The sequence below is a fragment of the Ranitomeya imitator genome, chromosome 2 (genome assembly GCF_032444005.1).
Source record: "Ranitomeya imitator isolate aRanImi1 chromosome 2, aRanImi1.pri, whole genome shotgun sequence".
Classification (NCBI taxonomy): Eukaryota; Metazoa; Chordata; class Amphibia; order Anura; family Dendrobatidae; genus Ranitomeya; species Ranitomeya imitator.
In genome coordinates, this window is record NC_091283.1 from 362,877,496 (window position 1) to 363,017,237 (window position 139,742).

Sequence of the window (139,742 nt, forward strand, 5' to 3'; positions counted from 1 at the left end):
GGGGCAATACTGGAGACCATGGGGCAGAATGCTGGACACACTGGGGCAATACTGGAGACCCTGGGGCAGACTTCTGGACACACTGGGGCAATGCTGGACACTGGGGCAGATTGCTGGACACACTGGGGGTAATATGCTGGACACACTGGGGCAATGCTGGACACTGGGGGTAATATGCTGGACACACTGGGGCAGACTGCTGGACACACTGGGGAAAGGCTGGACACTGGGGCAGATTGCTGGACACACTGGGGGCAGTGCTGGACATACTGGGGCAGATTGCTGGACACACTGGGGGTAATATGCTGGACACACTGGGGCAGATTGCTGGACAACATGGGGGTAATATGCTGGACACACTGGGGCAGATTGCTGGACAACATGGGGGTAATATGCTGGACACACTGGGGGCACGACTTGAGGCATGGGCAGAATGTAGATACGGGGCATGATTGGAGACACGGGGCAGGATTGGATCATGGGGCAGGACGGATACGATGGAGGCTGGTGGGGCAGGATGGGGAGATCATATGGGGTAGAATGGATACTCATGAGGGCAGGATGCGAGAACATATGGCTGGAGCCAGGAATGAGATAAACGGGGCCAGGGTGGGGAATAGTGTTACCATAGGGGATAATTAAGGGATATTATTACTGCAGTGATGTATTTATTTTATTTTTTGAGTATACTGTTTTAAATGGGGGGGGCGGTCCTGTTACTGTGCAGAGTGACACTATATCGCCTTTTTATCTTCATGTGGTGTAATGTAGAAGTTGTGAAAAATTAAGTAATGTGTTCTGCAAGCGGAGCTCGAGATAACTGTGTTATTTCCTGCAGAAACGAGTCCTGGCTGGAAGGAATGATGGCGGTCTGTGCTGGATGAAAGATGAAGGACTTCACCTAGAGACGTCACTGGTGAGACAGTGTTACCTATACACTGACACTATACACTGTATACTATATAGAGGTCCTGTGTACAATGTCACCGGTGATCTCTGTATTACCTTTACACAGACACTGCATACTAAGTACAGATCTCCTGTGAATACTGGCACTTATGGTGATAGTATTGTGGGGTTTTTTTTTTATTACTGATCAGTATTGTAGTATTCAGTCACTATGTGGTGGTAATATGTGGTCTGGAAATGGTGTTGTGGTATTTGTCCCTTGTATGTAGTATTATTCGGTCAATATGTGGCCTGGTCATGGTGTGGTGGTATTAAGTCACAGGTGTGGCATGTGGGGGTGACACCATTAGGCCCAGTTTAAGTTCTACAAAACAGGAAAACCATTTTTGGTAACCTTTGTGTGTATTGAGCGGGGGGGCGCCAAACTCAGGAACAGCCCCGGGCGGCAAAAGCTCTAGCTACGCCTCTGCTTCGAGGGGCGTATAATCTTGTGCGAATTAAACAGGGCGATGAATGGAAAACAGCATTTAATACGCCCGAGGGCCATTTTGAGTACCTGGTTATGCCATTCGGGCTTTCTAATGCTCCATCTGTGTTTCAGTCCTTTATGCATGACATCTTCCGAGAGTACCTGGATAGATTCATGATTATAAACAAAATATAACAAAATAGGAGTAAAAAACGTCCAAATTGAAACAAGGTAAATTTATTAATACATAAACAAAAACATAATATAACGGACTGGGATCAGATAGTGACGGCTACCAATGTTCGGACACACAAGAAACATAAATGGGCAAGTACATAAAGTGCTTAGTGCATATTATAAGTAAGGGAATCAGAACATACAGGGCTTAAACCGTATAACACCGCAATAGCGGTGGAACCAAATGTGCGCACAATCAATGGAGCCCCCGTTCCCTCCTCTCAACCTTGCTTACCCATAATGTGACTGAGGCCGGACATGCGCCACGCCAGCACCGACGCGCGTTTCGCTCAGCTTTTTCAAGGTGCGGTAGTGTGCTATAGAATGGGCCACGTATAAATACCTCCTCTTCAGGTGTCCATGATTGCGGCGCATGTGACCGGAAACCCGCGCCGGGTATTGCATCACTTCCGGCAGGGCCAGATGACGACTGCGTGTCAGCTGGACCGCCGCCCACAAAAGTGCTGACACGCACTCGTCACCGCCCAGCGCCTTCAGCGATGCCCCGGACCACGCAATCCGGAGACATGCGCACACAGGACTACAAGGTAATAAAGCCGGGTACATATCCCCCGGAAATAAAGTGAATACAGTGCAATAAAGTGCCAATGGATCAGAGAATATACCGATAAATGACATCACAAACATATACAACGGACAATAAGTGCAAAATTATATATAAACAACAATTACAGTAACGTAACACTAATGATATTACATAACATATTATAATATAAAATAGTGCACAGTATGTGATTCCCAATCTTGACCGGGTGATAAAATACATTGGAGGCAGAGATGGTTTCAACATTGGCCCAAGGCAGAATTCAATTGCTTCACACATGATGGTATAATAAACTTGATCACTAAAAAACTAAAGAAACAAAGATACAAGAAAAAATAATAAATAAATAAATAGAAGCAACACAGAAAAAATTATAAAAACACACAAACATTCAAAACGGTAAATCGGGATATATTCTTCACAAAAAAGAACTAAAGCTAATTTGCTCATTGAGACCTGCAGGCGTGACCGTGTCTAATATAGCGATCCACCTGCATTCCCTCTGAGCAAGCACACGCTTCATGTCACCACCCCTAATGCCAGACTGTACTCGGTCAATCCCCCATGCTTGAAAGCCAGCTGAATTGCATTTATGTTTGAGACGAAAATGCTTAGGAATCGTTTTAAGGGAATTGACATCAGAGTTGGTGTTGGAGTTGTTGGAGTTTGTTCTGCTTCATAATTTTTTTACTTTTAAAGATACATTTTTTCTTCAAAAAGACACGGCCATATATATTTATTACATAATACTGCCATATAGGTCATACATAATGCCGCCAGATATATCTATTACATAATACTGTAATATGGACGGAACGTAATGTTGCCATATATATATTTTTTGCATACTGCTGCCATATAGATCAAACATGATGCCACCATATAATGTATATTTTTTACATAATGCTGCCATATAGACCACACTTGATGCCGCTAATTATTATGTGTGACCTGTATGATGGCATTATGTGTGATCTATATGACAGTATTATATGTAATATGTATGGTTGTATTATGTTTGATCAGTATGGTGCAATAATATAAGAACTATATGACGGGATTATATGAGAACTGTATTGTGGGATTATGTGTGATCTATCTATGTGGCAGTATTATGTGAGAATTATATGGTGGTTTTATGTGTGATCTACATGGCGGTATTATGTGTGATCTGTATGTCAGTATTATATTCAGAAAGCGGACCCATTCTAGGGTGGTTCTGGCTGAGCACCTGCACGCGGGTCTGGGGTAATAGAGGGGACAGCATGACCTCCAGTTAGGTGTAGTCAGGGGAAGGCTGGTGAGGCAGCTGAAGAGAGGGGTCTCATTTTTATTGTTACTATATGGCTACATTTCCTTCCCAGCGTCACCCCGACTGTGCCTGTCGCCTTGCTTTCACACATCGCCAGGACAGGATCTGAGGAGGGGAATGGGGTCTGCATGCAAAATCTGGATCAGAACAGGCCATCAATCCTCAGAAATGTTTCCTGGATTTCTGTGGAGCAGACGGTCCATCCAGGTGTGTATAAGACAGCGCTCTATGTATAATCCCTGGCTGCTCCGCGCACCAAACAGGGGGCCCCTATAGACCAGCACACTGCTCTCCTGAAATACTCTGTGCTGCTGTCACCCTGCTTCCTCCACCACATATCTCCCAGAATCCTTGCTGCCTGCCATGGTGACTGTCTACTTGTCAGTATAAGGCTGCTTTCACACTAGCGTCGGTACGGGCCTTTCACAGTGCGTCGTACTGACGCATGCTGTGAAAGAAATGCCCGACGTGGGCAGCGGAAGCAGTCTTGCGACGCTTCCGTTGCCCCATTGTAAGGTCTGGGCATGAGGGGGCGGAGTTTCGGCCGTGCATGTGCGGTCGAAAATGGTGGACTCGACACACAAACGTTACATGCGTCGGTAATGTTAGTCTATGGGGAAAAACGCATCCTGCAGACAACTTTGCAGGATGCGTTTTTTCTCCTGAATGACGCATTGCACCGTACAGCCAAAATCGCTAGTGTGAAAGTAGCCTAAGGCTGCCGTCCACGCTCAGTATTTGGTCAGTATTTTACCTCAGTATTTGTAAGCCAAATCCAGGAGTGGGTGATAAATGCAGAAGTGGTGCATATGTTTCTATTATACTTTTCCTCTATTTGTTCCACTCCTGGTTTTGGCTTACAAATACTGAGGTAAAATACTGACCAAATACTGATAGTGTGACGGCAGCCATACTCTGCAGTCACCAACAAAATGGCTGCTCACTGGGTTCCTGAATATCATCCTCTCTAATCCCTTAGCAAACACCCAGAAGGGGAGGAGAGGAGACATCACACACGTCAGCAGACTCCGCCCAGAATTACTGCAGTGCAGTAATGTGAGCTATTTGTACACTAGGTTTTTCTGAAATTTCAGCAGCTGCTCCCCCTAGTGTTGAAAAGTGGAAATTCCAAAACTTTTCAAATTATTTTTCATATTTTACTAAATTATAAACAAATGATAATATTTTTTAAGAAAATGTAATCATTAATTCTTTACATTTTTACAATTTCTGAAAAAATTTTTTTTTTTATGGCACCTTCCCTTTAAAAGTGAATTGAATACTTCCCTCAAAAAATGGGAAACTGATATTGTACAGAGGAAGTCCAGAAAATATCAACGTGATCTGGCAGATAAACAGCAGAATAATGTATATAGATGGAGGAGCCACCAGTTTATCAACAAAGCACCATTCAGGGGGAGATCCACTTCTGTATCATCGGTTTCATCTGTTGAGGATACACCCCAGGGTGTTGATGGCATCAGGTCCCTCTGGGATAGGAGAGAGCATGGGAGAGATGGTCGTTGGCGAGGAGGACGTATGAATAATAAAAGGAAAAATAATATTGCCTCCCCAAAAAGCGATAAAAAAGCTCGTACTGGTACTTTGGAGGTAATTAACCTTTCTTCTCATGCTCTCTCGGTCTCTCAGATTGAGGTTTTAGAATTAGGGCTCTCGTTTTCTCCAGTTAATAATTTCAATTTTTTCGTAGCATTAAAAGATCTTCATCTCTTCTCCCGCAAGATCATCCTTAGAAGACTGCACTCTCGCTCCCCTTCAGATGAGGAACCTTCTAATACTGATATTAATGTCTTACGTGTCCTTGAAGATTTGGAGGATGAATCCAATCCTAATGTGGTAAGAACCTCATTGCCCCCCATCTCGGCCAAATGCACCACATTCCCCCCTTTGTCACTTTGTCCCCAAGTGGATATTTTCACTCGATTGGTTACGGAGGAATTTAAAACTATTGACAATTATAGAAAGCGGGACAATCTCACTCTACTGCAAAGAAAGGCCCTGGATGAGATTAAATCTTGGGATGATGTAGTTGTAAAGCCAGCTGATAAGGGGGGTAATGTGGTGATTTGGCCGGTGGACAAATATGAGAGGGAGGCTATGAGGCAACTGCGTAACAAGGACACATATGCCATGTTGTCCCACAGTCCACTTTCGACTTTCCAGAAACAACTATGTTCTATTCTGGAGATGGCATATGAGAGGAATATTATCTCCAAAAGGGTCTTGGGTGGACTGTTGGTTCAAACTCCCACTATTCCCACGTTTTACCTTCTCCCCAAGGTCCACAAGGATCCTGTCTCGCCACCTGGCCGCCCCATTGTTTCTGGTGTGGGGGGCTATGTGATCCGGTCTGTCGGTTTGTAGATTTTTATCTGCAGCCACAGGTTGAGACGCTGCCCTCTCACATCAGGTACACTAATGATATTCTTAGACGGTTGAATGGCCTATGTGTGGACGCGGATATGATACTTGTCACAGCAGACGTTGAATCATTATATACCAGTATCCGTCATGAGGATGGCTGAGGGCTTCCAGATTCTTCTTGGAGAATAGTAATTTGGATCCTGACATGCGTGAGTTGGTGTTGGAGTTGTTGGAGTTTGTTCTGCTTCATAATTTTTTTACTTTTAAAGATAAATTTTTTCTTCAAAAACAGGGGACTGCCATGGGGGCGGCATGTGCGCCTTCTTATGCTAATTTGTTTTTGGGTTACTGGGAACGTGAGATCTTCTCAGCCGGCGCACATGCCGCCCCCCAAATTGTGGGGTGGTATAGATACATCGATGATGTGCTGTTTATATGGCAGGGTCCCATTAGTGATTTATGTAATTTTATGGCGGAGCTAAACCACAACGACTCCAACATACGACTCACGTATGTCTACCATCATAAGGAAATTTCATTCTTGGACATTACCCTTAAGGTACAGGAGGATGGTTTTATACATACGGACCGATATCGCAAGGAGACATCTGTGAATGCCCTCTTGCATGCCTCCTCCTCACATCCGCGTTCCACACTTAGGTCCATTCCCGTGGGGCAATTCCTCAGAGCTAGGAGGATTTGTACTACAGACACGCTTTTTGAGAGACAGGCTGTGGACCTTGGGGAGAGATTCGTGGAAAGGGGGTATAGTAAACGTATTATCAAGAGGGGATATATGAGAGCTAAGCGGTCTTCGAGGGATGATCTGCTGGTGAATAGGAGAAGGAAAGACACTATGGGAAGGGATGGTACTGATGGAGAACTGAGATTTATCTCTACATATAATCATAAATGGGATCTGATGAGGTCAATACTGAACAAACACTGGTCGGTTCTTACTACCGATCCTATTTTGAGGAGATGTCTTCCACAACGGCCCCTTATGACTGCCAGGAAAAGTAATAACCTTAAAGACATGCTTGTTAAAAGCCACTATGTGGCAAGAACCCCTAGACCATTTGGGACGGGCACAATTAGAACAGGGTTCTTCCCATGCGGAGACTGTTTAGCGTGCAGGAATCTCAAGCGTGCTAGACTATTTAAGTCATCAGATGGGCTTAGGGAATATGACATCAGAGTCCACATCACTTGCAGTACCACGTATGTGGTCTACTATGCGGTTTGTCCGTGTGGACTCATATACGTGGGCCTAACGTCACGTGAATTGCGTGTTCGCATTCGCGAGCACGTGAGGGACATCGAGGCGGCTCGTGATGTGGCTGATGTCAATTCCCTTAAAACGATTCCTAAGCATTTTCGTCTCAAACATAAATGCAATTCAGCTGGCTTTCAAGCATGGGGGATTGACCGAGTACAGTCTGGCATTAGGGGTGGTGACATGAAGCGTGTGCTTGCTCAGAGGGAATGCAGGTGGATCGCTATATTAGACACGGTCACGCCTGCAGGTCTCAATGAGCAAATTAGCTTTAGTTCTTTTTTGTGAAGAATGTATCCCGATTTACCGTTTTGAATGTTTGTGTGTTTTTATAATTTTTTCTGTGTTGCTTCTATTTATTTATTTATTATTTTTTCTTGTATCTTTGTTTCTTTAGTTTTTTAGTGATCAAGTTTATTATACCATCATGTGTGAAGCAATTGAATTCTGCCTTGGGCCAATGTTGAAACCATCTCTGCCTCCAATGTATTTTATCACCCGGTCCAGATTGGGAATCACATACTGTGCACTATTTTATATTATAATATGTTATGTAATATCATTAGTGTTACGTTACTGTAATTGTTGTTTATATATAATTTTGCACTTATTGTCCGTTGTATATGTTTGTGATGTCATTTATCGGTATATTCTCTGATCCATTGGCACTTTATTGCACTGTATTCAGTTTATTTCCGGGGGATATGTACCCGGCTTTATTACCTTGTAGTCTCCGGATTGCGTGGTCCGGGGCATCGCTGAAGGCGCTGGGCGGTGACGCGTGCGTGTCAGCATTTTTGTGGGCGGCGGTCCAGCTGACACGCAGTCGTCATCTGGCCCTGCCGGAAGTGATGCAATACCCGGCGCGGGTTTCCGGTCACATGCGCCGCAATCATGGACACCTGAAGAGGAGGTATTTATACGTGGCCCATTCTATAGCACACTACCGCACCTTGAAAAAGCTGAGCTAAACACGCGTCGGTGCTGGCGTGGCGCATGTCCGGCCTCAGTCACATTATGGGTAAGCAAGGTTGAGAGGAGGGAACGGGGGCTCCATTGATTGTGCGCACATTTGGTTCCACCGCTATTGCGGTGTTATACGGTTTAAGCCCTGTATGTTCTGATTCCCTTACTTATAATATGCACTAAGCACTTTATGTACTTGCCCATTTATGTTTCTTGTGTGTCCGTACATTGGTAGCCGTCACTATCTGATCCCAGTCCGTTATATTATGTTTTTGTTTATGTATTAATAAATTTACCTTGTTTCAATTTGGACGTTTTTTACTCCTATTTTGTTCTATTTTGTTTATAGTCATTCATTAGGAGTGTCCTTGAGGTACACTTATATTTGGACATCCACATAGGGATTAGTCTTTGTAGTACCTTATTGTATATTTGGCCCTTGGTGGTCTTGTTTTCATAGATTCATGATTGTATATTTGGATGATATTTTGGTCTTTTCGGATGATTGGGAGTCTCATGTGAAGCAGGTCAGAATGGTGTTCCAGGTCCTTCGTGCGAATTCCTTGTTTGTGAAGGGGTCGAAATGTCTCTTTGGAGTTCAGAAGGTTTCATTTTTGGGTTTCATTTTTTCACCTTCTACTATCGAGATGGACCCTGTTAAAGTTCAGGCCATTTATGATTGGACTCAGCCGACATCTGTGAAGAGCCTGCAGAAGTTCCTGGGCTTTGCTAATTTTTACCGTTGCTTCATCGCTAATTTTTCTAGTGTTGCTAAACCGTTGACTGATTTGACCAAGAAAGGTGCTGATGTGGTCAATTGGTCCTCTGCGGCTGTAGAGGCTTATCAGGAGTTGAAGCGTCGTTTTTCTTCTGCCCCAGTGTTGTGCCAGCCAGATGTTTCACTTCCGTTTCAGGTCAAGGTTGATGCTTCTGAGATTGGAGCAGGGGCTGTTTTGTCGCAAAGAAGTTCTGATTGCTCGGTGATGAAACCATGTGCCTTCTTTTCTAGAAAATTTTCGCCTGCTGAGCGCAATTATGATGTTGGCAATCGAGAGTTGTTTTTCTCCCGTTTCGATTTTGTGGTTTCGTACCTTCCGGGCTCTAAGAATGTGAAGGCTGATGCCCTGTCAAGGAGTTTTGTGCCTGACTCTCCGGATGTTCCTGAGCCGGCGGGTATTCTCAAAGAGGGGGTAATTTTGTCTGCCATCTCCCCTGATTTGCGGCGTGTGCTGCAGAAATTTCAGGCTGATAGACCTGACCGTTGTCCAGCGGAGAAACTGTTTGTCCCTGATAGATGGACTAATAGAGATATCTCTGAGGTTCATTGTTCGGTGTTAGCGGGTCATCCGGGAATCTTTGGTACCAGAGATTTGGTGGCTAGATCCTTTTGGTGGCCTTCTTTGTCACGGGATGTGCGTCCTTTTGTGCAGTCCTGTGGGACTTGTGCTCCGGCTAAGCCCTGCTGTTCTCGTGCCAGTGGGTTGCTTTTGCCCTTGCCGGTCCCGAAGAGGCCCTGGACGCATATTTCCATGGATTTTATTTCAGATCTCCCTGTCTCTCAAAGGATGTCGGTCATTTGGGTGGTTTGTGATCGCTTCTCTAAGATGGTCCATTTGGTACCCTTGTCTAAATTGCCTTCCTCCTCTGATTTGGTGCCATTGTTTTTCCAGCATGTGGTTCGTTTGCATGGCATTCCGGAGAACATCGTCTGGGACAGAGGTTCCCAGTTCGTTTCGAGGTTTTGGCGGTCCTTTTGTGCTAAGATGGGCATTGATTTGTCTTTTTCTTCGGCTTTCCATCCTCAGACAAATGGCCAAACCGAACGAACTAATCAGACTTTGGAAACATATCTGAGATGCTTTGTTTCTGCTGATCAGGATGATTGGGTGTCCTTCTTGCCTTTGGCTGAGTTCGCCCTTAATAATCGGGCCAGCTCGGCTACTTTGGTTTCGCCCTTTTTCTGTAATTCTGGTTTCCATCCTCGTTTCTCTTCAGGGCAGGTTGAGTCTTCGGACTGTCCTGGTGTGTATACTGTGGTGGACAGGTTGCAGCAGATTTGGACAATTTGACATTGTCCCAGGAGAAGGCTCAACGTTTCGCTAACCGCCGGCGCTGTTTTGGTCCCCGACTTCGTGTTGGGGATTTGGTTTGGTTGTCGTCTCGTCATGTTCCTATGAAGGTTTCCTCTCCTAAGTTTAGGCCTCGTTTCATTGGTCCGTATAAGATTTCTGAAGTTCTCAATCCTGTGTCATTTCGTTTGGCCCTTCCAGCTTCTTTTGCCATCCATAATGAGTTCCATAGGTCGTTATTGCGGAGATACGTGGCGCCTATGGTTCCCTCCGTTGATCCTCCTGCCCCGGTGTTGGTCGAGGGGGAGTTGGAGTATGTGGTGGAGAAGATTTTGGATTCTCGTATTTCGAGACGGAAGCTCCAGTACCTGGTCAAGTGGAAGGGTTATGGTCAGGAAGATAATTCCTGGGTTTTTGCCTCTGATGTTCATGCTGCCGATCTAGTTCGTGCCTTTCATTTGGCTCGTCCTGATCGGCCTGGGGGCTCTGGTGAGGGTTCGGGGACCCCTCCTCAAGGGGGGGTACTGTTGTGAATTCTGTTATCGAACTCCCTCCTGTGGTCATGAATGGTACTTCGGCGAGTTCTGTCCATGGACTCCCTCTGGTGGCTGTGAGTGGTGCTGCTGCTTCTGAGGTTCCTTCCACAGGTGACGGAGTTTATTCGTTGGCTGGCTGCTCTATTTAACTCCACTCAAATCGTTACTCCATGCCAGCTGTCAATGTTCTTGTACTGGTTCAGTTCGCTCTTGGATCTTTCTGGTGACCTGTCTACTCCAGCAGAAGCTAAGTCCCTGCTAGTTATTATTTGTTCATTGTTTTCTGGTCCAGCTTGCTATCATGATTTTGTTTTGCTAGCTGGAAGCTCTGGGATGCAGAGTGGCACCTCTGCACCGTGAGTCGGTGCGGAGGTCTTTTTGCACACTCTGCGTGATCTTTTTGTAGTTTTTTGTGCTGACCGCAAAGTTACCTTTCCTATCCTCAGTCTGTTTAGTAAGTCGGGCCTCTCTTTGCTGAAACCTGTTTCATTTCTGTGTTTGTGACTTTCATCTTTACTCACAGTCAATATATGTGGGGGGCTGCCTTTTCCTTTGGGGAATTTCTCTGAGGCAAGGTAGGCTTTATTTTCTATTTCTAGGGCTAGTTAGCTCTTAGGCTGTGAAGAGGCGTCTAGGCTGTGTTAGGTACGCTCCACGGCTATTTCTAGTTGTGTGGTAGGATTAGGGGTTGCGGTCAGCAGAGTTCCCACTTCCCAGAGCTTGTCTTGTGTGAGTTTAACCATCAGGCCGTTCCTGGTGCTCCTAACCACCAGGTCCATAACAGTGTCCCATCTCAATTCCAGTCAATTTTGCATTGAAAAGTCAAATGGCGCTCCTTCGCTTCTGCCATGCACCCAAACAGTGGTTTACCCCCACATATGGGGTATCAGCGTACTCAGGACAAATTGTAAAACAACCTTTGGGGTCCATTTTCTCCTGTTACCCTTGGTAAAATAAAACAAATTGGAGCTGAAGTAAATTTTTTGTGAAAAAAAGTTAAATGTTCATTTTTATGTAAACATTCTAAAAATTCCTGTGAAACACCTGCAGGGTTAATAAACTTCTTGAATGTGGTTTTGAGCACCTTGAGGGGTGCAGTTTTTAGAATGGTGTCACACTTGGTTATTGTTTATCATGTAGACCCCTCAAAATGACTTCAAATGAGATATGGTCCCTAAACAAAATGGTGTTGTAAAAATGAGAAATTGCTGGTCAACTTTTTAACCCTTTAACTCCCTAACAAAAAATAATTTTGGTTCCAAAATTGTGCTGATGTAAAGTAGACATGTGGGAAATGTTACTTATTAAGTATTTTGTGTGATATATCTCTGTGATTTAATTGCATAAAAATTCAAAGTTGGAAAATTGCGACATTTTCAAAATTTTTGCCAAATTTCCGTTTTTTTCATAAATAAACGCAGGTAATATCAAAGAAATTTTACCACTATCATGAAGTACAATATGTCATGAGAAAACAGTGTTAGAATCACCGGGATCGGTTGAAGCGTTCCAGAGTTATAACCTTATAAAGGGATAGTGGTCAGAATTGTAAAAATTGGCCTGGCCATTAACGTGCAAACCACCCTTGGGGGTAAAGGGGTTAAAGGCCGCTGCATGCGAGTAATTAAGATCAAGCCTGCTGAAAAGATGGAGGAAATACTCAAGCAGTTGTCCAGCAGCAGCTGCAGTTTCAGTGGCAACAAGAGCAATGGCAGCAGGAGCTCCAGCAATAGTAGCAGACAAATAACTTGATGATGCAGCAGATCACGGCTATGCGAGAGGTGGCACCACCAGCGAAACCCAACTCTGCTTGTTCACTTATGCTGTGAGGTCAAGTAACTTTTCTCACCATGGAAACAACAGAAACCCTCACTGTCATCCTGATTCACTCCCGCCTGGACTACTGTAACGCTCTATTAATTGGCCTCCCCGTTACTCGACTTTCCCCTCTCCAGTCTATCCTTAATGCAGCAGCCAGGGTCATCTACCTGGCTAATTGGTATTCAGATGCAGCCGCTCTTCGCCAGTCGTTACACTGGCTACTCATTCATTATAGGATCTAATTCAAAGTACTTGTTTTCACCCACAAAGCTCTATGCAGTGCAGCACCCGTTTACGTCTCCTCCCTTATTTCTGTCTATCGGCCTAGCCGACCGCTGCGCTCTGCAAATGACTTCCGACTAACCTCTGCACTAATCCGTACCTCCCACTCCTGTTTGCAAGACTTCTCCCGTGCTGCGCCAATCCTCTGGAATGCTCTACCCCAAGATATTAGGACCATCCACAATTTGCATAGTTTTAGGCGCTCCCTCAAAACATATTTCTTCAGAGCGACCTATCACATTCCCTAATAAAAGTTATTTTATGTGCGATTGCGCGTGTGTAGCCCAATTCACTATTTCCATCTATCCCCCACCCCCTGAAGATGGCTGGACCATCATTGTAAATACGTCATTGTAATTACACACCTGTATCTCACCCACCTCATTGTAGATTGTAAGCTCTCTCATGAATAGGGTCATCTTATTGTGCTTTAATTATTGTATTGTTAACGTTGTTACTTATGACTTTTGTTTGAAACTGTTAAACTGTAAAGCGCTGCGGAATATGTTGGCGGTATATAAATAAAGATTATTATTATTTCAAAGTGGCTTATGATCTACCAGATAGTGGCCCGATTCTAATGCATCGGGTATTCTAGAATATGCGTGTCCACGTAGTGTCCAGACCAAAGTCAGCGCATCCATCTACCAGGAAATTTTAGAGCACTTCATCCTTCCTCTGCCAACAAGCTTTTTGGAGATGGACATTTCATTCACCAGCGCCACTTGGCCCCTGTCCACACTGCCAAAAGTGCCAATACCTGGTTTACAAACAACAGTATCACTGTGCTTGATTGGCCAGCAAACTCGCCTGACCTTAACTCCACAATCTATGCGGTATTGTCAAAAGGAAGATGAGGGACACCAGGCCCAACAATGCAAACGAGCTGAAGGCTGAGATCAAAGCAACCTGGGCTTCCATAACACCTCAGGAGTGCCACAGGCTGATCGCCTCCATGCCACGCCGCATCGATGCAGTAATTAATTTACCGAGACAACGGCTTTTGGGTTTTCATTGGCTGCAAGCCATAATCATCAACATAAACAGAAAAAAATACTTGAAATAGATCACTCTATTTGTAATGACTCTATATAATATATGAGTTTCACTTCTTGTATTGAAGCACTGAAATAAATTAAGTTTTTCATATTATAATTTTGTGAGAAGTACCTGCATACACTGCACAGTGCCACTTCTCCTGTCCTGCATATATACAATGCACAGCACTACTTTTACTATCCTGTATATATACACTGCACAGTACCACTCCTCCTGTCCTGTTTATATACAATGCACAGTACCGCTCCTCCTGTCCTGTATATATACACTGCACAGTACCACTCCTCCTGTCCTGTATAAATATACTGCACAGTACCACTCCTCCTGTCCTGTATAAATATACTGCACAGTACCACACCTCCTGTCCTGTATATATACACTGCACAGTACCACTCCTCCTGTATATATACACTGCACAGTACCACTCCTCCTGTCCTGTATATATACACTGCACAGCACCACTCCTCCTGTATATATACACTGCACAGTACCACTCCTCCTGTCCTGTATATATACACTGCACAGCACCACTCCTCCTGTCCTGTATATATACACTGCATACTACCACTCCTCCTGTCCTGTATATATACACTGCACACTACTCCTCCTGTGTATATATACAGTACCACTCCTCCTGTCCTGTATATATACACTGCACAGTATCACTTCTCCTGTCCTGCATATATACAATGCACAGCACCACTTTTACTGTCCTGTATATATACACTGCACAGTACCACTCCTCCTGTATATATACATTGTACAGTACCACTCCTCCTGTATATATACACTGCACAGTACCACTCCTCCTGTCCTGTATATATACACTGCACAGTACCACTCCTTCTGTCCTGTATATATACACTGCACAGTACCACTCCTTCTGTCCTGTATATATACACTGCACAGTACCACTTCTCCTGTCCTGCATATATACAATGCACAGCACCACTTTTACTGTCCTGTATATATACACTGCACAGTACCACTCCTCCTGTATATATACATTGTACAGTACCACTCCTGTCCTGTATATATACACTGCACAGTGCCACTCCTCCTGTCCTGTATATATACACTGCACAGTACCACTTCTCCTGTCCTGCATATATACAATGCACAGCACCACTTTTACTGTCCTGTATATATACACTGCACAGTACCACTCCTCCTGTATATATACATTGTACAGTACCACTCCTGTCCTGTATATATACACACTGCACAGTACCACTCCTCCTGTCCTGTATATATACACTGCACAGTACCACTCCTCCTGTCCTGTATATATACACTGCACAGTACCACTCCTTCTGTCCTGTATATATACACTGCACAGTACCACTTCTCCTGTCCTGCATATATACAATGCACAGCACCACTTTTACTGTCCTGTATATATACACTGCACAGTACCACTCCTCCTGTATATATACATTGTACAGTACCACTCCTGTCCTGTATATATACACTGCACAGTACCACTCCTCCTGTCCTGTATATATACACTGCACAGTACCACTTCTCCTGTCCTGCATATATACAATGCACAGCACCACTTTTACTGTCCTGTATATATACACTGCACAGTACCACTCCTCCTGTATATATACATTGTACAGTACCACTCCTGTCCTGTATATATACACTGCACAGCACCACTCCTCCTGTCCTGTATATATACACTCCCGTCTTACCCGCTATCTCTCAGATAACTCTCTTCTCGACCCTCTTCAATCTGGCTTCCGCTCTTTACACTCTACTGAAACTGCCCTCACTAAAGTCTCTAATGACCTACTAACAGCTAAATCTAATGGTCACTACTCCATGCTAATTCTCTTGGATCTCTCCGCAGCATTCGATACTGTGGATCATCAGCTCCTCCTCACTATGCTCCGCTCCATCGGCCTCAAGGACACCGTTCTCTCCTGGTTCTCCTCCTATCTCTCTGACCGATCCTTCACTGTATGTTTTGCTGGTTCCTCCTCCTCTCACCTTCCCCTTACTGTTGGGGTTCCTCAAGGATCAGTCCTAGGCCCCCTCCTCTTCTCGTTGTATACTGCCCCTATTGGACAAACAATCAGTAGATTTGGTTTCCAGTACCATCTCTATGCTGACGACACCCAATTATACACCTCTTCTCCTGTTGTCACGCCGACCTTTTTAGAAAACACCAGTGATTGTCTTACCGCTGTCTCTAACATCATGTCCTCCCTCTATCAGAAACTAAACCTGTCAAAAACTGAACTCCTCGTGTTCTCTCTCTCTACTAACCTACCTTTGCCTGACATTGCCATCTCCGTGTGCGGTTCCACCATTACTCCAAAGCAACATGCCCGCTGCCTTGGGGTCATCCTTAATTCTGACCTTTCATTCACCCCCCACATTCGATCACTGGCTCGCTCTTCTTACCTGCATCTCAAAAACATTTCTAGAATTCGCCCTTTTCTTACTTTCGACTCTGCAAAAACTCTTACTGTTTCACTTATTCATTCTCGTCTGGACTATTGTAACTCTCTACTAATCGGCCTCCCTCTTACCAAACTTTCCCCGCTCCAATCTGTCCTGAATGCTGCTGCCAGGATCATATTCCTCACCAACCGTTACACCGATGCCTCTACCTTGTGCCAGTCATTACACTGGCTATCCTTCCACTCCAGAATCCAGTACAAAACTACTACCCTCATCCACAAAGCACTCCATGGCTCTGCACCACCCTACATCTCCTCTCTGGTCTCAGTCTACCACTCTACCCGTGCCCTCCGCTCCGCTAATGACCTCAGGTTAGCATCCTCAATAATCAGAACCTCCCACTCCCGTCTCCAAGACTTTACACGTGCTGCGCCGATTCTTTGGAATGCACTACCGAGGTTAATACGATTAATCCCCAATCCCCACAGTTTTAAGCGTTCCCTAAAAACTCATTTGTTCAGACTGGCCTACCGCCTCAATGCATTAACCTAACGATCCCTGTGTGGCCTATTTATATATATAAAAAAAAAACAATCAAGTTCCTCACATCATGTTCTAATTCACTTTATGCAGTTAATAGCCCTCTGTGTCTGTACTGCTACATACTTAGGCAGTTAACTGGTTCATGCAGCTTTACATGAACACCCGAGCCTTACACTATGACCGGTCCGAATAACTAAAGCAATTGTTATCATCCACCTCTCGTGTCTCCCCTTCTCCTCATAGTCTGTAAGCTTGCGAGCAGGGCCCTCATTCCTCCTGGTATCTGTTTTGAACTGTATTTCTGTTATGCTGTAATGTCTATTGTCTGTACAAGTCCCCTCTATAATTTGTAAAGCGCTGCGGAATATGTTGGCGCTATATAAATAAAAATTATTATTATATATACACACTGCACAGTACCACTCCTCCTGTCCTGTATATATACACTGCACAGTACCACTCCTCCTGTTCTGTGTATATACACTGCACAGTACCACTCCTCCTGTCCTGTATATATACACTGCACAGTACCACTCCTCCTGTCCTGTATATATACACTGCACAGTACCACTCCTCCTGTCCTGTATATATACACTGCACAGTACCACTCCTCCTGTCCTGTATATATACACTGCACAGTACCACTCCTCCTGTCCTGTATATATACACTGCACAGTACCACTCCTCCTGTCCTGTATATATACACTGCACAGTACCACTCCTCCTGTCCTGTATATATACACTGCACAGTACCACTCCTCCTGTCCTGTATATATACACTGCACAGTACCACTCCTCCTGTCCTGTATATATACACTGCACAGTACCACTCCTCCTGTCCTGTATATATACACTGCACAGTACCGCTCCTCCTGTCCTGTATACAGTTAGGGCCAGAAATATTTGGACAGTGACACAATTTTCGCGAGTTGGGCTCTGCATGCCACCACATTGGATTTGAAATGAAACCTCTACAACAGAATTCAAGTGCAGATTGTAACGTTTAATTTGAAGGGTTGAACAAAAATATCTGATAGAAAATGTAGGAATTGTACACATTTCTTTACAAACACTCCACATTTTAGGAGGTCAAAAGTAATTGGACAAATAAACATAACCCAAACAAAATATTTTTATTTTCAATATTTTGTTGCAAATCCTTTGGAGGCAATCACTGCCTTAAGTCTGGAACCCATGGACATCACCAAACGCTGGGTTTCCTCCTTCTTAATGCTTTGCCAGGCCTTTACAGCCGCAGCCTTCAGGTCTTGCTTGTTTGTGGGTCTTTCCGTCTTAAGTCTGGATTTGAGCAAGTGAAATGCATGCTCAATTGGGTTTAGATCTGGAGATTGACTTGGCCATTGCAGAATGTTCCACTTTTTGGCACTCATGAACTCCTGGGTAGCTTTGGATGTATGCTTGGGGTCATTGTCCATCTGTACTATGAAGCGCCGTCCAATCAACTTTGCAGCATTTGGCTGAATCTGGGCTGAAAGTATATCCCGGTACACTTCAGAATTCATCCGGCTACTCTTGTCTGCTCTTATGTCATCAATAAACACAAGTGACCCAGTGCCATTGAAAGCCATGCATGCCCATGCCATCACGTTGCCTCCACCATGTTTTACAGAGGATGTGGTGTGCCTTGGATCATGTGCCGTTCCCTTTCTTCTCCAAACTTTTTTCTTCCCATCATTCTGGTACAGGTTGATCTTTGTCTCATCTGTCCATAGAATACTTTTCCAGAACTGAGCTGGCTTCTTGAGGTGTTTTTCTGCAAATTTAACTCTGGCCTGTCTATTTTTGGTATTGATGAATGGTTTGCATCTAGATGTGAACCCTTTGTATTTACTGTCATGGAGTTTTCTCTTTACTGTTGACTTAGAGACAGATACACCTACTTCACTGAGAGTGTTCTGGACTTCAGTTGATGTTGTGAACGGGTTCTTCTTCACCAAATTAAGTATGCGGCGATCATCCACCACTGTTGTCATCCGTGGACGCCCAGGCCTTTTTGAGTTCCCAAGCTCACCAGTCAATTCCTTTTTTCTCAGAATGTACCCAACTGTTGATTTTGCTACTCCAAGCATGTCTGCTATCTCTCTGATGGATTTTTTCTTTTTTTTCAGCCTCAGGATGTTCTGCTTCACCTCAATTGAGAGTTCCTTTGACCGCATGTTGTCTGCTCACAGCAACAGCTTCCAAATGCAAAACCACACACCTGGAATCCACCCCTGACCTTTTAACTACTTCATTGATTACAGGTTAACGAGGGAGACGCCTTCAGAGTTAATTGCAGCCCTTAGAGTCCATTGTCCAATTACTTTTGGTCCCTTGAAAAAGAGGACGCTATGCATTACAGAGCTATGATTCCTAAACCCTTTCTCCGATTTGGATGTGGAAACTATCATATTGCAGCTGGGAGTGTGCACTTTCAGCCCATATTATATATATAATTGTATTTCTGAACATGTTTTTGTAAACAGCTAAAATAACAAAACTTGTGTCACTGTCCAAATATTTCTGGCCCTAACTGTATATACACTGCACAGTACCGCTCCTCCTGTCCTGTGTATATACACTGCACAGTACCACTCCTCCTGTTCTGTGTATATACATTGTACAGTACCACTTCTCCTGTCCTGTATATATACACTGCACAGTACCACTCCTCCTGTCCTGTATATATACACTGCACAGTACCACTCCTCCTGTCCTGTATATATACACTGCACAGTACCACTCATCCTGTCCTGTACATATACACTGCACAGTACCACTCCTCCTGTCCTGTATATATACACTGCACAGTACCACTCCTCCTGTCCTGTATATATACACTGCACAGTAACACTCATCCTGTCCTGTACATATACACTGCACAGTACCACTCCTCCTGTCCTGTACATATACACTGCACAGTACCACTCCTCCTGTCCTGTATATATACACTGCACAGTAACACTCATCCTGTCCTGTACATATACACTGCACAGTACCACTCCTCCTGTCCTGTATATATACACTGCACAGTACCACTTCTCCTGTCCTGTATATATACACTGCACAGTACCACTCCTCCTGTCCTGTATATATACATTGTACAGTACCACTACTCCTGTCCTGTATATATACACTGCACAGTACCACGCCTCCTGTCCTGTACATATACACTGCACAGTACCACTCCTCCTGTCCTGTATATATACACTGCACAGTACCACTCATCCTGTCCTGTACATATACACTGCACAGTACCACTCCTCCTGTCCTGTATATATACACTGCACAGTACCACTTCTCCTGTCCTGTATATATACACTGCACAGTACCACTCCTCCTGTCCTGTATATATACATTGTACAGTATCACTTCTCCTGTCCTGTATATATACACTGCACAGTACCACTCCTCCTGTCCTGTATATATACACTGCACAGTACCACTCCTCCTGTCCTGTATATATACACTGCACAGTACCACTTCTCCTGTCCTGTATATATACACTGCACAGTACCACTCCTCCTGTCCTGTATATATACACTGCACAGTACCACTCCTCCTGTCCTGTATATATACATTGTACAGTACCACTTCTCCTGTCCTGTATATATACACTGCACAGTACCACTCCTCCTGTATATATACACTGCACAGTACCACTCCTCCTGTTCTGTATATATAGACTGCACAGTACCACTCCTCCTGTCCTGTATATATACACTGCACAGTACCACTCCTCCTGTCCTGTATATATACACTGCACAGTACCACTCCTCCTGTCCTGTATATATACACTGCACAGTACCACTCCCGTCCTGTATATATACACTGCACAGTACCATTCCTCCTGTCCTGTATATATACACTGCACAGTACCGCTCCTCCTGTCCTGTATATATACACTGCACAGCACCACTCCTCCTGTCCTGTATATATACACTGCATAGCGCCACTCCTCCTGGATAGGGGATGACTTTCCGATTACTGTGAATCTGACTGCTGAGACCCCCACGATCCCAAGAAATGGAGCTCTGAAAAACACCATGAAAACAGAGCTGTGGTGGATCATACACACTGCAGTGCCCCTGGCATGTGGCTCTTCAAATAACTCTTGGAAGAGTGTGGTGGGGGGCAGGACCCAAGAATGCAGAATTTCCTGATCTGGGGTGGGGAGTGTTATAGTACGTAGGCTGGTGGGGTTTGTGTGCCAGCGCTACTTGTTTATCCCAGTCCGGTCCTGCACGTCAAACACATGCGGCTCTGCTACTCAAAGATTACATACTCACAGCTTTGGTCACGTTGCAAGCGGCTCGGCTTTGAGTGAACTGTACGCACTTGGCTTTGCGACACACGTGCCGCAAACACCTAGCTCCACTCTGTAGAGGTTACACACTCAAGGCTCCGATCACACAGCCACTGCTACGAACACACGCGGCTCCACTCCGTACACACGTGGCTACGCTCCGTACACCTCATACACACACACGGCTCTGCTGCTCCATACACCTCATGCACACGTGACTCAGCTCCGTACACCTCGTACACACACGGCTCCGCTCCGAACACCTTGTACAAACATGACTCCCCTCTGTACACATCGTACATACACGGCTCCGTACACCTCGTAGACATGCGGTCCTGCTCCGTACACCTCATACACACACATCTCCGCTCCATACACCTCGTACACACACGGCTGTGCTCCATACACCTCGTACACACACGTCTCCACTCCATGCACCTCGTGCACACACGGCTCTGCTCCGTACACCTCGTACACACACGGCTCTGCTCCGTACACCTCGTACACACACGGCTCCGCTCCGTACACCTCGTACACACACGGCTCCGCTCCGTACACCTCGTACACACACGGCTCCGCTCCGTACACCTCGTACACACACGGCTCCGCTCCGTACACCTCGTACACACACGGCTCTGCTCCGTACACCTCGTACACACACGGCTCTGCTCCGTACACCTCGTACACACACGGCTCTGCTCCGTACACCTCGTACACACACGGCTCTGCTCCGTACACCTCGTACACACACGGCTCTGCTCCGTACACCTCGTACACACACGGCTCTGCTCCGTACACCTCGTACACACACGGCTCTGCTCCGTACACCTCGTACACACACGGCTCTGCTCCGTACACCTCGTACACACACGGCTCTGTTCCATACACCTCGTGCACACACGGCTCAGCTCCGTACACCTCGTACACACACGGCTCCACTCCATGCACCTCGTACACACACGTCTCTGCTCCGTACACCCCGTACACACACGACTCTGCTCCGTACACCTCGTACACACACGGCTCAGCTCCGTACACCTCGTACACACACGACTCTGCTCCATACACCTCGTGCACACACGGCTCAGCTCCGTACACCTCGTACACACACGTCTCTGCTCCGTACACCTCGTACACACACGGCTCCACTACATCCCCACTGTAAACCCCTCCTGACCCCACACATAAACTTCCCCTCATCCAGCACCATGACAACCAGCACAGCAGAGTCCTGCATACACTGAGGCCCCTGATCATGTGACCCCTGACTCCTCCCCTCCTGTGACCTCATCACAGGTCCTGTGCGCACAGAGCAGCCATATATGTGGTGTGCGGCTCTGCAGGTGGAGGTAGGTGCTGGAGATTCCCCATTACTGAGTGTGGGGGACATTAACCCTTTTAGTGCTAGGAATGTTTTGGTGCTTGTTGTTGTCACTTTCTAAGAATCACAGCATTTTGCTCCTTTTCCTCTGATTGATACATACGACCCAACTATGGAAAACAGGAAGTGAGGAAACACATATGACTATTATGACTCTTGTAGTACAGTGTGGACTTTCTTGTCCCACATACACTATAATGTTCCTAAAGTAACGTTGTCCCCCCTTTTTAGAAGTGTACAAACCTGTGGCCGACGGCACATTTATGCTATCCCAAAAAGACAGATGGCATCGGATCACAGGTCTTATGGGGTCCACAGAGCCTCTGCCTGCCTCATTATAGGGAATCTTCCACCAGAGGTTCTGTCTGAATAACGTATTACAGAGTTCTACATGGAAACCGCGGTGTAAGTGCAGAGCGCAGGATAAATGTGCGCCGAGCCTTACTGCGATCTTTGGGAGGCAGAATGAACAAATCAACAGCAGTTGAAGAATTGCTTTTATTTTTTACGCTGTTCCTCATGCGGTATAAGTGATTATGCGACTTTATTCTTCGTGTCGGTGTGATTACAGCGATACCAGATTTATATCGGGTTTTTATGTTTGGCTGCTGTCACACACTAGAAGACGCTTTCTGTTGCAAAGACTCAATCACCACATTTTGAGAGCTGTAATTTTTCCATATTTTGGTCCACAGAGTCATTTGAGGTCTCGTTTTTTGCGGAACGAGTTGACGTTTTTATTGATACCATTTTCGGGCGCATGACTTTTTTTGTTCGCTTTCTGTTCTGATTTTTGTAAGGCAGAATGACCAAAAACCAGCAATTCAGGAAGTTTTTTTTTTTTATACCGTTCTGTGTGTAGTAAAATTGGTAATGCAGTTTTATTCTTCGGGTCAGTATGTTTACAGTGATGCCTTATGTATATCTTTTTTATGTTTTGGCACTTTACACAAAAATTATTCTATAGAAAAATAAATTTTTTGCATCTCTTTATTCTGAGAGCTATAACTTTTTCTTTTTTTCTGCTGATGGAGCGGTTTGGCGACTTGATTTTTGCGGGACAAGATGACGTTTTCAGAGATACAATTTTTATTTGCATTCATGTATTTGATTGCGTTTTATTTCATTTTAGGTTCAGCGGTATGATGAATAAGCATCTGTCTTTAGCCTCGTTTTTTTTTTAATTTTTATGGTGTTCACTTATGGGGTTAACGAATGTTAAAGGGACACTGTCACCTGAATTTGGAGGGAACAATCTTTAGCCATGGAGGCGGGGTTTTGGGGTTTTTGATTCACCCTTTCCTTACCCGCTGGCTGCATGCTGGCTGCAATATTGGATTGAAGTTCATTCTCTGTCTTCCGTAGTACATGCCTGCACAGTGCAATCTTGCCTTGTGCAGGCGTGTACTATGGAGGACAGAGAATGAACTTCAATCCAATATTGCAGCCAGCATGCAGCCAGCGGGTAAGGAAAGGGTGAATCAAAAACCCCAAAACCCGGCCTCCATGGCTAAAGATTGTTCCCTCCAAATTCAGGTGACAGTGTCCCTTTAAAGTTGTATAGGTCAGGTGCTGGCAGCGGCGATACCAAACATCAATGTTTTTTTTTGTTCGGGGGGGGGGGGGGGGGTTGTGATTATGATTTAAAAAGAGAAAACACAGTAGTTTGACAATAAATGGCTTCACCCAACCACTAACCATGAGTGAAGAAAATGTTTTGATGTTTTTATTCATATTCTCTGAAAAAAGGCCAAGAAAGCAAAAATTCTGCTGGGGTATGTCAACTTTTGAGCACAGCTGTAGGTGCTACATCAATGGTGAAGATAATTGTCCCTCAGGCAGACTGGACGTCTCTGGCATCACATGGCATAACGGAAATGCAGTATTACGATGCCATATCAATATTAATCTGATTTCATCACCATCCACAGATATATCTGCGATCTGGGGGCATAATTCCGTCTTTGGGTTCAAACATCAGGATCATTAGCGTCAGGAAACCACAGAAATATACTATCAAGTCTTTGCACTTTTCTCTCCATACAGTTTTCCATCCTCCTCTCACCTGAGACCCTGTATAATATCTCTTCCAGAAAAACTCATTGTCGGATCCATGGGAGATAGATGGTTCCATCCGTTAAATGTTTCTGTATATCACCTGTTTTTTTTTCTTTTTTTACTTGTGTGTCAATCTTGTAAGCATTGCATTTTTCTCCAGTCACCTTCCACGACAGCCACTTCGGAGGTTGTCTTCCCCGCCCTAATAGGGGACAGGAACACAAAGAGGTTAAATACCCCTCCCCTTCCTGCACCGCCAGTGTTTTCCTGTCCCCTATGGGGCATGAGGAGATTCTGAAGGGGCTGTCGTGGCCGGCGACCGGAGCTCCACTTACCAAAGCCGGGCAGCATGGAGGTCGGCCGTTCCCTCCTCAGACAACGCTGCTCCCGTCTCCTCTCTTCGGAGGGACTCGGGACCTTCCCGCCCCTCCGGCGCTCCCTTCGTGGTGTAATGCGGGGCGGTGACGTGCGTACCGGGGGCCTCCTGCAGCCCCCCAGTTCCCTCCTCCCTGGCTGCAGTGCTGGAGGTGGCGCGCGTCCCGGAGTCTGTGGCGGCTGAGGACCGGGTTAACACGCGTCACTTCCGGTTCACTCAGGTGCGTTCCAGGATGGAGCGCATGCCGGCCGGCAATGGCGTCCGAGCAGCAGGCACGCCATACAGCAGCGTTTTCGGGGGCGTTCCAGGACCTACCCCACCGGTCCTTCATAAAGAGATCCGGGTAGCAAGGTAAGCTGTCTGACTGTTACACTACGTGACGGACATGAACGGTGACAGACCCCCTTGCTCTGCATCTGCAGATGCCAGCGTTCCCCCTCCTACCAAAGTAAGTAGCAGGTGTCGGGCCCAGCTATCCTGTATATACGTATATGCATGCATGTATATATGTATATATATATCTATATACCCCTAAGTGGCTTAGCAAACCCTCTTTCTCTCTCTTATAGGGAGAAAAGGTTTCTGATCCTAAAAAGTCAAGCTGCAAATGTAAAGTGTGTACGGCCAAACTCCCATCAACATACGGGAAAAAGCTCTGCCAGTCCTGTACGGATGAGGTTCTACGCGCTGAACAACCCTCGCTGCTGGATAGCATTAGATCCCTCATTAAAGATGAGGTCCATTCTTCTATGGCCACCTTCTCACAAATGTCGGTGCCTCAGCCACCCCCTCCAAAAAGGAGGAAAAAAGCCCCGGTAGAATCCGACCCAGACTCGGGAGAGATCCAGTCCTTGGGTTCGGAGAATAACTGGGAAAACGAAGGCTCCACTTATACCCCCTAAACCAGAAAACAAAAAATATTATTTTAATTCTGAGGACATGAGTGACCTAATCAGTTTAGTAAGAGGCACCATGGGGGTAGAGGATGAAGAAGTTACACTCACAGTACAGGATGAGATGTTTGAGGGTCTGAAACTCTTAAAGATCAGAAAGGGTTTCCAGTACATAAGAATTTACGAGATCTAATTCTGCATAACTGGGACCTCCCTGAAAAAGGTCTGACTGTGCCATCAGAGCTAAAGAACCGGTGTCCATTGGACAGGGATAACTCCTTATGGGAGACACCGAAAGTGGATGTACAGGTGTCCAGGGTAACTAAGAAAACAGCCCTTCCCTTTGAGGACTCTTCGCAACTCAAGGATCCGATGGATCGTAAAATAGAGAGTTTATTAAAAAAGTCCTGGGACACCTCCACAAATTTACTAAAGTCCAATATAGCCTTCACTTGCGTAGCCAGATCTCTATTTATCTGGTTACGCAAACTTGAGGATCACTTGACACAGGGCACCCCAAGAGAGGAGATTTTAGACTCCCTACCCTTGCTACAGAAAGCAACGGGGTTCCTAGCCGATGATTCTGCTGAATCGGTCCGAGTAGCCGCAATAGCTGCCGTCCTCTCTAACTCATCCAGGAGAGCACTCTGGATAAAATCCTGGGGAGGCGATTTTGTCTCTAAGTCCAAATTATGTAGCATACCCTTTCAGGGTCATAATGTATTTGGACCCGTTCTGGATGGTATTTTGGATAAGGCGGCAGATAAAAAGAAATCTCTCCCCGAGCAGAAGATGGCCAAAAAGCGTTATTTTCGTCCCTCCCGTGACCAATCTTCGCAGAGAGGAAAAGGCAAAATGGGAAGGTGGAGCTATCCCAAGGGAGGCAGGGGAAAAAATATCCTGGTCCCTCAGGCCCAGCAAACCCCAGATAAGCAATGACTGTGCTCTGGTCGGGGGTCGACTCTCACGTTTTTTTCACCAAGTGGCAGACCATCTCCACAAATCAGTGGGTCCTTCGTACCATTCAAGAGGGACTAAAAATAGAATTCGTGAGACCACCCCCACAATGCTTAAGGATAACCTCCCTTCAAAACCCAGATCTCCAAAACTCCTTGTTACAAGATCTAGAAAAACTAATACAATCAAATGTGATCTCGCGGGTACCGAAATTAGAGGAAGGACGTGGTCATTATTCACGCCTTTTTCTGATAACCAAGCCGTCGGGGAAGAACAGAATTATCATAAATTTGAAATCCTAAACGAATCAGTCTGATACAGGAGATTCAAAATGGAGACAGTCAAATCAGTAATCCCACTCATCGGTCAAAATTGGATGATGGCGACTGTGGATCTGAAGGATGCTTATTACCATGTGCCAATCCACCCAGAGCACAGGAAATTCCTCAGATTCGCAGTCTCCAAGGGTCACCAGATCGAACATTTCCAGTTCAACGTTCTCCCCTTCGGCATCTCATCGGCCCCACGGGTTTTCACAAAAATTATGGCGGAAACGATAATCTTCATCCGTCAAAAAGGAATATGCATCGTCCCTTATTTAGACGACTTCCTTATCATGGCTCCATCTGCCTACCGTCTGAAAACAGACATATCAAAGACCCTAGAGATATTACAAACCCTGGGTTGGATCCCAAATCTGGAAAAATCAGAGATCCATCCCTCCACAAGAAGGAAATTTCTGTGGCTGCTACTGGACTCAGATGTAAGAACATCGTATTTGCCCAAAGATAATCAAATCAACCTTGTCCGCAAAGTAGCCAAGTTCAGAGGCCAGTGTGCACCGACCCTCAGAGAATCGATGTCTGTACTAGGGTCCCTGACCGCATGTATACAATCGGTTTCCTGGGCCCAGGCTCACACACGAGCTCTCCAGACGTACGTGCTCCTACATTCCAGGAGACGACAGACTCCATTGAGTCAAAAGATTCTTCTCCCTGGCCATGTGAAATCAGCTCTAAAATGGTGGCTAGATTACCAAAATCTCCAGAGAGGGGTCAGCTGGGATCACCTTCCCCTAAAAACACTACGCTCAGATGCCAGCAAAAGAGGCTGGGGTGCGGTGGTAGAGGGTTTCCACTTTCAGGGACAATGGGCATCAAATATCAGCAGCACCTCCTCGAATCTAAGAGAACTGAAAGCTGTGGAGGAAGCCCTAAAGGCGTCATCTGCGCTGATCAAAAATCATCACGTTCGTATTTACTCGGACAATATGACCACGGTAGCCTATCTACACCAGGGGGGAACAAAGTATGCCTCTCTAAAGCAGGTAGCTGCAAGAATATTTTTCTGGGCAGAGAAAAACCTTCTATCGGTCACAGCAGTATATCTGAGGGGATTGGACAACACTCAGGCGGATTTCCTCAGCAGGAAAGACGTTCATCCAGGAGAGTGGTCCCTAGACCAAACAGTGTTTCAGTCCCTAACCGCAAAATGGGGTACTCCAGAGGTGGATCTATTTGCCAACAGGCAAAATGCGAATATAGAAACATTTTTCTCCCTTCATCACAAAGACAAGGCACAGGGAATAGATGCCTTTTCACAGCAGTGGAAGATCAACCTTGCATATGCCTTTCCTCCCATTCCCATGCTGGCGAAAACTCTTCAAAAAATCAGGACAGACGCAGTGACCACAATCTTGATTGCCCCATTGTGGCCCGGGAGAAGTTGGTATGGCGCCCTATTAGATATGGCCCTGGAAGGTCCCTCAAAAGATCGATCTCCTACACAAGGGTCCCCTACTACATCCAGACCTAAACAGATTGAACTTGGCAGCATGGCTACTGAAGCCACAATCTTAAAAGCTGAAGGACTCTCAGATGACGTAATTCAGACCCTTCAAAAAAGCAGAAAGGCGGTAACCAATGCCATCTATACTAAAGTCTGGAAAAAATTACATCCTGGTGCTCCCCAGAAGTTCCAGACCCCTTCAATCCTGATATAGCGAAAATCTTACAATTTTTACAGAAGGGCTTGGAAATAGGCCTTACCCCTAGCACACTTGAAGTGCAAGTATCGGCCCTTAGTAGCTTTTTTGATTCGAATTTAGCCAATCATCGCTGGATCAAGCGATTTATGACAGCAGCATCCAGAATTCGTCCTACACTCCGCAGTAGGGTACCTTCCTGGGACCTCAATACAGTACTTAATGCACTAACCCAGGATCCATTTGAACCCCTGGATGCTATAACCATAAAGAACTTAACTTTGAAAACAGTCTTTCTAGTCGCAATCACTACGGCTAGACGTATTGGTGAATTACAGGCCCTGTCAATACAGGAACCCTATTTAACGATCACTACAGATAGCATTATACTAAAACTAGACCGGTCCTTTTTACCTAAAGTGGTCTTGAATTTCCACAGAGATCAGGAAATTCTACTACCTTCATTTTGCCCGAACCCCTCCAACCCTAAAGAACAGACCTTCCACACCTTGGATGTTCGCAGGGTGGTCCTATCTTACTTACGACAGACTGAAGCCTGGCGAATTGATCAAAATTTATTCATCCAGTTCTTGGGACGAAACAAGGGAAAGAAGGCGGCAAAAAACACCATCGCAAACTGGATCAAACAGTCTATTTGTCTGCCATATTCAGCACAGGGACTGGATCCACCTGCCTCTCTGAAAGCACACTCTACCCGAGCAATGGCAACATCATGGGCAGAGAGGGGGAATGCCTCAACAGAGCAGATATGCAGAGCCGCCACCTGGTCGTCCATCCATACGTTCACCAGACATTACGGCTAAATTTCAATAGGGATTTAACATTTGGCAGACGTGTTCTGCAGGCCGTGGTCCCTCCCTAGAGACATTAGCTGTTGGTACTACTCCGAAGTGGCTGTCGTGGAAGGTGACTGGAGAAAATAGAATTATTCTTACCGTTAATTCGGTTTCTAGGAACCTTCCACGACAGCCCTAATTTCCCTCCCTATCTGATATTCTTATTGGATGATTCCTGCACTTTTGTGGTAACTATACATGCTACTGTGTCCAGGAAAACACTGGCGGTGCAGGAAGGGGAGGGGTATTTAACCTCTTTGTGTTCCTGTCCCCTATTAGGGCGGGGAAGACAACCTCCGAAGTGGCTGTCGTGGAAGGTTCCTAGAAACCAAATTAACGTTAAGAATAATTCTATTTGTTATCATTTTTTGAAGCATTGTTCTGTAACCCCTTCTCAACCTGTGACGCCACGCAGGCATCATGAAAGTCGGTGCCAATCCGACCTGTGATGCCTATGTTTCCTACCCCTCCGTACAGTCCTCCGCCTCCACCCCCCCCCCCCCCGCTGTCCGATCCCACCCCCCCGTACCTCCGGAGCCCCGGGGTCCCTCCCGGTGTCTGTCCGGCATCTAGGATGGGCGCTGCCATCTTCCAAAATGGCGGGCACATGCACAGTATGCCCACCGAATCTGCCGGCCGTTAGATTAGTTCATTCATTTTGATCACTGTGATAGGTTCTATCACAGTGATCAAAATAAATAAAATAGTAAATAGCCCCCCCCCCCCCCCCTTTATCACCCCCATAGGTAGGGATCATCATAAAATAAAGAAAATATATTTATTTTTATTTTTCCACGACGGTTAGGGCTAGAACTAGGTTTAGGGTTAGGGCTAGGGATAGGGTTAGAACTAGGGTTAGGGTTAGAACTAGGGTTAGGGTTAGAATTAGGGTTAGAACTAGAGTTAGGGTTAGCATTAGGGTTGGAATTAGAGTATGTGCACACGGTGCGGATTTGGCTGCGGATTCGCAGCAGTTTTCCATGCGGTGTACAGTACCATGTAAACCTATGAAAAACCAAATCCACTGTGCCCATGGTGCGGAAAATACCGCGCGGAAATGCAGCATTGTATTTTCCGCAGCATGTCAATTCTTTGTGCGGATTCCGCAGCGTTTTACACCTGTTCCTCAATAGGAATCCGCAGGTGTAAAACCGCAGGTGAAATCCGCACAAAAAACGCAGGAAATCCGTGGTAAATCCACAGGTAAAACGCAGTGCGTTTTACCTGCGGATTTTTCAAAAACGGTGCTGATAAATTCACACACGAATCCGCAACGTGGCCACATAGCCTTAGGGTTGGAATTAGAGTTAGGGTTGGAATTAGGGATAAGATTAGGGTTAGCGGTGTGTTGGGGTTAGGGTTAGGCTTGTGATTAGGGTTAGGGGTGTGTTGGGGTTAGTGTTTGAGTTAGAATTGAGGGGTTTCCACTGTTTAGGCACATCAGGGGGTCCCAAATGACATGGCGCCACCATTGATTCCAGCCAATCTTACGTTCAAAAAGTCAAATGGTGCTCCCACCCTTCCGAGCCCTGACGTGTGCCCAAACAGTGGTTTACCCAAACATATGGGGTATAAGCTTACTCAGGACAAACTGGACAACAACTTTTGGGGTCCAATTTCTCCTGTTACCCTTGAGAAAATAAAAAATTGCGGACTAAAAAATCATTTTTGAGGAAAAAAATTTTTTTTTATTTTCACGGCTCTGCGTTATAAACTTCTGTGAAGCACTTGGGGTAAAAAGTGCTCACCACACATCTAAGTTCCGTGGGAGGTCTAGTTTCCAAAATGGGGTCACTTGTGGGGGAGCTCCAATGTTTAGGCACACAGGGGCTCTCCAAACGCGACATGGTGTCAACTAGCGATTGGAGCTAATTTTTCATTCAAAAAGTCAAATGGCGCTCCTTCCCTTCCGAGCCTTGCCGTACGCCCAAACAGTAGTTTACCCCCACATATGAGGTATCGGTGTACTCAGAAGAAATTGCCCAACAAATTTTAGGATTCATTTTATCCTGTTGCCCTTGTAAAAATGAAAAAATTGAGGCTAAAATAGTTTTTTTGTGAAAAAAAAGTACTTTTTCATTTTTTACGGATCAATTTGTGAAGCACCTGGGGGTTCAAAGTGCTCACTATGCATCTAGATAAGTTCTTTGGGGGTCTAATTTCCAAAATGGGGTCACATGTGTGGGGAGCTCCAATCTTTAGGCGCACAGGTGCTCTCCAAACGCGATATGGTGTCTGCTAAAGATTGGATCCAATTTTTCATTCAAAAATAATATGGAAATATATATATAAATGGTGGCGCGAAAGTGTTAAAAACGGCTAATAATCCCAGCTGCGTTACCTAACCGACCTCCACACTAAGTCGGTAACAGATGAATAATCAAATAAAAGTGTATATGTATCAGAGTACATATAGGTACGCGCTAGATATTTAGCCAGAGAAGCTGCTACTGAATAACTAAATAAAGATAAAAAATCAAATCAAAATCGACAGTCAAACAAATCAGAGTAGCTTCTAAATATGTCCACAATAGTCTATGGTAGCACCAAGGGTGGATGGATATACATAGAAGTATCCTACCTCCTGTCACAGATCGCACATCTATTGATGAAGAAAAGAGCCGTGGTGCTGCCGATATAATTCCAAAGAGTTTCTTCCATACAAGAACGAAGCGTGGTATAGATCCAAAAAGTGGTGGCTGCCCCGGCCGGTAGGAGCCACCCAAAACTGACCTCCGGGCTGATACAGAGTCCTGGGGTGCCGGACGCCGCGTGGAGTGAAAGCAGTAAGTCCGGATGCTGTACAGGACCTGCGTGACGTAGCTAGTCACGTGAGTGTGAGCGAAGCCCGGGAGTGAGATACGGAGTGATGAAGGGGTCACCTAACCTACGCGTTTCGGAGACTGCTGTCTCCTTCCTCAGGGTTAACCCCTGCTCCGTAATGGCAGTCCTTATATAGCATGCCCTATCTGGATCCGCCTATTGAAATCCAAAAAGTTCTATACCAATGTTTAAACCCCTGGGTGCCAATGTGTCTAGTAAAAAAATCCATTGAGTCTCGGCTCTGGACATGGCCTTGATAAAATCGCCTCCTCTCCAGTGGCGTTTAACCGTTGCTATACCAAACACTTTCATATGGTGTATCCTACTGTCATGATGCTCTATGAAATGTTGGGACAGTGGATGACCTTTAAAATAATTTTTAATATTACGAATGTGTTCCCCTATTCTTGTTTTAAGTGGCCTTTTTGTCCTCCCCACATATAGTTTGCCGCAAGGGCATTCTATAATATATATAACCCTGACAGTAGAGCAAGTAACAAAATCCTTTATTGGAATAACCCTATCCCCTTCTATAATATTTGTGCATTTTTGGGTGATAGTTTGAGTACAAACCTTGCATTTCTGGCAGGGAAAAAATCCCTTCAGCTTGGTACAAAAAATGGAAGATTGTACTAGGGGGGGGTTTATTTTGTACAGTAGGCGCAATAAGATTGCCCAAATTATGCGATTTTTTTTTTTGTATATAAATCGGGGATGGTCCGTAATCTGGTCTCCTAATACTTTATCATTTTTTAAAATGTGCCAGTGTTTTCTGACTATTTTCCGTAAGATGTTAGAATTACTATTATATTTAGTTATAATGGGAACACAGTCATTACTTAGCGTACCTTTAGAAGAGGGGTTAATTAATTCGTGTCTGGTTCTAGACAAGGCCGATTTTTTAGAATTTTCCAATAAATCCAGATTGTACCCCTTTTCCAGAAATTTTTTAGTTAGAGATACTGATTCCTTATCAAAGTCCTGGGGCCTGGAGCAGTTACGATGAATTCTAATATACTGGCTTTTTGGAATATTAAGTAACCAATTTGGAAGATGGCAGCTGTCAAGGGGGATATAGCTATTTATGTCAGTGGGTTTACAAAAAGTGCTAGTTTGGATTTTAATGTCCTCAATAAAAATATTTAGATCTAAAAAATGAATATGTGTGGTACTGGTGGTGGAGGTGAATTTTAAAAAATGTTGATTTTTTTATTAATATCGATTAAAAATGTATTGAGAGAATCCCAACCACCAGACCAAATAAAAATCATGTCATCAATAAAACGGCGCCAGAGGACCAGGTTCGCGCACAGTCGGCCTTCCGGGTAGATAAACTGTTCCTCCCAACTACCCACATACAGGTTAGCATAACTTGGCGCGAACCTGGTCCCCATAGCGGTACCCCACTGCTGGGAGTAGTAGTCCTCCCCATACAGGAAGTAGTTGTGCGTTAAAATAAAGTGCATTAATTCTCCTAAAAATTCTATTTGTGCAGAGGGAACCTGGGAGAATACGTTTAAAAAATGCATAGCAGCCTCACATCCCTTTTTATGGTCAATGACCGTGTAAAGGGACGTAATGTCCAAGGTGCCCATAATAAAACCCTCGCGCCAATTTACTTCTTGTAAAATTTTTAAAATATGAGAGCTGTCCTTAAGGTGTGATGGTAATAGAGGTACTACAGGCTGTAAATGGGAATCCACTAGTTTCGACATATTTGCCGTGAGGCAATTAATGCCCGAAACTATGGGTCTTCCAGGGGGCTTGGCGGTATCTTTATGGATTTTCGGTAGATGGTAAAACACCGCCAATCTAGGTGGCCCGTAGTTGATAAAATCAAATTCCGATCTATTAATAAAACCCATATCAAAGGCTCTTTTAGTAAGTGTTTTCATTTCTTTTATATAGTCCTCTGTGGGGTCTCTATTTAATTTCTTATATGTATGGGAATCCCCCAATAACCGGAGTGATTCCATATGATAGGATTCCTGATCCAAAATTACCACACACCCCCCCCCCCTTTATCAGCTGGACGTATAATCAGCTCTTTATTACGTTGTAGGGAGATAATAGCTTGTCTTTCCTTTTTATTCAAATTAAATTTGAATTTCCCACATTTTTTATCACTGGTTTTTCTGATCTCATCTATAACGTTCTGAAATGTGTTCATGTGTTCTGAATACTCATTTATTGGGTGGAACTTAGATGGATTTTTAAGATCGGTGTGGGTATAGATACTAGTTTGAGTTGGTTCACTATTTCTAGTCACAGGGTTTTTAATAAAATGTCTTTTAATTGCCAGCTTCCTCATGAATAACTTAATACCTATATAAGCTTCAAATTTGTTGAAGCTATTAGCAGGGGCGTATTTAAGGCCTTTATGTAATAAAGATAGTGTACCTTCATCTAATTTCTGTTTACTCAGGTTAAATATAGCAGGGGTCGTATTATTATTAGATGTTTTTAGTGACCTTTTCTTTTTGGCGAGTTTCCCGCCTCTGCGGCCCCTTTTCCTGGTTTTTTTCCCACCACACGAAAAAACGGATGCTTAGCAATTTTTTTATTATTATTATTATTATTATTATTATTATTATTATTATTCCTGAGATTATTTCCCTTTTTTTTATTTTTATCTTTCTCACTATCACTAGTGGTTTAATAATTCCGCTCCAATTGACCCCTGCTGGTACTGGGTCTTTCTACTTGTGATACTTGTCCTTCAGTATTGGGGGAGTTACAATTTTCAATCCGTGGTGACTGACAGATATCACCCAAAGTATGAAAGCGATTCTGGGTAACTAAAGAAATAGACGGGGGAGAATCTTGGGGTAATGGTACCTCCTGGACTTCCCTCTGTGAATCTCTAGGACTAGTATGTGCCATAATAGGGGTGGATATTCCAGGAGAGGATACGGGAGTGGAGTGAATAGTAAGATTATCTAAAATAGAGTGGGATTCTAGGATACTCCCCTCCACTTGATCAATTGTCTCGAACACTGAATCATTCTGTAGAGTGTCTCTGAATGAACATACAGGGACAGCATCTCTACCGAATTTTTTTTACGGAGCAGGGGTTAACCCTGAGGAAGGAGACAGCAGTCTCCGAAACGCGTAGGTTAGGTGACCCCTTCATCGCTCCGTATCTCACTCCCGGGCTTCGCTCACATTCACGTGACTAGCTACGTCACGCAGGTCCTGTACAGCATCCGGACTTACCGCTTTCACTCCACGCGGCGTCCGGCACCCCAGGACTCTGTATCAGCCCGGAGGTCAGTTTTGGGTGGCTGCTACCGGCCGGGGCAGCCACCACTTTTTGGATCTATACCACGCTTCGTTCTTGTATGGAAGAAACTCTTTGTAATTATATCGGCAGCACCACGGCTCTTTTCTTCATCAATAGATGTGCGATCTGTGACAGGAGGTAGGATACTTCTATGTATATCCATCCACCCTTGGTGCTACCATAGACTATTGTGGACATATTTAGAAGCTACTCTGATTTGTTTGACTGTCGATTTTGATTTGATTTTTTATCTTTATTTAGTTATTCAGTAGCAGCTTCTCTGGCTAAATATCTAGCGCGTACCTATATGTACTCTGATACATATACACTTTTATTTAAAAAATAATATGGCGCTCCTTCCCTTCCGAGCCTTGCCGTGCGCCCAAACAGTGGTCCCTCCGCACATATGGGGTATCATCGTACTCAGGAAAAATTGGTCAACAACTTTTGTGGTCCACTTTCTCCTTTTACCCTTGGGAAAATAAAAAAAATTGTTGCTAAAAGATCATTTTTGTGACTAAAAAGTTAAATGTTCATTTTTTCCTTCCATGTTGCTTCTGCTGCTGTGAAACACCTGAAGGGTTAATAAAATTCTTGAATGTGGTTTTGAGCACCTTGAGGGGTGCAGTTTTTAGAATGGTGTCACTTTTGGGTATTTTCAGCCATACAGACGCCTCAAACTGACTTAAAATGTGAAGTGGTCCCTAAAAAAAATGGTTTTGTAAATTTTGTTGTAAAAATGATAAATCGCTGGTCAAATTTTAACCCTTATAACTTCCTAGCAAAAAAAATTTTTTTTTTCCAAAATTGTGCTGATGTAAAGTAGACATGTGGGAAATGTTATTTATTAACTATTTTTTGTGTCACATAACTCTCTGGTAATACAAATTCAAAATTTGAAAATTGTGAATTTTTCTAAATTTTCGCCAAATTTCCGTTTTGTTCACAAATAAACACAAAAATTATCGACCTAAATTTACAACCAACATGAAGCCCAATATGTCACGAAAAAACTATCTCAGAATTGCTAGGATACGTTGAAGCGTTCCTGAGTTATTACTTCATAAAGGGACACTGGTCAGAATTGCAAAAAATGGCCAGGTCATTAAGGTTAAAATAGGCTGGGTCATGAAGGGGTTAATTTTTATATATTAAATCTAAAGTTTAATACATTTTTTCCTTGCTGCCTTTATGGATTTACCAAGACAGCGAGGGGCCAGAAGACCGCAGCATCTGATATCACGTACTCCTACACTGATTAGAAGCACTTCTCCTTCATATTAAAAGGAACCTGTCACCCCAAAAATTGAAGATGAGCTGCGGCCACCGGCATCAGGGGCTTATCTACAGCATTCTGTAATTATGTAGATAAGCCTCCGATGTATTCTGAAAGATGAGAAAAAGAGGTAATATTATACTCACCCAGGGGCGGTCCCACTGCGGTCCGGGACCAATGGGCGTCCCGGTCCGGGGCCTCCCATCTTCATAGGATGATGTCCCGGTCTGGGGCCTCACATCTTCATAGGATGATGTCCTCTTCTTGTCTTCACACCGCAGCTCCAGCGCAAGCGTACTTTGTCTGCCCTGCTGAGGGCAGAGCAAATTACTGCAGTGCGCAGGCGCTGGGCCTCTCTGACCTTTCCCGGCGCCTGCGCACTACAGTACTTTGCTCTGCCCTCAACAGAGCAGACAAAGTATGCTTGCGCCGGAGCTGCAATGTGAAGACAAGAAGAGGACGTCATCATAAGAAGATAGGAGGCCCTGGACCGTACAGCGACGCCCGTCGGACCCAGACCGCAGCAGGACCGCCCTTGGGTGAGTATAATCTAACCTCTTTTTCTCATCTTTCAGGATACATTGAGGGGCTTATCTACAGTATTACAGAATGCTGTAGATAAGCCCTTGATGCTGGTGGCCGCAGCTTATCTTCGATTTTGGGAGTGACAGGTTCCCTTTAAATGGTGTAGGTTTATCTTAGCAGTTCAGGGGTTAATCTGTTCAGCTTAGAGCAGTGTTCCCCAACTCCGGTCCTCAAGAGCTACCAACAGGTCATGTTTTCAGGATTTTCTTAGTATTACACAGGTGATGGGATTCTTGGTCATCCAGCTAATGCAAGTATCACCTGTGTAATACTAAGGAAATCCTGAAAACATGACCTGTTGGTGGCTCTTGAGGACCGGAGTTGGGGAACTCTGGCTTAGAGCGTTTCCAAAGCTTTATGGTTTGGATGATCTCAGCCGTTCAGAATTGGTCACTCCCCTTTCCTATACTTGCCTCTGGCAATCTGGATTGCCAGTGATAGGGCTGAGCTAGATAGCCATATAACTCGTGCGATAATCGCTTGGCACTGCATGCGCTGGCCTGACATCTCTCCTGACCTGAGCCGGTATGTATGATGTATTTCTATGCAGCTGTCAAGTTCAGGTTAGGAGAGTCGACAGCCAGTACAAGTTTTATGATGCGATTCTCGCACAAGAAATACGGCAGTCAGTCTCTGCCCATAGTCTTATACTTCCTGGTGTGTTGTGGAGTGGAGCTGCCTGTTGTTGGTAAAGGTGTTTGGAGTGTTTTCTGTGACCGTTGCTTGGTTTTTCAGCTGTGTGCAATCCTTATCTTCTTCTATTTGGTTTTCCTTTTTCTTCCCAGTGTTCCTCTGTGTTGTCTGTGAGTGCATATTTGTATGTTTGGTATTTTCATTTATCCCTGTATGTCCCCCCTTGTTAGTCTGGTTTGTATATATGCATACATTATTACTCCCTACTTCCCTGGGTGGGTTAGGAGGATAGATATAGAGATTATTCAGGAGTTCAGCACGGTACATGGCCCCGGCATCTTTACCATCAGAAGTAATCCGGGGCGCAGCGATCGCTATGGTGCTCCTATTGTTAGGGACAGGGAAGGAGCCCCCGGCACCGGGTATTCCAACAACAGAGTTGTGACAGCTACTCTAAATGTTCCCTGTTGTGAGTTCTGTTTTTGGGCTCCCTCTGGTGGTTACTGATGGTACTGGGTGACTTGTGTTCTCTGCGGTCTCTGGTGTCCACCTGTTCCATCAGGTTATGGGAGTTTCCTATTTAACCTGGCTTTTTTGTCATTTCCTCGCCGGCTATCAATGTAATCAGCGTGTCTTTTTACCTCTGCTCCCTGCGTCTGTTATCTTCAGGACAAGCTAAGTTTTGATTTTCCTGTTCCACGTTTTGCTTAATTTTTGTCTTAGTCCAGCTTGCAGATATGTGATTCCTTGCTGCTGGTTGCTCTAGTGGGCTGAAATTACTCCTCATGTTCCATGAGTTGGCACATGAGTTCAAGTAATTTCAGGATGGTTTTTTTTAAGGGTTTTTCGCTGACCGCGCAGTTCACTTTTGTATCCTCTGCTATCTAGCTTTAGCGGGCCTCATTTTTGCTGATTCTATTTTCATAACTACGTATGTGCTTTCCTCTCATTTCACCGTTATTACATGTGGGGGGCTGCTATTTCTGTGGGGTGTTTCTCTGGAGGCAAGTGAGGTCTGTGTTTCTTCTTATAGGGGAAGTTAATTCTTCGGCTGGAGCGAGACGTCTAGGAATCATCGTAGGCACGTTCCCCGGCTACTGCTAGTTGTGTGTTTAGGTTCAGGATCGCGGTCAGCTCAGGTTCCATCTCCCTAGAGCTTGTTTTGTTTTTGTGCTTGTCCTTTTGTGATCCCCTGCCATTGGGATCATGACAGTATAGCCGGCCAGAAAAAATTGGTCATCGTTTTGGCTGAAGTAGTCTGAGGAAGTTTTTTTTTTTTTTTTTTTTTCCCCCCCCTCCTCAGTGTTTGCTGCCTAGCCTTAATTGCAGCTTGACTGCTTCTTTCCTCCTCTTAATCCTTGAATGGCTCTGACCTCAGCTGTTTATCATGGACGTCCAGAGTTTGGCTTCCAGCCTGAATAATCTTGCTGCTAAGGTTCAAAATATACAAGATTTTGTTGTACATACGCCTATGTCTGAACCTAGAATTCCTGTCCCAGAGTTTTTTTTCTGGAGATAGATCTAGTTTTTTGAATTTTAGGAACAATTGCAAGTTGTTTCTTTCCTTGAAATCTCGCTCCTCTGGAGACCCTGCTCAGCAGGTCAAGATTGTTATATCTTTCCTGCGGGGTGACCCTCAGAATTGGGCATTTGCATTGGCACCAGGGGATCCTGCGTTGCTCAATGTGGATGCGTTTTTTCTGGCATTGGGTTTGCTCTATGAGGAACCTAACCTAGAGATTCAGGCTGAAAAAGCTTTATTGGCTCTCTCTCAGGGGCAAGATGAAGCAGAAATATATTGTCAGAAATTTCGGAAATGGTCGGTGCTTACTCAGTGGAATGAGTGCGCTCTGGCTGCAAAATTCAGAGATGGCCTTTCTGAGGCCATTAAAGATGTTATGGTGGGGTTCCCGGCGCCTACAGGTCTGAATGAGTCCATGACTATGGCTATTCAGATTGATCGGCGTTTACGGGAGCGCAAACCTGTGCACCATTTGGCTGTGTCTTCTGAACAGGCACCTGAGACAATGCAATGTGATAGAATTCAGTCCAGAAGTGAACGGCAAAACTATAGGCGGAAAAATGGGTTGTGTTTTTATTGTGGTGATTCAGCTCATGTTATATCAGCATGCTCTAAACGCACAAAAAAGGTTGATAAGTCTGTTGCCATTGGTACTTTACAGTCTAAGTTCATGCCTATGTGGATTCAGGCGCTGCCCTGAGTCTTATGGATTGGTCATTTGCCAATCGCTGTGGGTTTAGTCTGGAACCTCTGGAAGTTCCTATTCCTTTGAAAGGAATTGACTCTACACCTTTGGCTATGAATAAACCTCAGTACTGAACACAAGTGACCATGCGTATGACTCCCGTTCATCAGGAGGTGATTCGCTTCCTGGTACTGTATAATTTACATGATGTCTTAGTGCTTGGTCTGCCATGGTTACAAACTCATAACCCAGTCCTGGACTGGAAAACAATGTCTGTGTTAAGCTGGGGATGTCAGGGGGTTCATGATTATGCATCTCCGATTTCTATCGCTTCATCTACTCCTTCTGAGGTTCTGGTATTTTTGTCTGATTATCGGGAGGTTTTTGAGGAGCCTAAGCTCAGTTCGCTTCCTCCTCACAGGGATTGCGATTGTGCTATAGATTTGATTCCTGGCAGTAAATTCCCTAAAGGTCGTTTGTTCAATCTGTCAGTGCCAGAGCATACTGCTATGCGGAATTATGTTAAGGAGTCCTTGGAAAAGGGACATATCCGTCCATCTTCGTCCCCTTTGGGAGCAGGTTGTTTTTTTGTGGCCAAAAAAGATGGTTCCTTGAGGCCTTGCATAGATTATCGTCTTTTGAATAAGATTACAGTCAAATATCAGTATCCTTTGCCATTGTTGACTGATTTGTTCGCTCGCATTAAGGGGGCTAAATGGTTCACTAAGATTGATCTTCGGGGTGTGTATAATCTTGTGCGGATAAGGCAGGGTGATGAGTGGAAAACCGCATTTAATACGCCTGAGGGCCATTTCGAGTATTTGGTGATGCCTTTTGGACTTTCTAATGCTCCTTCTGTCTTCCAGTCTTTTATGCACGATATTTTCCGTGAATATCTGGATAAATTTATTATCGTGTATTTGGATGATGTTTTGGTTTTTTCTGATAACTGGGAGTCTCATGTTCAGCAGGTCAGGAAGGTGTTTCAGGTCCTGCGGGCCAATTCTTTGTTTGTAAAGGGTTCTAAATGTCTCTTTGGAGTCCAGAAGATTTCTTTTTTGGGGTATATTTTTTCCCCTTCTACTATTGAGATGGATCCCGTCAAGGTTCAGGCTATTTGTGACTGGACGCAGCCTACATCTCTTAAGAGTCTACAGAAGTTCTTGGGCTTTGCTAATTTTTATCGTCGCTTCATAACTAATTTTTCTAGTGTTGTTAAGCCTTTGACGGATTTGACTAAAAAGGGTGCTGATGTTACTGATTGGTCTCCTGCGGCTGTGGAGGCCTTTCAGGAACTTAAGCGCCGGTTTTCTTCTGCTCCTGTGTTGCGTCAGCCAGATACGTCGCTTCCTTTTCAGGTTGAGGTTGATGCTTCCGAGATTGGAGCGGGGCGGTTTTGTCACAGAGAAGCTCCGATGGCTCAGTGATGAAGCCATGTGCGTTCTTTTCTAGAAAATTTTCGCCCGCTGAACGGAATTATGATGTTGGTAATCGGGAGCTTTTGGCCATGAAGTGGGCATTTGAGGAGTGGCGTCATTGGCTTGAGGGTGCTAGACATCGTGTGGTGGTCTTGACTGATCACAAAAATCTGATGTACCTTGAGTCTGCCAAGCGTCTGAATCCTAGACAGGCTCGTTGGTCACTGTTTTTCTCCCGTTTCAATTTTGTGGTTTCATACCTGCCAGGTTCAAAGAATGTGAAGGCGGATGCTCTTTCTAGGAGTTTTCTGCCTGACTCCCCTGGAAATTCTGAGCCCACTGGTATCCTTAGGGATGGGGTGATTTTGTCGGCTGTCTCCCCAGACTTGCGACGTGCTTTGCAGGAGTTTCAGGCGGATAAACCTGATCGTTGTCCGCCGGAAAGACTGTTTGTTCCGGATAATTGGACCAGTAGAGTCATCTCCGAGGTCCATTCTTCTGTGTTGGCAGGTCATCCTGGAATATTTGGTACTAGAGACTTGGTGGCCAGGTCTTTTTGGTGGCCTTCCTTGTCGAGGGATGTGCGTTCTTTCGTGCAGTCTTGTGGAGTTTGCGCTCGGGCTAAGCCTTGCTGTTCTCGGGCCAGTGGATTGTTGTTACCTTTGCCTATCCCGAAGAGGCCTTGGACGCACATTTCCATGGACTTTATTTCGGATCTCCCTGTCTCTCAAAAAATGTCCGTCATATGGGTTGTGTGTGACCGCTTTTCTAAGATGGTTCATCTGGTACCCTTGCCTAAGTTGCCTTCCTCCTCTGACTTTGTCCCTCTGTTTTTTCAAAACGTGGTCCGTTTGCATGGCATTCCGGAGAACATCGTTTCTGACAGGGGATCCCAGTTTGTGTCTAGATTTTGGCGGACGTTCTGTGCTAAGATGGGCATTGATTTGTCCTTTTCGTCTGTATTCCATCCCCAGACGAATGGCCAGACTGAACGAACTAATCAGACTTTAGAAACTTATTTAAGGTGTTTTGTTTCTGCTGATCAAGATGACTGGGTTTCCTTTTTGCCACTTGCCGAGTTTGCCCTTAATAATCGGGCTAGTTCTGCTACCTTGGTTTCTCCTTTCTTTTGTAATTCGGGGTTTCATCCTCGTTTTTCCTCTGGTCAGGTGGAGCCTTCTGATTGTCCTGGAGTGGACATGGTGGTGGATAGGTTGCATCGGATTTGGAGTCATGTGGTGGACAATTTGAAGTTGTCCCAGGAGAGGGCTCAGCATTTTGCTAATCGCCGTCGCCGCGTGGGTCCTCGACTTCTTGTTGGGGACTTGGTGTGGTTGTCTTCTCGTTTTGTTCCTATGAAGGTCTCTTCTCCTAAGTTCAAGCCTCGGTTCATCGGTCCCTATAGGATCTTGGAAATTCTTAACCCTGTGTCGTTTCGTTTGGATCTCCCGGCATCATTTGCTATTCATAATGTGTTCCATCGGTCGTTGTTGCGGAAGTATGAGGTACCTGTTGTTCCTTCGCTTGAGCCTCCTGCTCCGGTGCTGGTGGAGGGTGAATTGGAGTATGTTGTGGAGAAGATCTTGGATTATCGTGTTTCCAGACGGAAACTCCAGTATTTGGTCAAGTGGAAGGGTTATGGTCAGGAGGATAATTCTTGGGTGATTGCCTCTGATGTTCATGCTGCCGATTTGGTCCGTGCTTTTCATAGGGCTCATCCTGGTCGCCCTGGTGGTTCTCGTGAGGGTTCGGTGACCCCTCCTCAAGGGGGGGTACTGTTGTGAGTTCTGTTTTGGGCTCCCTCTGGTGGTTACTGATGGTACTGGGTGACTTGTGTTCTCTGCGGTCTCTGGTGTCCACCTGTTCCATCAGGTTATGGGAGTTTCCTATTTAACCTGGCTTTTTTGTCATTTCCTCGCCGGCTATCAATGTAATCAGCGTGTCTTTTTACCTCTGCTCCCTGCGTCTGTTATCTTCAGGACAAGCTAAGTTTTGATTTTCCTGTTCCACGTTTTGCTTAATTTTTGTCTTAGTCCAGCTTGCAGATATGTGATTCCTTGCTGCTGGTTGCTCTAGTGGGCTGAAATTACTCCTCATGTTCCATGAGTTGGCACATGAGTTCAAGTAATTTCAGGAGGGTTTTTCGCTGACCGCGCAGTTCACTTTTGTATCCTCTGCTATCTAGCTTTAGCGGGCCTCATTTTTGCTGATTCTATTTTCATAACTACGTATGTGCTTTCCTCTCATTTCACCGTTATTACATGTGGGGGGCTGCTATTTCTGTGGGGTGTTTCTCTGGAGGCAAGTGAGGTCTGTGTTTCTTCTTATAGGGGAAGTTAATTCTTCGGCTGGCGCGAGACGTCTAGGAATCATCGTAGGCACGTTCCCCGGCTACTGCTAGTTGTGTGTTTAGGTTCAGGATCGCGGTCAGCTCAGGTTCCATCTCCCTAGAGCTTGTTTTGTTTTTGTGCTTGTCCTTTTGTGATCCCCTGCCATTGGGATCATGACAGTTCCCACATCCTCAAAGAGGGCCCTGTGTATGGCAAAGTGCAAGAACAATACCAATTAAGTGATACCATAAGCTAGCTATGCATGTTTACTAATGTGTCACCAATCAGTGGCGAGTAAAGGCTGTGAGAAGTGTAGTGTTGTTGTGTGAGCTAACTGTGGGGTGTGCTTAACTCATCATCAGCCTATTGTGGTAGTTAAAAAGACAAGCCAGTGTGAGACGCAGAGTCCCCATTTACAGTCTCATCCGAGTCACAAGTGTAGCAAGTGGTTGATTTTTATGACAATGCAGTTTATACGATCTCAGAATACAACATCTACACATTCTATCTCCTCATGTTTCCCTTATTATCTCCAGTAATTGTATTATTACATGGGATTATTTATGATTTTACATCAGTTCATCTTCTTATCATTCAGGTCTCTACAATATTGGATCTTCTCAGTGGAGATCTATATAAGAGAATTTTCTTGGTTTACCCATCAAGGATGGATAGGGACAGAGACAAGATGTTTGAGAGGATATTACACCTCACCCTGGAGATCGTTTTCCATTTTATTGGAGAGGTGAGAGATTCTGATGACTTCCTATTACATAATTCTTATCTATGGGAATAACAGATGGACAGAACTGGAGAGGTAAGGACTCTAGAAATGTCTGTTGTGAGATTTATTAATGTGTCTCTCCATAACCAGGATTACACAGTAGTGAAGAAGATCTCTAGTGAGCGCTGTCAGGCTCTTGTGTCTGAGGGATGGGGAAGACCCCTGAGCCCAATCACTGGGCCTCCATCTCACCCCCTGATACATGAGGACATCAATGACCAGAAGATCCTAGAACTCACCTACAAGATGATTGGGCTGCTGACTGGAGAGGTGACACTGCTGGGAATGCTGGGACACTATACAGTAACTATATCAAGAGATCCGGGGATGACGGTATCATTGTATGTGTCAGGTTCCTATAAGGTGTCAGGATGTAACCTTATATTTCTCCATGGAGGAGTGGGAGTATTTAGAAGGACACAAAGATCTGTACAAGGACGCCATGATGGAGGTTCCCCAGCCCCTCACATCATCAGGTAATAGACAGGACTAAATACTCACAGCCTATAATTATCTGTAAGTAAAGAATAAATTCAGTCACTGTATGTTTTTTCATTCAGATCTCTCCAGTACAAGGACAACACCAGAGAGATGTCTCCGTCCTTCTCTTCCACAGGACGATAAAGAAGAAAAATCCAGTGTTTCTCGGAATCATCAGGTAGGTGGTGTGATGCAGCGATATAACACACACAGGAAGACCGTATTTTCTTTAAAAGATCAATTGGGTTTAATGCTCCTTAAACCCCAGCAGCAATATTCAAACAATAGCAGCCATTTCTCATTTACAAAAGTCCGTGCCTGGTTTATTATGCCTCCATAAACCACGGTAGGGCATTTGAACATCACAGAACCAACATATAGTCCACTTCAACTGCGATAATGTCTGCACAGTTCATTATATGCATCAGTGGAACGTAACAACCACCATCAGTCTATTCCAATAGCAGATACTTCTCTGCCGTTATAACCCCCTTCCTGGAGTTACCTTCCTGGAGCTCCTGCTCCATACACTGACCTCCTGTCGGTCCTCTCTCCTGGGGAAGCTGCCGAACTGAGATCATCGTTCCTGTTACCAGTGCACTTCCGACAGTCCAGATCCTCAATTAAACGGTAGCTCCCCCAAACGCAGTGCCATCACTGACTCTGCAAACACGGCCTCTCTGTGTGCTGTTTAGGACATCCGTCCCCACTTGGAACCGTCCAACGCACAGATCACCAGGTCCAAAGCCTAACCATGTGCTCTTCAGGAAGTTAACAACTCCAATACACAGGCCTTCCTGGACATTACACACGGACCCATCAGGTCCATACACTCTCCTCATGTGACCACACCACAGTAACATTATATATTTGTAACCACTCCCATAGGTGTGAGGTGTGTGTGGTTAGTCAGACCTACCCAGCTCTCTGACTAACCCTGTAAGCCTCCCTTTAAAGCTACACAAACACAAGGCTCGTAGGACTACAGGTCCCAGAGCAACATTATCGGCTTACAGGGCAAAGGATGTCCTCTGCGACACATACCGGCCATTTACAATAATGCCGGATGTTGTCTCACCATCAAAGTTATGCATACGACTGCCATTCATTCCTATGGCCTCAATACGCCTCCGTGTGTATTCTGAGAACATGCAGCGCCCCCTAGCTGTAACAGGAGTCACTGCATCACAATGGAGAGGTGTTATGAGATCTCCCCTGTGATGTGTAGATGGCTGTGAAGGTCTTGTGCTCAGTCTTGTTTTATCCACGAGTATTAAATGTTTTTTATTTGTGTAGTGAAAATGAGTGAGCTGAATAATGAAGACTTCCTTTACAAAAGTACTAATGAAGGGACTTGCTGGAGTACAATGTACCCAATTCATTAACTAGATGCAGACTTCAGTTGGGGACTGGCGTACAATTCTCAAGTAAATTCAGCCAGTAAAGTGAAAAAACGTATCTTAAATTTCAAGAACGGGGTCCTGTTCTGCGCTGCTGAATCACTGAAAGTCCAGACGTATTACCGTATATACTCGAGTATAAGCCGACCCGAGTATAAGCCGACCCCCCTAATTTTGCCACAAAGAACTGGGAAAACTTATTGACTCGAGTATAAGCCTAGGGTAGGAAATGCAGCAGCTACCGGTGAATTCCAAAAATAAAAATAGATGCTCCATACCGTTCATTATTGCCCCATAAGATGCTCCATATAAAGCTGTGCCACATATAATGCTCCATACTGTTCATTATTGCCCCATAGATGTGCCATATAAAGCTGTGCCATATAGTGCTCTGCACCGTTCATTATTGCCCCATAGATGTGCCATATAAAGCTGTGCCATATAGTGCTCTGCACCGTTCATTATTGCCCCATAGATGTGCCATATAAAGCTGTGCCATATAGTGCTCTGCACCGTTCATTACTGCCCCATAGATGTGCCATATAGTGCTCTGCACCGTTCATTATTGCCCCATAGCTGCCATATAGTGCTCTGCGCCGTTCAGTATTGCCCCATAGCTGTGCCATATAGTGCTCTGCGCCGTTCATTATTGCCCCATAGCTGCCATATAGTGCTCTGCGCCGTTCAGTATTGCCCCATAGCTGCCATATAGTGCTCTGCGCCGTTCAGTATTGCCCCATAGCTGTGCCATAGAAAGCTGTGCCATTGCTGCTGCTGCTGCTGCTGCAATAAAAAAAAAACGCCATACTCACCTCTCTCTTTCTTGCAGCTCCCAGCGTCCGGTCCCGGCGTCTCTCTGCACTGACTGATCAGGCAGAGGGCGCCGCGCACACTATATGCGTCATCGCGCCCTCTGACCTGCACAGTCAGAGCGGAGAGACGCCGGGAAGATGGAGCGGCGCCCGGCGGGTGGAACGTGGACAGGTGAATATTACATACTTACCTGCTCCCGGCGTCCCTCTCCCTCTGCCTGTCAAACGGTCTTCGGTGCCGCAGCCTCTTCCTCTATCAGCGGTCACCGGCACCGCTGATTAGAGAAATGAATATGCGGCTCCACCCCTATGGGAGGTGGAGCCGCGTATTCATTTCTCTAATGAGCGGTCCCACGTGACCACTGAAGAGGAGAAGAACTGCAGCACCGAAGACCGTGGGACGGGCAGGGGGAGCGCCAGGATCGCCGGGACTAGGTGAGTATGCCTCAGCGCCCTCTCCCCCTCACCCGCCGACCCTGCCGCCCACCGTGACTCGAGTATAAGCCGAGAGGGGCACTTTCAGCCCAAAATTTTGGGCTGAAAATCTCGGCTTATACTCGAGTATATACGGTAATAATCGTGGTTTTTATTCAGCGCGTTTCAGAGTTTCACAGAACTCCTTCATCAGGAAATACCACCTATTCTTGTGGTGTTTCCTGATGAAGGAGTTCTGTGAAACTCTGAAATGCGTTGAATAAAAACCACGATTATTAATACGTCTGGACTTTCAGTGATTCAGCAGCGTAGAACAGGACCCCGTTCTCCCAAATTTTATACATAAAGGCTGGTCCTTTTTGGACCCGTGGATCTGCTGCAGCGAATCTTTTGAATGCTTGATCTCGGCAATCATTTGTATTAACCATTTATCTCTCAGATAAGACCCTATTTTTTGCACTATTTCCTTCAACAGCTTTCATAAAATTTGAAGAACGGAAATCGTAATGCCCTTCCCTGCCCATGCTACGTCTATATTGTGTAATGCAGCGGTAGCACACTTATGCAGTGATGAGGCAGTGACCCAGCAAAGTTCCAAACAAAAAGTCTCTGTAATGCGTTTACTTCCCAGCATTAAATGTCCAACTCACAAAACACAGCATTAATGTCCAACTCACAGCTCTATATAGTAAGCGATATCCTCTGGATCACAGCCGAGAACCATATCCTCCAGATTACAGTCCCTAAATACGCTGGTTCACCTCTGACTAGTTGCCGTGGGCGACTGCACCGCTGTGTATGCTGCGGGTGCCAGGAGTTTGCTCTGCTGGGCTCTGTGTTACTCTCACACAGATCTGAGCTTTTGCAGAGCCGTCTGCTTTGCTTGCTGCGAACTCCACTCTGATACTGACACACCCAAACCCTTAACTGCAGGGATTTTAAACTAGAATCTGTGGCCTTCAGCCACATGGAAAACACGGAACGGGACTGAAACAGACTGCACGACTACCATTCTGCAGTCTGTTTCAAAACCCCAAAAGCCAGAGCAGGTTTTTCTTAAATCTGCCTTGGACACTATCATATCCAAGACTTATACTTATTTTAATTCTGCATTGCAATCACAGCTACACCTGTGACTGCAATGCACTCTCAAACTGGAATCTGTGGCTTTAGGCCACCTGTAAGCCCATACCCGCTTTTCTTGAACAATCCCAGTCCAAATAGCTAGACCAGGTCCACACTTTTATTTTGCCCTGTGACTCACAGGCGTCCTGCTGTGACCACAAGGCACTCCAGTGGGTCTAATAGGGCTGTATGCGAATCCTGAGGGGAACACACAGCAACTTCTACATGTTACACCGGTCACTGCCTCACAATTGGCATATCTTGTCAGGACTGACGTATAAGCGTCAAATGTCGCAATATTTTTTTGAGTTATGCAAAACTATTGTGACTTATTAAGCTGCTGCAACAGCTGCAGTTGGTACCAGTACTGATCTTAAATACAGTCGTTAATATTGACAGCAGTATCTAGAGAAGGATTCCACAACCTTTAGCTGGTGAGCCACATATGACTCACCAACCTGTGCTGTGTGGCTTGCCGGCCCCTGCTGTGTGGAATGTGGGCTGTCGTCAGTGCGTTAGTATCAAAGCAGAGAGCTACACGCCGGAAGAAGTGGAGGAAGGCGAGCCATGAAGAGGTTAAAGCTGCCTCCTCTTTGCTGATCATGGTGTGGCTGGCTGGCCAGCTCGGCCTCCTGTGTACTCAGCATGGCAGTACAGGGCAGAACATACAAATGCTGTCTCCATGGCTTATCAAGTGATTACTGTTACACGTAGGAGGATTGTTCTGTCGAAGATATGTAATGCTGCTGACAATCAGTCACTGCCTGTGTGGCCATTACTTGCGCTCACTTGAAAGAGTTGGACACAGCACTATACCATGATGAACGGTCCCCAGCCAAATTATATTAACCCCTTACCGAGATATGATGTACTGATTACATCATATGTTGGCTACCTGCCTTTAATTCGAGCTCGCGTCTTTCCCCACACATAACTGATTTAACCAGTCATCATGTGCTCCGCTCCACCAGCAGCTGTTAACCTGTGGTTGGCGTTTATAAGAGAGGGGACTATTAAATACAGAGAAATGTAAAAAAAAAAAAAAAAAAATTATGAAAAAAGTGGAAAAAAAATCACAAAAGTTCAATCACTCCTCTTTTGTCCAAACTAACAAACATGCAATCCCTGAAAGTGTTGCATCTGTCGAGAGCCGTGAGACAGTCAGCCGCGGGGACAAGCCTATGTCTTGTACAAGGTCACTAAAATATTCTTTTGCCCCTGATATGAGAACAATTATTGGATATATATTTTCGTATGAGTTTTAACTCTTGCTTTACCTAACAACATTTCCCACCTGTGTACAAAATATATCCCAAATGTCTATAACATTAATAAGTCCTTCTCCCGTCTGGGTTTTTCAAGGTTTGTCGTCATCCTGGTAGGAAGTATCATTAGTTATAGTAGGTCTTTCAAATGGTTCTTCATCCTGTTACATGATTTTAGCCATAGTTGTATCAATCAATCTCTGGAGAAATCGTCATATGCAAGGGTATATGCAAGGTACACAACAACATCCACAGGTCACCAATATGGCTACCATCACGCAGAGAGACAACAGTAGTGAGGCAAATAGTCTGCTCCATCTCCGAACCATTCTTCCAGCAGGTTTACAAATGGATCATTTATCTCTGAATTTTCCGCTAGTTTCTCAGACAGGGATATCAGTCTTTCCAGGGCTTTGGTTAAACAACCATCCAGGGCTGTATTATTGGAGATAAAGATACAACAGTAAGTTCCAAACATTTTACATTCATACGCCACCTTATTTCCCTTTATCCATGACAGCGCACCTAATAGAGAGGGATCTGCCCTCCAAGGACAGGAAACCTACTGAAATAAAATGGCGTTACTTCTCCCCCGCATCAGCTGGTTTCCTATCCTTGAGGGGAACCAGGTTCTGTAAGCGCCATCCGCTGGTCCATTGGGGGCGTGCGTGCGGGCACGGCCGGCAGTGACAGATGCTTGGCATGTCTCCAGCTACCACACTGTCCCATTCTGCTGAAGGGAGATTGGATATGGTGCGCTGAGTAACGTCAGAGTGCGTGTCGGAAGATAACGACAGTGCTTTCCAATGGCGTCACGAGTGCAAGGCACGATGGAAATAGGCATGCTAAGTGACATCAGGTGGGTGTGCCCGAGAAGCTGGCTCACTCTGCTGGCATCACTGAGGCAGGGCGTGCTAGGAAAAGGCACCCCTGACAATTTTCGCAGACGGGGAGGTGATCAGAAGTTGGGGGCCTCAGGAGGCGGTCCAGTAGGGGAATGCCGTGGTTGTCCCTCATTTAAAAAGAGTTTTGACTACAGGCAGAGGGCTTGTGCTCCGGCTCCTTCCTGGTTATCATGGAGGATCGGCAGCAACCTCAACAGTGTGAATACAGTGTGGGCAGCTGTTCAAGTGGCAGGAGTGGCAGCTAACATAGTCAGGGGAGCATAATGACTCGGCACTCCTCGATGTCCAAAGATGTTAATTGTATATCCCAGAGTAGCTTCCGAATCTGGTACCCTTGAGGTGACAGGGGGTGGTGAGTGATCGACATGAATGTCACCCTTTTAATAGGCTCCCCTTTTTTTGTTTTGCCAACAGGGAAGGCCTAAAGCCAGCAACAAAAGAAACCACAGAGAATGTGAAACAGCTGACTGGCAGAAAAGACTGTTCAGCTTGTAATATATTTAGAATTGAGAGTCCTCAGTGGTTGATACCTTTTTAATGGCTAACTGAAAAGATGGTAACAAATTGCAAGCTTTTAAGACTACTCAGGTCTCTTCATCAGGCATAGACTAATACAAAATCTGATGAATCACATATTTATGCACAACACAGCACAGAAATAATGTCATAGATAAGACAGGTGACGTGAAGCAGAACTACCATTATGGGAGAGTGATAAACAATTGTGTCCATAAATATTGAAACAGTTCATAGATAAGGAGTGTGAATGTTTTGTCCTTTGATTAGGGTCTGGTTCTGTGTTGTGATGCCCCCACACGGTCTGAGGAGCAAATTCCTTAATTGATGTAAAAAGACATAAATTCATGTGACACCTTCATTCCTGCACTGAGAGCGTCAAAGGTCATCATGAGTTTGTACTCCCAGACTCTTCTGTCTCTCTGAGATTTGAAGTTACCTTTTAATACAAGTAATCTCATGTCAATGGTGCTGTGATCAGGGAGACAAAATGTTTTGCCACAGGTAGATACATTCTTTTTTCTCTTATTGTGTGGCGGTGAAAATTCATCCTTGTTCTGAGCTTTTGCCCTGTCTCCCCTACATACAGACCCCCAGATGTACATTTAGTACAAATAATTAAAGTACACCACATTAAAAGTGACGCAGCTGACAGTATCTTGGATCTTGTAGTCCTGATGTGAATTGAGGAGCTTTATCTTGTCCATGGTCATTATAAATGGACAGGTTTTACATTTTTTTCTGGTTGCAGGGAAAGGTTCCTGTAGCTGTTGGAGAGGACAGAGCGCTTCGGACAATCATGCTTCTTAGATTTGGCGGCTGCATAAAACACAGTAGTGGGGGGGTCTGGAAAAATGGATTGTAATCGGGCATCTTTTTGTAGTAAAGGTTGTAATTTCCGTGCAGCTCCCCTTAGCACCTCCAGATTTGGATTGTAGGTGACTACTAGAGGCACACGGTGATTTTCTTCTTTAGCTTTGTAGTGTAGCAGGTGATTCCTTGATATTCTGGTGGCTCTTGTAATTTGTTTTTGAATTGTTCTTGGATGATAGCCCTGATTCAAAAAGGTCTTTCGGAGGTGACCAAGGTGTTCATCCCTATCCATGGGGTTGGAACATATCCGATTGTATCTGATGGCTTGGCTGTAGACAATAGAGGCTTTTATGTGTTTTGGATGGAAACTGTCCCATTTAAGGTATGTTGGACGGTCGATTGGCTTCTGATACAGGGATGTCTCTATTTATTCAGTCGCCATGATAGCACCACGAGAGGGGATCCGCCCTTCAGGGACAGGAAGCCTACAGACATAAAAAGGGCGGCACCTCTCTCCCGCATCAGTTGGTTTCCTGTCCCTGACAGGCGAACCTACCTTGTGAAGAAGGTTAAAGTAAAGAAGGACGCAGGAAGCACCACACAGCAGGGGGACTGGCTTGTGTCAGGTGTCAGCAGAGGGAAGCAGCCTTGAGAACGGCTGGCTTCTGTGGTGACCCTTCGCCGCAGATACTGGTAAGTATGTGGTACCTGCTCCTGGGGCGGTGATCTGGCGGGTCCTCCCGGGTCCAGTCGTGTCCTGCGGTGCTGAGCACTCTAGTCCGGACGGTATCGGCATGTCTGGGTGTGTTTGGACTCGCCCCGGTCGCGACCAGAAGGGGCGTTCCCTGGCAAGACCAGCGGCGCACCCGGATGACGTGGCCGGCGGCGTAGTATGATGACGCAGCTGGGCATGCGCAGTGGAGCCACGCCGGTTGGGGGCGTATCGCTTGGCGAATGCAACGGTGCGGCAGGGCCTGGGGGGGAGGGATCCTATTATCAGCCGGGGGCGCGGCTTTGGGAGGGGGGGGGCCATTCCTTGCAGTTGGTGCTGGGCAGGTCACGTGGAGATCCTGCTGACCCCCATCCGGGGGAGGTACCATTGGGGGCTTATTCAAAAAAGGGATATGGCGGGTGCTGGGTGTCTCAGACCCATTTTTTTCAAATGGAGTCATTGGAGCAAGAAGCACCGTAGCTGGAAAGTCGGCAGCAGCCTCAGCCCATAGAAGAGACTCATGCTACCTCCCAGCGGCGGTCTAGTGGCAGTAGTCGCGCTGACGGAGCCAAAAGCGTTCAGAAGTCGAGCAAGTCCTCAGGCCATAAAACATCGCTGGCCAGGAAGGACCCCCCACTATCTACGGTACCGTGTACTACACTTCTGGGTAAGTGATCTACGTGAAAGTTCACTTAGTGATCCTCTGCCCCTCTTTTATGTTCCTTTTCTCTTGATAAGGGAGAAAATGTTACACCAAGGCCAAACACAGGGAATGTGGCGAGTGTGGGGAACCACTCCCTTGGCCACCTGGAAGATCAACTTAAAAACAAAGTTCCTAGGAATGAGATCTTATCCTCCCTTCCTATAATTCAGGATGCAGCAGCTTTCCTTTCAGACGCTTCGGCGGATTCGGTGAAGTTGGCAGCTAGATCTTCTGTCCTTTTCTAATGCAGCCCGTAGAGCTCTATGGATAAAGTGTTGGCCAGGAGATTTGCAGGCCAGTTCAAAATTGTGTGGCATCCCCTGTGAGGAGGCGCACTTGTTTGGGTCAGTATTGGATGAACTGTTAGAAAAAGCAGGCGATAATAAAAAAACGATTTCCCTTTCTAGGAAGACCCTCATACAGACGGGAATACAATAAAGGATGGTTCAATCGCAAAAGATCAAATCGAGACAGATCCAGATACGACAGTAACAGGAAAAGAGGTAGAGGATATATGTTTAACACCTCTCGGGACTATAAAAAAACCTCAATGACTGCTGGACTAGGTGGGGGGAAGACTTTCAGCCTTCTACCCTGCCTGGTTGAAAATTTCCAATAGCCCGTGGGTCCTCAGCATTATTGCAGCTGGTCTAAAGTTCGCGTTCCAAAGGATTTCTCAGGACAAATTTTGTCTAACACCTATTCGTTCTTCTTCTGCAGAACAATAGGCACTAGAATCGGAAGTCCAGGAACTTCAGCAAAAAGGAGTGCTGATTAAAGTGCCCACAATACAGAGAGGTAAGGGGTTTTATTCCCCCCTCTTCCTGATTAAAAAACCTGATGGGTCTTTCCGCACCATCATTAACTTAAAAGGCCTCAATAAATTTCTGCTGGTTCCTTCCTTCAAAATGGAGTCTGTAAAGACGGCAATAAAACTTATGTTTAACAGTTGCTTCATGGTTGTCTTAGATTTGAAAGACGCCTATTATCATGTCCCAATACACGCAGAACACCCACAGTTTGTTAGTCAGTTTCAATTAAGGGTACAATAGAGCACTTCCAATACCGAGCACTTCCCTTTGGTGTCGCGGTTGCATCTCGTGTATTCACTAAAATAATGGTAGAGGTCATGGCGCACCTTCACGAACAGGACATCTTAATAGTTCCCTATTTAGATGACTTATTAATTGTGGGACATTCGGAATCACACTGCACTAACCAGTTAGGAAAGGTGACTTCAATGTTGCAGGAATTGGGTTGGATCATTAATTTTAAAAAATCCCATTTACAACCCTCTAAAGTACAGGAGTTTTTGGGTCTTGTCATAGATTCAAGTAAGCAGGAATGTCGTCTTCCAGATGCAAAAGTGAATAGGATCCAACAACTAGTAACTGAAGTAATTAAAAAAACCTTCAGTCTCTATAAGGAGAGCAATGTCACTTTTAGGATCACTCACATCGTGTATCCCGGCGGTCCTCTGGGCCCAATATCACACCAGAACACTACAGTGGGACATATTACGTAACATCTGTCACTTGTCGGGTCACCTTGTTGATATTTTTTCACTGTCCACTGAATCTGTACAATCCTTACATTGGTGGACACGTATACCAAATTTACGTAGAGGTGTTCCCTGGACAAATGATGTGTCCCAAATAGTAACTACAGGTGCTAGTCCCAGGGGATGGGGAGTGCACATGGAAAATAATTGGGTCCAGGGACTGTGGTCTCAATCTGAGCAGAATTCATCATCCAACCTAAAAGAATTATTAGCGGTAGAACGCGCCATAAATAAATTCCTTATACCCCTACAGGGTAGACATGTCAGATTTTTTTCAGACAACCAGGTGACCGTAGCCTATATTAACCACCAAGGAGGTGCTCGGTCAGGTTTCTTAATGGATGTTGCGGATCGTATTTTTCAGATGGCCGAAAATCATCTACTATCTCTTACGGCTCTTCACATAAAAGGAAAGCTCTATGTCATGGCTGACTACTTAAGCCGCAACAAACTCGGACAGGGAAATTGGACATTGAATCAACCAGATTGTACAATTATGGGGGTGCCCAGACATAGACCTTTTCGCAAGCAAGGAAAACAGAAAGTTACATCGATTCTGCTCCTTAAACCCCAAGGAAAACCCATATGCAGTGGACGCTCTCCTAATTTCGTGGCACTTCAATCTCGCTTACGCCTTTCCCCCTCTAAACTTAATTCCGATAGTTCTGAGGATACGGGAAGACAGGGCCCGGGTAATCGTGATAGCCCCGTTCTGGCCCAGAAGGTCATGGTTTCCATGGCTGAGGAAGATGTCCATTTCCCAGCCTTGGATTCTCCCAGAAATAACAGCTCTTCTTTCCCAGGGCCCAATACTCCATCCACGAGTCGCCAAATTACATCTAGCGGCGTGGAATTTGAGAGGTCATTACTAAAGGCGAAGGGGTTTTCTCAAGACCTAGTAAATACATTACTAAAAAGTAGAAAAGCTTCTACGACAAACATTTATGTCAGAATTTGGAAGAAATTTTTAGAGGTCTCAGGGGCACATATTAGCCAAAAAATTTGTATTAAATTTTTTTTGGAATTCCTACAAAAAGGATTAGAAATGGGTTTAGCCACAAGCACTCTTAGGGTTCCAGTGTCAGCTCTGGGGGCGCTGTACAATAGTAAGTTAGGCTACATTCACATTTGCGTTGTGCGCCGCTGCGTCGGCGACACAACGCAAATAAAAACGCACGCTAAAACGCTGCGTTTTGCGACGCATGCGTCCTTTTTTGCCGAAATTTGGACGCCAAAAAAATGCAATTTGCTGCTTTTTTTGCGCCCAACGCTTGCGGCAAAAAAAACGCATGCGTCGCACAACGCAGCACAACGCATGTCCATGCGCCCCCCATGTTAAATATAGGGGCGCATGACGCATGCGGCGCCGCTGCGGCGCCCGACGCAAACACGCAAAACGCTAATGTGAACGTAGCCTTAGCCAGTAATCACTGGATTTCTAAATTTTTCAAGGCTGTAACTAGGTCAAGCCAGTCATTAAGCAAAAATTGGCTCCATGGGACCTAAATTTTGTGCTCTCAGCTCTAATGGAAGCGCCATTTGAGCCTATTGATACTGTCCCAATTAAATTCCTATCTTTTAAAACGGCCCTTTTAGTTGCGCTTACATCTGCAAGAAGGGTTAGCGATCTACAAGGCCTGTCTAGACAGCCTCCATACATGCAGTTCAGAGTAGAGTCATTTTGAAACCTTCCAAAAGTAGCTTCAAAATTTCATAGATTACAAGAAGTTGTTCTACCTTCATTTTGTTCTAATCCCAACAATGATAAAGAACGAAAATTCCATTCTCTAGATGTGAGACGGTGTCTTCTTAGATATATTTTGGGTACTAGCTCTTGGAAGAAAGATAATTCCCTATTTGTATCCTTTCAGGGAGTTAAAAAGGGGCTTAGAGTGTCCAAAACACATTAGCTAGATGGATCAGGGAGAAAATTTATTTAGCTTACTCTGCAGGTGGCGCACAGATCCCGGAAGGTATTAAAGCTCACTCCACTCGAGCCATGGCTACTTCCTGGGCGGAGAGATCAGAGGTGTCGATTGAAGACATTTGTAAGGCAACCACATGGACTTCACCATCTACTTTTCTTAAACACTATAGACTAGATCTGGATAGCTCCTCCGATCTCACGTTTGGGAGAAGGGTGCTTGAAGCAGTTGTCCCTCCCTAGTCTATTTTACTTCTCTGAAAGTCTCTCGTGGTCCTGTCATGGCGACTGAATAAATATGTAAGCTACTTACCGGTAGCGGTGTTTTTCAGGAGCCCATGACAGCACCCTTATATTCCCTACCCTTCTTCTTGTATGGGTCAACACTTCCTTTTTTCCATTAAGTCCTAAGTTTACTCACAGGGTGAATTGTATCATGTTTTAAATTGTTTATATGCTACTAACCAGGGAGGTCCTCTCATGCTCTATAAACCAACTGATGCGGGAGAGAGGTGCCGCCCTTTTTATGTCTGTAGGTTTCCTGTCCCTGAAGGGTGGATCCCCTCTCGTGATGCTGTCATAGGCTCCTGAAAAACACCGCTACCGGTAAGTAGCTTACGTTGTTCATTATTCTGCAGCTTAATGATGGTGTCCAAAAAGTTAATTTCAGTGCAGGAGTAGTAGACTGTTAAGTTAATGGTGGGACATTCATGGAACGTCTTTAGCTGTGGCTCAGACTCCGTCCAGATGATTAACCCCTTTCTGCCAGCTGACGGAATAGTACGTCAGCTGGCAGTATCCCCCGCTTTGAGGTTGGTTGGCTCCGGCGGTGAGCCCACCTCAAAGCCGTGACATGTCAGGGCAAAAGCTCAGAACAAGGATGATTTCTCACACAATAAGAGAAAAAGGAATGGATTAAACTGTGGCAAAACATTTTGTTTCCCTGATCACAGCACCATGAGCATGAGATTACTTGTATTAAAAGGTAACTTCAAATCTTAGAGAGACAGAAGATTCTGGGAATATAAGCTGATGATGACCATTGACACCCTCAGTGCAGGAATGAATGTGTCACATGGATTTATGTCTTTTTACATCAATTAAGGAATTTGCACCTCAGACTTTATGCGGGCATCACAACACAGAACCACCCCCCAATCAGAGGACTATAAAACATTCACACTCCTTATCTATGAACTGTTTCAATATTTATGGACACAACTGTTTATCACTCTCCCATAATGGTAGTTCTGATTCACGTCACCTGTCTTCTCTATGGCATTATTTCTGTGCTGTGCTGTGCATGAAAGGGATCAACCACTGAGGACTCTCAATTCTAAATATTTTTCTATCTACTGGCTAACACAGTGCAAAAATATATATATATATATATATATATATATATACTAGATTGTGGCCCGATTCTAACGCATCGGGTATTCTAGAATATGCATGTCCCAGTAGTATATGGACAATGATGATTCCAGAATTCGCGGCAGACTGTGCCCGTCGCTGATTGGTCGAGGCAACCTTTATGACATCATCGTCGCCATGGCAACCATTATGACATCATCGTCGTTGTGCCCGTTGCTGATTGGTCGAGGCCTGGCGGCCTCGACCAATCAGAGACGCGGGATTTCTACGTCGATGCTGTGCCGGTCTCTGATTGGTCGAGGCCTGGCGGCCTCGACCAATCAGAGAGCCGGGATTTCCAGGACAGACAGACAGACAGACAGACAGACAGACAGACGGAAAAACCCTTAGACAATTATATATATAGATATATATATATAGAGAGAGAGAGAGAGAGAGGAAAAAAAAAATTGGAACAGTACAATGCTCACCGGTGGGTGCCTGGCCTCCTGGGTCAAGTGGTCCACTCTATCCCCAATTGTATACGTTTCGGCTCACACTGAGCCTTTCTCAAGCCTTGAGAAAGGCTCAGTGTGAGCTGAAACGTCGCTGCATAAAGATGTGGGCTGAATAAACCTCACTTTTTTCACTTTGATACTATTGGAGTGCTGCCTTCTTTTGCCTTTTTGTGTGTATATATATATATATATATATATATATATATATATATATATATATATATATATATAACCTCAAACCTTAAGGGTATGTGCACACGTAGAATTGAGCTCAGCGGATTTTTCCACAGTGGATTTTAGAAATCCGCAGGTAAAAGACACTGCGTTTTACCTGCGGATTTACTGCAGATTTACCGCGGTTTTTATGTAGAATTAGTGCGGATTCCACTGCGGTTTTACACCTGCGGAATCCTATTGAGGAGCAGTTGTAAACTGCAGCGGAAACCGCACAAAGAATTGACATGCTGCGGAATGTAACCCGCAGCGTTTCTGTGCGTTTTTTTCCGCAGCATGTGTACTGCGGATTGTGGTTTCCAGAGGTTTACATTATACTGTAAACGCATGGAAATCTGCTGCAGACCCGCAGCTGCAGATCCGCAGCAAAATCCGCAACGTGTGCTCATAGCCTAAGGCTTCTTTCACACTTGCGTCGTGTGCTGTACGTCGTTTGTGCAGTAAAATGACGTTTCGACGTAGCGTTACGAAAATCGTGAAAAACGTGTGTGACGCATCCAGTGTAGTGACGGATGCGTCATTTGTGCTGTTGCTACAATTTCAATGGAGACATTGCCGGGAATCATATGTCCGGGGACGAGAGAGAGAAGAGACTGACTGACTGGCTGAGACTTTTTCCCGTATTTGAAAATCCTTCCGGGCATGCTCAGAGGGGAAAAACGTGATACGTCGCTGGATTCCTGTGTGTGACGGTCAGCGACGGATCCTGCGCCCATAGGCTTCCATTCATAGCCGCCGACGGGCAGTGCAGGATGCGTCGCTGACCGATTTTCTATGGCTATGTATAGCAAATAAAAAGCTTCATAAAATACAATTAAAACGTATTAAAAAAAAACACAACACGTTTCGGCCATGTAGGCCTTCATCAGGTGTACATGGCCGAAATGCGTTGTATTTTTTCTCATTCCAAATTGGGTTAAGGATCCTCTGAAGGAAGCGCCCTGAAACATCCTTATTCACATTTTCACGTGGAGGATTTTTTTTGGGGTGAGGAAAATCAACTTCTTGTTATTTCAAACAGGCCGCATACTAGTGGAAGGATCACCCTTATTTGCAAACTTTTCTCAGTGTTGAGACTCCTTGCACAACCACACCAGATGAGCAAGATTCAAGTTGTACTTTTGTCATCAAGTGAGATTCACTCATTCACTGCGATTAGATAGCGCTCTCCCTCTCTTTCGCCTCATCCCCTCTTTCCCAGGACCTTATTCACACAGGGTACTGGAATTCTAAGACACCCTCTGCACAAGAAGACAGAATGGCACGTGAGGCACACGTCAGAAGCTGCAGCAGGGAGTTTGAAACCAGGAATTGCAGGGACCTAAACCGCTCATTCCCTGATTTGGCTGCTGCAATTTGAGGAACAACTGCAGGTTAAAACCCTGAGGGGATAGAATTCTGCCTAACCTGCCATTAACGCAAGGAGCTGAAGCATTTTTTAGCAGATGCGTCAGCAGATTCTGTCCGGCTAGTGGCAAGGTGTGCAGCCACTTAAAATGCGGCTACGCTGGCCTTATGGCTTAAAGGCTTTCCAGAGGACTTCCAGTCAAAAAATAAATTCAGCTGTATCTGTTGTAACGGGCAATTTCTATTTTACAAAAATATGGATGACCTATGAGAAAATGCTGGAGATACAAAAAAGGGCTTTCCCAGTTTTTTGCATCATACCCAAAGCATGGGTTCCTTTTCAGTAGAGAAAATATAATAGAGGATATCCTCCAGGAGAAAGAAGGAAATGGAAGGTTAGAAACAGAAAAAATAAGACGCTTCGCACATAATTTGGCATGCCCAGCAACCAGCGACAAGGTGGTCTCATGCTGCTGGGACCCTAAGTGTCTAGTGTTAATACTTCTCTTAGGCTGAAGTCTGAATTCCTAGGTAAATGTGGATACCTCTCTCAAAAAAGCCTGAATTTATGGGTAGGTAGGATCCTGCTGTAATTAAAACCACCAAATGTTGAAGGGCGGAGTGCGCGGTCAGAGAGCCAACATATAAATGACAAAAAACTGACTGGCATATCCAAGCTAGTGTGAATAGGAGCAGCTACCTCCATATACAATACACAAAAGAAGTTGCACTCGATGGTGCTAAAGCATGTAGACATGGGATATATGAATAGCAATACTTTTCCGGATAATAATAATATTATTATTATGCTGACAGGTTCCCTTTAACAAATCTCTTGGTTAGAATTTATGTAGTTTATCCAATTCACATTTTTCTTTATTGTAGCCCAATAGAAGAGGAGAGACTCGAATCCAACAGCTATCTGGTTTCTATCTTTAAACTCATTTGGAATCCCTCTACGGACCATTATCTCATCTATGTAAATCAGTAGATCGAAGGATCTACCCCGGATCCTTCTTTTGGACCTGTGCCAGTCTTTCAATAGGGTCTCCTTTGGCCCATTGAGATCCACTGTCTAGAACAGGTGGAATGGCATCAGGAATTGTTCCAAGGCACATCCCACCTTCCATATGCTCAGCTGGACCTACAGTTAGGTCCATATATTTTTGGACAGAGACAACATTTTTCTAATTTTGGTTATAGACATTGCCACAATGAATTTTAAATAAAACAATTCAGATGCAGTTGAAGTTCAGACTTTCAGCTTTCATTTGAGGGCATCCACATTAAAATTGGATGAAGGGTTTAGGAATTTCAGCTCTTTAACATGTACCACCCTGTTTTTAAATGGACCAAAAGTAATTGGACAGATTCAATAATTTTAAATAAAATGTTCATTTTTAGTACTTGATTGAAAACCCTTTTTTGGCAATGACTGCCTGAAGTCTTGAACTCATGGACATCACCAGACGCTGTGTTTCCTCCTTTTTGATGCTCTGCCAGGCCTTCACTGTGGTGGTTTTCAGTTGCTGTTTGTTTGTGGGCATCTCTGTCTGAAGTTTAGTCTTTAACAAGTGAAATGCATGCTCAATTGGGTTGAGATCAGGTGACTGACTTGGCCATTCAATAATATTCCACTTCTTTGCTTTAATAAACTCCTGGGTTGCTTTGGCTTTATGTTTTGGGTCATTGTCCATCTGTAGTATGAAATGACGACCAATCAGTTTGGCTGCATTTGGTTGGATCTAAGCACACAGTATGGCTCTGAATACCTCAGAATTCATTTGGCTGCTTCTGTTCTGTGTCACATCATCAATAAATACTAGTGACCCAGTGCCACTGGCAGCCATGCATGCCCAAGCCATCACACTGCCTCCGCCGTGTTTTACAGATGATGTGGTATGCTTTGGATCATGAGCTGTACCACGACTTCGCCATACTTTTCTCTTTCCATCATTCTGGTAGAGGTTGAGCTTTGTTTCATCTGTCCAAAGAATGTTCTTCCAGAACTGTGCTGGCTTTTTTAGATGTTTTTTATCAAAGTCCAGTCTAGCCTTTTTATTCTTGATTCTTATGAGTGGCTTGCACCATGCAGTGAACCCTCTGTATTTATTTTCATGCAGTCTTCTCTTTATGGTAGATTTGGATATTGATACGCCTACCTCCTGGAGAGTGTTGTTCACTTGGTTGGCTGTTGTGAAGGGGTTTCTCTTAAACATGGAGATTATTCTGCGATCATCCACCACTGTTGTCTTCTGTGGGCGTCCAGGTCTTTTTGCATTGATGAGTTCACCAGTGCTTTCTTTCTTTCTCAGGATGTACCAAACTGTAGATTTTGCCACTCCTAATATTATAGCAATTTCTTGGATTGTTTTGTTCTGTTTTCTCAGCTTAGGGATGGCTTGTTTCTACCCGCATAGAGAGCTCCTTTGATCGCATGTTCACTTCACAGCAAAACCTTCCGAATGCAAGCACCACACCTCAAATCAAATCCAGGCCTTTTATCTGCTTAATTGAGAATGACAGAACGAAGGGATTGCCCTCACCTGTCCATGAAATAGCATTGGAGTCAATTGTCCAATTACTTTTGGTCCTTTTAAAAACAGGGTGGCACATGTTAAGGAGCTGAAACTCCTAAACCCTTCATCCAATTTTAATGTGGATGCCCTCAAATGAAAGCTGAAAGTCTGAACTTCAACTGCATCTGAGTTGTTTTGTTTAAAATTCATTGTGGTAATGTCTATAACCAAAATTAGAAAAATGTTGTCTCTGTCCAAATATATATGGACCTAACTGTATCTCGGTTTCCTGTTCCCGCACAGCCATCATGAATTTTCCCTCGAGGTGGTCTGGTTCTTAAACAAGCCAGCAGTGTAGTTTCCTCCAGTTTCTGTGAGATTTGTGGTATAGGCACATAAGTCCTTGCCAAGCACTTTTACATTTCTGCCGTTTCTCTGATGATGCATGTGTAGTTACTTGGGTATGCTGTCATGTGGAGGTACATCTGTTCCCTTAGCTGGGGGATATAACAAAGATAAGTTTTACATTTATCAGTAGTGGAGGCATTCGAGCCTTTGTACAGCGGTAAAATGCATTGCAGACCCTCAGGATCATTGTCCATATTTAACTGAAAAGGTTGAGTTCCTATCTGGGGTTAGCTCATGTGCAGGCGATGCAATTAGTTTTTTCTATAGTTTTCACAATGTACCTTGTCGTTAATGCTACTTCATCCTTATACTTACCGTATATACTCGAGTATAAGCTGAGATTTTCAGCCCAAAAAAATGGGCTGAAAGTGCCCCTCTCGGCCTATACCCGAGTCATGGAAGGCGGGGGGGTCGGCGGGTGAAGGGGAGCGACGCCTGTCAAATACCTGCTCCCAGCGCTCCTGACACGGTCCTTGCATGTCCCACGGTGTTCCCACGGCTTCTTCCCTTGTTCAGCGGTCACTGGTACCGCTCATTAAAGTGTTGAATATGGACTCCACTCCCATAAGGGTGTAGCCGCATATTCATTCATGTAATGAGCGGTATCATGTGACCGCTCACTACAGGAAGAAGCTGCCGCTCCCGGAGACGTGGGACATGCGGGGACCGCGCCAGGAGCGCCGGTAAGTATGTCATATTCACCTTTCCGCGTTCCACCGCTGCCTCATCTTCCCGTCCTCTTGCTGTGACTGTTCAGGTCAGAGGGCGCGATGACGTATTAGTGTGCGCGGCGCCCTCTGCCTGAACAGTCAGTGCGGAGAGACGGGACGCTGAGGAGCAGCGACGAGAGGTGAGTATGTCATTTTTTTTTTTTTTTAGTGCAGCAGCAGCATTACATGTGGCACAATGCATGGCAAGAACTGCATGGAGCGTCTATGGGGCCTCTATGGGGCCATAACTGCATGGGGCATTATATGGGGCCATAACTGCATGGAGCATTATATGGGGCATCTATGGGGCCATAACTGCATGGAGCATTATATGGGGCATCTATGGGGCCATAAAGAACTGAATGTAGCATTATATGGGGCATCTTATGGGGCCATAAAGAACTGCATGGAGCATTATACGGGGCATATTTTGTATGGAGCATCTTATGGGTCCATAATGAACTGTATGAAGCATTATATGGAGCTCTTGATTCAATATGGATATTCAAAAACACTTAACCTACTGATGCCTCAATTAATTTTACTGTTATTGGTATCTATTTTTATTTTTAACATTTACCCGTAGCTGCTGCATTTTCCACCCTAGGCTTATACTCGAGTCAATTAGTTTTCCCAGTTTTTTGTTGCAAAATTAGGGGTGTCGGCTTATACCCGGGTTGGCTTATACTTGAGTATATACAGTAATTTTATAAGAATGGACTATTGGCCCTAATTTTTCTCTTATGTCTAACATCCACATTCTAATATATAAGCAGTTTATTTCAGTTATTAGATTCCGTGCATTCTGAAATTAGCATTTTTAGCATAGAAAACCTCCACCCTGTATTTGGGTTCATTTTCCTCCAGTGTATTTGCCACCCTTAATTTTTACTCATAGCCCATATGACATGTGACCAACTCTTATCCTGGGTTTGACATGGCCACATTACATACGCACATATCTGCCCCTGAGAACATAGTAACATAGTAACATAGTTAGTAAGGCCGAAAAAAGACATTTGTCCATCCAGTTCAGCCTATATTCCATCATAATAAATCCCCAGATCTACGTCCTTCTACAGAACCTAATTGTATGATACAATATTGTTCTGCTCCAGGAAGACATCCAGGCCTCTCTTGAACCCCTCAACTGAGTTCGCCATCACCACCTCCTCAGGCAAGCAATTCCAGATTCTCACTGCCCTAACAGTAAAGAATCCTCTTCTATGTTTGTGGAAAAACCTTCTCTCCTCCAGACGCAAAGAATGCCCCCTTGTGCCCGTCACCTTCCTTGGTATAAACAGATCCTCAGCGAGATATTTGTATTGTCCCCTTATATACTTATACATGGTTATTAGATCGCCCCTCAGTCGTCTTTTTTCTAGACTAAATAATCCTAATTTCGCTAATCTATCTGGGTATTGTAGTTCTCCCATCCCCTTTATTAATTTTGTTGCCCTCCTTTGTACTCTCTCTAGTTCCATTATATCCTTCCTGAGCAACGGTGCCCAAAACTGGACACAGTACTCCATGTGCGGTCTAACTAGGGATTTGTACAGAGGCAGTATAATGCTCTCATCATGTGTATCCAGACCTCTTTTAATGCACCCCATGATCCTGTTTGCCTTGGCAGCTGCTGCCTGGCACTGGCTGCTACAGGAAAGTTTATCATTAACTAGGATCCCCAAGTTCTTCTCCCTGTCAGATTTACCCAGTGGTTTCCCATTCAGTGTGTAATGGTGATATTGATTCCTTCTTCCCATGTGTATAACCTTACATTTATCATTGTTAAACCTCATCTGCCACCTTTCAGCCCAAGTTTCCAACTTATCCAGATCCATCTGTAGCAGAATACTATCTTCTCTTGTATTAACTGCTTTACATTGTTTTGTATCATCTACAAATATCGATATTTTACTGTGTAAACCTTCTACCAGATCATTAATGAATATGTTGAAGAGAACAGGTCCCAATACTGACCCCTGCGATACCCCACTGGTCACAGCGACCCAGTTAGAGACTATACCATTTATAACCACCCTCTGCTTTCTATCACTAAGCCAGTTACTAACCCATTTACACACATTTTCCCCCTATGTGACATTGTCACATTTTCCCTTGTTCCACAACTATCTGTTACCAATGAGCAGAAATCCACATCCCAGAAACAGCAGAAATATCCATCCTGTTATACGTGGCCCCCATACTGGTATACATCGCCCCCATCCTGATATACATGGCTACCCATCCTGGTATCCATGGTCCCCATCTCCATCCAGGTATGTTTAGCTCCATCTCCATCCTGGTATACGTGGCCCCCATCCTGATATACATGGCCCCCATCCTGGTATACATGCCCTCCATTCTGGTATACATGGTCTCCATCCTGGTATATGTGGCCCCAATCCCTATCTTGGTATACTTGCCCCCCACCTCATCTTTGTATACTTGGTCCATCCCCATCTTGGTATGCGTGATCCTCATCCTGGTATACATGGCCCTTATCCTGGTATATGTGTCCCCCATCCCCATCCTGATAAACGTGGCCGCATTCCAATCCTGGTATACGTGGCCCCCATCCTGGAATACGTGGCCCCATCACCAACCTGGTATACATGGCCCCCATCTCCATCCTGGTATACGTGACCCCTATCTCCATCCTGGTGTACGTGACCCCTATCTCCATCCTGGTGTACGTGGCCCCCTTCCTTCTGGTATACAGTTAGGTCCATATATATTTGGACAGAGACAACATTTTTCTAATTTTGGTTATAGACATTACCACAATGAATTTTAAACAAAACAATTCAGATGCACTTGAAGTTCAGACGTTCAGCTTTCATTTGAGGGTATCCACATTAAAATTGGATGAAGGGTTTAGGAGTTTCAGCTCCTTCACATGTGCCACCCTGTTTTTAAAGGGACCAAAATTAATTGGACAGATTCAATAATTTTAACCCCTTCAAGACCCAGCCTATTTTGACCTTAAAGACCTTGCCGTTTTTTGCAATTCTGACCAGTGTCCCTTTATGAGGTAATAACTCAGGAACGCTTCAACGGATCCTAGCGGTTCTGAGATTGTTTTTTCGTGACATATTGGGCTTCATGTTAGTGGTAAATTTAGGTCAATAAATTCTGCATTTATTTGTGATAAACACGGAAATTTGGCGAAAATTTTGAAAATTTCGCAATTTTCACATTTTGAATTTTTATTCTGTTAAACCAGAGAGATATGTGACACAAAATAGTTAATAAATAACATTTCCCACATGTTTACTTTACATCAGCACAATTTTGGAAACAAAATTTTTTTTTGTTAGGAAGTTATAAGGGTTAAAATTTGACCAGCGATTTGTCATTTTTACAACGAAATTTACAAAACCATTTTTTTTAGGGACCACCTCACATTTGAAGTCAGTTTGAGGGGTCTATATGGCTGAAAATACCCAAAAGTGACACCATTCTAAAAACTGCACCCCTCAAGGTACTCAAAACCACATTCAAGAAGTTTATTAACCCTTCAGGTGCTTCACAGCAGCAGAAGCAACATGGAAGGAAAAAATGAACATTTAACTTTTTAGTCACAAAAATTATCTTTTAGCAACAATTTTTTTATTTTCCCAATGGTAAAAGGAGAAACTGAACCACGAAAGTTGTTGTCCAATTTGTCCTGAGTACGCTGATACCTCATATGTGGGGGTAAACCACTGTTTGGGCGCACGGCAGGGCTTGGAAGGGAAGGAGCGCCATTTGACTTTTTGAATCAAAAATTGGCTCCACTCTTTAGCGGACACCATGTCACGTTTGGAGAGCCCCCGTGTGCCTAAAAATTGGAGCTCCCCCACAAATGACCCCATTTTGGAAACTAGACGCCCCAAGGAACTTATCTAGATGCATAGTGAGCACTTTGAACCCCCAGGTGCTTCACAAATTGATCCGTAAAAATGAAAAAGTACTTTTTTTTCACAAAAAAATTCTTTTAGCCTCAATTTTTTCATTTTCACATGGGCAACAGGATAAAATGGATCCTAAAATGTGTTGGGCAATTTCTCCTGAGTACACCAATACCTCACATGTGGGGGTAAACCACTGTTTGGGCACATGGTAAGGCTCGGAAGGGAAGGAGCGCCATTTGACTTTTTGAATGAAAAATTATTTCCATCGTTAGCGGACACCATGTCGCGTTTGGATAGCTCCTGTGTGCCTAAACATTGGCGCTCCCCCACAAGTGACCCCATTTTGGAAACTAGACCCCCCAAGGAACTTATTTAGATGCCTAGTGAGCACTTTAAACCCTCAGGTGCTTCACAAATTGATCTGTAAAAATGAAAAAGTACTTTTTTTTCACAAAAAAATTATTTTCGCCTCAATTTTTTCATTTTCACATGGGCAGTAGGATAAAATGGATCATAAAATTTGTTGGGCAATTTCTCCCGAGTACGCCGATACCTCATATGTGGGGGTAAACCACTGTTTGGGCACACGGCAGGGCTCGGAAGGGAAGGCGCGCCATTTGACTTTTTGAATGGAAAATTAGCTCCAATTGTTAGCGGACACCATGTCGCGTTTGGAGAGCCCCCTGTGTGCCTAAACATTGGAGCTCCCCCACAAGTGACCCCATTTTGGAAACTAGACCCCCCAAGGAACTTATCTAGATGCATATTGAGCACTTTAAACCCCCAGGTGCTTCACAGAAGTTTATAACGCAGAGCCATGAAAATAAAAAATAATTTTTCTTTCCTCAAAAATGATTTTTTAGCCTGGAATTTCCTATTTTGCCAAGGATAATGGGAGAAATTGGACCCCAAATATTGTTGTCCAGTTTGTCCTGAGTACGCTGATACCCCATATGTGGGGGTAAACCACTGTTTGGGCGCACGGCAGGGCTCGGAAGGGATGGCACGCCATTTGGCTTTTTAAATGGAAAATTAGCTCCAATCATTAGCGGACACCATGTCACGTTTGGAGAGCCCCTGTGTGCTTAAACATTGGAGATCCCCCAGAAATGACACCATTTTGGAAACTAGACCCCCAAAGGAACTAATCTAGATGTGTGGTGAGGACTTTGAACCCCCAAGTGCTTCACAGAAGTTTATAACGCAGAGCCATGAAAATAAAAAAAAAACTTATTTTCTCAAAAATGATCTTTTAGCCTGCAATTTTTTATTTTCCCAAGGGTAACAGGAGAAATTTGACCCCAAAAGTTGTTGTCCAGTTTCTCCTGAGTACGCTGATACCCCATATGTGGGGGTAAATCACTGTTTGGGCACATGCCGGGGCTCGGAAGTGAAGTAGTGACGTTTTGAAATGCAGACTTTGATGGAATGCTCTGTGGGCGTCACGTTGCGTTTGCAGAGCCCCTGATGTGGCTTAACAGTAGAAACCCCCCACAAGTGACCCCATTTTGGAAACTAGACCCCCAAAGGAACTTATCTAGATGTGTGGTGAGCACTTTGAACCCCCAAGTGCTTCATAGAAGTTTATAATGCAGAGCCGTGAAAATAATAAATACGTTTTCTTTCCTCAAAAATAATTATTTAGCCCAGAATTTTTTAATTTTCCCAAGGGTAACAGGAGAAATTTGACCCCAAAAGTTGTTGTCCAGTTTCTCCTGAGTACGGTGATACCCCATATGTGGGGGTAAACTACTGTTTGGGCACATGCCGGGGCTTGGAATTGAAGTAGTGACGTTTTGAAATGCAGACTTTGATGGAATGCTCTGCGGGCGTCACGTTGCGTTTGCAGAGCCCCTGATGTGCCTAAGCAGTAGAAACCCCCCACAAGTGACCCCATTTTGGAAACTAGACCCTGAAAGGAACTTATCTAGATGTGTGGTGAGCACTTTGAACCCCCAAGTGCTTCATAGAAGTTTATAATGCAGAGCCGTGAAAATAATAAATACGTTTTCTTTCCTCAAAAATAATTATTTAGCCCAGAATTTTTTATTTTCCCAAGGGTTACAGGAGAAATTGGACCCCAAAAGTTGTTGTCCAGTTTCTCCTGAGTACGCTGATACCCCATATGTGGGGGTAAACCACTGTTTGGGCACACGTCGGGGCTCAGAAGGGAAGTAGTGACTTTTGAAATGCAGACTTTGATGGAATGGTCTGCGGGTGTCACGTTGCGTTTGCAGAGCCCCTGGTGTGCCTAAACAGTAGAGACCCCCCACAAGTGACCCCATTTTAGAAACTAGACCCCCCAAGGAACTTATCTAGATATGTGGTGAGCACTTTGAACCCCCAAGTGCTTCACAGACGTTTACAACGCAGAGCCGTGAAAATAAAAAATCATTTTTCTTTCCTCAAAAATTATGTTTTAGCAAGCATTTTTTTAGATTCACAAGGGTAACAGGAGAAATTGGACCCCAGTAATTGTTGCGCAGTTTGTCCTGAGTATGCTGGTACCCCATATGTGGGGGTAAACCACTGTTTGGGCACACGTCAGGGCTCGGAAGTGAGGGAGCACCATTTGACTTTTTGAATACGAGATTGGCTGGAATCAATGGTGGCGCCATGTTGCGTTTGGAGACCCCTGATGTGCCTAAACAGTGGTAACCCCTCAATTCTAACTCCAACACTAACCCCAACACACCCCTAACCCTAATCCCAACTGTAGCCATAATCCTAATCACAACCCTAACCCCAACACACCCCTAACCACAACACTAACCCCAACACACCCCTAACCCTAACCACAACCCTAATTCCAACCCTAACCCTAAGGCTATGTGCCCACGTTGCGGATTCGTGTGAGATATTTCCGCACCATTTTTGAAAAATCTGCGGGTAAAAGGCACTGTGTTTTACCTGCGGATTTTCCGCGGATTTCCAGTGTTTTTTGTGCGGATTTCACCTGCGGATTCCTATTGAGGAACAGGTGTAAAACGCTGCGGAATCCGCACAAAGAATTGACATGCTGCGGAAAATACAACGCAGCGTTCCCGCGCGGTATTTTCCGCACCATGGGCACAGCGGATTTGGTTTTTCATATGTTTACATGGTACTGTAAACCTGATGGAACACTGCTGCGGATCCGCAGCCAAATCCGCACCGTGTGCACATAGCCTAATTCTAAAGGTATGTGCACACGCTGCGGATCCGCAGCAGTTTCCCATGAGTGTACAGTTCAATGTAAACCTATGGGAAACAAAAATCGCTGTACACATGCTGCGGAAAAACTGCACGGAAACGCAGCGGTTTACATTCCGCAGCATGTCACTTCTTTGTGCGGATTCCGCAGCGGTTTTACAACTGCTCCAATAGAAAATCGCAATTGTAAAACCGCAGTGAAATGCGCAGAAAAAAACGCGGTAAATCCGCCATAAATCCGCAGCGGTTTAGCACTGCGGATTTATCAAATCCGCAGCGGAAAAATCCGCAGAGGACCAGAATACGTGTGCACATTCCTAACCCTAACCCTAGCCCTAACCCTAGCCCTAACCCTACCCCTAACCCTACCCCTAACCCTACCCCTAACCCTACCCCTAGCCCTAACCCTAACCTTAACCCTACCCCTAACCCTACCCCTAACCCTAACCCTATTCTAACATTAGTGGAAAAAAAAAAATTTCTTTATTTTTTTATTGTCCCTACCTATGGGGGTGACAAAGGGGGGGGGGGGTCATTTATTATTTTTTTTATTCTGATCACTGAGATAGATTATATCTCAGTGATCAAAATGCACTTTGGAACGAATCTGCCGGCCGGCAGATTCGGCGGGCGCACTGCGCATGCGCCCGCCATTTTGGAAGATGGCGGCGCCCGGGAGAAGACGGACGGGACCACGGCTGGATCGGTAAGTATGATAGGGTGGGGGGGGACCACGGGGGGGGGGGATCGGAGCACGGGGGGGGGAATCGGAGCGCGGGGGGCGTGGAACGGAGCACGGGGGGGCTGGAACGGAGCACGGGGGGGTGGAACGGAGCACGGGGGGGTGGAACGGAGCACGGGGGGGGGTGGATCGGAGTGCAGGGGGGGTGATTGGAGCACGGGGGGTGATTGGAGCACGGGGGGAGCGGACACGAGCACGGGGGGGAGCGGAGCACTGGACGGAGGGGAGCCGGAGCAGTGTATCGGCCAGATCGGGGGGGTGGGTGGGCGATCGGAGGGGTGGGGTGGGGGCACACTAGTATTTCCAGCCATGGCCGATGATATTTCAGCATCGGCCATGGCTGGATTGTAATATTTCACCCGTTATAATGGGTGAAATATTACAAATCGCTCTGATTGGCAGTTTCACTTTCAACAGCCAATCAGAGCGATCGTAGCCACGAGGGGGTGAAGCCACCCCCCCTGGGCTAAACTACCACTCCCCCTGTCCCTGCAGATCGGGTGAAATGGGAGTTAACCCTTTCACCCGATCTGCAGGGACGCGATCTTTCCATGACGCCACATAGGCGTCATGGGTCGGATTGGCACCGACTTTCATGACGCCTACGTGGCGTCAAAGGTCGGGAAGGGGTTAAATAAAATGTTCATTTTTAGTACTTGGTTGAAAACCCTTTGTTGGCAATGACTGCCTGAAGTCTTGAACTCATGGACATCACCAGACACTGTGTTTCCTCCTTTTTGATGTTCTGCCAGGCCTTCACGGCAGTGGTTTTCAGTTGCTGTTTGTTTGTGGGCCTTTCTGTCTGAAGTTTAGTCTTTAACAAGTGAAATGCATGCTCAATTGGGTTGAGATCAGGTGACTGACTTGGCCATTCAAGAATATTCCACTTCTTTGCTTTAATAAACTCCTAGGTTGCTTTGGCTTTATGTTTTGGGTCATTGTCCATCTGTAGTATGAAACAGCGACCAATCAGTTTGGCTGGATTTGGCTGGATCTGAGCACACAGCATGGCTCTGAATACCTCAGAATTCATTCGGCTGCTTCTGTCCTGTGTCACATCATCAGTAAACACTAGTGAACCAGTGCCACTGGCAGCCATGCATGCCCAAGCCATCACACTGCCTCCGCCGTGTTTTACAGATGATGTGGTATGCTTTGGGCCATGAGCTGTACCACGCCTTTGCCATACTTTTCTCTTTCCATCATTCTGGCAGAGGTTGATCTTGGTTTCATCTGTCCAAAGAATGTTCTTCCAGAACTGTGCTGGCTTTTTTAGATGTTTTTTAGCAAAGTCCAGTCTAGCCTTTTTATTCCTGATGCTTATGAGTGGCTTGCACCGTGCAGTGAACCCTCTGTATTTAATTTCATGCAGTCTTCTCTTTATGGTAGATTTGGATATTGATACGCCGACCTCCTGGAGAGTGTTGTTCACTTGGTTGGCTGTTGTGAAGGGGTTTCTCTTCATCATGGAGATTATTCTGTGATCATCCACCACTGTTGTCATCCGTGGGTGCCCAGGTCTTTTTGCATTGATGAGTTCACCAGTGATTTCTTTCTTTCTCAGGATGTACCAAACTGTAGATTTTGCCACTCCCAATATTGTAGCAATTTCTCGGATGTTTTTTTTTTCTGTTTTTGCAGCTTAAGGATGGCTTGTTTCACCTGGATGGAGAGCTCCTTTGACCGCATGTTTACTTCGCAGCAAAACCTTCCAAATGCAAGCACTACACCTCAAATCAACTCCAGGCCTTTTATCTGCTTAATTGAGAATGACATAACGAAGGGATTGCCCACACCTGTCCATGAAATAGCCTTGGAGTCAATTGTCCAATTACTTTTGGTCCTTTTAAAAACAGGGTGGCACATGTTAAGGAGCTGAAACTCCTAAACCCTTCATCCAATTTTAATGTGGATACCCTCAAATGAAAGCTGAAAGTCTGAACTTCAACTGCATCTGAATTGTTTTGTTTAAAATTCATTGTGGTAATGTCTATAACCAAAATTAGAAAATTGTTGTCTCTGTCCAAATATATATGGACCTAACTGTATGTGGCCCCATCTACATTTTGTTATAAAGCCAAGAAAAGAAAAACGGCTAACAAAAGCCGCAGCCAGCTCACCAACCAGACCATCAGATGTGGAGCACGAAAGTAAGTCCTGACCCAGGACTCCAAGCAGCAGCAGATCCAACCATGTATATACTCCAGCTCCAGATAAATGGTAAAAAACTTTTTCTTTATTGATCATGCCATGAGTAAGACCCGTTGTGGTCGAAACGCGTAGCCGTTCTCTGCGCAATCACTTATTCTGTCTGCCATCTGTAAGGATTATCCTGTTTTTATTACGTTGGATCAATAAAGAAAAAGTTTTTTACCATTTATCTGGAGCTGGAGTATATACATGGTTGGATCTGCTACATTTTGTTATACGTGTCCTCCATCCCCATCCTCGTATACGTGGCCCCCATTCTGGTATACGTGGCTCCTATCCCCATCCTGGTATACATTGCCCCATCCCCATCCTGGTATACGTGGACCCCATCTTGGGATACATGGTCCCCTCCCATCCATGGCTCCATCCAGGTATATATGGCCCCAATCTTGGTATACGTCGCCCACATTTTTATTCTGGTATACGCGGCCCCATCCTGGCATATGTGGCCCCATCCCCATCCTGGCATAGGTGGCCCAATCCTGGTATACATGGCCCCCATCCCCATCCTGGTGTACATGGATCACATCCTTGTATACGTGGCCCCCATCCTGGCATACTTGGCCCCTATCGTGGTATACATGGACCCCATCCTGGTATACATGCACTCCATCCTGGTATATATGGCGCCCCATCCTTGTATACATGGCCTCCATCCCGATCCTGGTATACATGGACCCCTTCCTGGTATACATTTGGAAAGAACAATACTAATGTTTTAGCTCAGGAAGCGTTCAGAAATATATATTTTGTGGAATAACCATGATTTTTAATCACAGCTTTCATGTGTCTTGGCATGCCTGCCATCAGTCTTTCACACTGCTTTTGGGTGACCTTCTGCCACTCCTGGTACAAAAACTTAAGCAGCTATTTGTTTGATGGCTTGTAGCTATCCATCTTGCTCTTGATTACATTACAGAGATTTTCAATGGGGTTCAGGTCTGGAGATTGGGCTGGCCATGATAGGGATTTGATGTGGTGGTCCCTCATCCTCACCTTGATTGACCTAGCTCTGTGGCATGGCGCATTTTCCTGCTGGAAAAACCAGTCCTCAGAGTTGGGGAACTTTGCCTGAGCAGAAGAAATAAACTGTTTTTTCTAGGATAACCTTGTATGCCGCTTGATTCATACGTCCTTCGCAAAGATTAACCTGCCCAATTCCAGCCTTGCTAAAGCATCCCCAGATCATCACTGATCCTCCACCAAATTTCACAGTGGGTGCAAGACACTGTGGCTTGTACGCCTCTCCAGGTTTCCGTCTAACTATTAGGTGACCAGGTGGGCAAAACTGAAAATTAGACTCATCAGAGAAGATTACTATACTCCAGTCCTCTATGGTCCAATCCTTATGGTCTTTGGCAAACTTCAGCCTGGCTCTCCTTTGCTTTACTTTGATGAAAAGCTTTTTTTCTAGCTTTACATGACTTGAGTCGAGCCTCTAGGAGCCTGTTATGAACTGTTCTTGCCGTGCACTTTACCCCAGCTGCCATTTGCCATTCCTTTTGTAGGTCACTTCATGTCATCCTGCAGTTGCTGAGTGACATGCGAATAAGATGACAGTCATCCGGGTCAGTGGAGAGTCGTTTTCGCCCTCTGCCGGTCTGTAGCTTCATTGTACCCAATGTCTGCTGCTTGACCTTGTTGTAATGGTCTGCCATCTTAGAAGTTTTAAGTATGGAGGCAACATGACGCTCACTGTGTCTCTCTGCTAGTAAAGCCAGAATTGAGCCCTTCTTTTCCTCACTCAAGACTTTTCTTTTCAACTCCTTTGGCATGGTTAAAAGTTATTTTTTCATTCCTATTACTTTTGGGATATTACTAGCACTTGTTTGCCATCCAGCTTTTCCAATTGCAAGAGGACTGTGAACACCACAGCAGTGTTTTTTATACTTTCCTTCGTTAAATAAAATTTGGTTCATGTGAATGTGGTGTACTCTGGTTGGAATTCAACTGACTCTGGAATGGTATGGCTGTCAGACATGTAGATAAGCTGATTTTTTATAAAGCTGTGCACTGGTCTCTTAATTGTTGCCAGAGCTGTATATATCCATACGAATTCGTAATCAACTATACAGTTCATAGAGAAAAGGGACAGAATTCCATAAATCGCCTCATCTAAGGTAGTCTCAAGGTTGCATATCCCCTTTGTTGATCTTTACAGACTAGGTAACACAAACAGTGCAAATACGTTGAAAAGACTAAGATTATAACACCCTCAACATGTGGCTATGCTGCGCTAAGCTGTGAGTATATGAGTGGTATCCAGACATTTCATGAAGGTGACAGATCAGCATTTAGGATTTTATGGGATTGAAAAAGAATTTAAGCCCATAAGGGGAGGTAATTATAGAAGAAAGATCCTAAGAAAGGAATCTTATTAGATTTTAATTCTTAAAACGAGAATCCCACTTGGCTTGAATGTTAACCAGGATCTAATTTTACAGTATATATGATCTAATTTGCATTGCCTTTTCTATCACTATTTATGATCTTTAGACCTGACAGAGTTAATTTTGGTTCTGTCTCCTTGTGAATTTGCATGCATATTTGTGATCTGATTGTTTAAGTGATATAATTGGGCCAGGATATCCTGTGGCATTTGTATGTTCTTACTGAAAGACAGTATTCACTTCAATCTGGCATAACCATCAATAAAGGTACCATCACACTCAGCGACGCTGCAGCGATATAGACAACGAGCCGATCGCTGGTGCGTCGCTGTTTAGGTCGCTGTAGAGATGTCAAACACAGCAACACCAGAACGATGCAGGAGCGATCCAGTGACGTAACGGCGACTCAATCGTTCTCGCTGGTTGTTAGCTCCATGTAAAACGTTGCTGGCATCGTTTCTTTTGATGTCAAACATGACGATACACGCCGACCTGACAACGAAATAAAGTTCTGGACTTCTAGCTCCGACCAGCGATGGCACAGCGGGATCTAGATCGCTGCTGCGTGTCAAACACAACGAGATCACTATCCAGGACGCTGCAACGTCACGGATCGTTGTCGTTCTCACTGCAAAGTTGCTGAGTGTGACGGTACCTTAAGGCATAGCTGAAATGCGTTGATTAGGGATCACTGGAGGAGCCACAATGTTTTTAATTATGTCTAATAAACACTCCAGTTTTAATTTACCTGATTCTTCGCTGGAGGCTTTTTGGTTTTTTTTGTCTTCGAGAAGGTTCCTTTCTCAGTTTCTATGTCCAACTTATTTCTCCTACCATGAGTTGGTTATGCTCCTTCTACACAGACTAACAAGGGTGTTTATCAATCTGTCACTGCAGTGACCATCATGGCCAGTGATTGGGAGCATGGAGGAGACTCATTAGTTAGCAGCTCATCTTATGTTCTAGATTGTGTTTAGGATCAAATAAATCACAATTACTGAAGCCTCCCCTTCAGACCGTTATGGAAGAAAAAACTTTTACTCTGTACTTCCTCATTAGCAAATAGGTGCTACATCAAAGGTGAAGATAATTGTCCCTGAGGCAGACTGGACAGATCTAGCATTACGTGGCACAATGAAAATGCAATATTATGATGCCATAACAATAGTAACCGGATATCATCACCATCCACTATATATCTGTGATCCGGGACATCATTTCTTCTTTGGGTTCAAGCACAAGGATTTTCAGCCTCTGGAAACCACAGAAATATAATATGAAGTCTTTGCGCCATCTTTCCGTGCATATAATTAGCCATCCTCCTCTCACCTGAGACCCTTTACAATATCTGCTCCAGAAAAACTCATTGCTAGATCCAGGAAAGACAACGTGAATTGTAGAATTGTCCTAATTTCTAAATTCTCCACAGCCAGAAGCTTCAATTTGTAAGACGTTTCAGTAGTTAACCCATTTATTTTTGCACTGTTTTTGCCTTGTGTGTAAACCTTGACCTTAATGACCAAGCCAAATTTTACAATTTTGACCAATGTCACTTTATGTGGTAATAACTCTGTAACGCTTCAACATATCCCAATCATTCTGAGGCTGTTTTTTATGACATATTGTACTTCATGATAGTGGTAAAATTTCTTCACTATGACTAGTGGTAAAATTTCTTCACTATGACTTGTGTTCATTTATAAAAAAAAATAGAAATTTGGCAAATATTTAGAAAATTTTGCAATTTTCAAAATCAGAGTTATGTCATACAAAATAGTTCATAAATAACATTTCCCACATGTCTACTTTACATCAGCACAAATTTGGAAACCTTTTTTTTTTTGTTAGGAAATTAGAAGAGTTAAAATTTTTCAGCGATTTCTCATTTTTCCAACAAAATTAGCAAAACCATTTTTTTAGGGACCACATCACATTAGAAGTGACTTTGGAGGGGGCTATATGACAGAAAAGTGACAACATTTTAAAAACTGCACCCCTGAAGGTGTTCAAAACCACATTCAAGAAGTTTATTAACCCTTCAGTTGCTTCACGAGAACTGAAGCAATGTGGAAGGAAAAAATGAACATTTAACTTTCTTTACAAAAAATGTTCTTTAGACCCAAACTATTCCTATCGCCACGACAGCACCCTATGAGAGAGGATCCGCCCACCATCAGGACAGGAACTTACAGGTTAAAAAGGGGCGGTCCCCCTCGCCTCCTCAGTTTGGGTGCCTGTCCTAGATAGGAACCGACAGGTTGAACTTACCTAGGTCCAACAGCCTCTGCGCGTTGTCTGAGGGAACGGCAGAGTCTGGGGCACTGGAGACAGCGTCGGGGGTGGTCTGCACGCAGACCCCTCCTCAGCTGGAGTCATGGATGTTGCGATCCCAGGGTCCGGGGAAGGCTGCCCTGGGTCGCTTGGGTGCGATGCTGGTGGGAATCCCGGCGTTCATCCAGGAGCAGTGGCGGAAGGCAAGGCGTTCGTGACCTGGAAGTTGATCCAGGTACTTTCGGGGGAGACCGGGGAGGAGGCATGGCCTAGCCTTCTTAGGACAGTGCCAGCGCTGTGGAAGGAGTGCAGCAAGATTTTCTCTATGGGGGATACAGAGCACCTACAGGTGTCGGAGTTGCCTGAGCAGCACAGGAAAACAAGCAGTAGCAGCCACTCTTGAAGCGGTAGCGGAGTGGTACGGGGGCGGCGGCACTTGAGTGCCCCAACGTCATGCGGTGAATCTCCTCCTCCGGAACCGGTACTCCATTAGACAACTTTCTGTGGTGAGTGTTTGATGTGCACCTACTAGCTGAATTTCCCCGCTTTTTGTGCTTTGTTTTAGGTTCAAAAAATAGCTAAAACTAAACACAAGCAGTGTGCTTTATGCACAGCACTCTTGTCGGGCAGCTATATAAAAAAGCTTTGTAGGCTTGTATATGCCAGACCCTAGAAGAAGAGGCTCCCCTCCATACATATGATTTAAGAGCTGTTATCAGGGAAGAGATTGAGTTCCCTTAAAAGCAGACATCATGGAAAAACTAGCATGGGGTTAAGTTCAGAATCCAGACCATCTATAGGAGAACAGCGGGATGAATGTTCTGAATCCTCATCGCTAACTTCCTCAGATGAGGAAGGTAGACCATGTTTCCCTGTAGAAAATATGGACATGCTAGTTAAAGCAGTTTGCACCACCATGGGGGTTGCAGATAATAAAGAACCCAAATCGACCCAGGACATCATGTTTGCGGGTCTGTGTCAGAAAAATCGCAAATCATTTCCAGTTAATGATACAGTTAAAGATCTTGTTAAATGTGAATGAGACAAACAGGATAAGGGTTTCTTGCCATCATCTGCAAAGAGGAGATACCCTTTTGATGACAAGGTACTAGCTGAGTGGGTAAAAATCCCTAAGGTGGACGCGGCTGTTGCTTCCACATCAAAATCAGGCACTCTACCCCTGGAGGATGTAGGCCTTCTTAAAGACTAGTGATGGTCGAATATACTCGTTACTCGAGATTTCCCGAGCACCCTCGGGTGACCGCCGAGTATTTTTTAGTGCTCGGAGATTTAGTTTTCATCACCTCAGCTGAATGATTTACATCTCTTAGCCAGCTTGATTACATGTGGGGATTCCCTAGAAACCAGGCAACCCCCACATGCACTTATGCTGGCTAACAGATGTAAATCATTCAGCTGCGGCGATGAAAACTAAATCTCCGAGCACTAAAAAATACTCGGAGGACACCCGAACAAGCTCGACAAATCTCGAGTAACGAGTATATTCGCTCATCACTATTAAAGGCCCATTCGACAGGAAAGCGGATATGTTCTTGAAGAAGTTTTGGGAGTCGTTGGCCGGAGCCTTTAAACCGGCAATTGCTAGCACCTACACTGCCAGATCTGTTATGGTTTGGGTGGGTCAGCTAGAAGAGCAGCTAAAGGCCAAAATTCCTAGAGACAAGTTACTTGATTCTCTATCTCAAAACCGTGAAGGAGTAGCATATCTGGCGGACGCGTCAGTAGACTCTTTAAAACTGGCAGCCAGATCGGTGGGCCTCTCAAACGCTGCTCGATGTACACTCTAGCTTAAAAGCTGGAAGGGTGATGCTCAAGCTAGAGCAAAGTTATGTGCAATTCCATGCAGGAGTGAGTACTTATTTGGCCCCGTGCTGGACGATATCCTTGCAAAGGCAGAAGATAGAAAGAAATGATTTCCTAAATTATTTAATCCTACTTTCAGAAATGTCTTCAGGAGACGGATGCCTTTCCGGAAGACATATTCAGACCGGGATTGGGAACCGGCGGAGCCAAAGAAGAAAGGTGCCTACTTCAGTGGCGCTTCAACGTCAAGACGTAGATGCAACTATCGATAAGACGGTCCTCCCTGTGGGGGGTAGATTGAATCATTTTTTTGACCAATGAGCCGAGATAACATCCAATACTTGGATCTTGGGGATAATTGCGTCCTGGCTAAAATTGGAATTTCGGAGTGTGCCTCTGAATTTCTTTGTATTAACAACTTCAAATTCTCCGGACCACCACACAATTCCTAGAAATAGAGATTCGGCAGTTGAGGGGAAAAGAAGATATTGTAGAAGTGCCTAAAGATCAAGAGGGGAAGGGGTTTTATTCTCCCATATTTCTAATTTCCAAGTCTGATGGTTCCTTTAGGACCATCATAAACTTGCGGAAATTGAATAACTTTCTACAAGATCACACCTTTAAAATGGAATCCATTAGGTCTGCAACTAAACTTCTATTTCCCAGGTGTTACATGATAGTGCTGGTTCTAAAAGATGCTTACTACCATCTGCCTATTTACAAGGATCACCAGCAATACCTCAGAGTGGCTGTTCAGCTAAACGATCAGGTCAGACATTTTCAGTTTATGGCGATGCCGTTTGGACTGTCTATGGCCCCAAGGGTATTTACTAAAGTAATTGCAGAGGTAATGGCCCATCTCAGAGAACGAGATACCCTGGTTATACCCTACTTGGACGATTTCCTGATAGTGGGAAATTCAGACATCCAATGTAGAGCCCATCAATATATCCCTATAGGGCCTTGTTTGGTTGATCAATCTAAAGATGTCAAAGCAAGAACCTTCAACTCGCCAGATTTTCAACTGTGTTTCCTACCAGAGGACAAAAAACTAAAGATAATTCACATGGTCATAGCAGTAGGAAGAGATCCAAATCTAACATTAAGGGAAGCAATGTCCTTACTAGGTTATTATTATTATTATATATTTATATATTTATATAGCACCATTAATTCCATGGTGCTGTACATGAAAAGGGGTTACATCAAAATACAAATATCACTTATTTGATTATGGGGAAGGAGACGGTAGGTCGAGGGTTGCAGTAGCTCTGATGGTGTTGAGGTGGCCATGTGGTCATTACAGGCTGTAAGCTTCTTTGAAGACGTGGGTTTTCAGGTTTCTTTTGAAGGATCCAAATGTGTTGGATAACCGGATGTGTTGGGGCACAGAATTCCAGAGGATGGGGGATATTCAGGAGAAGTCTTGGAGGCGATTGGGTGAGGAGCGAATAAGCATGGAGGAGAGGAGGTCTTGGGAGGACCAGAGATTACGTGAGGGAAGGTATTGAGAGATTAGTTTGGAAATATACGAAGGAGAAAGGTTATGGATGGCTTGGGGAGCCAGTAAAAGGATTTGCAAAGAGGGGAAGCAGGAGTGTAGCGAGGAGAGATTGATTAGTCGGGCAGCAGAGTTAAGGAAGTACTGGAGGGGTGCGAGAGTGTTAGAAGGTAGACCACAGAGGAGGATGTTGCAGTAGTTGAGGCGGGAGATGATTAGGGCATGCACAAGCATTTTGGTAGAGTGAGGGTTGAGGAAAGGACGGATTCTGGAAATGTTTTTGAGCTAGAGGCGACAGGAGGTGATGAGAGCTTGGATGTGTAATTTGAAGGACAGTGCAGAGTCCAGGGTTACTCCGAGGCAGTGGATTTTGGAGACAGGGGAAAGTGTGATTTCATTTATTTTGATAGATATATCAGGTAGGGAAGATATGCGAGATGGATTAAAGATAATTACTTCAGATTTGTCCACATTGAACTTGAGAAAGCGAGAGGAGAAGGAGGATATGGCCGATAGACACTCTGGGATTCTGGAGAGCAGAGAGGTGACATCTGGGCCAGAGAAGTAGATCTGAGTGTCATTAGCATATAGATGGTAAAGGAAGCCATAGGACCTTATGAGTTGTCCCAGGCCAAGTGTATAGATTGTGAAGAGTAAGGGCCCAAGGACAGAGCCTTGAGGGACACCAACAGAGAGGGGGCGAGATGAAGAGGTCGTATGGGAGTAGGAAACGCTGAGGGTATGTGCACACGTCAGGATTTCTTGCAGAAATTTTCCTGACAAAAAACGGACATTTCTGCCAGAAATCTGCATGCATTTTTTGTGCGTTTTTTTGTGCGTTTTTTTTTCCAAATGGATAAAATAGCTGGAAAAACGCAGAAAATCCGCAAAATTAATGAACATGCTGCTTTTTTTTTTACCGCAATGCATTTTTTTCGCGGAAAAAAACGCATCATGTGCACAACATGCAGAATGCATTCTAAATGATAGGATGCATAATGTATGCACTTTTAATGAGGTTTTATAGCGTTTTTATCGTGAAAAAAATGCGAAAAAACCTGAACGTGTGCACATACCCTAAATGTGCGGTTGGTAAGGTATGAGGAGATCCAAGATAGGGCGAGGTCTTTGACCCCAAAGGAGAGGATCTGTGTCGAAGGCAGAGGACAGGTCTAGAAGGAGGGGTATAGAGAATTGTCTGCTAGCTTTGGCTGTAAGTAAGTCTTAGTAATTTTGGTCAGGGCAGTCTCAGTGGAATGGTGGGGACGGAAGCCAGAATGTAGGTTGTTGAAGAGAGAGTTAGATGCAGTTAGGTTCATTGGCATCGTGCATACCAGCCATTCAGTGGGCTCAGTCCCACACCCCCATGTTACAATCCGAGATTCTCGAAGCAGACAGAACACTTCAGGGTCGCCTAAGTGGAAGACTCAGATTGTCAGCCGTCACTCTCAACTATCTAAATTGGTGGCTGGACCTTGGCCACTTGTCAAAGGGGGTGCACTGGGGAATAAAAACAGACAACACAGTCACGACCGATGCCAGCCCAGTGGGGTGGGGAGCCTACATGGGAGACGTTCTAGCCCAGGGCCGGTGGTCAGTCTTGGAAACCCAAAGTTCTTCAAACTTAAAAGAACTCACAGCAGTCAAATATGCACTCCTTCAGTTTCTAATGTCTCTGCGGGGTTCACACTTATGGGTACAGACCAACAACATGACAGTGGTAGCCTACCTCAACCATCAGGGAGGGACAAGATCACAGTCACTGATGTCCACTACAGCAGACATACTTGCCTTGGCCGAGACTCACTTCCTTTCTCTATCGGCACTCCACATTAGAGGAGAACACAATGTGGAGGCATATTATCTCAGCCGTCATTCCCTACGCCAAGGGGAATAGTCTCTGAACCAGCAAATATTCAAACAGATAGTCCGTTAATGGGGTCTGCCGGTTATAGATCCTTTTGGCTTCAAGAAGCAACAGGCAGGTCGGGAAGTTTGCATCACTTCGGGTAGCAGACAGGCCATACATGGTAGACTCCCTGCAGGTTCGGTAGGATTTTCCTCTAGCATATGCATTTCCCCCAATGTGCTTGATTCCTCTGGTGATCAGGGAGGAGGGAGTGAGGGTAATACTAATTGCCCCCTTCTGCCATAGAGGTTTTCTCTACTCAGAGCAATGTCCGTAACCGACCTATGGCTGTTGCCATCGAGCCCGAAACTTCTTTCACAAGGCCCCTTCACTCATCCTCAGATAGAGGGTCTCCACTTGACGGCGTGGAATTTGAGAGGGAGTTACTAAGGCATAGGGGATTTTCGGAGGTCTTAGTTACTACCTTGTTAAGTAGCCGGAAGGAGGTCACTACTAAAATTTACTATAAATTCTGAAAAAAATTTCTAATGTTCCATCAATATCCCCTAACAGATCATGCTCTGATGCCGGCAATTCTAGAATTCTTACAGAAAGGCCCAGAATTGGGGCCGTCAGTAAATACTCTGAGAGACCAGATGTCAGCTTTGGGAGCTTTGTATAACCGTAACGTGGCAGGAAATAGATGGGTCTCCAGATTCATTAAGGCTAGTGAACGCACCATAGGATTTGAACCTGGTGTTAGATGCATTAACAAAGCCTCCCTTTGAGCCTTTAGGTTCTGCCTCAATCAAGGTGCTGACCGTAAAAACAGCCCTATTGTTAGCCTTAACTTCCGCTAGACGGGTCAGTGATATCCATGCATTATCAGTAGACCCTCCTTTTCTAATGGTTTTTCAGGATAAAATTGTTTTAAAACCAGACCCAGCATATTTACCAAAGGTAGCTTCAAAAGTTCACAGAAGCCAGGAAATCAACTTGCCATCCTTTTACGATAATCCGGTCACAGCAGAAGAACAGAAGTTCCATACTCTAGACTAGAAGATCAGTGTTAGAGTATTTAGATAAAACACAAAGTTGGAGGCAGAGTAGGGCTTTGTTTGTTTCCTTCCAGGCTCAAAGGAAGGGTTCCAGTGTTACAAAGAACTCTATCCCCAGATGGATTAGAGATGCGATATGTCTTGCCTATTCAGCCAAGGGGGAAACTCCACCAGTAGGGATCAAAGCCCACTCCACTCGAGCTCTGGCATCATCCTGGGTGGAGAAAACGGATGTCTCCATTGACATAATTTGTAAGGCGGCAACCTGGTCATCACCTTCCACCTTTTATAGGCACTACCATCTTGATTTATCATCCAACTCCAGCCTAGACTTTGGACAATCAGTACTTAGTGCTGTGGTCCCTCCCAGGTGACAAGTCTCTGAAAGTCTCTCGTAGGGTGCTGTCGTGGCGATAGGAAAACCGGTTGTTACTTACCATTAACAGTACCACGACAGCACCTGCACATTCCCCCCGCAGTTAATCGCTAGATTCCTGCACTCTAGTGGAAGGTGTTGCCTTATAGATTGCACTCTGTAGTGGTGATGGTACTTAGCGTTGTTTAAATGAAGATTATCATGTACTAATTGGATGGCGGTTCCCCTTGCACTCTGAAACACAAACTGAGGAGGCGAGGGGGACCGCCCCTTTTTAACCTGTAGGTTCCTGTCCTGATGGTGGGTGGATCCTCTCTCTCGTAGGGTGCTGTCGTGGACTCTGTAAAATCCTATTACCTGTAAGTAACAACCGTTTTTTTTATTTTCACAAGGGTAAGGCTATGTGCACACATTGCGGATTTTATTGCAGATCATCAGCGTTTTTTCCGCTCAGAATTGCAATGTATTGCCCAAGCAATGTTAATCAATGGGAATCTAGAATTGGTGTTCACATGCTATGGAAAATTCTGCACGGATTCGCAGCATTTTATTTTCTGCAGCACGTCAATTCTTTTTGCAGATCTGCAGCGTTTCTGCACCCATAGACTTCCATTGAGTCAGTCAAATCCGCAGCAAAACCGCAGGTGTAAAAAGTTTGCGAATTTGCATGCCAAAAACGCTGCAGAAAGGAAGGAGGAAGAGTATGTGGGCGTAGACTGTGAGCGAAGAATATGTGCTGGTGTCTGTGTGTGTGTGCGGGTGTCTGTGTGTATATCTGTGTGGGTGTCTGTCTGCATGTCTCTGTGTGTGTGCGGGTCTGTGTGTCTGTGGGTGTCTGTGTGTGTAGCCAGGCATCGTCTGATGGAACTACTGCTCCGATCTGACTATGTCTGCTGTCACATATAACAGTGACAGCATGAGCTGATGATGAGACAGTAGTCCCATCATCCGGCGACTGTATTAAAGTGTAAAAACAAAAAACACATTTACATAATCACATACAACATTCATACTCCCCAAACATCTAATTCCCCGACGCCCTCTATCTCCTGCAACAAAAATAAAATAATAAACCACCATATATTTACCTTTCCGCCATAATCCATAATATATCGAGTGTCCCACTGTGATGTCACGAAAATTCTCGTGCAGCAGTGCCGTAAGTGAGAGCACAAACTCCAGTGAACTCTGTGTATCACCAGAGGCCATGTAGAGCATCCCTCGATGTGACTACACGGGAAATTGTCGTGGGACGCTCGTTATTAAATGGACTATTACGGACAGGGAGTATTTATGTTGGTTTATTATTTTGTTTTTGTTACAGGAGATTGAGGGATTCGGGGATTAAGCAATGCAGTAAGTAGGGTTAATTAAGATTAATAAAGGACTTTATTCTGGCCGTGTCTTTATTTAGCATGCAACTATAGGATTAGTAATGGATAGGTGTCTTATAGACGCTTCTCCATTACTGATCCATGGGCTTGATGTCACCGGACTATGCAAACTATGCAACTATTAATATCAGCCCGCAGCTGTATGCCTTGTCTTTGTTGGTTCGATTTCATAGGGGGACCCCATGTAAAAAAATTTTGGGGGGTTCCCCTGTAAACTAGCCAGTAAACGCTAAGCAAACATCTGTGAGCTGATATTAATAGCCTGGGAACCTTTATGGCTATTGGCTCCTTCCCAGAATATTAACATCAGCCCTCAGCAGTCGACCTTCCCTCTGCTGGTTAAAAACATTAAGCGGGAGCCCACGCAATTTTTTTTTTTTAGGGTATGTTCCCACGGTCAGGAAGCGGCAGCGCTTTGAACGCAGCAAATGTCCGCTCCGTCCAAAGCGCTGCCGACTTTTGACCGAAGGTAATTCCGCATGGGTTCATTGAACCTTTATGTTGCAGAGACTGAGCACCTTTGCAAGATAAATTGACATTCTGTGGTCTGAAAAGACGCGCCGCAAGCGCCAGTGCACGCATAGTGGAGATGGGATTTCTTCAAATCTCATCCACTATGCTATAACATCTGGCCGCTGCAGGTTTGACGCTGCGGATTTACGCAGTGTCCAACCCACAGCATTTACTGACCGTGGGTACATACCATTATAAAGTTTTATAAAAATAAACAGATACTGCGTTTCACGCAGAGTTCGTGTGTGTGTGTCTTTTATTTAACTATTTACCATTTTATTAATGAGGGTATCTGACTGACATATATCTATATATATAATTGTCTAAGGGGTACTTCCGTCTGTCTGTCCTCAACTTCCGTAATGGAAATCCTGCGTTGCTGATTGGTCTCGGCAGCTGCCTGTCATGGCTGCCATGACCAATCAGCGATGGGCACAGTCCAATTAGTCCCTCCCCTACTCCCCTGCACTCACTGCCCGGCGCCCGCTCCATAATCCCCTCCAGTCACTGCTCACACAGGGTTAATGGCAGCGGTAACGGGCTGCCTATGCTGCATCAATAGTAAAAATATGTCATGTTAAAAATAATAAGAAAAACAAAAAACATGCTATACTCCCCATCCACCGCCTTTCCCGCTCCTCGCGACGCTCCGGTGACCGCTCCATGCAAGCGTCAGCTTCCGGTCCCAGGGCTGGTATGCGACAAGAACCTGCCATGACGTCACGGTCATGTGACCGCGACGTCATCACAGGTCCTGCTCATACGAGCCCTGGGACCGGAAGCTGCTGCTTGCAATGGAGCGGTCACCGGAGCGTCGCGAGGAGCGGGAAAGGCGACGGATGGTGAGTATAGCAGGACTTCAACGGGCCTTCGGAAGGTGTGTATATGTTTATTTTTTATTTTAAGTCTCTATACTACGTGGTTCTGTGCTGTATACTCCGTCGCTGTGCAATATACTATGTGGCTGGGCAATATACTATGTGGCTGGGCAATATACTATGTGGCTGGGCAATATACTATGTGGCTTGGCAATATACAGTCATGGCCAAAAATTTTGAGAATGAGACAAATATTAATTTTTCCAAAGTCTACTGCTTCATTTTTTCTAATGGCAATTTGCATATACTCCTGAATGTCAGAGTGATCAGCTTAACAGCAATTACTGTACTTGCAAAGTCAATATTTGCCCAGAAAATGAACTTTAACCCCCAAAACACATTTCAACATCATTGCAGTCCTGCCTTAAAAGGAGCAGCTAACATCGTTTTAGTGATTGATCCATTAACACAGGTGTGGGTGTTGATGAGGACAGGGCTGGCGATCAATCAGTCATGATTAAGTAAGAATGACATCACTGGACACTTTAAAAGGAGGCTGGTGCTTGGTATCATTGTTTCTCTTCAGTTAACCATGGTTATCTCTAAAGAAACACGTGCAGCCATCATTGCACTGCACAAAAATGGCCTAACAGGGAAGAGTATCGCAGCTACAAAGATTGCATCTCAGTCAACAATCTATCGCATCATCAAGAACTTCAAGGAGAGAGCTTCCATTGTTGTCAAAAAGGCTCCAGGGCGCCCAAGAAAGACCAGCAAGCGCCAGGACCATATCTTAAAACTGTTTCAGCTGTGGGATCGGACTACCAGCAGTGCCGAGCTTGCTCAGGAATGGCAGCAGGCTGGTGTGAGTGCTTCTGCACGCACTGTGAGGCGGAGACTCTTTGAGCAAGGCCTGGATTCAAGGAGGGCAGCAAAGAAGCCACTTCTCTCCAGAAAAAACATCAGGGACCGACTGATATTCTGCAAAAGGTACAGGGAGTGGACTGCTGAGGACTGGGGCAAAGTCATTTTCTCTGATGAATCCCCTTTTCGATTGTTTGGGACATCTGGAAAACAGCTTATTCGGAGAAGAAGAGGTGAGCGCTCCCACCAGTCTTGTCTCATGCCAACTGTAAAGCATCCTGAAACCATTCATGTGTGGGGTTGCTTCTCAGCCAAGGGTATCGGCTCACTCACAGTCTTGCCTAAAAACACAGCCATGAATAAAGAATGGTACCAGAATGTCCTCCAAGATCAACTTCTCCCAACCGTCCAAGAGCAGTTTGGCACCCAACAATGCCTTTTCCAGCATGATGGAGCACCTTGCCATAAAGCAAAGGTGATAACTAAATGGCTTATGGAACAAAACATAGAGATTTTGGGTCCATGGCCTGGAAACTCCCCAGATCTTAATCCCATTGAGAACTTGTGGTCAATCATCAAGAGATGGGTGGACAAACAAAAACCAACAAATTCTGGCAAAATGCAAGCATTGATTATGCAAGAATGGACTGCTATCAGTCAGGATTTGGTCCAGAAGTTGATTGAGAGCATGCCAGGGAGAATTGCAGAGGTCTTGAAGAAGAAGGGTCAACACTGCAAATATTGACTTGCTGCATTAACTCATTCTAACTGTCAATATAACCTATTGGTACTCCTAATATGATTGCAATTATATTTCTGTATGTGATATAAATATCAGACAAACACTAATAAAAACCAGATTGCAGCAGATCATGTGAAAATATAATTTTGGTGTCATTCTCAAAAATTTTGGCCATGACTGTACTATGTGGCTGGGCAATATACTATGTGGCTGGGCAATATACTACGTGACTGGGCAATATACTACGTGGCTGAGCAATATACTATGTGGCTGGGCAATATACTACGTCGCTGGGCAATATACTACGTGGGCTGTGCAATATGCTACGTGGACATGCATATTCTAGAATACCTGATGCGTTAGAATCGGGCCACCATCTAGTTCATTTATATTTGTTTTGTGTGTGTAAACATTATAATTGAACATGGTATGTAATGATATTATGGTCTTCACTGGAGAATGTAAAAGAAGAGGTGGACTAGGAATTGACATCACAATTCTTTTTTTTTTTTGTTAAATAATATATCTTTACTTAACTTAAAAAAACGCATACAAATCCACATGAAAATCCTCATCAAATCCACCTTAAAAACGCATCAAAAATACGTGGATTTTCAACTGCATTATCTGCCAAGAGAGGAAGAATCCGAGCAGATTTTTAAAACCGCAAATCTGCAACGTGCGCACATACACTTACAAGAAAAATAGACCCCAAAATTTGTTGTGCGATTTTCTTCTGAGCACTCAGATACTCTATATGTGAGGGAAATCCACTGATTGGATGCACAGCTCGGAAGTGAAGGAGCACCATATGACTTTTTGAACACAAAACTGTCTGCAATCGAGAGCGGATGCCATTTCTCATTTGGAGAGCCCCCTGAGGAAGTGTCTGGTATAGACACGAAACGTACGTCGGGGTCACCCGCCATCATTTGGGGCTCATTACCATCTGAGTAGTGTTGTGCACTGGGCCTGGTAAGTTTTGCCCTTAATTTATGATACAGTCCCTTTACTCTGCGGATCTCCAGCTGGGCTTGATCTATGCTGATTTACCCTGACCTTTTTTTTTTTTTTGCCTTACTTTTGGCTTTAAACCTTGCTATAGAGCTCCCGCTGCTGCTGTAGATCCCCGCATTGTTATACAATACTTGGGCTTTATTTATTGTGCCTTATTTTTGGCTCTACTTACCTAGCACATGGACAAACATTCAAATGTAAATCAGATAGATGTATTACCTCTGAACTCCCATGTGCACCGCACTACTGTATGTACTTCCGTGTCCTTGTCCTGATTGACAATTTTATTATATGTGTTTTTCTTTGATTATTTTTTTTTTAAATAAATTTTGTACTTTCGTACTTATTTATTGGTTACTCCAGTTTTTCTCCTATTTATATAGCACCTGATGTGCCTGTTTACCTGATGTGCCAAGAGACCCCATTTTGGAAACCACACCTCCAAGGATTTTATCCAGGGTTAAAGTGAGAATTTTGAACCCACATGTATGACACAGAATTTGATAATATTAGGTCATCATATTGAATATGTTGTCATTACACTGCGTGCAGAATTATTAGGCAAGTTGTATTTTAGAGGATTATTTTTATTATTGATCAACAACTATGTTCTCAATCAACCCAAAAGACTCATTAATATAATATTTTTGGAAGTTGGAGTGGTTTTTTTAGATTTGGCTATCTAAGGCTACGTTCACATTTGCGTTGCGTCGGGCGCAACCGCGGCGACGCATGCGTCATGCGCCCCTATATTTAACATGGGGGGCGCATGGACATGCGTTGTGCTGCGTTTTGCAACGCATGCGTTTTTTCTGCCGCAAGCGTAGGGCGCAGAGGACGCAGCAAGTTGCATTTTTTTTGCGTCCAAAATTCGGCAAAAAAGTACGCATGCGTCGCAAAACGCTGCGTTTTAGCGTGCATTTTGTTGCGTTTTTGTTTGCGTTGTGCGTTGCATCTCCGACGCAACATCGCAAATGTGAACGTAGCCTTAGGAGGATATCTGTTTGTGCAGGTAACTATTACTGTGCAGAATTATTAGGCAACTTAATAAAAACCAAATATATTAACCCCTTAAGCCCCTAGGGTGGTTTGCACGTTAATGACCGGGCCAATTTTTACAATTCTGACCACTGTCCCTTTATGAGGTTATAACTCTGGAACGCTTCAACGGATCTTGGTGATTCTGACAATGTTTTCTCGTGACATATTGTACTTCATGTTAGTGGTAAAATTGACTCGATATAACTTGCGTTTATTTGAGAAAAAAACGGAAATTTGGCGAAAAATTTGAAAATTTTGCAATTTTTCAACTTTGAATTTTTATACCCTTAAATCACAGAGATATGTCACACAAAATACTTAATAAGTAACATTTCCCACATGTCTACGTTACATCAGCACAATTTTGGAACCAAAATTTTTTTTTGTTAGGGAGTTAAGGGTTAAAAGTTGACCAGCAATTTCTCATTTTTACACCATTTTTTTTTTTTAGGGACCACATCTCATTTGAAGTCATTTTGAAGGGTCTATATGATAGAAAATACCCAAGTGTGACACCATTCTAAAAACTGCACCCCTCAAGGTGCTCAAAACCACATTCAAGAAGTTTATTAACCCTTCAGGTGTTTTACAGGAATTTTAGGAATGTTTAAATAAAAATGAACATTTAACTTTTTTTTACACAAAATTTATTTCAGTTCCAATTTGTTTTATTTTACCAAGGGTAACAGGAGAAAATGGACCCCAAAAGTTTTGTACAATTTGCCCTGAGTACGTTGATACCCGATATGTGGGGATAAACCACTGTTTGGGCGCATGGCAGAGCTCGGAAGGAAAGGAGCGCCATTTGACTTTTCAGTGCAAAATTGACTGGAATTGAGATGGGACGCCATGTTGCGTTTGGAGAGACCCTGATGTGCCTAAACATTGAAACCCCCCACAAGTGACACCATTTTGGAAAGTAGACCCCTTAAGGAATTTATCTAGATGTGTGGTGAGCACTTTGACCCACCAAGTGCTTCATAGAAGTTTATAATGCAGAGCCGTAAAAATAAAAAATCATTTTTTTTCACAAAAATGATCTTTTTGCCCCCAATTTTTTATTTTCCCAAGGGTAAGAGAAGAAATTAGACAACAAAAGTTGTTGTGCAATTTGTCCTGAGTACGCTGATACCCCATATGTGGGTGTAAACCATTGTTTGGGCGCATGGCAGAGCTCGGAAGGGAAGGAGCACCATTTCACTTTTCAATGCAAAATTGACTGGAATTGAGATGGGACGCCATGTTGCGTTTGGAGAGCCCCTGATGTGCCTAAACATTGAAACCACCCACAAATGACACCATTTTGGAAAGTAGACCCCCTAAGGAACTTATCTAGATGTGTTTTGAGAGCTTTGAGCCCCAAGTGTTTCACTACAGTCTATAACGCAGAGCCGTGAAAATAAAAATTCTTTTTTTTTTTACAAAAATGATTTTTTAGTCCCCAGTTTTGTTTTTTCACAAGGGTAACAGGATAAATTGGACCCCAAAAGTTGTTGTCCAATTTGTCCTGAGTACGGCGATACCCCATATGTGGGGGGGGGGAACCACTGTTTGGGCGCATGGCAGAGCTCGGAAGGGAAGGAGCGCCATTTGGAATACAGACTTAGATGGATTGGTCTGCAGGCGTCACGTTGCATTTGCAGAGCCCCTGATGTACCCAAACAGTACAAACCCCCCACAAGTGACCCCATATTGGAAACTAGACCTCCCAAGGAACTTATCTAGATGTGTTGTGAGAAATTTGAACCCCCAAGTGTTTCACTGCAGTTTACAACGCAGAGCCGCGAAAATAAAAAAATCTTTTTTTTCCCATAAAAATGATTTTTAGCCCCCCACATTTTTATTTTTCCAAGGATAACAAGAGAACTTGGACCCCAAAAGTTTTTGTCCAATTTGTCCTGAGTACGCTGATACCCCATATGTTGGGGTAAACCCCTGTTTGGGCGCACCGGAAAGCTCGGAAGGGAAGGAGCACTGTTTTACTTTTTCAACGCAGAATTGGCTGGAGTTGAGATCGGACGCCATGTCGCGTTTGGAGAGCCCCTGATGTGCCTGAACAGTGGAAACTCCCCAATTCTACCTGAAACCCTAATCCAACAACACCCCTCACCCTGACACACCCCTAATTCTAATCCCAACCCTAATCCCAGCCGTAAATATAATCCAAACCCTAACCCTAACTTTAGCCCCAACCCTAACCCTAACTTTAGCCCCAACCCTAACTTTAGCTCCAACCCTAACCCTAGCCCCAACCCTAACCCTAGCCATAACCCCAACCCTAGCCCCAACCCTAGCCCCAACCCTAACCCTAGCTCTAACCCTAGCCCTGATGGGAAAATGGAAATAAATACATTTTTTTTAATTTTATTATTTTTCCCTAACTAAGGGGGTGATGAAGGGGGGTTTGATTTACTTTTATAGCGTTTTTTATATCGGATTTTTATGATTTGGCAGCTGTCACACACTAAAAGACGCTTTTTTATAGCAAAAAAGTTTTTGCGTCTCCACATTTTGAGACCTATAATTTTTCCATATTTTGGTCCACAAGAGTCATCTGAGGTCTTGTTTTTTGCGGGACGAGATGACGTTTTTATTGGTAACATTTTTGGACACGTGACCGTTTTTGATCACTTTTTATTCCGATTTTTGTGAGGCAGAATGACCAAAAACCAGCTATTCATGAATTTCTTTTGGGGGAGGAGTTTATACCGTTCCGCGTTTGGTAAAATTGATAAAGCAGTTTTATTCTTCGGGTCAGTACGTTTACAGCGATATCTCATTTATATCTTTTTTTTATGTTTTGGTGCTTTTATACGATAAAAGCTATTTTATAGAAAAAATAATTATTTTGGCATCGCTTTATTCTCAGGACTATAACTTTTTTATTTTTTTGCTTATTATGCTTTGTGGTGGCTCGTTTTTTGAGGGGCAAGATGACGTTTTCAGCGGTACCATGGTTGTTTATATCCGTCTTTTTGATCGCGTGTTATTCCACTTTTTGTTCAGCGGTATGATAATAAAGCGTTGTTTTTTGGCTCTTTTGTTGTTTTTTTTCTTACGGTGTTCACTGAAAGGGTTAACTAGTGGGACAGTTTTATAGGTTGGGTCGTTACGGATGTGGTGATACTAAATATGTGTACTTTTATTGTTTGTTTGTTGTTTTTTTAGATAAAGAAATGTATTTATGGGAATAATATTTTTTTAAAATTTATTTAGTAATTTATTTATTTATTTTTTTTACACATGTGGAAATTTTTTTTTTAACTTATTTACTTTGTCCCAGGGGGGAACATTACAGATCGCCGATCTTACAGTTTGCACAGCACTCTGTAAGATCGGCGATCTCACTCACATCGCTGCAGGCTTACAGAGCTGCAGCTGCAGCCTGCTCCTGACCTGGAAGTACTCCCTGCAGGATCCGGATGCAGTCCCGCGGCCATTTTGGATCCGGGGACTGCAGGGAGAAGACGCTCGGTACAAGGTGAGCACATCACCTTGTACCGATCATCTCAGGGAAGCCCGCAGGGAGCCCCCTCCCTGCGCGATGCTTCCCTGTACCGCCGGCACACCGCGATCATGTTTGATCGCGGTGTGCCGGGGTTAATGTGCCGGGAGCGGTCCGTGACCGCTCCTGGCACATAGTGCCGGATGTCAGCTGCGATAGTCAGCTGACACCCGGCCGCGATCGGCCGCGCTCCCCCCGTGAGCGCGGCCGATCGCTATGACGTACTATCCCGTTGGTGGGAATTAAGGCCCACCCCACCTCGACGGGATAGTACGTCATATGGGATTAAGGGGTTAACATCTCACTTGTTAATTTTCACCAGGCAAACCAATATAACTGCACAAATTTAGAAATAAACATTTCTGACATGCAAAAACAAAATCCCAAAAAAATTATTGACCAATATAGCCACCTTTCTTTATAATGACACTCAATAGCCTTCCATCCATTGATTCTGTCAGTTGCTTGATCTGTTTACAATCAACATTGCGTGCAGCAACCACCACAGCCTCCCAGACACTGGGACACTGTTTTCCCTCCCTGTAGATCTCCCATTTTATGAGGGACCACAGGTTCTCTATGGGGTTCTGATCAGGTGAACAAGGGGACCATGTCATTTTTTTTCTTCTTTGAGACCTTTACTGGCCAGCCACGCTGTGGAGTAGTTGGAGGCATGTGATGGAGCATTGTCCTGCATGAAAATCATGTTTTTCATGATCGATACCGACTTCTTCCTGTACCACTGCTTGAAGTTGTCTTTCAGAAACTGGCAGTAGGTCTGGGAGTTGATCTTCACTCTATCCTCTACCCGAAAAGGTCCCACAAGTTCATCTTTGATGATACCAGCCCATACCAGTACCCCACCTCCACCTTGCTGGCATCTGAGTTGGAGTGGAGCTCTCTGCCCTTTACTGATCCAGCCTCTGGCCCATCAAGACTCACACTCATTTCATCAGTCCATAAAACCTGTGAAAAGTCAGGTTAAGGTTAAGATATTTCTTGGCCCAGTCTTGACTTTTTATCTTATGTTTCTTGTTCAAAGGTGGTCGTTTTTCAGCCTTCCTTACCTTGGCCATGTCCCTGTGTATCGCACACCTTGTGCTTTTTGATACTCCAGTAACGTTGCAGCTCTGAAATATGGCAAAACTGGTGGCAAATGGCATCTTGGCAGCTTCACGCTTGATATTCCTCATTTCATGGGCAGTTATTTTGCGCCTTTTTTGCCCAACACGCTTCTTGTGACCCTGTTGGCTATTGGCCATGAAAAGCTTGATTGTTCGGTGATCAAGCTTCAAATTCAAGACTGCTGCATCCCTCTGCAAGACATTTCACAATTTTGGACTTTTCAGAGCCCGTCAAATCTCTCTTCTGACGCATTTTGCCAAAGGAAAGGAAGTTGCCTAATAATTAAGCACACCTTATATACGGTGTTGATGTCATTAGACAACACCCCTCCTCATTACAGAGATAAAAATCACCTGATTTACTTATTTGGTAGTTGGCTCTCAAGCCTGAACAGCTTGGAGTAGGACAACATGTATAAAAAGTATCGTGATCAAAAATACAACTTGCCTAATAATTCTGAATGCAGTGTAGTGCTCGCTATTCCAGTTTGCATCAGGTGCTCGGGTATGCACCAACTATATCACGGGTGCTCCAGTGATATGCTTGAGTCCCTCCCCCGCATGTTTCATGTCTGTTAGACACCCAAAAACAAAAAAACAAACGTGCGTGGATCTATGATACTCCGTGCATACCCGAGCACCCGATGCAAACTCAAGTAGCGAACACTTGGGCTCAACACTAGCCGTCATATCCTTATATTTTTTTTTACTTTGGCAAACCCCCTATCCCTGACTCCAACCTTAACCTGAACCCTAACCATAACACAACCATAACCCCAACCCATTACTGCAAAGAATGGAAAAAAATGTACGTTATAATTTTTATCTAACTTAGGATTTGATTTGCTATTTTTTTATTTTGATCACTTTGATGGGAGCTATCACAGTGATCAATAGGAACCAATGGGAAAAAAAATCCCTATTGGTGCTTGGTACCGGCTGGCAGATCTCGGTGTGCGCATGACATTTTTTTCCAGGAAGATGACGCAGAGGGCCGGGGGACTGATCAGGGGGGCCCGGGGATAGCAGAGGTATCGGGGGAGCTCGGGGGACTCCGGAGATTTTCAAACGCTGGGGGTGGCCATACCCTTATTTCTCAGCATTGTTAAAAAGCAGCACAGAGGAATAAGGCCCCTTGACGACCTCTGTTAAAAGGTATATCGGCGGTCGTTAAGAGGTTAAGCATTGTACTTTACTTTTTATATATTAACTCTAATAAGTTTAATAAGTTTGTTTCTTCCTGCTCTAAATGTACCCACAACCTCAAGAGTAAAAGTATAGCTTGGTTGTATTACCCTTTATATGCGAAATCGCAAGAGGAGTACCTATCAGGTGCTTCTATAAGTTAGCTATGCATGTGTACTAGTGTGCCACCCAGGACAGGTATCTCGTCCGCAAGAAGTGTGGTGCGGATCTGTGTGCTGGCTTTCGGGTCAGCCTAACTAATTTTAAGCCTATTGTGGTAGTTGGAATTAAAGAGAGAAAATGTGAGAAGCGCAGTCCCCTTTTACCTTTGTGTCCGAGTCACGAGTGCAACAAATTGGTGATGTTTATGACATTCCAGTTTATGTGATCTGAGAATACATTATCTCGAACTATACATTTTTCGAACTATAAGACACATCCCAAATTTTCAGAAGGAAAATGGGGCAAAACCAATTAAGACGTCAAATGGGGGTCCGTCCTACAGTCAGAATTGAGCGTACTGGGGAGGGGATCGGCAGTGCTGCTAGAGCGGAAACAAAGGGGATGTTCAGTGGTCTGGTGATGATATGACTCCCATCCCTGACTGGTGTGGCATGTTTGGCGGTGCTCGGTGGTACAGGGGCTTCTCTGACATTTTGTGAAACCCGGAGCCCGAACACATCTATTGCTGCAATGTGATGACCTCCGGGAAAATGGCCGCCTGAGGCGGCGCATGCGCAGATTGAGATCTTGGCACAGAGATTTCAGGATGAGATCTCATTGCCGAGATCTCAATCTGCGCATACCGCGCCTCTGGCGGCCATTTTCACGGAGGCCACAGCATCGCAGCAATGGAAGTGTGGGGGATCAGGGCTTTCACAAAACGTCAACAGAGCCCCTGTACCACCGAGCACCGCCGAACCTGCCGCACCAGTCTGGGATGGGAGTGAGATCATCGCCCTGCAGCGTCGGACCACCGCAGAATCACCCGACTCTTGCTGCTGCCACACTATTGGTCAGTACATTCCGACTATAAGACGAATCCCTATTTTCCCCCAAATGTGGGGAGAAAAAAGTGCGTCTTATAGTCCAAAAAATATGGTATACGTTTTATCTCCTCATATGTTTCACTTGTTATCTTTTCTAATTGTATTATTAACTGGGATTCTTTGTGATGTGACATTGTCATCTTCTTCCCATTCAGGTCCCTACAATATTGGATCTTTTCAGTGGAGATCTTCTATATAAGAGAATTTTCCTGTATGAATCGTCAAGGATGGATAGGGACAGAGACAAGATAGCAAAGAGGATATTACACCTCACCCTAGAGATCCTCTCCCGACTTACTGGAGAGGTGAGAGATTCTGATAATGTCATATTACATCATTCTTATTTATGGGAATAACAGATGGACAGAACTGGAGAGGTGAGGACTCTGGAAATGTCTGTAGTGAGATTTATTAATGTGTTTCTCCATAACAAGGATTACACAGTATTGAAGAAGACCTCTAGTGAGCACTGTCAGACCCCTGTGTCTGGGCTCAGGGATCTTCCTCGTTGCTCAATCACCCTGATACATGAGGGCATCAATGACCAGAAGATCCTAGAACTCACCTACAAGATGATTGCGCTGCTGACTGGAGAGGTGACACTGCTGGGAATGCTGGGACATTATACAGTAACGCTATGAATGGATCAGGGTGATGACGGTATCATTGTATGTGTCAGGTTCCTATAAGGTGTCAGGATGTCACCATCTGTTTCTCCATGGAGGAGTGGGAGTATTTAGAAGGACACAAAGATCTGTTCAAGGACGTCATGATGGAAGTTCCCCAGTTTCTTACATCACCAGGTAATAGACAGGACTAAATACACACAGCCTATAATTATTTGTATGTAAAGAATGAATTCAGTCCCTGTATGTGTTTCCTCCAGTTCTATCCAGTAAGAGGACAACACCAGAGAGATGTCCCCATTCTCTTCTTATACAGAACTGTAAACAAGAAGATCCCAATGTTCCTCAGGATCATCAGGTAGATGGAGAGAAGGTGTCATGAGATCTCCTCTATGATGTGTAGATAGCTGTGAAGGTCTTGTGTTCATTCTTGTTTTATCCACCAGTATTATATGTTTTATACTTGTGTAATGAGAATGGTGGAGAATGCAGGATTACAGCTGATCATAGATGTGACTTCTCCATCTGTCAGTGATTTTTTTGTGATATTTATTTCAGGGTGAAGATTGGTCCCATATTAATACTAAAGAGACATATGTGAGGGGTGATGAGCGGTGTGAAAAGGAGATTCCTACAGATAACCACCCAGGTGAGTAGTGACCACTAAATGCAGAGAAGTCACAGATTCTACTCAGTCATTGACTGACACTACTTTATCAGCTTTGTGGTCCATTCATATCACTATTAAAGAGATTATCATTTTGCTACTGTACCACTAAATGCTCCTCCACTCAAATCTGTCCTCATTAGTTTAAGTATTTCAATAAGATCTTTTACTAGAATCATCCATTGTTGAATCTGAGAGGGCAGAAAATAAAAAAAATCCCTTTATTAAAATTAATTTACTCTATTAGTATTTTTTATTTCTTGAGAAAGAAAACCAAAAAGAACCTTCACATAAGGCCAATAAATAACAATATAAATATCTTTATTGAAAAATAATAACAATTAAAAACAAGGCAGATACCACAGGTACAGGAGACCAAGCGGTGGGACACCAGCGCCAACGTCCAAAAAACAGTCCGAGTATACAGCAATGAAAAGAGTAAACCTTATACAAATTCCCAATAGTTACCACCTTATGTAAACAGTGGAAAATTTAAGGTCCAAAATAATTGGTAAAAGTATATAAAATTTGAAGTTCTGCACTGAGACAGTGATTTACCACCTTATAGACACAGAGGCACATATAAGTTGCGAAGTAATTACATTAGTACAGATATATATAAGGCTAAAAATTAGCAATAAATAAGTGAAATAACATGATAATAGTGTAAAACTCAGGCATGCAAGGGAACAATAGTCACTGAGTAATATACTGTTACATACGTACACACGGCTGAAAGATATAACAAAGGTATAGTTACCCAGAGGACGTACCAAGGGGAACCCACCACACCCGACGCGCGTTTCGCAATGAAATGCTTCGTCCAAGGCGTGTGTAATAATATTTCTTAAACTGATGTGTCGAAAAATATTGTCCCTTACGACCGTTTGGATTTCTAAGTACTAACATATTGCATACGCTAATTACTCCAATTCTGAGATTGTGTGGTGTTTTTTTTTCTCCGTGAAAGATTGTATTTTTCGTTAATGGTAATTTAAGGTTTATTTGCTTTTAGTTTATGTCAAAATCTGAAGAGTTAGAAATTTTGAAACATTGATTTTGTATGCCCTTAAAACAAATGGTGATGCCACACAAAGTCAATATTTACCATTTACCTTACTTGCCTTACTTCTACTTGACAACATTTATCAAACATCCTTTTATTTTTTTTAGTACTTCAAAAAGCTTAAACAGCCAATTTTATTTTTATTTTTTTCTCCGGATTTGTTAGGAAAATCTGGGTGTGTCTTATTGTCTGAACTGTGCTTACCGGATGCAGGGTCACGGGAGGCAGGGTCCCTGCTTCAGGAGGCCGACAGCAGGAAGGGGCAATGCTGCAGTGCCTGGAATCTCAGAAGGTGTCGGCATCGGGGAGCATTTTCCCTATAATATCCATGCAGTGTGCTTTGGAAATATGGCTGCCTTAGGCGGTGCATGCGCAGTTTGAGGTCTCAGGAGACGACACCTTGTGAGGTCCCAGGCACCGCAGCATCGCATCGCTCCTGCCTCTGCTGGCCTCCTGAAGCAGCGACCCTGCCTCCTGTGAGCCCGCTCCACCGCAGCCACCACCCAGGTAAGCTACCCTTAAAAGGGAATATAAAAGGCGCACCAGTGCTTCTTACAATTCAGGGGCATATATTTTAGAAAATTACACTCCCTGTAGTATGAAAAAGCACACCCTTTAAGGTACATAAGAATAATTAACAAAAATTGAAATGCAAAAATGCAGAAAACCTTTTTTTCATTAAAATGTTGGTGTACTTCAGAAATGTTTCAATTTCACAAGGGGAAGGAGAAAAATGGGACCTCACTATATATTTCACAACTTCTTCTGAAGTTGAATCTGGATAATATACGGTTTAGGCACATGGCAGGGCTGACAAGAAAAGGAATTCCATTTGGCTTTGGGTATGTAGATTTTGCTGGAATAGTTGCGAGCATCATTTGCAGATTAAGGTGCCAGAATGGGAAAAAAAAACCTCTAAAAGTTCACTTCATTACCCTCAATGAATTCATCTTCAGTAGTAGTGACTATTTATTCGGACTCCCATGACAGCACACGAGAGAGAGGGGATCCGCCCTTAAGGAACAGGAAACCTACAGATACAAAAGGGCGGCACCTCTCCCCATGCATCAGTTGGTTTCCTGTTCCTGAAGGGACTGGATGCCTATAGATACTACAGGAGTCCAGGCCGGCCGGACCGATTCTGGTGGCGAGAGGGTCTCCCACTTCGGCCGGTGCGGGTACCTGAAGTAGTCACGGTGGCCCTGGCAGGGCGGCACGGCGGTGACTAGGCAGCGAGGAGCGGTCGCCAGGGGGTGTCCGGTCTCCGGGGCCAGCGTCTGGTAAGTCGCCCTTCCCGTGGGCTGTGGGTCTCTCTGGAGCAGGGGGGAGCGCGGCGGCATCTGGGGGGCGCCGATCGGATCGTAGCTGGCCGGCCTCGGCGTTCCACGAGAGCTGCAGCGCTGACAGGAAGCGCTGTAAGCTGTGGTGACGTCGGGGGGCGGAGCCAGCGACGTCTTCCGGATCGGTAAGCTCCTGCGCATGCGCGGGGGCTCCAAGATGGCGGCGCCCACCGGAGATCATGCCGCAATCCCTCCGGAGCGATGATTGATTCCCCACAGCTGCGGGGGGGCGGGAAAATTAAACAAGCAAGCTGGGCAAGGTGCGCTGACCGAAGGAGGGGCCTTATAAGGCGGCTCCAGCAGCATGTTCCCGGGTTCTGGCTCCAATTTACTGAAAATGGATTCAGATCAGGATCAGCAGGTTGTGCTGCTGGAACAAGCATCCCAGAGACCCAAGGAGAAGGAACATGAAAAAAGGAGCGATGGTTCGGGCCGCAGAAGCTCCTCCAGACAGGGGTCTGGAGGGTCAGTCAAAAAGGATCCCCCTCGTGCTTCGGTATTTCTGGGTGTGAGCAGCCACTGGTAAGTGATCTTCGAGAAAGTTCACTTAGTGACTAGTCTCCCCTCATGTGTTTTATGCAGGGAAGGAAAAACGTCAGTAAGGCGAAGCATAGGGAATGTGCCATCTGCGGGGTTCCCTTGCCTGACTCACACCCTAAAAAACTATGTGACCCCTGTATCCAGCAGACGGTGAGGTTCTGGAAGGAGGGGAGGGGGTATAGCATGTAGATTTTACACTCTAGTCTACCTTACTTATCCCCGTAGGTAGCCGAAGAATCCTCCTCTATTACGGCCAGTCTCAAGGAGATGATTAGAATGGAGGTTAAAGAGTCCTTTAAAAACCTTTCACAGTCAGGAGGTTCTAGGCAGAGAACTGAGTGGGCATCGGATTCGTCTGTGGAAAAGGACAAGTCCGAAGAATCAGACAATTCAGCAGCATCATCCTCCTCTTCGGAAGAAGACGCTGCTCGGTTTTGCCTACCCCTAGAAAGGATAGACAAATTGGTAAAGGCGGTCAGAGGCACAATGGGTATATCGGAACCCAAGCCTCAACTATCCAAAGAACAAATGATGTTCAGTGGATTGGAGCAAAAGAAGCGCAGAGTGTTTCCTTTAAATGAGAAAATACAAGATCTTATTAATAGGGAATGGAGGAAACCTGAGAGAAAAGGCTCCTTACCACCTGCGCAAAAACGCCGATACCCTTTTGATGACCCAGCAGTAGGTAACTGGGAGAAAGCACCCAAGCTGGATGCAGCAATTGCCAAGGTAGCTAAACGATCTTCTCTCCCATTTGAAGATATGGGAACACTTAAAGACCCCCTGGATAGGAAAGTGGATACCTTCCTGAAGGGAACCTGGGAGATGGCAGCTGGCTCCTTAAGACCTGCGGTAGCTTCAACCTGCACGGCAAGGTCAATGATGGTCTGGCTGGACCAGTTGGAGACCCAATTAAAACAAGGGGCCTCTAGAGAGTCCATTCTCTCAGCATTACCTGTAATCCAGGAGGGGGCGGCTTTTTTATCAGACGCCTCAATTGACTCCGTAAAGTTGGCAGCTAGAGCAGCAGGACTTTCTAATGCTGCAAGGAGAGCCCTATGGCTGAAATGCTGGCCGGGGGATATGCAGGCAAAAGCGAAGCTCTGCGCTATCCCTTGTAAAGGCGAATATTTATTTGGGCCTACCCTGGATGAACTCCTGGAGAAAGCAGGAGATGATAAGAAAAAGTTTCCCAACCTGTTCAATCCATACCGTCGTCCCTTCAACAAAAGAAGGTTCAACCGGGGAGGAAAGCGAGCCTTTTCACCAGGGAGAGATCGTCCCAGATGGGAGGATAGGCGAAAGCGAGGTACAGGTCTCATGTTTCGCCGTAACCAGACGGAAAATAAAAAACAAGACCAATGACTGGCAATTCCAGTGGGAGGGAGACTATTGCATTTCTCGGCAGAGTGGTCGAAAATCACAAACAGCGTTTGGATAAAAGACACTGTTTCCCATGGTCTCAAGCTGGAATTTGTTCATATTCCACAGGACAAATTTAGGTTAACACCCTGGCGCTCATCTCCCACTGAACAATTCGCCCTAGAAGAGGAAGTGAGGACTCTTTGTTCCAAAAATGTTTTGGTAGAAGTGCCGTATTCTCAGGCAGGGGAAGGGTTTTACTCTCCCCTGTTCCTAATCCAGAAGCCTGATAAATCTTACAGGACCATTATAAATCTTAAGGGTCTCAATAAGTTTTTGGTGAAACATACTTTCAAAATGGAGTCCATCAATTCGGCAATAAAAATGCTTTTCAACAACTGTTTCATGGTAGTAGTGGATTTGAAAGATGCCTACTATCATGTACCCATTCATGCTGATTTCCAACGATACCTGAGGGTAGCGATACTAATGGGGGGTAGGATTCGACATTTTCAATTCAGAGCGCTCCCCTTTGGGATCACCTCGGCACCTAGGGTGTTTACTAAAATAATTGCGGAAGTTATGGCGCATTTAAGAGAGTCAAATATCCTTATAGTCCCCTACTTAGACGATTTCCTCATTGTAGGTAACTCGGTAGATCATTGTCTGTCACAATGGGAGATTGCTAAAACCAAACTAGAACGGTTGGGTTGGATCATAAACTTTGAAAAATCTAAATTACAGCCCCTAAATGTTCAAAAATTCCTGGGGTTAATGTTGAATTCAGTGACACAGCAGTGTCTCCTCCCTATAGAGAAAATGGACCAAATTCAGAGTTTTGTATTAAGAGCAATCAATACACCTTCCATGACACTTAGGCAAGCAATGTCTCTACTTGGGTCACTCACATCTTGCATCCCAGCAGTTAAGTGGGCTCAGTTCCACACCAGGTCCCTACAAAATGAAGTCCTGTTCCATGACAGAGCCTTAGGAGGCGCATTGAATGGAAAATTGACATTGAGGCCGATAACATTGAATTCCCTTAGATGGTGGCTAGATAAACAAAATTTATCAGCAGGGGTTCCCTGGATGATAGATGTCACCCACGTGATAACCACGGATGCCAGCTCTTCAGGGTGGGGAGCCTATATGGGAAACATGGTGGTCCAGGGACAGTGGGAACCCTTCACAACATTTTCATCAAATCAAAGAGAGTTGTTGGCGGTTGAACTGGCTGTTAAAAAATTCCTCGTATATCTGCAGGGCCAGCACGTCAGAATTCTGTCGGACAACAGAGTGGCGGTCGCTTACATAAACCGGCAAGGGGGAACTCGTTCCGAAACTTTAATGCAGATCACGGATCGGTTGTTCCAGGTGGCAGAGCTCAATTTTCTATCTTTGACAGCTCTTCACATCAAAGGAAAAGAAAATGTGGCAGCAGATTTCCTCAGCCGAAATGTGTTAAAACAGGGAGAGTGGTCTCTCAACGAGGACATTTTCAATCTTGTCGTCCGCAGATGGGGTCAACCAGTGGTGGATCTATTCGCCACCAGAAACAACAGAAAAGTAAAACTTTTTTGCTCCCTAAATCCCAGGGAGAATCCCCTGGCGGTAGACGCGTTTCTCATAAAATGGGATTTTCCACTAGCCTATGCTTTCCCACCACTGAACCTGATACCTCTAGTGGTGAGGAAAATCAGGGAGGATCGAGCGAAAGTCATCCTTATCGCCCCCTTTTGGCCCAGAAGAACCTGGTTTGCCTGGCTCAAGACAATGTCTGTAGCGGTCCCCTGGGTACTGCCAGAGATCCCGAACTTGCTTTCGCAGGGACCGATCTCCCATCCACAAGTGACGGGGCTCCATTTGACGGCATGGTGTTTGAACGGTCACTATTAATGGGAAAAGGCTTCTCTCCAAACTTGGTGGAGACGCTCCTAAAGAGTAGAAAGCAAATAACTACGAAAATCTACTCTAGGACTTGGAGAAAGTTCTTGTCTTGTTCAAAGTTTAATATCCAAGACGGGGTGCCAGTACAACAAATCCTAGAGTTCCTACAAAAGGGGTTCGAGTTGAAACTCTCTCCTAGTACCCTTAGGGTACAGGTCTCAGCTTTAGGTGCCCTGTTTTCCTGTAATATAGCGAATAACTACTGGATAGCGAGGTTTATGAAGGCAGTTAGTAGATCTACACCACTGCATAAAGACAGAACAGTTCCATGGGATTTAAATTTAGTTCTGTCCTCTCTAACTAAACCCCCCTTTGAACCTCTGCAGGAGGCCTCGATCAAAATGTTGACACTTAAGACAGCCTTCCTGATCGCCATAACCTCAGCTCGCAGGATAGGGGATATACAGGCACTTTCCAGAGCTCCTCCATACACTGAAATCTTGTCAGACAGAGTAGTCCTTAGACCAGACCCAGCATATCTGCCAAAGGTGGCGACACGGTTCCATAGATCACAGGAGATAGTTTTGCCGTCCTTTATTCCTAATCCCTCTAATCCTAAAGAGCAGGAGCTTCATACGTTAGACGTCAGGAGATCTCTTCTTCAGTATATCTCAGCTACTGATAATTGGAAGAAAGATGGGGCACTGCTTCTTTCCTTCCAAGGTCCAAGGAAAGGGTTTAGAGTATCAAAATATTTACTGGCTAAATGGATTAGGGAAACTATCTCTCTAGCTTATACAGCAGGTGGGGGGCCAGCTCCGCAGAACCTAAAGGCACATTCCACCCGGGCCATGGCGTCATCCTGGGCAGAAAGATCTGGAGTGTCAGTGGAGCAGATATGTAAGGCGGCCACATGGTCATCCCCTTCCACTTTCTTTAAACACTATCGGTTGGATTTGGGGTCCTCCTCTGATCTTTCCTTTGGGTTAAGGGTGCTACAATCTATAGTCCCTCCCTAAGGTAGCTTACATCTCTGTAAATCTCTCGTGTGCTGTCATGGGAGTCCGAATAAAGCATTAAGCTACTTACTGGTAGCGGCATTTTTCGGAGGCCCATGACAGCACCCTTAGTTCCCTCCCTATTCACGTGGGGGTAGCACTTCCTGATATGTATATAGCGTAATATGTAAATCTCACGTATGGTGTCTTATTACAATAATGGGTTATTTTGTTTCAAATGTATATAATGTATATATTGTATATTTGTGTACCACTAACCGCGGCAGTCCTCTCAGGCTCTGAAATACAACTGATGCATGGGGAGAGGTGCCGCCCTTTTGTATCTGTAGGTTTCCTGTTCCTTAAGGGCGGATCCCCTCTCTCTCGTGTGCTGTCATGGGCCTCCGAAAAATGCCGCTACCAGTAAGTAGCTTAATGCTTTTGACTCCACAGGTATTCTCTGGAAACTAGCACGCAGTGGATATCTGAACTGAAAATACGCCATTTCAGTTCCCAATTAATGGTGCCCAATTTGTGCTTCTGAAGACAAATACCATAAGTTTTAATTGTCTTAATTTAACTACATCTGTAGTTTGATTTCTTTGCCTGTGTGGATTGGGTGGGTTGTTACAGGTATCTGGTGAGAATTTCATGTCAATATCACCTTTAGACATTTATTTATTTCAAAATTTGGTGATATGTTCAATACTTATTTCACTTGCTGTAATTTTTAATTCCATTGGGTATTTTAGAAATGTTATAAAAATATAGTTCAGCATATGCTATTAAAAAATAATCTTTATTCTTGGCAGATGACCGTACCAGGAGATCAGAAGGCTCTCTGACATCTTCAAATTTTAAATCTGATGACCTTGATGTTACAGAAAATATAATTGATGTCTGCACCACACTTGCAGAAATGCCATCATCCCTTCACAACAAACAGCTATTAACTGATCCTTTTAAACATGTCATATCTTCTGATTCATGTCAGACTAGTAGGAAAATTAAAAGTCACAAAAGAGGCATTAAAAATCTAACTGCTCTTACAACAAACAAACCATTTTCAAATGACGAATATGAAGAAAGTTTTTCCTTCAAAGCGCCTTCTCTTGCACATCACAGAAGTCACAGAGGGGAGAAGCCGTTTTCATGTTCAGAATGTGAGAAATGTTTTGCAATTAAATCAAAACTTGTTACACATCAGAGAACTCACACAGGGGAGAAGCCATTTTCATGTGCAGAATGTGCTAAATGTTTTTCACGTAAATCACATTTTGTTACACATCAGAGAAGACACACTGGGGAGAAGCCATTTTCTTGTTCAGAATGTGGTAATTGTTTTTCAAATAAAATAAATCTTGCTAAACATCTGAGAACTCACACAGGGGAGAAGCCATTTTCATGCTTAGAATGTGGGAAATATTTTGCATATAAAGCAAATCTTGTTACACATCAGAGAACTCACACAGGGGAGAAACCATATTCATGTTCAGAATGTGGGAAATGTTTTGGAATGAAAAATCATCTTGTTGCACATCAGAGAACTCACACAGGGGAGAAGCCATTTTCATGTTCAGAATGTGGGAAATGTTTTGTAAGGAAACCACATCTTGACAGACATCGGAGAACTCACACAGGGGAGAAGCCATTTTCATGTTCAGAATGTGGGAAATGTTTTATAGATAAATCACATCTTTTTACTCATCAGAGAACTCACACGGGGGAGAAGCCATATTCATGTTCAGAATGTGGGAATCATTTTAAGCAGAAATCACATCTTGAAAGTCACCAGAGAAATCATACAGAGGAGAAACCATTTTTATGTTCAGGATGTGGAAAACATTTTGCCAACAAAAGGAACCTTAATAAACATCAAATATCTAAAAAAGGGAGAAGCCATTCTCATACCTAGAAGGAGGGAAAAGCTTTACTCGAAAATATAACTTGTTAACCACAAAGGAAAACTCACTTAGAAACAATATATTTTTGATAAGCTGTACAAGAAAACACAAGAAAACACATAAAATTGCATTAAATATATCACAGATCTATATTTATATATTCACTATTTGGACTAGAGTATTGCTGCACCTTCCCCATCAACATCTAAAAAAAACAAACCGCTTTTTCCTCTCTCTTCTTCCTAACTCACAATCTCAGCGATCTGCCATTCATCAATCTTTCAATCCATAATCTCCGTGTGTAAACAAACTTTTCTGTACTGCAATAATAAACGTGTTCGTATTGCAAATTACTATTTATATGTGTGATCCATTACTTCTTTGTTGGAACGTCTGGTGTGATCCATTCCTATTAAAATAAATATAAATCTCCCTTATGTCAATTTGTAACTCTGGGGTAAGATTATATATACAGAGACTACTTTTCAGAAATGTTAGGGCTACAGCAACATCACATACTTTATACAGAAGAATAGCGCTATCTTCATAGTACTTTATACAAGGATATATACAGCTCTGGTAAAAATTTAGGAGACCATTGTAAAATGTTCAGGTTGTCTAATTTTTCTCTTTATAGTTATATTTTTGAGTAAAATGTAAATTGTTCTATTATTCTATAAACTTCAGACAACATGTCTCCGAATTTCCAAGCAATAATTTCTGGGTTTTTTTTCTGACAAAGAAAAATGGTCAAAATAAAAAAGACCTCAAATAATGCAAAGAAAACAAGTTCATAATCATTTAGAAACAACAATACTAATGTTTTAACTCGGGAAGAGTTCAGAAATCAATATTTTATGGAATAACCATGATTTTTAATCCCAGCTTTCATGAGTCTTGGCATGCTTTCCAAGAGTTTTTCACACTGCTTCTGGCACAAAAATGTAAGCAGTTCTTCTTTGTTTGATGGCTTGTGACTATCCATCATCCTCTTGATTACATTGCAGCGGTTTTCAATGGCGTTCAGGGCTGGAGATTAGGCTGCCCATGACAGGTTTTTGATGTGGTGGTCTCTTAATTTTTGCCAGTGCTGTAGATCAGACACACGTTGCAGATTTGTCTGCAGACTTTTATGCACAGATTCTGCATCTCTTGGCAGAAAACGCAGGTAAAAATCCACACAGTTTTGATGCATTTTTCATGCGGATTTGTATGCGCTTTTGTAAGCTAAATAAAGATCTATTATTGAACAAAAAAAAGAATTGTTATGTCATTTCTTGTCCAACCTCTTCATTTACATACTCCATTGAACAATAATATTTACCCACAGATACACTACCATTCAAAAGTTTAGGGTCAGCCAGACAATTTTGTGTTTTCCATGATAACTTATACTTTTATTAATCAAATGAATTGAAAATCTAGTCCAGACATTGACAAGGTTCGAAAATAAGATTTTTATCTGAAATAATAATTTTCTCCTTCAAACTTTGCTTTCGTCAAAGAATGCTCCCTTTGCAGCAATTACAGCATTGCAGACCTTTGGCATTTTAGCAGTTATTTGCTGATGTAATCTGGAGAAATTTCACCCCATGCTTCCAGAAGCCCCTACCACAAGTTGGTTTGGCTTGATGGGCACTTTTTGCGTACCATACGGTCAAGCTGCTCCCACAACAGCTCAATGGGGTTGAGATCTGGTGATTGCGCTGGCTACTCCATTACAGATAGAATACCAGCTGCCTGCTTCTTCCCTAAATAGGTCTTACATAATTTGAAGGTGTGCTTTGGGTCATTGTCCTGTTGTAGGATGAAATTGGCTCCAATCAAGCGCTGTCCACAGGGTTTAGCATGGCGTTGCAAAATGGAGTGATAGCCTTCCTTATTCAAAATCCCTTTTACCTTGTACAAATCTCCCACTTTACCAGCACCAAAGCAACCCCAGACCATCACATTACCTCAAACATTCTTGACAGATGGCGTCAGGCACTCTTCCAGCATCTTTTCAGTTGTTCTATGTCTCACAAATGTTCTGTGTGATCCAAACACCTCAAGCTTGGATTCGCCTGTCCATAACACTTTTTTTTCCAATCTTCCTCTGTCCAATGTATGTGTTCTTTTTTCCATATTAATCTTTTCCTTTTATTAGCCAGTCTCAGATATGGCTTTTTCTTTGCCACTCTGCCCTGAAGGCCAGCATTCCGGAGTCGCCTCTTCACTGTAGACATTGACACTGGGGTTTTGCGTGTACTATTTAATGAAGCTGCCAGTTGAGGACCTGTGAGGCGTCAATTTCTCAAACTACAGACTCTAATGTACTTGTCGTGTTGCTCAGTTGTGCAGCGGGGCCTCCCACTTCTTTCTACGCTGGTTAGAGCCTGTTTGTGCTCTCCTCTGAAGGGAGTAGTACACACCTTTGTAGGAAATCTTGAATTTCTTAGCAATTTCTCACATGGAATAGCCTTCATTTCTAAGAACAAGAATAGACTGTCGCGTTTCACATGAAAGTTATTTTTTTCTGGCCATTTTGAGAGTTTAATGGAACCAACAACTGTAATGCTCCTGATTCTCAACTAGCTCAAAGGAAGGTCAGGTTTATGGGTTCTCCAATCAGCCAAACTGTTTTCAGCTGTGCTAACATACTTGCACAAGGGTTTTCAAGGGTATTCTAACCATCCATTAGCCTTCTTACAGTTAGCAAACACAAAGTACCATAAGAACACTGGAGTGATGGTTGTTGGAAATGGGCCTCTATACCCCGATGAAGATATTGCATTACAAACCAGACATTTGCAGCTAGAATTGTAATTTACCACAAAAACAATGTATAGAGTGTATTTCTGAATCATTTAATGTTAGCTTCATTGGAAAAAACTGCTTTTCTTTCAAAAATAAGGAAATTTGTAAGTGACCCTAAACTTTTGAACGGTAGTGTAGATAGATCTATAGATAGATAGATATTAGATAGATCGATAGATGATAGATCAATCTATATATAGATACATCGATCTATTAATCTATCAATTATCTATTATCATATCTATCCATAGATCTATCTATCCATCCATAGATATATCTATCCATCTATCTATAGATAGATAATACCAAGCCCGATGTCTAGTAATAAACATAAAATGGTACATAAAAAGTGAAATAAAGATACACACACACACACACAAAATATGCGTTAGGCCGGGGCCACACTTGTGAGAAACTCTCACGGGTCTCGGACTTCAATACCCGGCACTGCTGCCGGCACTCGGACCAGAGCGTTCAGCTACATAGAAATACAGAAATACATGCAGCCGCACACTCTGGTCCCGAGTGTCGGCATAAGTGTCAGGTATTGAGGTGCGAGTTTCTCGCGAGTGTGACCCTGGCCTTAAACACAATATCTGTTTAATTAAAAAAAAAATGGTGTGGGCTCCTGAACAATTTTCTGTGCCAGAGAGGGAAAGCCGTGGGCTGGAGGCCAATGTATATAGCCTGGGAAGGGTTTAATACCCATGGGTCTTCCCAAGGTATCAATCTCAGCCCGCAGCTGTATATTTAGCCTTTACTGGCTATTAAAATAGGGGGACCCCCCCAAAAAAATGATGTGGGGTCCCCCTATAATTCATAGCCAGAAAGGCTATGCAGATAGCTGCGGGCTGATATTCATAGCCTAGAGAGGGGCCATGGATATTGGCCCCCTCTGGCTACAAACACCAGCTCCCATCCACCTCAGAAATGGACCATCTTTAAGATGCGCCAATTCTAGCACTTATTCTCTCTCTTCCCACTGCCCTGTAGCAGCATATGGGGTAATAAGGGGTTAATGTCAACTTTTATTGTAAGGTGACCTTAAGCCCGGTTAGTAATGGAGAGGCATCAATAAGACACCTATCCATTACTAATCCTATAGTAGTGAAAGGGTTAAATAAAGACAGCCAGAAAAGTATTTAATTTTCTTAATTTTACCATACTAACAACCACACCTAATTCCCCGAAGCCATTGATCACTTGCAAAAAAAAAAAAAAAAAAAAATCAATACTCCCTGGTCTGACACAGTCCAATTAATAACGAGTGTCCCACGACGATCTCCCCTATAGAAAAGTGACATCGGGTGATATCACTGCTCTATAGGCCTCCTATAATGGCTCCTGCAGTGCATCGCTGAAGAGGTTTCCTGAGTTCAGGCTCTTTACTGCAGTGTTGCGTGGTAATTTTCTCACACAGTGCTGCCGGTGAGAATGAACTCAGGTGACCTCTCTCCTAGCAGCGGCAGAGGGATACACCGCGGAGGATTATCTCTACCTGTCAGGTCATCGCGGAGGCCCTGTAGAGCACTGACATCACTCGATGTCACTGTTCTACATGGGAGATCATCGTGGAACACTCGTTATTAACTGGACTATGGCAGAAAGGTAAGTGCAGGTTGGTTTATTGTTATTTTTTTCCAGGTGATCGAGGGCTTCGGGGACTAGGTGTATGGTATTTACTGTATGTGTGGTTTTTTTTTTGTACACTTGAACACAGTAGCCGGATGACACACACACACACAGATACACACAAACACCGGCAAACAGCCCTGCACATCTTCTCCGCTCACACACAGTCTCTGCCCACACACACACCGTCTCCGCTCACACTCCGCCCACACACTTCCCCCTGCCGATCTGCAGCGTTTCTCGCAAGCACATCCGCAGATCTTTTTTAAACCTGTGGTTTTGCTGCGGATTGGCCTGACATAATTGAAGTCAATGGGTGCAGAAACGCTGCAGATCCGCAAAAAGAATTGCGTGCGTTTTTTCTGCAGCACTTGCACAACAAATGTCAATTTCACATAGACTAACATTGCTTGTGCACTACACTGCGGATTTGATGCAATTCCGCGCGTCCAAAAATGCTGCGGATATGCCTCAAAATCTACGTGTGCACATAGCCTCAGTGTATGTGCACACGTTGTTGATTTTGATACGTTTCTGCGTTTTTGGACGCGCGGAATTGCCTCAAATCCACAGTACAGAGTGCATACAATGTTAATGAATGGGAAATGCAAAAACGCTGTGCACATGCTGCGGAAAATTCTGCGCGTAATTGCAGCGGTTTATTTCCTGCAGCATGTCAATTCTTTTTGTGGATCCGCAGTGATGGTTTCCATTCCGGCATATGGAGAAAAAAAAAAAACAATCACACTCTTCTCCAAATCCACACAGCAAAAATGCACTAGAATCTGCATCTATTCCGCAGAAAAAAACACAAGAAATCCGCATCAATTCTGCTGGAAAACTGCAAGTAGGAATAGCAAAATGGCTTTTGAACATTAGGAAACCTTCAGTTCTCTTATCTAAATAATTTGTAAAAATGTTGAACAACACTGGGGCCAAGACAGAGCCTTGTCATATCCCACCTGAAACAATCTTCCAATTGGATGTGCAACCATTTATCATTCTCTGAGTGCGAACACTGAGCCGGTTATGAATCCACCTAAGCGTAGCTTTGTCAATCCCATACTTATCTTATGTTTTCATGAATATTTGAGCCCATGGATCCATTATATGTCCATTTTGCAAGCCGGCGAGAAAATCTCTCCATACGGATGTCATACGGATGCTTACATGTGAGAAAATCGCATCACGGATGACATACGGACCACTGTTCAGGGAACATTTCTGCGATTCCCGTCAGTGTAAAACGGAACGATTTTTTTTATACGTTGTGTGTGACTCCAGCCTAAAGGAAATCCCCCAACATTAAACATAATGGTATTTTACTTACTGATCAGAAGGGGTCTGATTGTCAGGACCTTGCAAAAGAACAGGGGCAGCAGCATTTTTTTCCCTCCACAGCAGCACTGCCATCTATCTGCAGTGTAGGGAAGTGCAACACAGCCACTGTACAGCAGTGCCACTCTGACAGTAAAAATGATGGAGAATTGACCCCATAACTGAGCGTATTTACACCATTGTATAATAATTGGGAATATCCATTTAAAAAAAAAAAAAAAAGTAATATCTGCAGATTATTTTACCTTTTTTTTCCCCTATGGCTGGATTTTTTTTTTCAATTTTTGCAAGGTTGTTTTCACCAATCTCTCTCATTGGGAAACAAATGTACAGTCTGAGATAAGTTAACGCTGCAGTTTTTTACTTGGAACCAGAGGTGACTCCGGGTCACCAATAAGCTGCGACCTTAGAAGGAAGATGGACTTTTCAATGACTATCCAATAAGGGCTCATACTCACTTGCGAGAAACTCGGATGAGTCTCGCACGTCAATACCCGGTACTGCACCCAGAACTGAGGAGCGGAGCGTGCGGCTGCATGTATTGCCACGCGGCCGTACGCTCCGATCTGAGTGCTGCGTGCAGTGCCGGGTATTGACGTGCAAAACTCATCAGAGTTTCTCGCAAGTGAGTATGAGCCCTAATACGGAAAATCTCAGTGTTCAGAACCTGTCCGTTCCCTTTTAGGCTGCATTCATCTATATCTTCAGTTTTAAAGCTGAAGTCTAAGTGCTTATACTCACTTGCGCCAAACTCGGAAGAGTCTCGCACGTCAATACCCGGCGCTGCTGCCGGCACTCAGATCGGAGCGTGCGGCCGCATAGGAATACATGCAGCCGCACGCTCCGCTCCTCTGTGCCAGGTGCAGCGCCGGGTATTGACGTGCGAGACTCATCCGAGTTTCTCGCTAGTGAGTATAAGAACTTAAACAGGTAAAGTATTACTTTTATTCTACTTCCACATATGTAGCAAATATTTTATATGTACCTGCCTGAAATCGGCTGGGCTGAAAAGCCCCCCAGGCAAATGTTAGGATTGGTTTCAGCCTTGTATTGGTATGCTTTGGGGTACTGTGGTGCTTTCCATTTACTTGTGGCCAGCAGGCCTGTTCTGAGTCTAGGAATCCTTCTGGAACTAGGGCAGCAAACAGTCCTGGAGACACATGGTTTACAAAAACCAAACTTTTACTGAGAGAATGGCAGTCTGTACAATATTTACAAACAGGTTTAATGGATAAGGTCCAACGGCTTGTCATCTTTCCCACAGGTACCAGATACAATTTTAGCTTTGGCTCTTAGGATAGGTGGCATATCCCCCTTTCTGGCTTTCCTAGCCCTTGGGGTTCTTCCTTACCTCTACCAGCATTTCTGGATTGTGATACCTTCCTCCACATGTAGTTTGAGTCCATCTTTCTATCCCCAGGCCCCTGACCTCTATCTCGAGGTTGCCCTTGGCCATCAGATGGAATCACACAAAAGGGATTTACGGCAATCTGCTGTCCCAAATATTGCGCTCACGTTTTCACTTAGCAGCCTGTTACCCCTGCTGCATATGCACTCCTGCATAGGCTGAACTATTACTTCATGCCTCTTTCTCTAAGGGTATGTTTCTACGGTCTGTATTGGCAGAACTTTGGACGCAGCTCTGTCCACAGTGCTGCTGGCTTTTGTACACGTCGTGATACCGCATGTGTTCATTGAACCATGTAGAATCACTGCATCCTATACATTGGATATTTATATTGCGGAGGCTGAGCTGCGTCGAACGCAACATGTTGCATTTTTTGCAGTCGGCACAGCGTCAAAATGATGCATGCGGAGGCATCCTCATACATCCGCATGGCCTGCGTACCCAATACTAAAGATATGGTACGCAGGACACATTCACATGTAGGCGGAGCTGAAGGAAGAGGTGTGGCAGTGGGTGGGGCTTAACAGAGGAAGAAGGCTTTCATCCGTAGCCCTGCCGAATGCTAGTGTGAAACCAGCTTTACTAGGCAAATGTCACCTGCATTCTAGACAGTGACATCATGTGAGTTATTACTGCAGCCCACAGGGGAATTATAATTGTTTGAACAAGGAAATATATCAAGAACAAAACATTATTCACATTCTACACCAGCAGCTGGTCCATATGATACACACACAGCTCCGCTCCGTACACACGTGGTTCCGCTCTGTACACATAGTACACACCTGGCTCCGCTCCGTAAACCTTATACACACGTGACTCTGCTCTGTATATCTAGTGCTCATGCGGCTCCGCTCCGTATACCTCGTACACACGGCTCTGCTCCGCACACCTCGTACACACACGGCTCCACTCCGTACACCTCGTACACACACCGCTCTGCTCCGTACACATGTAGTTCCGCTCTGTACGCTTAGTACACACCCGGCTCCGTTCCGTAAACCTCATACACACGTGACTCTGCTCTGTACACCTCGTATACACGTGGCTCCGCTCTGTACACCTCATACACACACCATACCTCCCAACTTTTGAAGATGGGAAAGAGGGACAAAGTTTGTGGAGCGCAACGCTCACCGTGGCAAATTTTAGGCCACGCCCCTGACCACACCCATTCATAATTAGTCACACCCATATCCACATCCCAACCACACCCATTTAGCACTGCTGATCACACTGTTTCATATACAATAATTATAAACAAAAAAATATGGCCACACAGTGCTCCATACTGTATAATGGCCACACATGATGCTCCATACTGTATAATGGCCACACATGATGCTCCATACTGTATAATGACCGCACATGATGCTCCATACTGTATAATGGCCACACATGATGCTCCATAGTGTATAATGGCCACACATGATGCTCCATACTGTATAACGGCCACACATGATGCTCCATACTGTATAATGGCCACACATGATGCTCCATACTGTATAATGGCCATTGGTTACACATGATGCTCAATACTGTATAATGGCCACACATGATGCTCCATACTGTATAATGGCCACACATGATGCTCCATACTGTATAATGGCCACACATGATGCTCCATACTGTATAATGGCCACACATGATGCTCCATACTGTATAATGGCCACACATGATGCTCCATACTGTATAATGGCCACACATGATGCTCCATACTGTATAATGACCGCACATGATGCTCCATACTGTATAATGGCCACACATGATGCTCCATACTGTATAACGGCCACACATGATGCTCCATACTGTATAACGGCCACACATGATGCTCCATACTGTATAATGGCCATTGGCTACACATGATGCTCAATACTGTATAATGGCCACACATGATGCTCCATACTGTATAATGGCCACACATGATGCTCCATACTGTATAATGGCCACACATGATGCTCCATACTGTATAATGGCCACACATGATGCTCCATACTGTATAATGGCCACACATGATGCTCCATACTGTATAATGACCGCACATGATGCTCCATACTGTATAACGGCCACACATGATGCTCCATACTGTATAACAGCCACACATGATGCTCCATACTGTATAATGGCGGCACATGATGCTCCATACTGTATAATGGCCATTGGCTACACATGATGCTCAATACTGTATAATGGCCACACATGATGCTCCATACTGTATAATGGCCACACATGATGCTCCATACTGTATAATGGCCACACATGATGCTCCATACTGTATAATGGCCACACATGATGCTCCATACTGTATAATGACCGCACATGATGCTCCATAGTGTATGATGGCCACACATGATGCTCCATACTGTATAATGGCCACACATGATGCTCCATACTGTATAACGGCCACACATAATGCTCCATACTGTATAATGGCTGCACATGATGCACCATATTGTATAATGGCCATTGGCTACACATGATGCTCAATACTGTATAATGGCCACACATGATGCTCCATACTGTATAATGGCCACACATGAAGCTCCATACTGTATAATGGCCACACATGATGCTCCATACTGTATAATGGCCACACATGATCCTCCATACTGTATAATGGCCATTGGCTACACATGATGCTCAATACTGTATAATGGCCACACATGATGCTCCATACTGTATAATGGCCACACATGATGCTCCATACTGTATAATGGCCACACATGATGCTCCATACTGTATAATGGCCACACATGATGCTCCATACTGTATAATGACCGCACATGATGCTCCATACTGTATAACGGCCACACATGATGCTCCATACTGTATAATGGCCACACATGATGCTCCATACTGTATAACGGCCATTGGCTACACATGATGCTCAATACTGTATAATGGCCACACATGATGCTCCATACTGTATAATGGCCATTGGCTACACATGATGCTCAATACTGTATAATGGCCACACATGATGCTCCATACTGTATAATGGCCACACATGATGCTCCATACTGTATAATGGCCACACATGATGCTCCATACTGTATAATGGCCACACATGATGCTCCATACTGTATAATGGCCACACATGATGCTCTATACTGTATAATGGCCACACATGATGCTCCATACTGTATAATGGCTGCACATGATGCTCCATACTGTATAATTGCTACACATGATGCTCCATACTGTATAATGGCCATTGGCTACACATGATGCTCAATACTGTATAATGGCTGCACATGATGCTCCATACTGTATAATTGCTACACATGATGCTCCATACTGTATAATGGCCACACATGATGCTCCATACTGTATAATGGCCATTGGCTACACATGATGCTCAATACTGTATAATGGCCACACATGATGCTCCATACTGTATAATGACCGCACATGATGCTCCATACTGTATAATGACTGCACATGATGCTCCATACTGAATATTGGCCGCACAGGATGCTCCATACCGTATAATGACTGCACATGATACTTCGCACCATATAATGGCGACACACAGCACCTCGCACACACACGGCTCCGCTCCGTACACCTCGCACACACACACGGCACCGCTCCATACACCTCGCACACACACACAGCTCCGCTCCGTACACCTAGCGCACACATACGGCTCCACTCCGTACACCTCGCACACACGGCTCCGCTCCGTACACCTCATACACATACGGCTCTGCTCCGTACACCCGTGGCTCCGCTCTGTACACCTCGTACACACACGGCTCAGCTCCGTACACCTCGTACACACACGGCTCGGCACCATATACTTCGTACACATGGCTCTGCTACACCCAGCCTGTAAACCCTCTTAACCCCACACAGAAACTTCCCCTCATCCAGCACCATGACAACCAGCACAGCAGAGTCCTGCATACACTGAGGCCCCTGATCATGTGACCCCGACTCCTCCCCTCCTGTGACCTCATCACACGTCCTGTGCGCACAGAACAGCCATATATGCAGGGTTGTGGCTAAATCCCAGTGGTCAGAGGGACCTGGTCCTTTACACTACTTGGATTTAGCTTTCTCACAGTGACCCGGCTTTTTCCCAGTGGCTATAGGACACGTATTGTGTATAAATATATGACTCCGGTCATTTTTTTTTTGCAGTAATAGTGCGTAAGCGACTATATATGACATCTGATCACCAAGGTTTATTTTTCGGTTATATTTATACATCAACATTTTCCCACTGATTTCAGCATGTATAATACACTGCACCCATTCTATCCGCGTCCAGTCTCATCTGCCACTAATCATTTTTGTGGATCAGACGACTGCAGATCTTTCCATGCAGCCCACACTTCACCCCCGGACGATTTTTTTTTTTTTTTCGTTTTTCCTCCCATTCTTTCAAGAGCTATAACTTTTTTATTATTCCATCCATATCACTGTATGAGGGTTTTTTGTGTGTGTCATTAGCTGACAGTTATACTGACACAATTTTGGGTACATACAATGATTTGGTCGCCTCTTCCAATATTTTTTCTCGTTACGCCATTTACCAATTGTATTAATTTATTTTGCATTTTGATGGATCAGATATTTCTGAACACTGCAATACCAGATATTTGTATTTTTTTATTTTGTTTTAATGAAGCAAAAGGGGGATTTTAATATAATATATATATATATATATATATATATATATATATATCATCTGACTTAACTGCGTCATATTTCGGTAATGGATTAATATTAAACTAGTGGGCTAAAAGACCAGGTCCCTAGGAGTGTTTTCATACTGGACTTTTAGTGATCGAAAAGACCAGGCCCCATGGAGTCGTTTAATACCAGCATTAGTAAGCTAAAATACCAGGTCCATCTATCCACTTGGATTTAGCTTGCTCACTGTGAGAAAGCTTTATCCAAGTGGGCTAAAGGACCAAGTCCCTCGGAGTGGTATTATTATTATAGCACCATTTATTCCATAGCGCTTTACATGTATAATACCAGATTTAATAAGCTAAAAGACTAGGTCCTTCTGCCCACTTGTATGTAGCCTACTCACTGTGAGAAAGCTATCTTACACATCCCAGTGGGATAAAGGACCAGGTCCCTTGGAGTGGTTTAATACCAGACTTAGTGGGCAAAAGGACGAGGTCCTTCTGTCCACTTAGATTTAGCTTGCCTTATACAGTGCCTTGTGAAAGTATTCGGCTCCCTGGAACTTTTCATGCTTTTTCCACATATCATGCTTCAAACATAAAGATACCAAATGTACATTTTTGGTGAAGAATTCACATCAGGTGGAACACAATTGTGAAGTTGAATAAAATTTGTTTTACATTTTTGTGGAAATTCAAAAACTGAAAAGTGGGGCGGGCAATATTATTCGACCCCTTTAACTTAATACTTTGTTGCGCCACGTTTTGCTGCAATTACAGCTGCAAGTCGCTTGGGGTATGTCTCTATCAGTTTTGTACATCGAGAGACTGAAATTCTTGCACATTCTTCTTCGGCAAACAGCTCGAGCTCAGTGAGGTTTGATAGGGATCGTTTGTGAACAGCAGTTTTCAGCTCTTTCCACAGATTCTTGATTGGATTGAGGTCTGGACTTTGACTTGGCCATTCTAACACCTGGATACGTTTATTTGTGAACTATTCCATTGTAGATTTTGTTTTATGTTTGGGACCATTGTCTTGTTGAAAGACAAATCTCTGTCCCAATCTCAGGTCTTTTGCAGACTCCAACAGGTTTTCTTCAAGAATGGTCCTCTATTTGGCTCCATCATCTTCCCATCATTTTAACCATCTTCCCTGCCCCTGCTGAAAAAAAGGCCCAAACCATGATGCTGTCACCACCATGTCTGACAGTGGTGATGGTGTTTTCAGGGTGATGAGCTGTGTTGCCTTTACGCCACACATATCGTTTGGCATTGTTGCTAAAAAGTTCGATTTTGGTTTCATCTGACCAGAGCACCTTCTTCCACGTTTGGTGTCTCCCAGGTGGCAAAACTTCTTGTTTTGTTTTAATTAAGGATTCAAATTTGTATCCTTTTTACAAAAATTGATCAGTTAGATATTGTGTTTCTCTATTGTAGTCCTCAATGTTGGTACAGTTCCTCCTTAGTCTCATGTATTGGCTTTTTGGTATATTGGTGAACCAAATTGGCAGGTGACAGCTGCTTATGTGGATGAATCTGTTAGAGTTGACATCCTTATGGTACCCCTTTGTAATTATTTTGCCATGTTCCACACCTATAATCAAATCGAGAAAGTTGACGCTCGTTTGGCTACAGCAGTGTTCCGGTCCTCAAGAGCCACCAACAGGTCACGTTTTGAGGATTTCCTCAGTATTGCCCAGGTCATTGAATGCTTTCCTGTCCAGGTGATGCAATTATCACCTGTGCAATACTAAGGAAATCCTGAAAACATGACCTGTTGGTGGCTCTTGAGGACCGGACTTGGGGAACACTGGGCTATAGGTTGAAGATCGCACTCATCGCAAATGCATTCATTAATAATAATAATAATAATAATAATAATCTTTATTTTTATATAGCGCTAACATATTCCGCAGCGCTTTACACACATTATCATTGCAAATGCTTGCGTCCCAAATCGCAAGCTAAATGCTACAGTTTTTAGAGTAAATAAACATTAGTTTATCTTATTGGTACGAGCTTAATGATATGTTTTTAAAAAGTAAATAGACACCAGGTGGTGTGTTTTATTAGCTTTCATATAAGCTCTGATTGGGATTAGTATTAAAAATACCTTTTTTTTATTTTTCATTTTATAGCACCGGTTTTTATCCCATTCTAGTAATAAAAGTTATGTTTTATATTTTTATATTTCTACATATAGGCACACGTATTTATCTATATTTATTTATCTTTATTCAGTTTAACCCATGAAAGCCTTTCACGATTTGAGGGGAGTGCGGCATTATATTACTCTAATGCAGCTCATTACCCAGAATCAAAATACTACATCCATACATCAAAATTCATTGATGAACTCTGCTCTGGCTAACTGATGGCTTAATTGGACACAGACCAGCACAGGTTTAATTAATCATCTATTAGGATAGACACGTGCAGGGCTCAGGGTGCTGGTATATATATGGACAAATGCGCACATATTACAACATGTCCCTGACGAAGAGGGGCAACACCCCTTGAAACGCGTAGGATTGAGTTTTCACGCACCCGTCCAGCTTCCACGTGACATCACAGAAGTTTTTTTCCACGCCACAACCCTTAGAGCTTCTTCCGGCCGGAGCACGCCGGCCAGCACCACCACGCTTAGCAGCAGCACCCAGCCGGCCCACGCAAGGAATTAGGCTCTATAAGTAAGCGCACTCCAATTGCAATTCTATCTCTAGCATTTAACTATGAGAGTATTTCTCTAATCACTGCTATCATATATCATTTATTTAGTGCTTGCTTTCAGCGTTTCTACTAGTTGGGCTGCCATCCCCTACAATTATTATACGCTGCCTCTGCCCGTACCTTATATCACAGTAAGGTCTTATGGGCTCATACTATTTTACACATACAGTACAGACCAATAGTTTGGACACACCTCATTTAAAAATTTTTCTGTATTTTCATGACTATGAAAATTGTAAATTCACACTGAAGGCATCAAAACTATGAATTAACACATGTGGAATTATATACCGTATATACTCGAGTATAAGCCGAGATTTTCAGCCCATTTTTTTTGGGCTGAAAGTCCCCCTCTCGGCTTATACTCGAGTCATATACCCGGGTGTCAGCAGGGGAGGTGGAGCGGGGGCTGTGTAATCATACTTACCTGCTCCCAGCGCGGTCCCTGCAGTCCCTGGCTTCTCCGGCGCTGCAGATTCTTCCTGCACTGAGCGTTCACATGGCACCGCTCATTACAGAAATGAATAGGCAGCTCCACCCCCATAGGGGAGGAGCCGCATATTCATTGCTGTAAATGATCGGTGCCATGTGACCGCTCAATTACAGGAAGAAGCTGCAGCGCCGGAGAAGCCAGGGACTGCAGGGACCGCGCCGCAGCAGGTAAGGGGAGCGCAGCGCTATAATTACCTGCTCCTCGCTCCGGCTCCATCTGCAGCGTCCTCTAGCAATGACGCTCAGGTTAGAGGGCGCTGTGACGTAGTCAGTGCGCGCCCTCTGCTGAGCGTCAGTGCTGGAGACGGAGCCGCAGAGGAGCAGGTAATTATTGAAAGCGCCGGCGTCCTGAGAAGAGAGGCGAGTATGTGATTTTTTTTTTTTTTATGGCAGCACCAGCAGCATTCTAAGGAGCACCTATGGGGCCATAAAGGTGCAGAGCATATAAGGGGCACAGCATTATAAGGAGCACCTATGGGGCCATAAAGGTGCAGAGCATATAAGGGGCACAGCATTATAAGGAGCACCTATGGGGCCATAAAGGTGCAGAGCATATATGGGGCACAGCATTATAAGGAGCACCTATGGGGCCATAAAGGTGCAGAGCATATAAGGGGCACAGCATTATAAGGAGCACCTATGGGGCCATAAAGGTGCAGAGCATATAAGGGGCACAGCATTATAAGGAGCACCTATGGGGCCATAAAGGTGCAGAGCATATAAGGGGCACAGCATTATAAGGAGCACCTATGGGGCCATAAAGGTGCAGAGCATATATGGGGCACAGCATTATAAGGAGCACCTATGGGGCCATAATCAAAGGTGCAGAGCATATAAGGGGCACAGCATTATAAGGAGCACCTATGGGGCCATAAAGGTGCAGAGCATATAAGGGGCACAGCATTATAAGGAGCACCTATGGGGCCATAAAGGTGCAGAGCATATATGGGGCACAGCATTATAAGGAGCACCTATGGGGCCATAAAGGTGCAGAGCATATATGGGGCACAGCATTATAAGGAGCACCTATGGGGCCATAAAGGTGCAGAGCATATAAGGGGCACAGCATTATAAGGAGCACCTATGGGGCCATAAAGGTGCAGAGCATATAAGGGGCACAGCATTATAAGGAGCACCTATGGGGCCATAAAGGTGCAGAGCATATAAGGGGCACAGCATTATAAGGAGCACCTATGGGGCCATAAAGGTGCAGAGCATATATGGGGCACAGCATTATAAGGAGCACCTATGGGGCCATAATCAAAGGTGCAGAGCATATAAGGGGCACAGCATTATAAGGAGCACCTATGGGGCCATAAAGGTGCAGAGCATATAAGGGGCACAGCATTATAAGGAGCACCTATGGGGCCATAAAGGTGCAGAGCATATAAGGGGCACAGCATTATAAGGAGCACCTATGGGGCCATAAAGGTGCAGAGCATATATGGGGCACAGCATTATAAGGAGCACCTATGGGGCCATAAAGGTGCAGAGCATATAAGGGGCACAGCATTATAAGGAGCACCTATGGGGCCATAAAGGTGCAGAGCATATAAGGGGCACAGCATTATAAGGAGCACCTATGGGGCCATAAAGGTGCAGAGCATATATGGGGCACAGCATTATAAGGAGCACCTATGGGGCCATAAAGGTGCAGAGCATATAAGGGGCACAGCATTATAAGGAGCACCTATGGGGCCATAAAGGTGCAGAGCATATAAGGGGCACAGCATTATAAGGAGCACCTATGGGGCCATAAAGGTGCAGAGCATATAAGGGGCACAGCATTATAAGGAGCACCTATGGGGCCATAAAGGTGCAGAGCATATATGGGGCACAGCATTATAAGGAGCACCTATGGGGCCATAATCAAAGGTGCAGAGCATATAAGGGGCACAGCATTATAAGGAGCACCTATGGGGCCATAAAGGTGCAGAGCATATAAGGGGCACAGCATTATAAGGAGCACCTATGGGGCCATAAAGGTGCAGAGCATATAAGGGGCACAGCATTATAAGGAGCACCTATGGGGCCATAAAGGTGCAGAGCATATATGGGGCACAGCATTATAAGGAGCACCTATGGGGCCATAAAGGTGCAGAGCATATAAGGGGCACAGCATTATAAGGAGCACCTATGGGGCCATAAAGGTGCAGAGCATATAAGGGGCACAGCATTATAAGGAGCACCTATGGGGCCATAAAGGTGCAGAGCATATAAGGGGCACAGCATTATAAGGAGCACCTATGGGGCCATAAAGGTGCAGAGCATATATGGGGCACAGCATTATAAGGAGCACCTATGGGGCCATAATCAAAGGTGCAGAGCATATAAGGGGCACAGCATTATAAGGAGCACCTATGGGGCCATAAAGGTGCAGAGCATATAAGGGGCACAGCATTATAAGGAGCATCTATGGGGCCATAAAGGTGCAGAGCATATATGGGGCACAGCATTATAAGGAGCATCTATGGGGCCATAAAGGTGCAGAGCATATATGGGGCACAGCATTATAAGGAGCACCTATGGGGCCATAAAGGTGCAGAGCATATATGGGGCACAGCATTATAAGGAGCACCTATGGGGCCATAAAGGTGCAGAGCATAAATGGGGCACAGCATTATAAGGAGCACCTATGGGGCCATAAAGGTGCAGAGCATATATGGGGCACAGCATTATAAGGAGCATCTATGGGGCCATAATCAACGGTGCAGAGCATTATATGTGGCACAGCATTATATGGAGCATCTATGGGGCAATAATGAACGGTATGGAGCATCTATTTTTATTTTTGAAATTCACCGGTAAATGCTGCATTTTCTACCCTAGGCTTATACTCAAGTCAATAAGTTTTCCCAGTTTTTTGTGGCAAAATTAGGGGGGGTCGGCTTATACTCGGGTCGGCTTATACTCGAGTATATACGGTACTTAACAAAAAAGCGTGAAACAACTGAAATTATGTCTTATATTCTAGGGTCTTCAAAGTAGCCACCTTTTGCTTTGATGACTGCTTTGCACACTCTTGGCATTTGATGAGCTTCAAGAGGTAGTCACCAGGAATGGTCTTCCAACAATCTTGAAGGAGTTCCCAGAGCTGCATAGCACTTACTCTCATTTACCTAGTGCTTTCTATCAGTATCTCACTGGTTGGACTGCCTTCACCTGCAAGTGTCAATGGCTGCCTCCGCCTATACCGCAGTAAGGCCGGCGTCACACTGGCATTTTAAACGGCCGAGTGCAATGCGATAAAAAAAAAAAAAAAAAAAAAAAAAAAAAAAAAAATCGCATTGCACTCAGACCAATGTTAAGCTATGGGGCAGCTAAAGAAATAGCCAAATTATAGGGTGTATCCACGTCCGGTACCCCTAAAAGGTCCTCTAATAGAGAATATGCAAATAGCCAGGAGAAAACCTCTTGAAATATAAAACATAACCTTTAATGGTAACTCTCTAAAAATGATTTTTATGGACAATAACGTGATAAAGTGCATATAGTGCTCAAATAACCAGTGCTCAGTAAAAAAATGGTTTCATCTCACCAAATCAGTCGCTTTATTTATTAAGCGTCCCTGGCGCTGTATCGCCATCTTACCCACACGCCATGTGTATACATTTCCGGGATCCGGATAGTTCTCCACTGCGCATGCGGGTTAGAGACCTTGTTTGTGAAGCCGTGACCTCACCGGCTTTCACTTCCGGTTCATGCTCCCTAGATTGCCCGCTATTGCACAGTGCCGAATTCAAGCACACACCTACCGTCTGATGGCGTGGCTGTATCCCTGGCAAGTAACCTTCGTGCTACCAGAGTTCCACGCTAATGCGCATGCGGCCCTTTTGCCCGCTGCTGCGCAGTACACAGTCAAATGTACGCCGGTAGCCTAGGAGGGGGGGAAACTATATAAGGGAATGATTTCCCGTCTTTCATCTCACCTTACCATAGTCCATACCCAAAACTAGGTGCACTGGACATATAGGAGCTACCTGCCGATGCAGAGGCTCTCCTTTCTTAAACAGGATACCCCATAATATTTATATCCCTTTTTCCTTTTCCCCTGATGAATCTCCCCTATGGGTCATGGTGGGTACATGGTGGGTACAACTATTTAGCCTGATTTGGGGACTGCCCTTGTCAGGGCGGGAGCAACACAGGGGCACGACTGGGTAGTATAGCAACTGTTTTCCCATCCCCCTTTAAAATACATGAGGACGCTCCCGCGAGAAAAACGACTGATTTGGTGAGATAAAACTATTTTTTTTACTGAGCACTGGTTATTTGAGCACTATATGCACTTTATCACGTTATTGTCCATAAAAATCATTTTTAGAGAGTCACCATTAAAGGTTATGTTTTATATTTCAAGAGGTTTTCTCCTGGCTATTTGCATATTATCAATTAGAGGACCTTTTAGGGGTACCGGACGTGGATACACCCTATAATTTGGCTATTTCTTTGGTACTATTAGTTTTTTCTGTTATGGCTGGTTTCTTATCGGCAGGACCCGACACTGATCTATGGCTCACCTGAAGCCAAAGAGATTTTTTCTGAGCAAACTTTTGCTCAGAAAAAATACACTCCAACATATACAGCAGCGTTTAGAGATCTGAATAAATTGTATAAAGAACACACAAGCTCTTGGTGGGAAATCCAGAGCTTAGAAACATATATTAAGAACAACATAGTGCCGAGGGGTTTACGTATTACCCTGCTGCCAGCCCCTCGTTGTCGGAGCCCACAACTAATAATAAAATAATAATCTTTATTTTTATATAGCGCTAACATATTCCGCAGCGCTTTACACACATTATCATTGCTGTCCCCATTGGGGCTCACAATCTAAATTCCCTGTCAGTATGTCTTTGGAATGTGGGAGGAAACCGGAGTGCCCGGAGGAAACCCACGCAAACACGGAGAGAACATACAAACTCTTTGCAGATGTTGTCCTTAGTGGGGGCTTGAACCCAGGACTCCAGCGCTGCAAGGCTGCTGTGCTAACCACTGCGCCACCGTGCTACCCATCCCAACTATTAAATTGTTGGGAGAAGGAAGCAACAAATAGCTCCCTGAGATTTATGAACTTGTTGGTTACGGAGGAAAAAAGTAATTTTGAGAAATTAAAAATTAAATTAAAAGAACAGATTGAGATAGTAACAAAATTTAAAGGAGAAAGTGATTTCAGTGTCAAGGAAACACAATTACAGAACTCAATCGAAAAATTTCAATATAAGTTAAAAGAAAGAAAACAAACAATGTTTGAGGGATCTTCAGGACTTTAAGGATAACAAGATTTACCAGGTCCTGGGAGACCGTCTAGAAAGAGGAGAAAGAGATACAGACTTGTCCTCAACAGAAACCGACATCTCAGACACAGAAACGAGACAAAGATCTACTCGAGGCCGACAGAAGGGCAGAAATAGAGATTACTCAAGAGGGGGTAACTTTCACTCATCAACCAGACCAGGTTTTTTAGACAACACATATTCCCTGAGAAGCAGAAACCCCTTCAACAGGGATTAGAATTACAGGTAGTTAACCTTTCTGATAGAACCATTAGTGAAGTAGAGATGACGGTACTGAGCAAAGGGCTATCAATTATCCCCACTATGGATTTTTCCACCTTTGACTGCATCAAGGACATAAACCTATTTGTGAGAAAACTAAGATGGCACAAATTTTTCAAACAACAGAATAGGAAGATTTGCGCAGGGCTGGACATCCCAGTGGATATACTCCAGGATGTGCAGCTCTTAGCTAATCTTGATCAACCATTGCCATCACTAACCGGTCGGGGTCCTTTTTCATCTTTGAAAAAAACTAGCACTAAGATGCCACCAGTCGGGGGTGATGTTTCTGCCATAGATGTGTTCCTCAATTTAACAACTGACGACATTAAACAAAAGGAGGGTGTCCATATCAGACACAATTTAACAAAATACCAGATGGAAGCACTCCACAATTTGGAGAGGGACACATCTATAGTGGTTAAACCCTCTGATAAAGGGGGAAACATAGTTGTGATGAATATAGATGGATATAGAGAAATGTGCCTTTCCCTGCTGAATGATACGACGACATACACCCGGGTCATGAGCAATCCGATGGAAACAATAAGGGATGAATTGAAAAACATTCTTGATGGAGCTATAAATAATAAATTGATCAGTCAGGAAGAATATGACTATCTCTTCCCTAGACATCCGGTAGTGCCAACCTTTTATGCACTCCCAAAACTGCACAAGGGGGTCCATCAACTTAAGGGCAGACCAATCGTATCGGGTATTGGTAGCATAAGTCATAACGTGGGCACTTACCTTGACGAGATACTCAGACCTTTTGTGAGTTCATTACCATCGTATGTGAGAGACACATCTGATCTTTTGAATAAACTGGATAATATCAATGTGGAACCAGAGGTACTTCTAGAAAATATTGATATTGAGGCACTTTATTCATCTATTCCACATAATTTTGGAATTTTGGGTGTCAAACATTTTTTGGCTACAAGAGGTTGTCAATGTGACCCCCATAATGAGTTGGTCATCTCCCTCCTTGAATTTGTTCTGCACAGAAACTTTCACTTTTGATGGTAAAGTCCTCCACCAGCTCAGGGGCACTGCCATGGGTAATCCATGTGCGCCCAGTTACGCAAATCTGTTCCTGGGCTGGTGGGAGGACACCATCGTATTCTCTGACCAGTTTATGCATCTGACGAGTAAGGTTGACCTCTGGGTCAGATTCATAGATGATGTTTTTATCCTATGGCGGGGCACCTTGGCCGAGTTTCAGGAGTTTATTGACTCACTGAATCAGAATGAGATAGGCCTAAGGTTCACATACGAAATTGATCCTAAAAGATTGGCCTTTCTCGATGTCCTAATTACAAAGTCCGAAAATGTTGACACATTAGAAACCACCATTTTCCGGAAACCAACCTCTACCAACTCTTTGTTGAAATGGGAGAGTCATCACCCTTATTCCCTAAAAAGGGGCATACCCAAGGGTCAGTATTTGAGGTTAAAAAGGAATTGCTCAAATGCAAAAGATTTCAAAAGCAAGGCGGATGACTTGCGTCAGAGATTCCTCACTAAAGGCTACCCTGACCGCATACTCACAGAGGCATTTAAACATGCGAAAGAACAGGACAGGAGGGGACTTATGGTACCCAAAAAGAGAACTGAGAACCCGGATGGGAAAGCTCGACTTATCTGTACCTTTGATAATGGGGCCCAGATGGTCAGGCAAGTAATTCAAAAACATTGGGGTATCCTCCGGATGGATGAGGATATAAGAGACTTCGTAGGTGAAAGACCACACATCACCTATAGAAAAAGCAGGACGATTGGAAATCGCCTGGTACATAGCCACTTTGTCACACCTGTGGCTAGAGGGACCTGGCTACCTGCTAAAACCACCGGCTGCTATTGTTGTGGTGATTGTATGGCTTGTGAATATATATATTGGTGTGAAAAAAAATTTGATGGTATTGGAGAGTCCTTTGAGATCAGAGACCTTATTAATTGCAAAACCAAGGATGTCATTTACCGTATCACCTGTAAACGTGGCAAGGCCTACATAGGTAAAACCATAAGGGAACTAAGAAGGAGGATAGGAGAGCATCTAGGCAATATCCGGAATAAAAGAGATACATCTGTGGCCAGACACGTTAATGTAATGCATAATGGGGATCTGAAGGCCATACAGTTTATGGGTATTGAGAGAGTCAGGCCACCAAGAAGGGGGGGGGGGTGACTTCGATAGGGTGCTGCTTCAAAGAGAATCAAGGTGGATATTTCGCCTGGAGACCTGTTATCCGCATGGTCTGAATGAACAATTGAGTTATAGTTGCTTTCTCTGAAATTACAATATTTGTATATGATTTTCCCCATCAATTGGGGTTTTTACTGCTGGTTACGAATATGTTGGAATTTGGGTTTCTGCCCCCTAAGAATACTAAACCAATAAAACAGGATATACATTGTCCATCATGATTTGAAAATATGAGCCATTGCCATATTTTATATATCTTTGTCTCTGGCCCCATTCTATTAGGCATAAAACTGAGAATTTATAGATTTTTTATGGATACCCTTATAGGGACGGTCTTCCCACTGTCTACTTTATCCCCCTCTCATTACAACATCTTATAATAAATGTATACTCACGCATAACAAGGTTATGTATTTACAAAAGGCCGCATGCGCATTAGCGTGATACCCTGGGAGCACGACTATTGCCAGGGATACAGCTGGGCCACTAGGCTAACGGTGTACATTTGACTGTGTACTGCGCAGCAGCGGGCAAAAGGGCCGCATGCGCATTAGCGTGGAACTCTGGTAGTACGAAGGTTGCCAGGGATACAGCCATGCCATCAGAAGGTAGGTGTGTGCTTGAATTCGGCACTGCGCAATAGCGGGCAATCTAGGGAGCATGAACCGGAAGTGAAAGCCGGTGAGATCACGGCTTCACAAACAAGGTCTCTAACCCACATGCGCAGTGGAGAACTATCCGGATCCCGGAAATGTATACACATGGCGTGTGGGTAAGATGGCGATACAGCGCCAGGGACGCTTAATAAATAAAGCGGTCATGCAGACCTGCCGGAAAAATGAGGTAGGACATAGTAACATAGTAACATCGTTAGTAAGGCCGAAAAAAGACATTTGTCCATCCAGTTCAGCCTATATTCCATCATAATAAATCCCCAGATCTACGTCCTTCTACAGAACCTAATTGTATGATACAATATTGTTCTGCTCCAGGAAGACATCCAGGCCTCTCTTGAACCCCTCGACTGAGTTCGCCATCACCATCTCCTCAGGCAAGCAATTCCAGATTCTCACTGCCCTAACAGTAAAGAATCCTCTTCTATGTTGGTGGAAAAACCTTCTCTCCTCCAGACGCAAAGAATGCCCCCTTGTGCCCGTCACCTTCCTTGGTATAAACAGATCCTCAGCGAGATATTTGTATTGTCCCCTTATATACTTATACATGGTTATTAGATCGCCCCTCAGTCGTCTTTTTCCTAGACGAAATAATCCTAATTTCGCTAATCTATCTGGGTATTGTAGTTCTCCCATCCCCATCCCCTGTAATTAAGTAGAGGAGGGGGGGGGAAAACTATATAAGGGAATGCTTTCCCGTCTTTCATCTCACCTTACCATAGTCCATACCCAAAACTAGGTGCACTGGACATATAGGAGCTACCTGCCGATGCAGGGGCTCTCCTTTCTTAAACAGGATACCCCATAATATTTATATCCCTTTTTTCTTTTCCCCTGATGAATCTCCCCTATGGGAGAGGAAACGCGTAGGGAAGTTTACTTGGTCATGGTGGGTACAACTATTTAGCCTGACTTGGGGATTGCCCTTGTCAGGGCGGGAGCAACACAGGGGCATGACTGGGTAGTATAGCAACTATGGGGCAGCTCCCAGCAGCCGACTTTTTGTTGGCCGTTTTCCTCGGTCCGAGACAAGCGCAGCATGCTGCGATTGTCTCGGACCAAGGAAAACTCTCGGCTCACTCACACCCATATAAGCCTATGGGTGCGAGTGAGACCGCGCACACCACTCGGATATCATCTGAGTGATGTGCTTTATAAGCGGACCCCAGCAATGGAGGAGATGGAAAAATTCATTTCTCCGTCTCCTCCGCAGCTGTGCTCTGATCCTCCCTGTGCGAGAGAATCGGAGCACAGACGCATGACACTTGGCTCCTACTCTGCTGCGAGCAGGAGCCGAGTGTCATTAGCATATCGCATCCGATGATCTCGCATCGGATGCAATACACCAGTGTGACGCCGGCCTAAGTCTCAAATACTCAGAGGCTCGTATTTAGGTATAGGGAACACATCCATTAATCATATAACATATTGTTATCCCCTGAAGTGCTAAATACACACAATTAAAGCATACTACTAGCAGAACCGCTTCATGCTAGAACCCAGAACTCAGTTCAAGAAGTCTATCATCAACATTCGCACCAAGTATTAAGTACCAAAAATGTTGTAGTCAGCAGTACTACTGGTAATTCTATTTCTGTATATGATCTATACTATTTTTTATTGGCAGTGACCACCAAAAGGATTTAATTATTAGGAGTTTCCCTTATATATGCTCCATACTAACACAATCACAGAGTGAGTATATATATATATTTTTTTTTTCTCTCTATTATCTCAGCATAGCGCGGTGAATTGGTATCTTGTTTATTAACCAATAAATTTCGTTCAACTTCACAATTGTGTTCCACTTGTTGATTCTTCACCAAAAATTTACATTTGGTATCTTTATGTTTGAAGCATGTTATGTGGGAAAAGTTGAAAAGTTCCAGGGAGCTGAATACTTTCACAAGGCACTGTATAACAAATGCTAGTGGGCAACGCAGTCCAACAGTGATTCACCAATCTGATGTGCTCTAATGATTTCACCGGTTCACTGTCGGACTTCCATACTGTAGTGCCGCCGTGTCAAACAGGGGGCAGTCCGGCAATCCGACATACTACAGTGATTCCGCCAGTTTACGCGTATTGCCGGTCACTGTGCTCCTTGAGTCCACCTCGAGTGACAGTTGGCGGCTCACAGAGGGTACTGTGATAACCGCAAACCGTAATCTCCAGTGACCTCACAGGTGGCGGCTTCCATGCCACCCTTAGTGTGTGTACGGCGGGCATGGGGAGAGGTCACGTTTTATGATTTCACTGTGGCCTCTGTATGTATTGGAGCCAAGGATAGTCTTGGCACCCCGATGGGGATTACGCGAGACCTTGTGGATTACAGTATACCTGTAGGTGTTTTTTTTGGGGTAAATAAATGGGTGAAAGAGGGTTTCTGTTTTTATATTTAACCCCATAGTGACCGAGGCAATTTTGTACTTGGTGATCAGGCCAATTATTACAATTCTGACCACTGTCTCTTTATGAGGTTATAACTCTGGAACGCTTCAACGGATCCCACTGATTCTGAGAATGTTTAGGGTCATATTGTACTTCATGTTAGTTGTAAAATTTCTTCAATAAAAAAAATGGAAATATGGCACAAATTTTGAAAATTTTTCAAACTTTTTGAATTTTTATGCCCTTAAATCAGAGATGTCACAAAATTTTTTTAAAAAATAACATTTAACCACGTGTCTTGATATTAGGACAATTTTGGAAACAATTATTTTTTGTTAAGAAGTTATAAGGGTTAAAAGTTGACAAGCGATTTCTCATTTTTACAACACCATTTATTTTTAGGGACTACATCACATTTGAAGTCACTTTGAGGGGTGTACATGACAGAAAATACCTAAAAGTGGCTTAAAAAAACTGCAATCCTCACGGTGCTCAAAACCACATTCAATATATTAACCCTTTACGTGCTCCACAGGAAGTGAAGCAATGTGGAAGGAAAAAATGAACATTTAACTTTTTTCACAAAGATCTTATTTCATAACCAGTTTTTTTTCTTATTTTCACACATGTAAAAAGAACCACAAAATTTGTTGTGCAATTTCTCATGAATACACCTATATCCCATATGTGGGGGTAAACCACCGTTTTGGCGCACAGCAGAGCTTGGAAGGGAACGAGCATCCTTTGACTTTTTCAATGCAGAATTGGCTTGAAGGGAGATCGGACGTCATGTCGCGTTTGGAGAGCCCCTGGTGTGCCTAAACAATGGAAACTCCCCAATTCTCACTCCAACCCTAACCCTCCCGTAACCCCAACCACACCCGTAACCCCAACACACCCCTCACCCTAATCCCAACACACCCCTAAACCTAATCCCAACCAGAGCCGTAACCCCAACACACCCCTAAACCTAACCCTGACACACCCCTAACCCTAATCACAATTGTAAACGTGATCCTAACCCTAAGGCTGCCGTCACACTAGCAGTATTTGGTCAGTATTTTACATCAGTATTTGTAAGCCAAAACCAGGAGTGGAATAATTCGAGGAAAAGCATAATAGAAACATATGCACCACTTCTGTATTTATCACCCACTCCTGGTTTTGGCTTACAAATACTGATGTAAAATACTGACCAAATACTGCTAGTGTGACGGCAGCCTAACCCCAACCCTCACTTTATCCTAACTCACTTTATCCCAACTCTAACCCTAAAGGAAAAAGTGGAAATAAATATTTTTTTATTTCATTATTTTTCCTTAACTAAGGGGGTGATAAAGAGGTTTTTTATTTACTAATTTTTTTTTTAATTTTGATCACTGTGATAGGGTTTTATCACAGTGATCAAAATGAACCAATAGGAAAAACCTCCAATTCTTGCCTGGTGCTGGCTGGCAGATCTCGGCGGGCACACTGCTCATGCGCCTGCCATTTTCTTACCGGAAGATGCAGGCAGCTGTGGGACACCGAAGACAGGAAGAGCCAGGGACACCGGGGGGGTCAACGGGGACCCAATAGCTCTCTCCTCTGAAGTGCAATCACTTTAGAGAAATTAAATGGCAAATCGGACTTTATTTTGGCGTCCCCGTTATACGGTTAGTAACGATGATCGCAACCCTGGGGTCGGAAAAAAACGACCCAGATCATGTTCTCTGTGGTATCAGCTACCCCCAACAGCCGAGACCTCATAGAAATTCTGTCACTGTGGGGTGCTGTACAATTTTTCCACAGGGCCATTTTAACAGCAGTGTAATTTAAATACCCTTAATTGCCGCCGTGAAAAGGCATATCGGTGGTCATGAAGGGGTTAAAATACATGTTTTTAATATGTGCGTTTCTTTATTTTTACTTACAGCGTTAGTAATCAGGGTTTTTCATAGACACCTCTCTCTTACTAACTCTGGCCTTGATGTCAGCTGTGATTGTTGACAAGTCACAGCTGTAATTATACTTATATATTACCCCAATTGCCACTGCACAAAAGCAATCAGGAGGTGAGGCGAAGCGCAAGAATTAGCGCATGTAATAGATGCTCCATTTTTAGTGCGGCTGAGGACTAGTCTTATTAGTGTGGGAAAGGGCCAATATCCATGGACCTGCACAGCTTTTTAATATCAGCCCTTAGCTGTGTGTTTTGCGTTAGCTGGTTATTAAAAATGATGGGGACCCAATTAATTTTTTGGGGGGAGTCCTCCCATTTTTTAATAACCAGCAAAGAAAAAGCAGACAGCTGTTGACGGATTAATAGGCTGAAAAGGTTCATGTTTACTGGGCCCTTCCCAGCGTAATGAGACCAGCTCACAGCCAATAGAAGCCAACGTGGTCTTGAAGGGAGTAGTAAGGAGTAAAGATGAAAAAGGGAACAAAATGGGGGTAAGCAGGACAATCGCCCTGAAAACAAATGTGGATAGTGAGATCACTTAAAATAACTGAGAATAAAAAAAAAATATTCTACAAAAAAAAGAGGCATAGGTCCAAATGTAGAAGGCGGTGAAGTAGGTGGATGAGCTTGAGGCGGACGTAGCGACGAAGGTGGAAGAGGCAGGGGATGAGGTATCAGACAGTTTTTATGCTTTTTCTTTTTTAACAATGTAGATACAGTAGTTGGATGTCCAAGTGGAGGAGGAGGTGGTGCAGGTGGACCAGCAGTAGATGGACATTACGGTGTAGGTGGAAGAGGCAGGGCAGATGGTATCTAACATTATTCTTGTGGATTTTTTCTCTTCCTTTTTGGCTAAGGCCTCAAAATAAAACAAATGGTAAATAGAATATACAGTCATGGCCAAAAGTATTGACACCCCTGCAATTCTGTCAGATAATACTCATTTTCTTCCTGAAAATGATTGCAAACACAAATTATTTGGTATTATTTATTGTCATTTAATTTGTCTTAAATGAGAAAACACAAAAATAATTGTCCTAAAGCTAAATAGGATATAATTCCACACCAAACATAAAAAAGGGGGTGGACAAAAGTATTGGCACTGTTAAAAAAATCATGTGCTGCTTCTCTAATTTGTGTAATTAACAGCACCTGTAACTTACCTGTGGCACCTAACAGGTGTTGGCAATAACTAAATCACACTTGCAGCCAGTTGACATGGATTAAAGTTGACTCGACCTCTGTCCTGTGTCCTTGTGTGTACCACATTGAGCTTGGAGAAAAGAAAGAAGACCAAAGAACTGTCTGAGGACCTGAGAAACCAAATTGTGAGGAAGCATGAGCAATCTCAAGGCTAGAAGTCCAGCTCCAAAGACCTGAATGTTCCTGTGTCTACGGTGCGCAGTGTCATCAAGAAGTGTAAAGCCCATGGCACTGTGGCTAACCTCCCTAGATGTGGATGGAAAAGAAAAATTGACAAGAGATTTCAATGCAAGATTGTGCGGATGTTGGATAAAGAACCTCGACTAACATCCAAACAAGTTCAAGCTGCCCTGCAGTCCGAGGGTACAACAGTGTCTTCCCGTACTATCCGTCGGCGTCTGAATGAAAAGGGACTGTATGGTAGGAGACCCAGGAAGACCCCACTTCTTACCCCGAGACATAAAAAAGCCAGGCTGGAGTTTGTCAAAACTTACCTAAAAAAGACAAACGTTTTGGAAGAATGTTCTCTGGTCAGATGAGACAAAAGTAGAGTTTTTTGGGCAAAGGCATCAAAGTTTACAGGAGGAAAAAAAAAAAAAAAAGAGGCATTCAAAGAAAAGAACACCTCTATACAGTCAAATATGGCGGAGGTTCCCTGATGTTTTGGGGTTGCTTTGCTGCCTCTGGCACTGGACTGCTTGACCGTGTGCATGGCATTATGAAGTCTGAAGACTACCAACAAATTTTGCAGCATAATGTAGGGCCCAGTGTGAGAAAGCTGGGTCTCCCTCAGAGGTCATGGGTCTTCCAGCCGGAAAATGACCCAAAACACACTTCAAAAAGCCCTAGAAAATGGTTTGAGAGAAAGCACTGGAGACTTCTAAGGTGGCCAGCAATGAGTCCAGACCTGAATCCCATAGAACACCTGTGGAGAGATCTAAAAATGGCAGTTTGGAGAAGGCACCCTTCAAATATCAGGGACCTGGAGCAGTTTGCCAAAGAAGAATGAGGGAAAGAAAGGGATTTGAACAGAAAGAGGGTAAAA

The 139,742-nt window shown here is 44.3% G+C and overlaps 1 protein-coding gene across 1 annotated transcript; it reads left to right on the forward strand.

Moving 5' to 3' along the window:
• Positions 1 to 22,442: 22,442 nt before the first annotated feature.
• LOC138663860 (zinc finger protein 25-like) lies at positions 22,443 to 111,004 on the forward strand. Its single transcript, XM_069750215.1, has 11 exons — positions 22,443 to 22,496; positions 44,807 to 44,953; positions 45,083 to 45,262; positions 45,345 to 45,468; positions 45,553 to 45,650; positions 99,450 to 99,599; positions 99,729 to 99,890; positions 99,974 to 100,097; positions 100,181 to 100,278; positions 100,479 to 100,569; positions 108,593 to 111,004. Exons 1-11 carry the CDS (start codon positions 22,470 to 22,472, stop codon positions 109,693 to 109,695), a joined length of 2,304 nt encoding a protein of 767 aa, XP_069606316.1. The 5' UTR covers positions 22,443 to 22,469; the 3' UTR covers positions 109,696 to 111,004.
• The last annotated feature ends 28,738 nt before the right edge of the window (positions 111,005 to 139,742 follow it).

What these genes read in the sequence shown, in the direction of transcription:
- LOC138663860 (XM_069750215.1), top strand. Translation starts at nt 22,470, where the DNA reads ATGTGGTGTGCGGCTCTGCAGGTGGAG. An exon ending in TCTCCCGACTTACTGGAGAG is followed by an intron (nt 99,600 to 99,728) that starts GTGAGAGATTCT and finishes CTCCATAACAAG; the next exon opens with GATTACACAGTATTGAAGAA. An exon ending in TTGCGCTGCTGACTGGAGAG is followed by an intron (nt 99,891 to 99,973) that starts GTGACACTGCTG and finishes TGTATGTGTCAG; the next exon opens with GTTCCTATAAGGTGTCAGGA.